Below are 132,027 nucleotides of genomic sequence, written 5' to 3'. Positions count from 1 at the left end.
GGTCTTAGTACAAAAATGGACTTTATACAAAATGGACATTTGGGGAACCTCTGAACACAAAGCCTTTAATAAGATTGTTGAACTAGGAGAACACTATAACGTGTCTTCTGGAAATGTCCTATGAAACTTAACAGGGATGAAATAAGCTCAGTGAAATTACTCTAAAAGTCTATCAAGTTTAAGAAATTATATCTTTTCTATAGCTATTTGAACCATCTATGGAGCTCTGCAGCAGGGATAAAATTCTCTATTACATTCTATAGGATGGTGCCAAACCTATGGAAAACTTACCATTTTGTATTAAATTTGATAGGACAGTTCCATAAAAGTATCTGTACAGTGCATAATGGGCAAAAGTCACTGCTTCCTTCCTTCTTGGACCCCAATAGGGTTAAATGTGATCCTCAGAGTCCAAAGTCTATCCACTTCTGTATTCGTCAAGAGCTGTCCACTTATTTTTCAGTTGTTGGTTTAAGTGGGACCTGGGTAATTTGCACTGAGGGAGCTGTATTGACAATGAGACTTTTTGCAATTAAGCAAGTGAACAAGCAAAACAAAAGCAGTGAGGATAATGCATCCCCAAATGTGCTTTGATTCACTTTGATAATTTTAAGAGATAGTATGATGGTATGTTTTCTGTAGGTATATTTTAAAACAGTAATGAAGTCTTAGTGATATAAGACTTTACTGTGGCACTGTCTTTGCTGTTGCAATGCTGCTGAAAAATGGGCAGACTGCTACTTGTGTGTGCAAATCATGTGCAGTATGGATTGAGACTATGCTGTATTTATAGTTAGTCCTGTTTTTTTATTAGATTTGTTTTATCCATAGATCTAAGTTTAACAGTTATCACCCTTATTGCCTATATGTTACACCTATTTGTTAATCAGAAGGCAGTTTCAAACTTGATAAAAATTGAATTTGTGAACAAGGTTGCCTCAGTTAAAGTGATATGTCTGCATTCTCCATTCTGTTACTTTAGCCTATAATCACTAGATGGCAGCAACAAAATAAGTCAACCATTAATAACCATGCCATGGAATTGAACTACTACAAGTTTCTCGCTTTCCACCTAGAATTAATTTCTGCTAGCAAAATCTGATGATTATAGCTATCATTCTCCGCTCACCCCACTAAAAAAAAAAAAAAAAAAAAAATGCCCAAAGCAATCATGATTGCCACCAGTCCTGTAGCAACCTGTGATTTCCCTCCCCCCAACCCTCAAATTCAGTTTCTCATCAATTCCCATGCCCCTGCTACATTAGGCAGCAAAATCTGACTGGCATAAACACAAGAGGTTCTAGGCCTCACACCTTTTAAAATGTTCTTCCTTTGCCACTGTAGCAAAATATGACACCGAGAACTTCACAGGACAGCTTGTCCCTCGTTTGGATGTAGGAATCCTTTAGTCTTGATTAGCCAGTCTGGCTTGTTTGTTTTGGTTAAATTGAGATCACTGGCCTTGTCAGTTCTTTGATTACTTTAACTGTATGCTCCCAGCCATCTGGTAGTTTTGACACTTCAGTAGACATACACACACTGCAGCAAGCATGCTAAGGTGCCATAAGATTTTTCCATATCATAAAAGTTTGTCTTCAAACACCACTAGATCAGGGAGCAATGGAGTTGGTATGTCCACATACATTTATCTTCCCCATGTCTGAAAAGCACTGTACAGAACATCCTACATTGCCATCCTGACGTTTATCATATTAACATAACCTTAGCTTTTTTAAAAGGAGAAAGAACTTACAGTACATGAAGTATAATTACCCTTTTAATGGGAAATCCTTTCAGTATTCCACAGTATGTTTTTAACCCCACCATCAGCTCCACCTAAAGATTGCTTAAAGCCATTTTTCCTTCACCCACTGCAGCTGAGCCAAGGGCCGCTTAGATACACCACACTACTTGAATATAACCTCTAACCCAATATCTTACATTGATAAACATCTCTAACAAACTAAAGAAGCATCTGGGTATCTGAGTTTTTGTTCTGTCTCACCTAAGAGTCTAAACTCTAAGAGTGGCTCTGGTGTATCTGAGTAGGTGAAAATGTTACTCTTCCGAGGTCAGTGGCTAAGTGCAAAATGGCTGGCATGTTTAGAGTGACAGAACCATGTGTCTCTTTACATTTTTATTATTGCTTTTCCAATATTTTCTCCTTTCAGAATTCCTAAGAAAGTTGGTGCCGGTTTTTCTAAACCCTTTAATTATAATGGGTCACCAGTGCTGATATTGCCTTGGGTAAACAAAACCAAATTCATCATATTTTACACACCTATTTTCCATAAGTCTGGATAGATCCTGTGTATAGGCTCTTTCAAGGCTGTAATGTCATTTTGGGTTTTTTTGTAATTATACAGCTCCAAGGATCTAAAACTACTTTGCAGAGATTAGTTAAGCTTCATAGCATCCCTCTGTTGTAGGTATTATTTTATACCACTTGTACCAATGCATAAATTCAGGTACAGAGATTAGAATGATTGACCCATGTTCACAAAACATGCCAATAGCAGAGATTAAAATAGAACTCAAAACTCCTGACTTCTAGCCCCCTTCCCTATCCACGAGACTTCTTCCCCTTGAATTCTCTGTATACATGTAATTAAAAAAATCATAAAATAAGCTAGCAAAAACCAAAACAAGCTCTCACCATTTTTACTATGTTCATGTCTGCTGAAAGAATGAATTGTTGAGGAAGAAAGTAATATAGTCATGAGACTCAAAACCCAGAAGTGCTGGTGGGGCCAGATTGTGCAGAACCCCATACGGTCAGTCAACTCATGTTTTGAGTGTGCCAGATGTACAGGATTGGAGTCTTCACAAGTACAAGCAAAGCTCTCCTTGACCAAGGTCCAGAGTAGGGAGTTTGACAGATCCCCTCTGCAGATACAGTGACCTTTAGCAAGTCACTGAACACTTCTGTGCCTCAGTTTCCCATCTGTAAAGTGCAATAACATCATCCACTTTTCTAAAGCACTCCACGTGGGTTATTTTGGGTGTCAAAGTGGAGTAGGGCCCCAGAGCGGACAACCTGAAGATTTTGGCTTGTACAGAATATTAAGATGTGCATTTTAGGATGATCAGAGGCACCGCTTCTCTGGTATCCACACTGGCTATCTATTAGTGTGCAGGTGGCATTTAATGCGCATCGACCTATAAAACCACAAGTGGCTTAGGACCTTCCTGTTTGAGGGGCCACCTGTGTCCCGGGCCACACTTCCACAGTTGCAATCAGTACAGGCACTTGAACTGGATTTAAAATAGAGGGGGTCTATCAGCAGAGCATTGTCTATAAGGGGCCTTTTGCTTTGGAACCTACTCCACACTTACATCATAAATAAGCCCAGGTCTGTTGTCTGAGGGCACATGAAGCAGGGTGTGGTACTTGTGACGTGTCATTCCATATTCTTCATGAAATATGCTTATGATATGAATGTGACATAACTGAGGTATACTTTACGCAAGATGGCTCATGTGAGGTATCATTGGAAAGGTTATGATTTACTGAATGTGATTATCCAACGTGTATGCCTGTATCATTTCTGTATCTGAAGTTAGGAATATTGACTATGTATCTGTATTTCAACTATGCTACTTTGGGTGATGTCCACGGCTAACACTTTAGGCACAACAGTGGAAAAGCCAGACAGGGATAATGGCCAGTCAGCGAGGACAATGAACTGTGAAAAGCTTGGCCTTCCTGTGGACGCTCCATACTGCCACTGACTCATGGATGCTGACAAAGGATTCCTGCTTTATGTAAATCCTATTTAAGGGTGGGGAGGAAGGCAAACAGGACTCCTCCTCTCCATGGCCTGTCTGTCCAAGAAGAAAGATTACAAAAGGGAAGGCAAGAGGGGAGTCCAGACTGAGACGGGGGTCCAGTCTGATAAGGAATATAACTGGAACTCTGAACCACAGAAACTTTGCAAACTGCCTGCAACAATATCTAGGGCAAGGATCAGTTCGCCGTTCCAGACCAATGGGGGCTGTGGGAAGCGGCGGCCAGCACGTCCTTCAGCCCATGCCACTTCCCGCACCCCCCCCTGGCCTGGAACGGCGAACCATGGCCAGGGGGAGCTGCAATCGGCTGAACCTGTGGACGCTGCAGGTAAACTAACTGACCCGTCCCGCCAGCGGATTTCCCTGATTTCGAAAGGTTGCTGATCCCTGATCTAAGGGGAGAAATACTATTTGTAACCAATTTCTTTGGCAAAACTAGCTTAGTTTGCCAGTTTGATTTCATTTGCTTAGTAATCTGCTATGTTCTGTTTCTTACCCCTTTTACCACTTAAAATCTACTTTTTATAGTTAATAAAATTTGGTTTATTATTAAACCCAGTTTCTGTAATTTCTAACTGGTCGGGGGGGAGTGTGCACACCTCTCTCCACATTAAAGGGGCGAATTTCATAATATACCTTTGGGTCTGTACTCCAAGGGAGGTGGACATCTGAGTGCTGGAGCAAGTCCCTTAAGCTGAGTCTTCCCAGAGCTGATCTGCAGCTAGGTGTGGCCCTGCCTGTGTGTATTAGAGGAAGTTTTAACAGCCTGGCTCAGCAAGACAGGTTAAAGGGGGCCTATGCTGGCAGAACAGGTAGACTCTGTGGTATCTCAGCACATCAGGTGGCTTCCCAAAGCGTCTTACCCATCACAGTCCACTCCTTCCTTTTAATCCCACATGAACCAGCTTACACTGCACTGTCTGTGTATCCACTGTGCCATTTATTGGAGTTCCCTCCACAGTCCTGTGTAACAGTACTATTTACAATACCCGCCGTGCAGTCAGCCCTCTCCTCAGGACCTGAACCTCAGCTAGCCATGTTCCCCTCCCTTTGGCACTTCCTTTCTGTGCCTCTTTATTGGTCTTGAGTTGATGGGCTAATTAGCTCATGCAGCTACCGGTCTGTTTAGATACTTACCTTTAGATTATCCCAGTCAGCTTTCTCGGGGAAACTAATGGGTGTCAGAGTGCAGGCTCACCTGTTAACTCCCTGCACTCTATCGCAGCATAGAATCACAGGACTGGAAAGGACCTCCAGAGGTCATCTAGTCCAGTCCCCTGCACTGAAGGCAAGACTAAGTATTATCTAGAGTAGACCATCCTGGACAGCGTTCATCTAACCTGCTCTTAAAAATCTCCAATGATGGAGATTCCACAACCTCCCTGGGCAATTTATTCCAGTGCTTAACCACCCTGACAGTTTGGAAGTTTTTCCTAATGTCCAACCTAAACCTCCCTTGCTGCAGTTTAAGCCCATTGCTTCTTGTCCTATCTGCAGAGATTAAGGAGAACATTTTTTCTCCCTCTTCCTTGTAACAGTGTTTTATGTAGTTAAAAACTGTTATGTCCCCTCTCAGTCTTCTCTTCTCCAGACTAAACAAACTCAATTTTTCCAGTCTTTCCTCACAGGTTATGGTTTTCAGACCTTTAATTTTGTTGCTCTTCTCTGGACTTCCTCCAATTTGTCCACATCCTTACAAGAGGCATCTATTTACGGGTGCCTTTAAAGATGGAAGCACTTGATAAGGCTGATGTTTGCAGGAGTGGGGAGTTTTGTTGGCTGAATTTTCTCATTATGGTGTTGGCTGCTGGTTTTATTTTGATTGATTACATTTGTAATTTGTGGCAAAGATGCCCAAAGCAAAGGATAAGGGCCTTGCCTCTAGACATTAGTAGAAATTTAAGAAATAAAAAGTGTGGGCCAGATTCTTGTAATGGACCAATTTACACTGGCTGAGGAGATTCTGGCCATGTCTAAGGAGAATCTGGCGCATGCTCTCTCTGAATATTATATATACAAATCAGTGCTTTTTATTACTGTATCACTGTTAATAGCTCATGCGAAAGAAACTAACATGTACCAAACTTTGACAAGTGGTTCTTGTTACAATAGGAAATGTACCTTTTTGGATCCCAACTCAACTTTTCATGAGCTTTGAGGTAACAGCATGTCACTTAGCAGCATGCTGCACTGCTGCTCTGATATCTTTCTTGTCAGATCAGAGGCAGAGTACAGCAAGCCCCAGTCCAAAGAAGTGACTCAGTGCTCTTTGGGGAAGCTCTGATCATCTCAGTGACAGATTTATTTTAAAAGTCTCTGCATGTAGTCAAGTGCAGGGCCACTTCCAGGGGCTTGTTCAACTTTCTCTCCAGAGGATTGTTTAATAGGCATGGTGCTGAGTTCTAAAGATTCAGTACCCCTTGAAAAATCTTCCACTGCACAAATATGCATCTCTGTATTTTGCATGCTAGGTCGTTTTAGCTCTAAACCACATGACTAGGGCAACCCAAACTTTAGATCTTTGTACTGGTGGGTATTTTTATTTTTATTTCTTAGATGGGGAAATCTGAAGCACAGAGAAATTCAGTGAGTTACCCAGATTTGCCAAGTATATGACAGGCCCAGGACTTGTTTTCAAGTCTCCTGACTCACAGTTCTGTTCTTGAATCACCAGACTAGACCTTGCTGCCTTCCAACAGAAGGAAGGACTAGGAAATGTGGAATCAGCAATTGGTTTTGAACCTCTTTTAAAATAAAGGATTAGGAGAGATTGCTAGGAATGGGAAGTTTCCCAGATAGTCTTCAGAAGTGCAGCTTAGAAGAGCTAAAAGCATATGGCCAGCCCATTGGCCTAGCTGTGGCCTCTGTGTTGCACCAGTGATGTAAAGAGGCCATAAAGCCGGGTTAAATGGCCCACAGGAAGAAGTCTCCAGCCTGGGAGAATCCTCAGGTATTTTGGAGCTGATCCTCCTCTCTGCCCTTCAGCACAGGGGGCGTGGCTTGAGTGCTGCTGTACCCCAGTGATCCCTAGCTGCCGGAACAATCCTCTTCTTGGTAGCTGACAACTCGATGCTGTAAGGGACTCTGGGTTTCATTACTAGGATGTGACAGCATGTGTCACAATACTGCAGCCCCCCTTGCAAGTCACACACACACAGCTACTGTGACTAGTATGCTTGTCACTCCTCTTCTACTCACTTTTTAGCAGGCTGACCCTTTGGTCAGGAAGCCCTTAGAAGGAGCGTGCAACATGAATCCACATATTTGTCCTGTGTCTCATTTACGCTAGGGCTCCTTTTGCCATTCTGGCAGTGTAAAGGGGCTTTTAGATGGACGAGAACTATGTTTGTGCTCTCTTTAGGTCCCCTTTAAACTAACAGAATGGTATAGTGTGGCCTTAGTATAAATGAGAATCAGGTTCACTGACCCTAACCCTAACCCACCCCCAGCCAGCTGAAACCATGAAATTTAAGATTTTTAAAATCCTATGACCATGACATTTACCAAAATGGACCAGGAATTTGGTAGGGCGCTATTTATCATTGATCGAGAAGTTTTCATAGGATTACACAGTAACTGCCCTACTCAGTCATGTCAAAGGGATTGCTTTGTGATTACAGATAAAAGGATACTAAATTGCCGCAGAAAGATTTTTTTCATTGTATTTGCTATGCTAAGAATAAATGCTGTCATTTCAAACTTTGGGCAAGTCCCTGCAGAGATAGTACATGTCAAGAATTCTTCAAAGTGCATTAGTAAATGGGGATAGCCATTCTGCAGAATTAGTGCTGATATTGGTTAATACTGTCACTAAAAATTCCAACTCTTTCTCTCTTATTGTCACTAGTGATTAAACAAATATAAGCATATAAATACCTTTATGAGGGACTGTATATTTTATGTGGTGATGGTTCCACCTGCAGCAACCCTCCCAAATCTCTTCATTTGACAGATAAGACTTGAAAACTCACCCACCTAAAAAAAGTCAGAGCTAAAACATTATCTTTATACAGCACAGGTTCATAGCAATGCTTTATTCTGCACACGCACATTTGCATTGACCTGGCTTCCACTGAACCCAGTCCTTCTCTATATCATATATCGACAGAAACCAAGGATCTCCAGAAAAGATAGGGCATGAAATTTTCTGACTAGAATTTTTAAAAGGCCAGCTATTGGTCGCAACATAGGAAAGTTTAATTAGAAATTGGAATTAGTTACAAAAAGATGAAATGCCAAGCTCTTACAATCTGGATGCCTCAAATTAATCTCTTTAATCCACATATTGAGGTACCTGAGCAAGTCACCCGATTTTCAAAAGTGATGAGTGTCCAGCAGTTCCCACTGACAAACATATCATTGACTATGATTAATCATGTAGGGTCCTGATTTTAGGCACCCCACCCATTACGGAAAAATTGGGCAGAGATTTTATTCTGAAGCAAGATCAACCATTATGAAATGTATTTAACCCACTATGCCTTGGAGAATGGTCTTAGCAAAGAGCTAATGCAACACTGTAGTTGAGACTTCACTAAGCATGCGGAAAAGACAGCAAATTCCAAGTAATAGTTTCAATAGCAACCTCAGCATCAACCCCTCCAGCCCCTCTATACAAGTGTAGCGTTGTGTTTCTGTATACTATTCCCTTTAACATCTCAGGGACATGAAACCTGAAACCAGAGCATGAGCTGTATATTCAACCTCAGACTGACCTCCCTGCAGCCTCAGGGATGGGGTGACTCATCCGGTCAGAAGGCAGGCCAGGTTGCTTCCAGCTCCTCACTCTCCCTGGGTTTTCCACACTAGCAAAAATGCAATAGTTTTCATCTCCCTCATCCTAGGAGCTTGTCCGAACACGCTGTTGAAGGGTTGCACCGAATCAATACCTCCCATCTCCTCCTTGGTGGCCCTCCATTCCTAGCCACGCCAAGGGACTTTGTGGGTTGTATTGGCTGCTATAGGCCCCATTCAAATGGAGTGGGGATTGTGGCCACTTTACCCCATCGGAACTTCTCTGCTCCCAGTGGACTATTTCTTTGGCCCTCTACCGAGGTCTCTGTCTGCAGAAGTTTGAAGGCCCAGCAGTGAATTTGTCCCCCAGTACTTGAGGGATGTGTCTGCCGTTGCTGTGGGAAATACAGTTATGAGACTCTTGGGGCATGCGAAATCTCAGCCACAACTGACATTGCTAACGCAAGATTTAAGTTCAATTCATGAAGCCAGGCTGAGAAATAATTTTAAAATGTGGTACTGTCCTGCAGAGAAAAGGACATTAGAGGTGGACAGATACTAGTCGATGAATAATTTCAACAAATATTTTGGTCCAGTATTCAACCAAATCTGAATTGAAGGTAAAAGCAAAATTAACAAAGACAATTGAGTTAATGCTAGTGACAGAAAAGTGCCCTTGTGACGGGGCACACCTCCTTTCCCGCTGACAGCGAGCACCCCTGCACTCAGGCCGTGCCAGTTACCTGTGTCTGCAGTGCATGTTCTGCCTGGAGGAGGGGAGCTTAAAAAGTTGAAGCTGGCCACAGAGCAAGGAAGAAAAGTTGGCCCAAGAAGAGAGGCTGCTAGCGACTGTGACAAAGCCCAGTATCCAGAGGAACCTAGCCCAAGGCAGTGACTAGCCTTTCCTTCCCTCCTCTCCTCCCCTCCACCTTCTTGGTTTTCAGCAGACAGACATTGTAGCCCTGAGAGGAGGCTCCGGATATCTGCTCTCCGGTGCCCAGTGCCAAGGACAGGAGATAATTAGACTCAGAAAGGACTCCAGGAGTGAGCTTAACTACTGAGCTTGCTCAGGAGTGGGTGTTCTGAAGGGACACAGACGGCAGCCAAGCGCAGGCGGAGAGCTGGCCGACTACAACCCTCCATAATTCAACACAGCAACAAGGGCTAACTTTTTTGAAGTCTTTAATAAAGTGTCCCAGAACTGATCAAGTCAGCATGACTCAGAAAGATGCATTTTGGAATCTCTTTGATAAACCAGGAAGGGCCAGCACATTTCACACAGGAGAAAACTATTTTGTAAAAGTTTACTTGAAAGTTTTTGCTGTACTGAATGCCCCATGCAGTCTGGCATACATTTCTATGAGCAGGCTTAACTCCAGACATGTCTCCATTTCATCTCTCTGCAATCTCCTGCCAGATGTCCTGCTGTAATTTAACCTTAATGTGACCCAAACTGAACTTATGTTCCTTCCCTTGCCCTGTCTTTCACTTTCTGTAACTGATCTCAGCACCACCATCCTGCTGGTCGCTCAGGCCCATAACCTGCAGGATCTCTTTTCCCTTGCCCAATGCATCCAGGCATAGTACAGTTCCTGTTTCGTCCCCCTCCAGGGCATTTCCTAAATTCAATCTTGCTGTTCTATCCACAACATTAATACTCTAGTTCAGGGCCTCACCTTCTCCCATCTGACTAATGAACCCTTCTTTTCTCTGGCCTTTATCACTCCCCTCTAGGCTACTCCAAACATGGCGGCTAGCATCGTCTTTCTTTGGGTCTTGCTCTGACCACACTCCCCTCTTTGAATCCCTCCACTGTCTCTTATCTTCAGCTTGACTCACTGAAGCTTCCCCGACCTCTTCAAGGCCCTCTACACCTCTGCCCTTCCTCCCTTATCCACATGTTTTCCCTTATTGCCTGTTTCCTCTGCTCCTTCAACAGTCCATCCATTTGTTATGTTCTCCCAGAGCCACCTCTGTCCTTCCTTCCATAGTGCCCATGAATTACACAGTGCCTCTGAATTACTACACTAGACCACGACCCCCTCCTTCACATCCTCATGCTCTACCTCTGCTGTGACACCTACAAGAAATCATCCAGCTCATGTCGGGTTGGTACTAGATCAGCCGGGGATAGCCAATTAAAAAATCCCCAATCCCCAAGACAAAACATCAGAGACCACAAGTTATGCAATAGCTATTTATATAGCTGTGTGATCTTATTTTCAGTTCTCTTCTCCTGCCTCCCTCCCGCCCTGCCCTCTGTCATTGAGACTTATTGCAACTTGGCTCAGATTAGACTAACTTCTTCAGAGCAGAGACTGTCTCTTGCTTTGTGAGCGTGCTAGGTTCTGTACAATGGGGCCTGGTGCTGACTGGGGCCTTTAGGTGCTGCCATAATACAAAGAATCAATAGTTAATATAATTTTCATTATAATTTGGCAGTTTGGCTTTGTCAAAGCCTTTAACTTATGAGACTGTAGGATCCTTGGAAGAAACACCAAGGAAGGCCTCCCCCGATGGCTATGACTGATACTTTGATAATGCCAATTTGAACTGGTGGTTGCATGTGCCCATTTATAGGTACTAGAACCAGTCGGTTTTAGGTAAGCAACCTTTTCATCTCAGCCAGTGCAGCAACCACTTTGCAGCCCTGCCACAGAGCCATAGTTAAGGGTAGGATTTTCAAAACCTCTTAAGGGGGCTAGGAGCACAAATAGGTTCACAAAAAATATACAGGGGTAGGTCGTATCTTTAGGCACAGCCCTATAGAAGGGGAAGGGTTGCCAACTTTCTAACTGCAGAAAACTGAACACCCTTGCCCTATCCCGGCCTGGCCCCTTCTCTGACACCCCGCCCCCCCACTCACTCCAGCCCCACTACCTCCGTCACTCACTCTCCCCTACCCTCACTCACTTTCACTGGGCTAGGGCAGGGGGTTGGAGTGCAGATAAGGTGACCAGATATCCTGATTTTATAGGGACAGTCCCAATATTTGGGGCTTTGTCGTATACAGGTGCCTATTACCCCCCACCCGCGTCCCGATTTTTCACACTTGCTGTCTGGTCACACTAAGTGCAGGAGGCCATGAGGGCTGCAGCTGGGGGTGCGGGTTCTGAGGTGGGGCCAGAAATGAAGGGTTCAGGGTACGGAAGGGGGCTCAGGGCTGAGGTAGGGGGTTGGGATGCAGGAGGGGGGTTGGGGTATGGGCTCTAGCTGGGCGGCATTTACCTCAGGTGGCTCCCAGTTGGCAGCACAGTGGGGCTAAGGCAGGCTCCCTGCCTGCCCTGGCTCCGCACAGCTCCTGGAAGCAGCTGGCATGTCCGGCCCCAAGGCAGAGGTGTGGCCAGGCAGCTCTGCATACCCTCTGCAGCTCCCATTAGCCACGGTTCCCAGCCAGTGGGAGCTGAGGAGACAGCACTGGGGGAAGGGGCAGCACGCGGAGCTTCCCTGATCGCCCTGAGCTTAGGGGCCACAGGGACATGCCAGCCACTTCTGGGAGCTATGCAGAGCCAGGGCAGGCAGGGAGCCTGCCGTAGCCCCGCTACACTGCCAACTGGACTTTTAACAGCCTAGTCAGCAGTGCTGACCAAAGCTCCCAAGGTCTCTCTTCGACCGGGTGTTCCGGTGGAAAACAGAATGCCTGGCAAACCTAAGAAGGGGTGGTGAATAGCTGCACCACACTTACAAGAGACCCTTAGGGTCACACTTCCCCCTCCATCTCCTCCCTTGCTCCAGGGTTGTGTCAGACAGTAATTTTCCACAGCCCCTTTTACAGGGGATGGATCAGCATTCACGTTGCAATTCCCATCAGTATCCGGCCTGGGCCGGGCAAGCTAATGATCCAACCAGTGGACCAAATTTGGTGATGACTCCTGGTCATGTGCCACCTGAGGCACATTGCGCATTCGCTAAGACGATGCCCCTTACCAAGCAGCAAAGAGCATACTCTGGCTTGTGCCTTAGAGGGTACAGAATCAAGGCTTAGCTCACCCTGCCCCTCTCCAAATCTTTCCTGTCCACCCTACCAGCATGCAGAGGACAGCTATTTAGAACCTGCTCTTCCTCATCGCACCTGTAATCGTAATGCAGGGAAGCTACACATGGGAATGGGACTGGAGTCTTACTTCCTCTTTACAGGCATATTAGAGCTAGTCAAAGTGTACCCCCTAGACACATCAACCACCCACACCCCAGACCAAGCTCCAGTCCTGGGATCTGTGCTCTATGCATAATTTAGTTGCAAATATGGTATCAACATGACATGGTGCTGATGGTCACAGTCACCAGGGTATGATGGGGGGGTGCTTAACTCACCGCTAGGATGGCGCCTCCTGCTGTCCATTCTGCAGATTAGCTTCTTGAGATGAATGTCCCTTCCCATAGTTGCACGCCATCTCTCTCCTTCTCTCTCTCTCTCTGGGTCTGCAGCCCTCCTCTTGCTCCACAAGCTGCTGTAGACTGAGAAGGGGGCTAACTAACCTGATGGGTCACAGCTAAGAGGAATCAGGTGGCTAAGCAATCCCATGGCGCAGTGAGGGAGCTCAGCTGGGGAGGAATGAACTGGGCTGGATGTATAAAGACAGAAAATTGGAAGCAGAGTGGGGGGCTGGGAAAGTCTACAGTCACTGCATGAGAGGCGTGTTTGGAGGTTCCAGAGACAGGTAGTCTATCGTTACTCCCTTGGAGGAGTGAGCTGGGAGGCAGGGTGAGGGGAGTGCCAGAAGGTAAGGAAAGGGCTCAGGGAAAGGAGTAAGGTCTAGAAGGAAACAGACCTTGGCAGCGGACTAGAGGGTGCCTGAGCCAGAACCTGGAGTACAGGATGGACCTTGTTCCCCTGCTAGCCACTGAGGATGTGGTACCATGGGCAGCGAGAGAGAAGACTCCTTAAGACTGAGAAAGTGAACTGCAGTTTAGCCACTGGCAGTGGAGTGCTGGTGTACTGATAGGAAAGGGTGCAGTTACTTGTGTGTCTAAAGTGTCCTTGCCCTCATCTTTACTAGTGAATAGAAGCGGTGTGGTGTGAGTATCATGGCACTGCTGATGGAAGAGATAGAAATCACTGCCCATAGAGATGGAAATGGCCTGTTAGGTAAAGTAGTCCATCTCTCTGCCAGGACAGGATTACTCCCTGGAATGTTTTTTAATAAGTACTGCAGTAAAGCCATGGGGTCTCCATCGGGACTGCAGTCCCAGTGTGTTAGCACTGCAAACGCATAGCTAGAAGAGGGGGGAGATCTTAAAGGCACAAATGGGAGTTAGGTGACTGACCCTCATTGTCAATAGATTCCCATTTGTGCCTTTGAAAGCCTCCCCCAACATCCCCATCTCAAAGAGTTTACAGTCTGAACAGGTCAGTGACTTAAAAAGGACTTTTAGGAACAGTTAGCAGTTTGAAAGTGTAAACAAAATTCAAATGAATAAACAACGTTTAACTTTTTGGACACATAATGTATAAGTGATATTTGGTAAAAGGAGGTGTGACAGGGCATGACTCACCGGCATGGCGCCTCCTGCTGGTCATCTAGGGAATCAGCTCTTTCAGCACAGAGCACCCTCTGCAGGCCAGTGTCTCGCCCACCCCTGGCCTCCGTGTCCCACCTACACCCTGGTGCCCGCCCTACATCTGGGTTCTGCCCCCCAGAAACAACCCACAATCAGGGTCTCCCCACCCAGGGGAACCCCCAACCCTCTATCCCCACCTTACCTCTGTGGCTACTGCCAGTAACCATCTGGCCCCCACTCCCTGGGGCAGACTGCAGTCTATAAACCACTCATCATCAGCAAGGGGGGTTGGACCAGATGCCTATCTCTGGGCTGCACCAGTACCTTTTGTGGGCCCTTAACTCAGCCTGGGGTTTTGCTAGGCTGGAGCTCCCTCTGCCCTTCCCCAGCACTGCTCCACCCTAGGTACCCTCCTGAGCTTCCCCAGCAGCCTAGTCCTTCCCTCTCTAGAGCCAGAGAGAGACTGTGTCCTTCTGGCCCACCGCCCTCTTCTAAGGGTCAGCTGGGCTCTGATTGCACTGGCTACAGTTGTGGCTGCTTTCCCAATTAGCCCAGCTTTCCTCGCTGCAGCTGTCTCCGGGGCTTCTTTATCCCCTTCCTGCAGGAGCGGGGTGACCACCCCATTACAGGAGGAAAGAAACAGCTCAAGTAAGGCTCACCACTGACAAAGCATATCCTCAAAGGAGAGCATTAATGTTGACATTGGGCTCAATAATCACTGAAGAGAGAAAGACATCACAGGGCAGTGGAAAGAGTGGACAGTACCATTGTGATCTGATGGAAAATAAAAATCCCCTCTTAAGAGTTGAGTTATCAAATCACAACCTCCTACTGACAGGGGTAAGAGCCTGATCCAGTGCTCATTGAAATCACTGGGAATCCTTCCACTGATTTCAGCAGAATTTGAATCAGCCCCTAAATGCAAGTGGAACCCCTTCAGTGTAGGCTGTACCTTACCATCTCTAGCCCAATCTTAATCATCCACACCAAGTATTAGCAGTCCGCCTCTGAGCCATTGCTTCTGCCATCAAAGTTATTGTCCAGCTAATAGAGCGTGTGGTCTCCTCTGGAGTGCTAGATCTGATAGGAAAAGAAATTGTAGACAAACAAATGGCATTTGACAGAAGGCAAATGTGCCTGCCATAGGAATGAACGTAGCATACTCAAGGAAGCTTTGAGTCTTGGTTTTCAGTGAAATGCCAGATGCAGCTTTCTCAGAGAAGTCCAGTGCTACTTTGGGTCACTAGAAAACCCATTCAGTGTCTGAAGCCAGAATGAGGCATACAGTATACAGAGGGGAAAAGACACATTAGGGCAAAGTATGGATTTAAATGGATACATCGAACCAAATTCATCCCTGAGGTAATGCCACTGAAGTGAAGGGAGTTACATCAGGGATGAATTTGGCCAATCGGAGCTAACTAGCTTAATCCACCGAGACATGGAATTATCCCTCATTCCACATCTGGCACCTACAGCGAGATCTGCCAAAGTAGATTTCCCTAAAAGCAAGGGCAGCATGCCAGCTAAGTTACATTGTTCCTGTGCACTGCAGACAACTGCAGAACATCCTGCTTATATGAGTAGATTGTCAGGATCGGAAGAATTTAGCCTCCAGTAATGTTTGTCTTACTTCCCTCCTTCATCTTTGGTGGCACTACTTCCTTCAGCTCAAGGTCACTCATTCTAGGGAAGCCCTCCGAGTGCTTCTTCAGTATCCAAGACTGGGTTCATACCATTCTGCCTCACCTGCAGAGGAAAAGAATGCAATCAGCTGCTGTGACCTGAGTGGCTGGACAGTACTTTAACAGCGACATCAGCAGAGCGCACCTTTCTTTATACAACACTCTTAATCGAAAGGGGAAATCATTCCACAACCGTAAGAGTTACAGAGAAGAGCATTTGTGCTAAAGCACTAGCTAAGGTGGAGAGGTTGGGGGCATAGGGGAAATGGTATGACCAGAGTGAGCAGTCCCCAGGCAGCGTAATGACCTGTAGAAAGCTTTCATGGGCCAAAGTTATTTAAATCAGCTCTGATGCTGTTCTAAATTAACCCAGTGGCTGACCTAAGGACCGGGGAGCTGGAAAGGTGGTAGAAAGCTACCTCTGCCCATGCCTCACTGTTCAAGCTGCTCCAGCACCCTGAAGATGGAGCTGTTTGTATCAGGTTAAGAGTTCGTAGGCATTCACAACAGTGCAATAGTGCTAGGACAATATAAAAGAGTTACAGAAGTAAATTGTCTCTGCAGTGTAAGCAGGGAGGCATGCCATGCTGAATTTCTCTCTCCCCACACCTTTAGAAAAGGCACAATATATTGAATGCAAAACCTCTTTGGGGGGCTGTGTTCATTGTGAGACATTAAGCACCCTAAAGTTAAGGGGCCTGATTCTCTTTTCAGTTATACTGGTGTAAATCAGGAGTAATTCCACTGATGTCATTCAAGTATAAAATGAGGGTGTCAGAGAAGCGTATTGCCTGATTCTGCTCTCACTTTGGTGTAATTTCACTGGCTGCAATGATGTTACTCCCCATCCTCCCCCCCTCGATTCCAAATCAGGCCCATGGTATGCATTTAACAGCAAAAATTACTTACTACATTGTAGCAAGCAGTAAAGAGCAGTGGTATCTAAATTTCCATGTATAAAACCCTCTTATTACAGGTTCATGTTATATTCCCCATATATCACATACGCCACTGGTTGGAGTAAAGTCCATGAGTCAGCATAATCTGACATACCAGACTTGGAGGATCACAACACGTTCTAAAAAAGCAACAAACCCCCAAATTAAGCCAAGGCAATGCACTAAAAAGGAGAAGCAATGACCCTTAAGACACAAAATATATAGTGCTGCTTAAATATATTCTGCAGTGTACTTTAACCATTATAACAGCATGACGCAGATTAAAGTTATGCAGATCTAAATTCCCCATTTTGCTGGGCCAAAAGTGTATCCAACACATATGCTTATACTTAAATTTCAATATATAGATCTTATAACTCATTAATCAAAGTGCTCCAAAATCCACATTAGAAAAATAAAATAATTAAAGAACCAGTGTAATCGAATTACAGAATTGTTCCAAAGGAATTGTCTGTGTAAAGTATGTCATGGACTGAACTGAGCTTTTTTAACAGTTGTCACCTAATATTTGTCTGTGAGATCTTTAGGCCATGAACGCTGGGTCAAATTCATGCATGGAATAATTTCACAGGCTTGATTTTCTCTGTGTCTGTCAAGCAATCCATGTTTGTAGCATGGTATAGGTGACTAATAATAATATTAAATACAAAAACATCCTTCTTAAAACCAGATTTAAGAAAGGATGTAAAGATAAACTTGCTTTCCATTCTGAATAAACAGGGAATACCTTTACCTGTAAAGATCTACAGTTCAGACTTACAAGCATTCAACAGGAGAGTACCATACAGGTACAGAAATGCTCCCTATATAGAACGGGGACCCACCCTGACAACAAAACTATGTAAGTAGTGGTAAGTTTCTTAAAGGAACAGCTCTTCTACTGACAGTATAATAGTTGAACCAACCAGCTGGCCTGGCCTACTAGCTAAATCCCACTAGCAGCTTCCCTTTCTTGGAAACTTTATTTTACATACCTACACGTTAACATTTCAGCGCCGGATCAAGTGGTTTGCCATCCTTCTCCTTCCCATTCCCTCTGCTGCCACATTGTATCTTGTGTTATCTGCCCATGGAAGCAGAATTAGGTCATGATCCTACAAGCTGCTTGGTGCAGAGAGGCTCTTAAGGCCCCGTAGAACCTCCTTGAAATGGATGAGGCTCTTGACAAGTGCAGAGCTCCATCCGTGCAGAGCAGCTCGCAGGTACAGAGCCTTCGTTGTCCACGCGATGAAGGGAGGGAGTTGGAACCATCTGGTGCAAATAAGTGTAGCTGCATTGACTTGAGTGGAGCTATGCCTATTTACACCAGCTGATGATCTGGACTCTTGTCTGTTCCTGATTGTAACATACCACTGGAACCTGAAGAACTATGCTGCATAAATAGCAGATAAGACGGATGTCTACACTGTTCCCAGATCTCTTTTCTCGATAATCTGTCTATTTTAGCTATTCCTCTAGCATTCATCACTGGCATATCGACAGTGGTCATTTAGATTTGCACAGCATTGTCCACTGGGAGCTCAATAGAAGATTCCGCTCTTCATCTGTCCCAGGGCCCTGGAAGCTCTACTTCTCCTTCAGTGTTCCTACGATTATAGCCAGATCTGCACCTCATATACATCGGTGTAGTTCCATTGACTTCAGAGGAGCTCTGCTGATTTACTTCAGCTGAGGATGTGGCTGATTTGTTTATTCTTTGGTTTTGTTAACACCTATTGAACTGCAATGCCTAATAGACCCTTAGGTGAAAGAATGTGTTTGTTTTTTAAGCTTCAGCAGTCCCATCCCTTCAATTACATTGTAAGTTCACAATGCACATCTCTGAGGCCACGCCAAAAGGCCTCCAGCAAAACCTGGAAAGATCAGACTGGATATGCCTGATATTTCTAAGGTAAAACACAAGCAGAAAGAAACAATGCCTTTCATCTCATTATAAAGAAACAAAAAGAGGTACACACTCAAAAGGGCCTGATTCGCCACTCACTTTCATAGATTTGAGGCCCGTGTAATTCCACTCAGTCCAATGCATTTGATGACTGTAATAAAACTGATGAAACTAATGGGAGAATGGTTTCAGAGGCCCATAATTTTAAAAAATCCTTTGCCGGTCACCTTTAAGAGAATTAACCAACAAATGCAATTGCAAAATACACTTAAATGTTCCTGAAAACTTTCGGCTTCATTCTACGTTTTCTCTCTGTTTTCTCTTCCATGGGAGTTCTGCACAAGGAGTTGCAGAATCAAGTCTTTAATGATTTGACTTGGGGTAGTCAAAGAAATCTAATGGCGTTAGATGCTCAACTCTCATTGAATTGCCAGTGCTATTTGGATACCTAATTCCCTTAGGCTCCTTTGAAAATCCCAGTCTTATGATGTGCCATTGAATCCAAGCACTATATGGACCAATCATGCAAGGTTCTGATGGTGGCCTGGGAGGTGCTGAGTGCCCTTAGCCCACAGTGAAATCGTTCTGAAGATAAGGTTTGAGAGAAATCTAGCATTGTGGCCTCACAGGGAAAGGTTATGTAATAACTAGTGGAAAACATGCAAGGCATGCAATCACTGATCTGCAATGACTATGCCCTATGCCAGATCACCCATCTCATTTGCCTACTCCAAGATCATGCAAAAGCATTTAGAGCAGGGGTTCTCAAACTTCATTGCGCTGTGACCCCCATCTGACAACAAAAATTACAACACAATCCCAGGAGAGGGGAACAAAGCCTGTGCCCACCCAAGCCCAGGCCAAAGCCGAAGCCCAAGGGCTTCAGCCCTGGGCAGAGGGCCTGTAACCTGAGCCCCAAGCAGTGGGACTCAGGCTTCAGCTTCAGCCCCAGGCCCCAGCAAATCTAACGCTAGCCCTGGCAACCCCATTAAAACAGGGTAGCGACCTAAGTTCCCTGTAAACTTAGCACCATGCAGGCATCCCCCTTCCGCCACCTAGCCCGGCCCCCAACCTGCTGCTTGAGGGGTGCCCCTCCCCCAGCCACAACTCAGTCAGCCTGCGGCCCTGACTTGCCACAGCCAGGATGGCACGGCCCGGGCCAGCCCCAGGCGCAGCTGGGGCAACGCAGCGCTGCCCGACTCTGGAGTGGCCTGGAACGAGCTGTGGCCAGGGTGGCACAGCCCAGCCCAGACCTGGGCACAGCCAGAGTGGCCTGGGCGGCCCTCTCCTGGCCCGGACCTGCTGAGGGCTGGGGGTGTGGCACCTATCCTGCAGCTCCAGTCCCAGAGCTCCCGCAGCGGGAAGAGGCACCTCTCACCCCCAGCCCAGGTGCTGCTGCAGGAAGAGAGAGCTGGGGGAGTCCTCTCTCCCTGTCATAGCCCCAGAGCTCCCTCCTGTACCCCAAAGCCCTCATCCCCAGCCCCACCCCAGAGCCTGCACCCCCAGATGGAGCCCTCACCCCCTGCACTCAACCCTCTGCCCCAGCCCTGAGCCCTTCATCCCTGGCCCCACCCCAGAGCTCACACCCCCAGCCGGAGCCTTCACACCCTGCACCCCAGCCCTGAGCCCCCTCCCACACTCCAAACCCCTCGGCCTCACCCCACCACGTGAATTTTGTTATATGCACCAATATGAAGGTGATGTGTCACACCTCACCTCAATATTGGTGCACATAACAAAATTCATTCCGCACACGGGTGGGAAAAATTAGAGGGAACACTGGTCGCGACCCACTTTGGGGTTCCAATCCACGGTTTAAGAACTACTGATTTAGAGTGTGTGGCTGCTGCTACACATGAGTACGTTTGGTGGATGGTTGAGTTAGAGATTCTGAAACAAGACGACAATGAAAGGCTCAGGAGAGTATGTTCTCGCTACGGGTTTGATTCACCACCTTTGTTTGAGGTGGGGGTAACTTCATTGCCATTTGTGGAGTTACATTGGCATAAAACTGGGGTAATGCAGTAGTGAATCAGGCCCTATGTTTTTAGATCCATGATTCAAAGATGCTACGAGTCTTTATTTTGCCAAAGGTAAAGTCACTCCAGTGAGATTCTCATTGACAATATCTTAGGTCAGTCCTGAAATCCTTACTCAGTTTTACTCAGTCCCCTCTCAGGCAATACTCTGACCTTACTGAGCCCCCTTAGGGCAACAGCTGAGGACTCCCCTTGCATAGAGGAATCCAGAACTAATGGAACGGGCATAAGGGGAGCACAGGAGGTGAGGCTGGAGCCTGAAGTGCTGCAGCCAGCCTGGCCTGTTAACAGATGTTATCCTCTGATGCAAGATAGAGCAGACCCTCCGGACCTTTCACTAGTGTGATCTCACCCCTCCCTCTTTTCACCATTTCCCTTTGATCTCTCATCTGCTGTCCCCATTAAAAAAAATTAAATAACATAGTTAGAATTATTCAGTGACCAGGCAACTTGCACATCTTACCAAGATAACCATGTAACACTGTCCTCCCATTTCCTTACTCTCTGACCTATTATCTGCCATTTCCTGTCCATTTTTAGGTGATATGGTCTTCGGGATAAGGATTGTGCCTTTTATTTGCTCTGTGAAGTGCCTAACACTTTGGGGCATCAGACAAATTATTATAATAATAATAATAATATTAAAGATGAGCCAAAACCAAAACCTTGATCTGAACCCCAGATCTGGGTTCCAGGTCGAAGTAAGGAGTTCATCTCCAGACTGGGTCAAATCTAAACACCCTCACCGTTGGGAATGTTCACAGTCACATCCAAATTTCAAACCCCTGAATTGTAGAGTTTGGAAGTAGGATTTTGTTTTTTTCCATTAAAGAGGCATGAATTTGGGATTTAACTCCGAGGATTTGGTTCAGACCCTTCTCTAGTTTGGAAACTTTATTCTTCTCATCCATGTATGACCCTCAATGTTCATCTTTTTCTGCCTTCACATCCTTCTCAAACCCAAGTCATAACAAGATTTGAAGGCAGCAGACCCTCCAGCAGAAATTGCCAAATCTGCTGAGACCCGTGTGATGGATTTTAGACCAGGCTAAAGACCATTTAAAAGAGTGCAGGGATTTGAAGATGAAGGTTGGATATTTCTTATCTGAACTTTGTAGGAATGGGAGAACTCCTTTTCCTAAAGTTAAACCCATAAATAGGTTTATTTAAACTAACACCTTGAACCCAAACACCAGCCAACCTTCGGGAATGTTTGGATCAAGATCTGAAATTTATAGTTATAGCATCTAGAAGTATCTCTTCCAAGCCATTTGTGATTTTTTTGACCTTTTCCCCACTAAACACACCGTGATAAATGGAAGAGATGGGGGTAGCTCCATTTTATGGACACCCAGCCAGCCAATTAGCTACAAAATCCCTCTTAGTAGCTGTTCTCTACTTGCTTTAACTGTAAAGTGTTAAAAAGTCTCCCTACAATGCATAGGTAAAAGGAAGGGAGAGGGCACCAGTCCAAAAGAGCCAATGGAAAGGCTAGAACTTTTTAATATTGAAACAAGACTCCCCTTTTGTCTGTCTCTGTTGTTGTTCTCGGGGAGAGGCAGACAGAGCTGCAACTATGCTGTAAGAAGCTTTGGGCCAGGTATGAAAAATCATCTGAATCATACCTAGAAACTACTCATTTGAAACCCCCAGATACATAAGTAGATCAGGAAATGTCTAGGAAGACGCGATTAGGTTTATTTCTTTTTATTTCCTTATGGTTTGTGGATTCCTCTGCACTAACCCCAGATGCTTTTGTTTTGCTTGTAACCTTTAAACTGGACCTCAATAAACTTATTCTTGATGATTAATCCTTGTGAGTGTTTTTTTTTTAAATCTAGCAAATACCTAAATTTCCAGATATATTTTCTTTCTTTTTGGTTTTAATAAAATTTACCTTTTTTAAGAACAAGATTGGGTTTTTGTGTCCTAAGAGGTTTGTGCACATGTTGTTTAATTAGCTGGTGGCAATGGCTGATTTCCTTTGTTTTTGTTTCTCAGCTCTTACCCGGAGGAGAATCGGTCTTGACACACATATGTGATTTTCCTACAATTTACCAAAACAAATTCTCTGCCTTTGTTATGAGATACTGGTTAGATGTACTTCACATATAGACTCTGCGAATGGATTGGGATTTCCAGAGCCCAGTGTGAACCTTGTGTTCATGTTTAATCATTTAGGTACTTATTGCTAGTACAAAAAGACACAGAAGGAATGTTAATTGTTTAACATCAAGTCTTGTCAGAGATGTGGGTTCCAATTTTTAATTCAAATGATTGTTGATTTTTCTGCTGGGAATTTTTCATATGCTATACAATTCCAGAAACAGCCTGCTGAGTCAATGATTAGCTGTTACACATTTGAGCCTAGATGCTGCTCTTAAATCAGGGATTTGGATAAGCAGGTGGATTTAAAATCAACACTGGATTATTACTAGAATGTACCACAGCCACTGAGGATTTTCAAAAGCCTCACTCTGCTCTCTTTGAAGTCAACGGTAAAGCGCTCATTGGCCTCAATGGGAGCCGAAAGACCTCAGCAGCTCATCAGCAGCAGCTCAGTACAGGGCCCCTCATTGAGTATTCACCCACTTTTCTGCCTCAGTCTTTGCAGCACCAACACCATGGTGCAGACACATCTTAAACCAGATTAGTAAGAACACGGCCCTTTTCTCCTTTTCATGACACCCCATGCCTTCTGCCACACTGCCACCCCGATCATGAGCAGTCTTACTATCAATTAGCTTCCCATGGAGCCTGGGTGTTAGGCTGTCAGTATTCTCAGTCAGATTAGTTTAACGGTTACCAGAACTCCAACTATCAACATGTAAAGATCTCCAAAATGACAAAAATCACAGCTATTTCCTGTTAAACCATGAAAATCCTGGAATCTATTCCTTCCATGCCAGAGATTAATCTGGTAATCCCTACACAGGCAGAGAATTTCAGTGTGTGTTCCCTACAGAAGAAGTTTCTTCCTAAGGACATTCCTTCTTCCTACTCAGCATCTCACACTATAAATTAATATTCAGGGTTTGGTGTGGTTTTTTTCTAATTTTTTTTAGTGAGTTAAATGCTGTGTCAAAGGAATGGTTAGACCATCCTGGAGACTAAAGTCCTCTGCTGTAGTATCAGGACCAACTTCCACACAATGCCTCACTAATATGAGAAACCAGCTGGAACAGTGAGAAAGTAGTTCAGTATCCTTGGCAAATTCAGTGCCTGGCTAAGACTGCCTACAAGGATGCCAGAGAGTACCAGCTGTGGTCACAGTTTTGTGATGTAGGTGAGGGAATAGATTTAGGCCACATATTTATTTTATGTTGTGACCCGAATCCCAGGGAAGCCAGGTGAGGTCACTCAATTAGGGTGAACTGTAAAGAATGGGGCAGACAATCCCCAAAGCTGGTGGATATTCCAGTACTTAGATTTACCAAGCCAGCACAAAACAGCTTCTTTATTACCTCACTGGTTACTCAGAAGTCAACAACATAGTTCCCTTAAAGTAACCCAGCCTCAGGCCTCCACCCAGATACCTAAGTCAGGTATGATGAAGATTACTGAACGTCTTATTCATCATATAAAAAAGTTCTACCAATCCCAAAGGATCAGACACATTACCCCCCAGGTTACTAAATATTCCAGATATTACCCAGATAGACACTTACCGCTGATTCTTATTAGCTAACCTAAAATTTATTTAAAAAGAAAAGAGAGAGTATGGTTAAAAGATCAATATACACACAGACGTGAGTTCAATTCTTGAGGTTCAGATTCATAGCAGAGATGGTGAGCTTTTTAGCTGCAAAGAGTTCTATTAGAATTTAGTCCATAGGTTATAGTCCAATGTCCAATATCATTTCAGGGCATTCCAGTTTAGGACTGGGATCTCAGGCCTTATGGTTTAAGCTTCCTGTGTATGAAGCCTCAAGTAGATCTGAGATGACAGGATCAGGACCCAAGGATCTTCTATACAATTTCAGGCCTTCTTTGAGCGGCCCGCGTCCCTCAGCTTACAATGGGCAATCAGGATGACTTTAAAGTAGGTCCATCACTGGTAATTAGCTACACCAATTAACATGAGGCAACTGCCTGTTTTTCCACCATTCGCAGATGATTGGCTATATCTTTCAAAGAGAGATGAATACAGCGATGTCCTGTGTTTACAGTTCATTTAAATGCTAGGATGTTCTTTCGATCTCTGAATTAACAGAATACAGCACAGACAGGGACTTTTGATTACATTGTTGACCACTACCCATATATATGTAAATACACAAAACCACAAACATTATCTCCTTACATGTCTTAAGGGTTGAATTTGAGTCATTCATCCTGCAAGACGCTAACTGTTTCTGGTCATGTGTCACATATGTACATGAGCAAAGAACAGTTAGACTGAAATATCCTCCCGCCACCAGCACCTAGGACTGAATTTGGTCTACCAAACTGGAGGTGAAGAGGAAGAATAGTCTTGTGGTTAAGACACCTGAGTGGGTTTTGGAAGATCAAGGCTCTGTTTGTGGCTCTGCCACAGACACCCTGTAGGATCTTATTCTCCTACCCTTAAGTTTGTCTTGTGTATTTAGACTGCAAGCTTTTCAAGGCTGGGACTGTCTCTTACCATGTGTTGTACAGTGCCTGGCACAACAGGGCACAAATCTGTTAGGACTAGCTCTGCCACTGGATTTATGGGTGACCTTGGGCAAGTTGTTTCACCTCCCCGTGTCTCAGTTCTCCATCTGTAAAATGAGGATAATGATACTTACCTTCTTTGTGAAGCACTTTGAGATCAATGGACAAAAAAAAAATGCTGGATCAGAGCTAGATATTATTATTGTTATTGTTGTTGTTAATTGTTGGTGCAGCATACCAATGCAGGTCCAAGTCTGAATTGTTCTGAAGTCTATAACTACACATTATATTTATGTATATGATATCCTGGGTGCCAGTACTGCATATTTACCTTCCTTGCTTTGTTTTGCTTAGTTCAGGTTTCCCACAATCTTGAATTTCCTTAATTATCTCTTCACAAGCCCTTATTTTGAGCTGTCATGTTGGCTTACTGCCTGTCAGCTTTATTCCTTTGTGTAAAACATGTACTATTTGCAAGCTTGATTAAGTGCTCAGTTCCTTCTGCTACAGTTGAGTTAAACTGTCATCAAACATTCATCAGCTAAAACCAAGATTTCAGATCTCTTGGAACAACTGGGAGCGTTTGTGGGTTTGTTTTTATTTCTCATTCTAAAGGTATGGTTGCTTCTTTCCTTTGAGCTTCCCCAGGGCAATCGCCTTCCCCCCATATACACACATTTGAGAGAGAGAAATAAATAAGCTGCAAGTTTAAGTGTTCAAAGCCCAAATCCACACAAGCACCTAGGCGTTGCAGATTTAGGACGGAGTATCGCAATGCCTAACCTTTAGGCACACAGCCAAATCCACAAAGCCTGAGTTAGGTGCCCAGGCTCCCTATACAATGCATGGAGAGAGATAAGGGCCAGAGAATGGGATCCACTGAAGCCACATGCTGGGACAGGAGCTGTCTAAGCCTAGCCAAAAACAGAGGTTGTTGAGAAGGGTGTTTCCTAGACCTTGCCCCTCTCAGGGCAGGTCTACACTACAGCCGGGATCGACACTCTGAGATCGATCCACCGGCGGTCGATTTAGCAAGTCTAGTGAAGAATGGACAGCAGATCGCTCTCCAGTCGACCCCTGTACTCTACCCCCAACGAGAAGAGTAAGGTAAGTCGATGGGAGAGTTTCTCCAGTCAACCCACCGCTGTGTAGACCCTGCGGTAACTCGACCTAAGGTACGTCAACTCCAGCTACGTTATTCATGTAGCTGGAGTTGCGTAGTATAGGTTGACTTACCGCGGTAGCGTAGGCGTAGCCTCAGGGAGTTAGGCACCTGAGTCAAGGCAGGAGGGAAGCACCTATCTCTGGTTGGGATCCACAGCTGGGAATGCTCTCCTGGAGTCGGGCTCCTTCTTGCATGAACGGTGGCAGCTCACGCCTAACTCTGCACAAAATAAATAAGAGGATGTGGGGGAGAGGTAGTGACACATGCCTCCTTCTCCCTTATAACTTTCGCCTAGTGGTTAGGTCACTCACCAATGATGTGGGAAACCCCAGTTCATTTCCGTCCTCTACCTAAAGAGAAGGGATTTCAGCATGGGTTTTCCACCTCTCAGGTGAGTGCCCGAACCACTCTGCTCTGGGGTAGTCTGATATAGGCCTCTTGCAATCTCATGTGTTAAAGCTGTTCCACTGTCTAAAATACTGAAATAATATGGGGTGGGGCAGAGAGAGTGAATATGTTTTTGTAGTCCCGTGGTTAGGGCACTCACCTGAGCGGTGAAAAACCCATGTTCAGATTCCTTCTCCCCATAAGGAAGAGGGAGGAATTGTCAGGGTTTCCCATGTTCACGGTGAGTGTGCTAATTGTCGGGCTAGAGGTTATAAGGGACTGCTGCTGCTGCTTTGTGTGGAGTTCGGCATGTTTTGAGAACGCCGGCCAGTCAGGCCCCGCAGGTGAGATAGATGGGGTAGTGCGTTCCTCACACCAGGGGAAGATGGGCACTGGGGCTTCGGACTGAGATAGATGCCTTGACTGACGTGTTGTGTGCATGCCCAGCAATGGAAATACAGACATGGAGGGGACCTTTATGGCAAAATTTAGGTGCCTCCAGAGTTACATGGCAACTGAACAGGTGTTTTGATGATCTCAGTGGCACCTACATTTTGGACTTAAAAGTGGGGATTAAAGTCCTCTTGTGGATCTGGGCCCAACAGTGCTTTAATGCGGTTTATGAGCATGGCTGCTATCCCGCAGTGCGCTTGGTGCCTAATCCTGTGAGCTGCTCAGCACCTCCTGCAGGCTGAGGTGAGAGAGCCTGGCTAGGAGGCAGCCTGCGCTCAGCTGCTGGGGGGAGGGAGTGGGGCTCCAGCTCGCTTGGCCCCTGTCCCTGCAACAGGACCCGGATCGGGGGTGACCCGCTGCCACCTCAGTTGCCAGGGATAGGAGTGAGCGAGCCAGAGTCCCCTCTCCCCCTGCCCAGCATGTTTCTGGCTCGCTCGGCCCCTGTCCCTGGCAGCTGGGGTGGCAGCAGGCTGCCCCCTGCCCAGGCCCTGCTGTGGGGACAGGAGCCGAGTGAGCTGGAGTCCCCTTTCTCCACAGCTGAGCCCAGGCAGGGAGTGGGCCACCACTGCCTCCCAGCCAGGCTGTCTCAGGCAGATGTGGCTCCGTCCTGCTCCCCGCCCGGCTGCCAGGGAGAGCAGCCAATTTAGCCAAAGATGGGGGGTGGGGGAAGTGCAGGGATAGAAGGTAGAGCCAATCTGGGGGGGAGAGCACTTGAGTCCCCCAATGTCCCTCCCCCAGGAGCAAGACCTCATTTATCCATTTAATATGTAATTTACCCCAATCTATTAAGTCTTAAAAAAATGTATCTGCCAAGAAACAAGTAAGAAATCTAATCACATTTGTGGCTCTAGCTGTCACTATTTTTTGTGTTTCAACAGCATCTAGAGGTCCAGCCAAGAATACCATTCTGCCAGGCATTGCCCATAGTGAGAGAAGGTCCTTGACCTGAGCAATCTGCAGGCTAGATCGACAGGACAGATAAAGGATGGGAGGGGAAACAGAGGCACAGAGAGCTGGATTGACTTGCACAAGCTCAGTGGCTGAGCCAGGAATAGTGTCCCAGGGTACAAATTTCAAAAATACTTAAGGGATTTGGGATCCTAAATCCCAATCTCCAAAGGGACTTAGGCACCTAGGACCCTAAGTCCCATTGACTTCCAATTAGACAGGCTCCTAAATCTGGAAAATGGACTGTATGTTCCTAAATCACTTAAGTGACTAAAATGTTACCTTTGGTCTCCAGCCCTCTGCACTGGACCACACTGTCTCTCTCCAATGGGTGCTGTGCAACCCCTAAACACAGCCTTCCTGAATCCACACAGTCCAGCTGATGCATGGCGCTTATCACTTGCCTGCAGCTGAAGTTCTAATCATTCCATTTGCCTGGCATTTGAAGCAGCAGGAAGCTCTAATCTATACCCAAGTCAAACTGTACTTTTCTGTATGCTGTTGTTCTGGTCTAAAGCCACTAGGCGGGAGTAATTACCCTCTCTTTTACATGTGACTGCAACATTGCAAGCTGCAGACTAAATGTTGATACCTGTAGAATTACAAATATTCCAAAATTTGAATGTACCAGTATAGCATGTCTTATTTCAACTGAATCCTCTAAGATAAATCTTCTAAGGAAGCACAATGTGTGTGTTAAAATACATCACAAACTTCCTTCAGCAATGTTGATAACCCTTTTTATTGTTTTTTTGCAAACATTTGTATGCATGTTGCTTTGTTCACAAGAATATTCTGAGTCTCATGAATACTGATGTGAATGTGTCCACACAAGGATTTACAAGGACTTACTCAGACATCAGCCTTGAAATCTCTTTAATTACCTTCTGTTTGATTCGAAAAGTTAGCCATCCAATTAGGAAACCGAAGCAGTGCCATGTGACCTAAGTGACCAGCTGCATTCCACAAATAATGAATAGTTAATACCCAAAGACACAGCAAGCAGTTTGCAAACAACCCATAGACATAAATATGTCAACATAGAGGTCAGCTAGTGTGAATCAGTGTAATTCCATTGAAGTCACTCTAAGTATCTTTTACCATTGAATCATTCAAAGGCCCTTTAACGGGACCAAGCTGAATGACTACATTTAGGATGACCACATAGCAAGTGTGAAAAATCGGGACAGAGGGTGGGGGGTAATAGGAGCCTATATAAGAAAAAGCCCCAAATATCGGGACTGTCCCTGTAAAATTGGGACATCTGGTCACCTTAACTGCATTACAGTATAGTAGTGACCGGTGTCACTAAATGAAGTCAACGGTTCTCTGCTGATTCACACCAGCAGAGGAGCTGGCTCTGCTAATGATAATCAAACAGCTTTGAGTCAAACAATTTGAACAAGTTAACAAAAATCAGTCTCTTTACAGATAATTTACAACCAGAATAAGGAGCAAAACACATTGGATAAACAATCCTACTGTGTACACGTCTCTCTGTTTTTTTAAAAAGATAAATAGAATGATGTGTGAAGTATGTTGTTGAGATTTCTCTCAAGGCCCTTTTTTCTTTTCACCATCAAGTATGGATTTGAATTCTGAGATTGCTCGCAAAAATTTTCTTTTAAGAATTTCCAAACCTTAGATGACCAGATTTCATTCTGAGCTATTGGGCTTGCAAACAGAATTTAAAGTGAAACACAGAGTGAAACTGAGTACAGCAGAAGTGAGCTTTAATACAGCCTTCGGCCTACCAAACCAATAGACAGCAATACTGCATGCGCAGAGGCAGTGTGTTCGCAATCCAACACAAGTTATCGTGCTGAATGCAGGGGTAACCGGGTGGAACTCTATGGCCGGGGTTATACAGGAGGTGAGAGTAGATCAGAATGCTCCCTTCTGTGCTTAGAATCTATGAATCCATTTTACCCCACACCCAGCCTGCATTCTTCTGCAACTCTCTTAGCAGCCCTTCGGGGAAATTTCCCAACAGGGAACAAGAGAAGACCTGAGGGTCAGGAGCCACATGGGCGAGGGGCTAAAGTCTTCACACTCCTGTTCCTTCCCGGCGCTGTTCCCTTCCCGCAGCGCCTGGGCATTTGGAGGGGAGCGGCTCTGTGGCTGAGATGACAATCTGGTGCCTCCTCACAGGTGCTTTGCTTGGGATAGTGGGGAGATTCCCACTGCACAAAGGGAAGGGGAAAGGAAGGCGGACAAATAACTGCAGCAGCTAGAGCTGTGATCAACCCTGGCTGGCTGGCAACCTGTGGGGAGGGAAGAACCCAGCTGAGCTGCAGCAGCAGCAGCCCTGAAGCTAACTGGGCTTGATGCCTATTTGGGACCATGGGAGCTGCCAAAACACCTGCCCCTGGGCTCCGAAGCCTCCTCAGTTTACTGGTAGGTAAACTGCATAGATCCTGCTCCTATATGGTGCGTAGTCAAGAAATTAATGATATTGTATTGCAGTGGTTGCTATTACTACTTCTGAATTACGGATTGTTCCTAATATATTCTATTTCACTAATATAGATAGGAACAATTGGTTCTACTCTCCTCCACTCGTATTCAGAAGACAAATGGCAGAATCTATTGGAAGAAAATATTCTATTCTGCTAATATATAGGAAACTAATTAGGAGAATATGTTGCATTCTATTCCACTAAATGTATGGAACAATCATTAGAGAACACATTAGAAGACTATATTGTATTCTATTTACTGTTTTACTAATATGCAGAATATAATAGAATACATAAGAAGAATATATCATATTGTATTTTATTCTATTCTTCCAATATATAGAATAGCAGAATACATTAGAAGAACATGTCCTATCATATTCTTTTACTAATACCTAGAAAAAAGCGGACTATTCTATTCTTGTTTACAAAGTATAATATATCTTATAATATATCCTGCTGTTTTTCTGCTATATACTGTGTGTCCCATCAGTTGTGATTAATATATTCTACTTTTATTAATAGAACATAGTATGCATTAATAAAATACTATTAAGAAAAAAGAAATTCTTTAAAAAAAAATCAGTATAACTTTTACATGTTATAAAACATGTTTATATTTATTTTATTAAGGCTATTTTATATAAAAATGATTTAAAATTAAAAAGAAAAGGAAGAGAAGATTTGGCTGGAGAGTGACATTTAAAAAGCATACAAGCTGAGTTCTGTTTAAACCCAGAGCACAACTGGATTAGCTGAGTTTCTCTTATTGTTTTAGAAATAATTTCTGGGGGGTCATGTGGGCGTATAATGAACCCGTAATCTAGTTTCTGAGCATTTAGGTTATTCCTGGCTATGATCTTTGGTCCAGAAAGTTGGAGAGACTTTCTATTTTAAGAGACCAGACTTTGTAGACAAAAATTCCTCTGTTTTACAGGATTATTGGTATGTTTTTTTCCATGGCAGGTGATATTAGTGGAGGGGTGGCACGACCTGGATAACAGCGACTATGATTGCTGGCCCCTGGAAAAACCGGATGAGTATAACATGCTTGACTGTGGAGGTGAGTGGGTTCCACAGTTGCTCTGGGAAGATCATCTCTGCCTGCTAAGGAAATGGATGAGAATGTGAAAATTTAAGTAATGAGAATAATTCCTAATACATCTCAGGTCTCAATCCTAGTGGAAAATATTTCAGTCAGCAGCAACATCTCTTTCCAGATGAATTAAGTCAAGGAAAGTGGCCAGCACGCATGTACTTCAGAATAAATATTTGTCTGAAGCTCATCTGTTCCAAAGGGAACATAATTAGGATGATTAAAAAAGAATGAAATCCTTGTCTTCAAGCAAGGAATTTTGTTTGACATTAGAAAAAAAATAAACAAACAGCCTAAACAAAACAAACAATCAGCCCTGCATTGCAGCCGGATTGTATTTAATACTTGCTTCAATTTTACCATGCCTGTTTCAGATTGGATGGGATTTATTTAAACACTAAGTCAAAAAGTGGAGCCTCTCCATATGTATTTTCATGCTTTGATTCCATCCCCCCCCCCCACGTCTATTCAATAGACACAAATAATGAATCTTAGATCTTTATACACCTATAAATAATACTTCGAAAGATGAGTTTCTAGTGCAAAAGAATCAGAAATGTAAAGGCTACTTGTTTGATATCTGAAACTCAAAGTGTTTTTTTAAAGCATTTAGGAGTAATCAGAAATAAGAATTGAAATGATGAATGCAAATAAGCAGTTATATAAATGCTGGAAAAGGTTAGGATGAAATGCAACAACTTCTGATGTACTGCTGCAAAGAGAAATAACAGGACCCAGTACTACAAGCTATAAACTGTTAAAACTTCCATTGAAGTCTGGGTACAGACTGAAGGCTCAGGCTCAGAATGTAACATAATAATGTTAACATTGCCTCAAAGTTCAGATCAAATGGTGAAGTTCAAAGAGTATTGACTATAAACTGGATGTTCTCTACCCCGGTGTATTTCACATCTCTGTTATCCACAATTTCTTTGGTGTGCATATGTATCTCCTAGTGAATAGACTTAAATAAAGGGATTTGCTGCTGTTGTGAATCCTTTTCAAGGAAATAAAGCCTTTTGCTCTAAGAAATTTATTTTGACCTCTCACCTAGCTGCCATGAAATACTCTCAACCTAAACAATTATTTTACCTTTTAATGATTTGTTATGATTGTTCCTCTAATGCTGTTGACCCAAAAGGATTGTTTCTTTTATAATTAACCCTTTTATATCTGAAAAGGGAATTATGTGCAGAAACAAATCGTTTAGATCACCACGCGGTATCCAAATGAAGAATATTCTGATAAAGGAAAACTCCAGTGTAATAGAAGAGAAGTTCTAATTACATCTAATTATAAGGAAAAGGAAATCACTACTGAATAGTAACACTTACTCACATGAGTAGTCGTGTTTAAGAAGACTACTTGCTTAAGTAAGGACTACTCATGTGATTAAGGGTTTTCAGGAATTGGCTCTGTGTGTACTGATTCCTATACTTTGTTCAGTGATATACCCTCTGAGAAAGGAGGACTGTATTTATGGCTTGACATAACCAAGAGATTAATAAGACTGGGACTTTCCAGCTTGGAAAAGAGACTAAGGGGAGATATAATAGAGGTCTGTAAAATCATGACTGGTGTGGAGAAAGTAAATAAGGAAGTGTTATTTACTCCTTCTCATAACACAAGAACTAGGGGTCACCAAATGAAATTAATAGGCAGCAGATTTAAAACAAACAAAAGGAAGTATTTCTTCACACAACACGCAGTCAACCTGTGGAACTCATTGTCAGAGGATGTTGTGAAGGCCAAGACTATAACAGGGTTCAAAAAAGAACTAGACAAGTTCATGGAGGGTAGGTCCATCAATGGGTATTAGCCAGGATGGGCAGGGATGGTGTCCCTAGTCTCTGTTTGCCAGAAGCTGGGAATGGGCAACAGGGGATATGCATCTGGCATTGGCCACTGTCGGAAGACAGAATACTGGGCTAGATGGACCTTTGGTCTGACTCAGTATGGCCGTTCTTATGTTCTTAACTGTTACTAGCAGGAAAACAGTGTAAATCAGGAATAACTGCACTGCAGTCAGCTGCGTTACACTGGAGTGAAATTGATACAAGTCAGAAGAGGATCAGGCCCACCTGAGCAAAGTGAGTAGGGTTTGGTCCTAAATTTCCAAGTGCTCTGATTAGTTAGCTTGCACATTGTAGGGATCTTTTTAAAAAAAAAAAACATTCTTCTCCAATAGGTGTTATTTTGGAACTACCGGTACACTATACATGGGGAAATCCTTTGGCCAGCAGTAATGACCGGAAGAATATTTGTGAAAACATTTACATTTCAATTGGATTTCTACTCCGGAACAATCTGTCCAGTTGCATGTAGCTGTTGTAGGTTAAACCAAACATGTTGACCCATAACTGTGTGTTATTTCTAGGTCTTGAGATGGCCTGGGTCCAGAGACCTCCAGAGAAGGCTGTGAGTGGGGAATTCTTCAATGTAACTTATGCAGTCTTTGCTTCAGATCACTTTTACCACTATGCTGTGCAAAACGGAATCCTCTCTTACAGGTACCACCTCCTGGTGCAGGTTTGTGTGTAGACAAGGTGTCAATGGATTAAGCTCCTGGGAATGGGTAGGCCACTGGTGTACTGAGCCCACTGCCGATCATGTTGACCAATATTGTCTCATTGTTTACTTGTACTCCCCCTTTGTGTTCTCTGTGTCCATCTGCTGTTTCTTGTCTTGTATTTATATTGCAAGTTCTCTGGAGCAGGGACGACCTTTTTGTTTTGTGTTTGTACAGTGCCTAGCACAATGGGGCCTTGGTCCATGACTGGGGCTTAAACATGCTATGGTACTACAAATAATAATTTGTATTAATAATAATAATCACTGCTGCTGAATAGTTGGGTGGTGCACAGGCTATTATATTTGTTATTCATCTCTCCCATCCTCAACCCAGACTGCTTGTTTCATCCCACTGTTACGTCTTACCTTTTACATTCTGAGATCACTGGGGCATGGATATGTTTGTTCAGTGTCTAGCACACTGAGACCCAACTTGGTTGTGGCCTATAGGTCTCAATATGAATAATAATACCAATAATAATTGTTAATGCACAACACACACATTAACTACAGTATGGACCCAGGCCTGTGCCTGTTGAAGTCAATGACAAATTTCCGATTGACTTCAATGGGGCCAGAATTTTCCTAATGTATCTAGATCAACACACTTACAGAAACTTCTACAAATGTAACTTTGTATAATAAGGCAAAATCGAGAGATTAACATGATGCTGTTGTAATGACAAGTATAAAAGCTAAGCAGCTTGTGACATTGGATCACTGAGATGCATATTTAGGCCCCAGTCATGTACTGTGATCCATGCAGAGCAATGCAGGATTGGGGCCTTAACCTCATTTCACCATTTTCTATGTTGTTTTTAGGTATTTGATGGGTTAAAAAAGATGGTAAATGCAAAAATTCAGATTACACAGAAAATGTTCCCGTGCCCTCCTACGTGTTCATTTTTACAAGATCCAATTTGTGAGAGTAGTTCTTCAGAGAGAATATTTTTTACATGTTCTTTAATATTTAAAGCTTATATTCAAGATTGTTAGGTGGGGAGGAATTTTGACAGTATAGGCGGCTTTAATCACGAAGTTGTATTTCGTTCATGTGGGTACTGAGGGCTTTTGCATAAACTTTAGTAATGATCTGTAATAGTAATGGTAAAACTTTTCTTACATTTTCCCCAAAATATTCATAGCTATAATGTCATAGCAGTAAATTATAGCATTGTGATGACATGGCCATAAAATAAACTTTCTTCAATAGCTGGAAATAGGATTATTGCTACAGTCTTTCCAATGGGACTTGTGCTCCTATTTCATTTAGAAACGCTTGAAAATCTCACTCTGAATGCATTAATAATACACACAGGTATCAAACACTCAAAGACAGGACCCTTAGGCACCAGTTCCACAAGACGCCTCTTTTTAAATAGGGCAGTAGTCCGATTAGCATCAATGGGATGCTGCCTTGCTTAAAATACCTGATCCCAAGGCCACTGGAGTCAACAGGAGTCATTCTATAGAATTCCCAGGGCTTTGGATTGGGCCCAAAATGAGACAAGTGCTTAAGCGCTTCGCTGAATGGAGATCTTAGAGTTTAGGGGTAAAATGTTAAAAAATGCGCAAGGGCCAGATTTTCAAAAGTATTTAGGTGCCTGAAAACACAGATAGGTGGCTAGTGGGATTTTCAAAAGTGCCTAAGCAGGTCAGGCGCCTAACTCCAGGTTAGGAGCTAGGGGAAGTCAATGTGAGTTAGGTGCTTCAGCACTTTTATGAATCCTACTAGCCACCTAACTGCATCTTTAGGTGCCTAAACCCCTTTGTAAATCTGCCCTTAAGACACTCTTGAAAAATTTACCCTAGGTGAACCTTAACTCTGTCTCTTTAAAATGTATTCTCCTTTTATAACACTACTAATTATTTGTCATTTAATACAATTTGCAATAGGATAAAAACTGTTTTTTTTAAATAGAGCTTTGAATCCAGTAACAGTACACAATATAAAGTCTTTAGATTTTAAGTCTCAGTCATATCTACAAAGTAAGCCACACTTGAAAACAATCAGTTATGTTGTTTTGAAGTAAGAATGTTTACAATGGAATGCCCTGAAGTTCAGAGAGACAATCACTCATTTGAGATGGTGCAGAGACTATAAGTAAGATGGACATCCTCAGAAGTGGCATTAGGATCTGAGCCAGGGTTGTGCGGCCAAGATACCCCATCTGGTGGTGTTGTCAGGGTGGAGGGCCAGGTTGAGGTGTTGGCAACTGCTGGAGGATTAACAGCTGCCAGACCTTTTCTGGACCAGACGATGGCCCAGTTGATAGCAGAGATCCATCGCTGTGGGGTTATTTCCACACACAGCAAAACAATATAAAGAAATAGCAATGTGTCTCCTGCTGTGTATATCTGTGCAGTGTAAAGAACAGGACTTCATTACATGCCCGTTAAAAATTTTTAGGAATGAGAAATGAATATAAAATTATCTTTGTATTTTAAAAAAATGGTTAGCAATGCTGCAGCAGCCAAGAAGTTCTGTGAAGAACAAGAGTGCCCTTCCAACTGGAAAGATGCAAATGGAGAGAACTGCTGTGTCCATCATGCTAACATCCACTCCTGCCCTTTGGCCTTCATGGTTAGTACAATTGGTGTGTCTGTTCTGCATGCTAGATGAGACACTTTAATAGCCAGGGTCAAAATAATGAAAAATGGGGGCCTAAAATTAGGCCCCTAAGTCCATATTAGGGCCTGATCCAAAGTTCATTAAAGCCAACAGAAGGATTCCCATTGATTTCAGCAGGCTTTGGAGCAGGCTGCTAGAGACCAAACGAAGAGCCTGATTTCCAGAAGTTCTGAACATCCAGCTGTTTCCATTAAAATCAATGGGAGTTGCTCAGTGACTTGCAGAGTTGGGCCGTATATGAACTGGTTTTATCATATTTGATCAAGGTAGAAAAGAATTCAAAGGCCAGACAATAAGCTCCTGATGGCTGACTTTGCACTGGAAGCAGAATCCATCCATTTCTTCTGGACTCTGTTAGAGTACTTGTACTCAAACATACTGGGTGAAATCCTAGCTCACGGAAGTCAAGGAGGGTGTTTGTGCTAAATTGCAGAGGGGGACAGTCTGTTCCTCTTCACTTTGTGTACTTAACATATTTAAAATGGTGGCACCGGAATGACGCGTTAGGACAGTTTAGTCTGTTTGTATTTACGGAGGGCCAGATAGTACCCATAGGACCTGAAAGGACAGGAAGTTCTACAAGATTCCACTCATGACATTTTTAATGTATTCTTTCAGCAGGAGAGAAGGCTTCACAGGGGAAAGCACATGTCTAGCCCATAAATCACGTTCATCTCACCCAGCTGCATCAAGGCCCCTGTGTCTCCACAGCAGCTGCGGCCCTGCTCCTTGCCAGCACAGCTCCACTGGAGCCACTCTGTTAGGGGTTCCCCGGCTGACCTCAGAACTTCCCCTTGAAGGAAGGGGGCTACAGAAATATCATCCAGCCTGTGGCTGTATAATCTTTTGGCTGGAATCTCCACTGGCACGGCACAGCACAATATGCATCCTGCCAGCATGCCCAGTCCTCCCTCAGTCTGCCCACTGGCTGCCACGTCCCTCAGTATCGCTCCTGTGTCCACACACCACCCTCTGTGGGAAGAGAGAGGGTATGCTGTTGTGGAGGTGTTCTACCCCCAGATCCTTGTGGGGAGGGTGAGATCTGTGAGTGATTCTAGCGCAAAGGCACCACCCCGCCTCTCGCTTTTAAAGTTGGAAATATTTTTGAGCTTTCCTGCTTAGACAAGGCAAGCCTCTATAAAATAGCCCCCATAGAGCAAAATTGCTGCAGGAAAGTGGGCTCGTGCTACTGAATGGATAGTTACAAATAAAGCTCTTTCCATTAAGCAGGAGCTTTCAATATGGTGTCATCTTTTCAGGTCGGTTTTACCTCAGCTAGCATGAGCAATCCATTTCTTTTTTGTGTACTGTATTTTAAAGTGCATGAATAGAAATGTGTGAATACATATCTGAAATTTAGCAATCAGGATTATGCCATTTAAAAACCCATGATCCTCAGACAGCCATTATAATTCTCAGTGCTGCAGCTGCTGGGGAATTAAAGTCTATTCAATCTTAATGAGAAATGCTCTGGAAATAGGAACTTTCATGAAAGAAACACCATACCCCATAGTTGTCAAAAGCAGAGCTGCAGTGAATCTACCTTGTAGAGAATAAAAAATTGTGGATGAAATTCTACTTTTAGTTACAGTGAAATAAATACAGAATAACTCCATTAACTTCAATAGAGTTACTCCAGATTTAGGTGCCTAAATGAGATGAGTACAGAATATGGCTCATGGACTTTAAGTGAGTGAGAGTTTTGTGGAATTTTAAACCGGACTATCAGTCCAGGTGCTCCCTTCTATTTGTTTGTGTTTTATTTTAGCACACAATAGTGTCATTTATGATTGAGCATTGTCATAATGAATAATACGTTGCTAGTTATTGGAATAAAGCACAAGGCCCCCAAAGAGTACTAAATTTAAGAGTATTAAGGCCTGGAATTTTCCTTGTTTTATTATCTATTGAAATAACTGCTCTGTTTGGTAAAGGGGAAAGGTGGAATATGTGGTCCGTGGATTCCGGATGATGGCCAGATATTTACTCACACCTTATCTACAGCTGGCAAAATGAGTCAGGCAAACTGGACTGCCAAGGTATAGTACATTTATGGCATACTATGCTCTAGACCTTTTTACTAGCAGGCCAGATCCTGTGGTCCTTATATAGGAAATCCACCCACTTATTTCATTCAGCATTATGTGCATATAAAGGCTGCAGGATAAAGGCCTGATACTGCGAGGTGCTGAGTGCTTTCAGCGCCCAACTGATGTTACTGGGAACTGAGTGCACCTAGCATCTTGTTTCCAGAGGACTGGATTGTACTTCGGCTTGTCTCACTTCACTCACTTCATGACAGCTCCGTGAGGGTTGCCAACATGTATCAAAAACATTTATGGAAATAGCTGAGGCTATCTGCCCCCCAAAAGCCTTGGAAGAACATAGACTTTGCCTCTCCCAGAGGCTGACCTATTCAACAGAATTGTATGTGCTGCAGTAGGGTTGGGTGGAGTTACAGATTCCCTCATAGAGAGACAGAGGTCTTGAGCGGCCATTTAGCATCCATTCTGGTAACAATATCTCATGAGGTTTGGAGACAATTGATCATGTTACCACATGGGCTGACGGGAAGATTAAAAGACCTCTATTGCCTGCGAATAGGAAGAAGGTGAAATAATAAATCTAGGGGAAAAGAGATTAGATTATTGGTATTGAAAAAAGTCCAATGTATGAAATTTAAAGCAATGGCTGTTTGTTTGGCAGGTAGTTTTGGTTCATGTGGGTGTGACCTCTCTCATCGCACACATCAGGGTTGGGAAAATGCAAGTTGCTCTGGAAGCCAAAACCACTGTGCTCCCTGCAGTAGGTATGGTATGAAATAAAGACTTCTCGTATGTTAAACAGGAATTACAGAGCCCTTCCAATTGTATTGATAGTCTAGAAAAAGCACTCATAGCCCCTTTACAAGTGAATATATCCCATCAAATGTTTCTACAATTCTTTTTCAAACCATTTGAATCTCTAAAGTTTCTCCAGCTTCTCGTTGCCTGTGTAGGAAATGAGAACTGTAAAAGGCTGCACTTGGTCAAACAGCTGAAATCAAATGCCAGAACCAGCAGCTTCAGGCACTACAAGGCTTATTGGGGTGTCATAGGGATGCAAAACTGTTCTAACACATGGTTTCTTTCTAGTATATGGACATTCATCATCAGACATGAAGCAGGCTAGCCCGAGGCATGACAGCTAACTTGCAAACACAAGTGATCCTTGAGCCTGGTGCTACTGTTCATATAAACCTCAAAAACACTGCCCAATGTAGTACTCTTGTGTTCATTTTAATATCATTGTTAGGCATTCAGAGACCTCTGTGATGGGCATGGTACTGGAATGCAGATTACAATGGAATAGAACTGAAGCAGGCAGAATTATTACCAATTTTTTTCCAAAACATTTTGGTAGTTAGGAGATCTGTGCTTTCGCTCATCTCAGTGGCACTAAGTCTTCTCTTGCTTGAGAATCTGAGGCCTGGTCTACACTGTGGGGGGGATCGATCTAAGATATGCAACTTCAGCTACGAGAATAGCGTAGCTGAAGTCGACGTATCTTAGATTGACTTACAATCACTTACTTTGCGTCCACTCTAGACGCGATAAATCGATCCCCAATAGATCGATCACTACCCACTCACTACCCGATCTGGCGGGTAGTGTAGATGTGGCTGAGGTACAGCATTCTAGTAGTGAAGATCCGTGAGTGAAATACAGACCCCATTGGAATTAATGGAAGTTTTGCCATTGACTTTCACTCTAAAGTATCTAAAGAAATTCCCACTGGGATTATGTTTTAGTAAATGAAATGAGAAAATGGTGATTTTTTTAATGAAGTTACCATTTGCCATTGGCCTTATTGCCTACAAAACAAAACAGACAGCTACTACCTATCTTTCATCTCTTTGAACATCTCATCTGTAAAAATCATGTCTTTCAGGGATACTTTTCAACTTTGTGATCATTTGCTGATGTTTGGCTTCTCAAACAGAGACACTTCCATATAGATTACATTACATCTGACATCGGTTCTAATTTTCATGAGCATTTGTTTGAAACACCTCCTAGCATGGGTTGGTTTGTTCATTTTGCCTGAAGTTATTCACACTAGTGAATGCCAGTCCTGCTGATTGAAAGGAAAGGGGGAAAAGATGGCTTTCTGTTCTCCTGACCCCTAGGTCTCCCAAGGGTTAGGCTGAGTATACAGAGTAAGGGACAGTCCCTGTCTTCAAGAACATACAGTCTAAACAGGCAAGACAGGCAACGAGAAATAAACAGACAAAAGGTAACAACCAAGCAACCCATCTGCAACAACATGGCAAAAGCACTGATGTCCACGGTTAGTCTAAGGTCAGTGTATTTTTTGGGTCCCTAGATTACATTTAAAATCTACATCTTTCAACTGCAGCACAAAGATCCTAGAATTCCTCAAAACCTGTTCTTTCAGATATTTTGTGGCCTCTCATGGGGATCCCCAGCTCAGGAGCCATATGTATTTGTTACTGAATTGAGCCCTAAGAGTGGATAGAGCTATTTTCAAGTATTTTGCTCTCTACATCCCTTTTTGCCCAGTCTGCGGAGATGGTGTTTGTGAAGATGGTGAAGGCTGTTCCACATGTCCAGCTGACTGTGGGGAATGCCCATTGACAGCTGATGCGAGGATAGCAATTGCCTTACCAATATGTTTAGTCTGTGCTGGCTTCATTCTGACAATAGTGGTAAGTGTCAAATGAAATCTCCTTTCTCTTCTTTTATTTCCATCATGGTTTCTCCATTATTTTATTGTTTACAACACAGCTTTTTACAAGCATAAGAATAGGTTCTCTGCTAGACACAGAATCCCCTGGGTAGATCCAAGGGGGAAGAAGAGAAATGGGAGGAAAACTTGCATCTTGATTCTGGGGCCCATTCTACACCAGTCCTGGTATAGTTTAGAGCAGGCCCACATTGTTGGAGAATGGCTCATAAGGGGCTGACAGCTAGGAGCACCCCTTCTCTGTAATGATCCTGGCATGCCTGACTGTGCATCCTAACACCAGCTGGTGCCTCTCCTCAACTTAGGAGATCCAGTCAGTTTCCAACCCTGGCGTTTTGTTTAGTAGTAGTTAATTATTATAACAGACTCACTGGGGGAATACAGAAAGGAGTGTGTGTGTGTGTGTGTGTGTATAGAAGGATAGATCAAAATAAGGAAAATGCTTTGTGATCCTTTGGGATGAAAAGTGCTGGATAAAGAAAAGAGGATGTATTATTTTTACTTACTCTTTTACTATATTTTTGCAGAATAGGCCCTTCTATTGTTTGCATTCATATAGATTCCTCTGTATCTGAGGGTACATAAATTAATTTCTGAACATTATGGAAAGCTGTTCCCAGGGAAATATTTTCAGGTGTATAGTCATGGTATTGATTGTGTACATTATGAATAACTTGCTTGGTTTTAACCCATAAGAGCATTGGCTCTTTGTTATGGCAAGGATCACTTCTCTCCTCATGTCACACTGCTGTGGTTGAGATATCTGGAGCGCTCAATCTAACCCCTCCTGGTTAATTGCAAGGGAATGAAGACAGAATGCTCTTGCTCAGGGGAAGAAGGATGATCTTATGGTTAAGGCACTGGGTTGGGATTCAGTTCCTCCTATCATACACTTCCAATGCGAACTTGGGCAAGTCACAGTCTCTGTGTGCCTCAGTTCCCTACTTGTAAAATAGGGATAATAGGTACCTATTTCATAGAGCTCTTGTGAGAATAAATCTAAAGTCACAGCCCTGGGAGACACTTAGATACTACCATGCTGAAGGCCATATAATTAGATAAAACTGTGGAATTAGCTTCCTGCTTCAGATTGCCACAGCCCAGATCTGTTACCTTTCCAGTTACAATGCAAGACCTCTTTGTTCTTGCCAGCTTTTTCTAGGGGCAAGAGAGAAATTGCTGGGAAGAGCATTGAGAGACTCTGGATGAGAACTGGAGAGTTGTGACTACTTTTCTGAAGGGCATTTTCATGGAAGGAAATTGTTGTTCCATGTAAATGTGTCCAGAGTCTCTGGTGGGCACTGGAATATTTTACTTTCTAAGATAAAACACCCCAATGTAATGAATTAATTAAATAATAGAAAAGTATCAGTTACACAGCTGTTAAGCCTCTTTACATGTTTCAGTACCAAATGTATTAACATAAAGTAGTCTTGATCCTGCATGCCTTCCTTGGACAAAACTCTTATCACCGTGAGAGGGTCGGTATGTGGAGTACAGCATTGGACCCTTGAACTATTGCAACTAGATGAGCATCTTGAGGTTTCCTAAGCCCATTACAGTGGGCCAGTTCTCCTGGTGGTGCAAATAGGCATTGCTCAGGTCCACCAGAAGGATCTGACCCCATATGTTGATTCAATGTTGGTTTGTTACTCAAACATTTTTATTGAGGATCTTCCAACATAATACACATCAGGCAACTTCACCTTCCATTTCCCACTTCTTTGCAAGACAGGCTGGAGTTCAATCAAGCTCCTACAACCAGATTTCCATAGATAACTTTAAAGTCATCATCCCAGTTGGGGAAACAGCTAGCCCCCTTCTCACTTATGCTGTGAGTCTCCAGAATAAACCGAATTTACCTATTGTCTCAGATATTCTTTGTTTTGCAGGGATTATGTTGTTTTTCCTCTTATGATGGAGTGCATGCTAAGTAGCATCAACCTAGCTTCTGCAGGTAGATGCTACTTAGCATTCTCTGCTGCTTGTTGCTTAGTCCATGTATAAACTTGTTTTTACAAACAGAGCTAGAAAGGTCACTTGTATCCAGTTTTCAGCATACAGCAAGATCATAATGCTCCAATGATCCTCTCTCTCACATGGTCTGATCCAGCCCCATTAAAGTCAATGAAAGGATCCCATTTAATTCAGTGGGTATTGAATCAGTCCTATCATCTTTGTTTGATTATGGTCCTTGCACATGAAAATACATCTCCTTTTCCTGAAAGCGTAGGCCGACTGAAATCAGTGGAAAGACTCCCATTGATTTTCTGGGCTTGGAATCAGGCCCAGAGCTCTCCCAAAATTCTGCCACCACTTCCCAAGATGTCACAAGAACTCTTGTGTTAATTGGGTTTTTGTTACTTGTCATCCATCCAATGCGTGCTGTTGAAGGTAATATTAGACGAATGGCAAAACGCTGACCATCTAATATTTGTGTTTAAATTGTCTTGTTATTTTATCATAGCTAACCTGCAACTCTGATCTACAGACAAGCATGTGCTTGTATAAAATGGGTTTATTGTACTTGACAGCTTTTTGGTACATCAGTTATTAGACATACATCTTATTTATAAAATAGTGACAGTGTCCCATCTAATGGTATGCAAGATACAGTACTTTGTGTAATAATGTACCATCTAATTTGCTGTTCTGGGCCTTGATGTTGATTGTCACATACTGTATGACCAGTAACTGCTGCTTATCTGGGGGGGGGGGGGGGGGGGGGGGGGGGGGAGGGGAGGGAAGGGAGGGGAGAATGACATTTGTTTACACATTGGATGTTTCCAAGATGTGAAGTGACGTTCACCACATCTCTGGGTAAGAGCTGGGTTCTAAGTGCAGTGCACAAAAATGCAAACATGGACTGAAACTATCAGACTGTCTACTACAAAAATGTCATGTTCTTTAGTCTTCAGAATTACTGATGTTTGTAGTTTGGTGTTCAATCCAGATCCGTTACTTCTGAGTCAGTCAGTAAGACGTTGAGAGAGGATGGAGGCTAAAATGGTGATTCTTGTTCAGACACCTGTAGATTTTCTATTTGAAAATATCCATACAACTAATCATTTATTGGCTACCCTCATCCCTAGTGCAACTCCACTGAAGCCAATAGAGTTGCCCCAGGAATGAATTTGGCCTGTTATGCTTTCTGCAGTGGTTTCAATACCAGAAGCAAAAGATGTTTTGGGATGAAAGCTGGATTATAGACTTCTCCCGCATCAAACAAGGTTAGTAAATGCTGTAATTTTGATGCTCTTATCCTGTTGTGTAAATGAAGCACACGTGGAAATATATCCATATTTCCTAAGGGTCTGACCTGAAGGAGGAGGATCTGTCTTTGATAGGTGCCTGTCACCACAGCATCTGTGAGCTGATCACTGGAGTTTTCCTTTAAGGGTGTTATTTTAACTTGAACCCTTTGGCTTTGGCTACACTCGAGAGCTTACAGGGGTGCAGCTGCACTGACTCTTACAGCGCTTCTAGTGTAGCGGCTCTACACGGACAGGAGACAGAGCTCTCCTGCCGACACAGCGCTGGCCACACTGGTGCTTAGTTCGGTGTAATGTATGTCACGCGGGGGTGGGAGGGTGGCTTATTCACCCCCCGAATGACAAATTATACCAACATAAGGAGTCGTGTAGACATAGCATAAAGGTCAGGGTTCCCCCCCCCCACACACACACACGGTTTGGGGGCTTTTTTCCTGTAATTTATGGTGATTTACAAATACAAGACAAACGAATGGATCAAAACTACATATTTCCAGATGGGATTTATGTGAAAATGGGCACAACAGATGGTGGTGGTGGCCCAAGTTGCTTTTTGATCTAGCATGCTCTTTTTAAGTGACTTCAATGGAGCTACGTTGGCTTTGCACAGATGTAACCGAGAGCTTAATTTGTCCCATTGTGTGTTATCCGTAGCTGAAGTAATTCATCATGACTTGAATTTTCTTCAATTTATCTAATGTGCAAAACTGTAATTATATTTGTTTTCCACTTGGACATTTTAACATCGGAGCATTCCTGTACAGTTTATCATACAGTATGTACATTTGCTGTATTTACCATGTCATTTATTGCTGTCATATTCTAGAGAAATATATGGGCCAGATCATTGGCTGGTATAGATTAATGTAGCTTCACTGAAGTCATTGGAAAGACATTGATTTACACTAGCTGAGGATCTGCCTTTATAATTGTAGTTCTGCCTCCACAAGGTATTGCTGAAAAGGTCCCATCTGCTTTAAATATATAATATCGTGTTCAGTACAAGTAAATGGGATAAGACTTTACTGCATTAATTTAGTACAGATACTTGGAGCTCTGTGTTCATTTCTAAGTAGTGTAATGAGATACCTTCATGGTCTTAAGGAACAGATATCAGGTTAATAAGGAGTCTAATTTACTAACAGCAGCCAAGATAGCAGGGGGTGGGGGGAGAGACACAAAATAAAATTTATTGAGACAGACAGTAAGTGTTCAGAGAACTAATATTTTAAAATGAGTATAGTAAAACAGCATGTCAATGAAATTCACAACTGGTACTAAATTGGGAGGAGTTATGAACTCCACAGAAGGCAGAGAAACAATGCAAAGGGACAGAGTGATTAGAAGCATGGGCAGAAAACAACAAAATTAGAATCAGCCTGGAAGAATGCAGAAATGGAACACAGGTATTCAGTGGGAGAAAGAAACCTGGAGGGAAATCAAGCTGAAAGAGACCTAGAGCTAATAATGGATAGCCGATTAAAGTGAGATGGCCTGAGTTTGCAATGGGATATAGCAACAAAATGCCAGTGCAGTTCTGAGTTGATATGTCCCCGTTCCATGGCATTATGCCTCTGCATAAAAGTGTCTCTCTCTCTAGCTCTGAGGTGACCTCAGCTGGGTTACTGAGTTCATTTCTGTGTAACCCTTGACCAGAAAGATTAGCACTAGACAGAGTTCAGAGAAGAGAAACAAAAGCAACTAGGTGGCAGGATAGACTGACTTTTTTTTGGAAATATTTGAAGCATTCGAGATATATCGAGAGAAGGGCAGAATGACGTCTAAGTGAGGCCATATGTCTAACAGACAGACTTGGAGTGTAAACATCACGGCAAGAAGGCTGTTACAGTAACAGAATGAAATCAAGGAAGGGAATATTTAGGTTGAATACCAGAAAAAACTTTGTGACAGATCTATCAGGCAGTGGAATAATCACCCATTGCACGGGCACATTTAAAATGAAACTTGACAGAATGCTAGTAAAGACACGCTAGAGAACATTCCTGCATTGGCATGCAAATTAACTGGAAACCTAACAGGTCTCTTCCATTTCTAGATTCAGGTATTGTAGGGCAGAATTCATATCTACTTATAATCCCTCTCTCTAACTATCTCTACAGCTCTCATCAAACATGGGATCCAATCTGTGCACATTTTTCCATGAGTCAGTCTAATCTGCCCCCCATGTAGTTTTGTTGCTTTGAGCTGGACAAAAAGGTATCACCTTCCTCGCCCCCCTCCCCCCAAAAAGAGACATGAAAAATGTTGATATTCTAGATTTCTCAACCAACTGGATTGTTGCTTTACTTTGAATTCCCTTTAATGTCAGAATCACTTCCCACAATAATAAATTTAAATTCTTCAAAGAGTCCTAAATAGATTTGTAACATCATAGGTTTGGGAGTTTTTTGTACTGTCTCTTCCCTTATTGGCTTTGTCCCTTGCATAAAATGACACTCACTGTTTGAAATTGTTCCACTGAGGGCTGACAGTTTGCCTTTGCCTTCAAAACTGACTTCAGCTACTGATGTTAGTGGGAGAGACCACTGGCTATGGCTGTCAGGCACAGTCAGGAGGTTCCATTTTAACAGCTGAATCCTAAAGTAAAGCATCCCTACTGCAAGCATAAATGAGCCTGCGCTCTGGTGCCATGGGCCACAGAGCTTCCTATGTTTATATGAAGCAGGAGTCTTCTACATGTGCACCTGCCTATAATGTGCATCTCAATGGCTTTTTTATTAGATCGCTTGCTACGGACTGCGATGGGCAGCATCATTAGCGTGGCCCGTGCACCCAGCGACTCCAATGCCAGCTGCATCACTGCCCTGAGTTCTTGCACAGCAGCTGTCAACTCGTCCAGGAAACAGCACTTCACCCAGACAGGGATATAGTAGGCTTATCTATCAGTCAGTTTTTGTGTTATGTTGTGTATTGTAGTTTCTCCCTGTTGCACGGGTGTCTTTCAGTTCTTGCTGTATTATCACCTAGAAATAATGTGAGGGCTAGTTTTCCTCTGCTTGGGCCAGGGCCAGGAATGCTAGGGGACTAACTTGGCCTTCCTAGCACACACAGGCTGAAAGATATTCTCAGATGTTTTCTATTTTTGGATGCCCCTTTTCCTTCTCCTGCCGAGATTTCAATGCTCATGGGACTGAGCTGCAAACTTGGCTCTGCTTCTGAACATCCACAGCATTCAAGCTTATTTGGAGCTAGGGTTTTGAATCAGGCCCATCTCTAATATTAATGTAAAATACAAATGAGCTCTTTGGCACAGAAAATTATGTACTGTACAACAGCCCATTATAATCTATGCCCTTAAACCAGCTCACAAGACTAGGAATGGCTCATTTCCTCTCTAGATCACGGTTTGGAATACACCCCTAGCTGGTAGTGACTTGCCTGTACACATAGACAGTACATGTATCCATGGCTCCTAACAGATTGATGGACACTTCAACCCCCTCCACAAAGTCCCCTCATGTCCCAGGAAAGTTGCTGCCATCTCCCCTTTGTCCAGCAGAGCTTCTCTTTCTTCTTTTGTTCTCTCTCCTTATTTCCTTTTACTTTCCTTCTTGTTTTTTGCTCCTCCTACTAAGCTGGGTCATCCCCTTTCCACAATGGCTCCCCTTCCCCTGTACTCTCACTCACTGGAAGGTTGTGCTCTGGCCGGAGGCAAGAATCCACCGATGGCTTTGTGCGGCTACACTGTTATGCTTATACAACTTAGCTGAGTGCCACATGGAAGCACAGAGGAGACCTTGAACTGGCAGGCTGTTGCCTTAAAACTGCAGCCCTGTACACATGAGCTACTCCCCAGCTGACTGCATTCAAAGTTGTTCCAGGTGGAGGGAGGGAAAAGGAGGGATCCAAGGAATCACCTGCTACTTTGTTCTGCCCTTTTATTGGGGGTTTGCAGCTTTCTCTGCCCCCACTGGTTCTTTCCCCTGCCCACACCACTCATCTACTCCATACTAGTCTGGTGCTCCCCTGCAGAAAACAGAAGACTTCACTTCTTTGATTGGGGAACATCCTAATACACACAGAGATAAATTGACCTGAGCTGCACAATTTGTAGTGATCTTTGTGGGGATGCAGGGAATGAAAACCCAGTTCCAGGATTTTGTCAATCTGGATGGGAACCTGGGTCTGAATTTCATGATTCAGACCCAGGTTCCCATCCAGATTTTGACAAAATCCACATCTGTGCACCTTTCCCAGAGAGCCAAAGCTCCTATATAGAGAATACTGCATACTCACCATGTGGGATTCCAGCACTTAGAAAAGTCTTTGTCTTGTTGCAGTGATGGTAGAACAGTCGCCATCAAGAAAATAAGGAAGACGACATTCACCTTGTCCAAGTCCATACGCAAGGAAGTAAAGCAAGTCAGGTAAACAACGAAAGCTGCACATTGGGTGCCATTCCACATTTACACCAGTGTAATGGAGATCTAAACCTGCCCCATCGTTACTTGTTTTCATGTTTCTCTCCCAAACAGTGTCGAAAACATTTCTTTGAACCTGTCTGAACATGTTTCTATGCATATTTAGTTTTTCCTCTCAACCCAGTGGCAAAAGCCCTAAACTTTCCAGTTTCAAAAGGTGTAGAGGGAAGACTTAGAAAGGATGTGATTCCTGTTCATTTTCACAGAGAACTCGATCATCCCAACCTCTGCAAATTCATCGGAGGTTGTACAGAGATGCCAAATGTTGTCATTGTGACAGAATACTGTCCGAAAGGTAGCCTGAGTGATGTGCTGCTCAATGAAGACATTCCTCTCAACTGGGGCTTCAGGTAAAAAAAAACAAAACAAAAAACACAGACCTGTGAAATAAGATACACGTAGCATCACCAGGTGACACTATCTACAATTAACATCCCTCTTCAAACAAAGTCATTGGTAGACGCAACAGTGCTGTGATGTATACCAGAGGATACCATGCTTCTGAGACGCAAGGAGAAAGAGAGAGACCCATTGGTTAAGAGGATCCAAGTTTCTGATCTGTCCTGTCCCCTGGACATCCTGACACCCCTGAATTTAGCACTCCCCATGTAACACCCAAACCTTTTCATCCCATCTCTAGTATGCCACAACACCATTTTAAACCTTGGCTCCTCTACAGCTGCCTTCCCGCCCCCCCCCCCACAGTGGCCATCTGTACTTAGTACACTTTGATGTTCTGGTTTAAGATGAGTAAAAGAGCAGCACGGCCACATTCATGGTAGGCCAACCATGAAAAGATTAGTACAACTAAAAGTCCATCATTAGCGTTACCCATAAAAACAGATGTACACAAAACTGGCTCAGGATTTCAAAGGAACTCCCATATGAACTACTTCATCATGTATAATTGCAAATTGTCCCTTATCCCGTCTCTCTCTGCCTTACGTTTGCCTTGCTTCTAGGCAACAACAAAGAAAAAAAATGGTCCAAGTCGACACGCCACACAAACTAAGAAAGTTGAGTACTTTGCTCATCTCGTAAATATCTGCACACACGGCTCAATCCTGCAAGCCATTGAGAACTCCCACAAGATGCTGTGCATTCCTACAAGGGGCCCAGGACCCTCCACTCCCATTCAACTGCATGGGAACTGAGGGCATTCAGCAACTCACGGGAGTCCTCAGCACTTTGCAGGATTGAGTCCCTGGGGACTGATTCAAAGGCCATTTAAGTCAGTGGGAGTCTTTCCACTGATTTCAATAGTCTTTGGATGAATCCCTTCCTGAGTGTCTGGTTCAGTGGAATACTAACCTCTCCATAATGATTGTGTGCCTTTCAGGTTTTCCTTTGCTGGAGACATTGCCCATGGAATGGCTTATCTTCACCAGCATAAAATCTATCATGGATACTTAAAGTCTAATAACTGTGTGATAGACGACCGCTGGGTCTGTAAAATTTCAGGTAATGAAGAGAGATGGAAATCTGAAACATGGCCAACTACTAATGCAAGTTGATTTCACAGCCTTCACTGCTCCAGCAGGACTGTGAGCCAACGTTTTCAGGTGGAAATGCTAACTGCAGCAGCCTTCATTAAAAGGAAACTATGCCAGAGCAAACATCCCATTGCATGTTAAATTGTAGGATAGACAGGATAATGTGTTACTTTTTACCAATTATATGACACAAATGATGGCGTCAATCAGACCTAGCAGTATCCATGTCATTATCTATGAATTCTTTGCCTGATGCCATTCTTTGACATAAGTCAAATCCTCCTTTCAGACAATAAACACAGTGCCCTTTCACAGCTAGGTGAAAAGATGGGCTTCCAGTCTAAAGAATGGGATCCTTGGAGTGTCCCAATTAGAGACTGGTCTGAACCAAAACCCCAAACCTGAACCCCTGCCTCCACACACCAAATTTCAGTGCTGTCTGGATCTTGGAAATAGAAGTCAGAATTTTTATCATGCTGTTCTCTGAACACAGCTCAGCACCTGGACACTGGGTCAGATCCGGGAGTCCAGACGAGCTTCATACAAAGCAGGTTGGAAGGGGGGTACAAAGCTGGTGGAAACTTCCCCTTTACACTCCCACAATATTGTGGCCTCTGTGTGTAGGTCCAGGCCCCAGTGTAAATTGAAGGAGCCTGAGAGCTGCTCTGATTTACCCTGGCATCTGTGTACTCCAAGACACTGAAACCACAGCTGGAGATCATCACAGCTGAGAGGTGTCCCAACCACACCCCCTTTTCTTTGGGCACACCCCTACACTAGCAGCAGGGAGGTGCAGAAAAGCAGCAAGTATGCTGGCTCTGTCTTGCACTGCAATGAGCCTACTGTGGCTGGATACGCTGGGCCAGAACCACCACCACAGGGGTACCAAGAAGCAGTCATATTTCACCAGACACTCTCCCCCAATATTCAAGCTACCATTCCAGTATACACAACTATATTTGGGTACAAATCAGAGCAACATAGTGCTATTTTTTAAACCAAGTCTCATCTCCCCATACAGAGCAAACGCCTTTAAACCATTAATATTGATACTTAATAATGGAAGAGTTTCAGGAGTGAACATAACCCTTACTGAGTACCTGTTTCCTTCTTTCTTCCATCAAGACTATGGATTACAGTCCTACCGAAAAGAGGATTCTTGTGAGGGTGCTAGCACATATCAGCAGCGTTTGATGCAGATCTACTTGGCTCCTGAGGCCCATTCATTGTCAGACTATGTCCCCACTTCCATGGCAGATGTGTACAGGTGACGATAAACTTCCTGTCTCTTTCTCTCTGTGATCAAATAGTCTTTCATACTAGTTTAGCTAAATTCCAAAGCTATACCAGGGTGAATTTGGTGGATTGTGATTAAAAATTTATTCTTATTTAGAGACTAATTTAGATGCCAGGATCTACCCTTCCAAGATTGGGAGCCAAAATCTCAGCTCGGTAATGCTGGTGTAAATCCAGAGTAACTCCATTTGTTTTTATGGAGCTATTCTGGATTTGAATCCAGGTAAATGGATATAAAAAACTAGCCCTGGGTCTATGGTGTTTTTTTTTTTTAAATCACTTCCTCCCTTGTGTTTTCCCTGTTGAAAAAAAACTACTACTTAGCTAATGGCAATATTCTAAGACTTAAAAGGGAGCAGTTTTCCAATGGGTCAGCAAACCTCATCCATAGTATATTTCCATATGCAATGAGAACAGAGTGGTTTTGCTGAATACACTGGATGGCTATATTTTATATGGAGAGAAAAAACAGCTACTTCGAGGAAAAGAATGCTCTTGAGTAAACTCTGTGCCTTTCTTTCTGAGAGAACCCAGAGGGCAATACTTCGCAATCGCTCATCTGCCCAGAGGATGCTATCATGCCAGGTTCTAGTCTACCCCTCCTCCTATTCAAGGACGTACAGGGGTTTACTAGGAGGGTTGCAAGGAGAAGAATGGTTCTGTGGTTCAGGCACTGGATTAGGAATCTGGAAACCTAGGTTTACTCCCTTGTTCTATCACAGAATTCCTGTGTAGCCTTGGGCAAGTCATTTATTCCCTCTGTATCCCATGAGTAAATGACAGTACTATTTAGTCTTTTTGGACTGTGAGAGCTCTGTGGCAGAGATGGTCTCTTACCTAGTCTTTGTACAGTGCTTAGCACAATGGGGCCCTGATCTTGGTTGGGCCTTCTAGGGGCTACTGGAATAATAAATAATTAGGGGTAGTGAAGGAATAAAGGCTGTGGTGTGCAGAGGTCTGCTTTTGTATTTCCATCTCTTCTGACCCAGCCAGAGCATTTGAGCAACAAGGAATTTTTAAGAGACAAAACAGCCAAATGCACTCCCTCAGTGGAAGAAAGCTATCCACAATACTGCACGATTAAAAATCTTTATAGTGCGATTAATCGCACTATTAAATAGAATACCGTGAAAATGTTTATATTTTCTACATTTTCAAATATATTGATTTCAATTACAATGCTGAAGTGTACAGTGCTCACTTTATATTTATTTTTGATTACAAGTATTTGCACTGTAAAACTCCCCAAAATAGTATTTTTTCAATTCACCTCATACAAGTACTGTAGTGCAATCCCTTTATCATGAAAATACAATTTACAAATGTAGATTTGTTTCATAACTGCATTCAAAAACAAAGTCAAATTTTAGAGCCTACAAGTCCACTCAGTCCTACTTCTTGTTCAGCCAATCGCTCAGACAAACAAATTTGTTTACATTTGCAGGAGATAATGCTGCCTGCTTCTTATTTACAATGTCACCTGAAAGTGAGAACAGGTGTTCACATGGCACTGTTGTAGCCGGCGTCACAAGATATTTATGTGCCAGATGTACTAAAGATTCATATGTCCATTCATGCTTCAACCACCATTCTAGGGGACATGCTTCCATGCTGATAATGATCCAAAGCAGTGCAGACTGACACGTGTTCATTATCTGAGTCAGATGCCACCAACAGAAGGTTGATTTTCTTCTTTGGTGGTTCGACTTCTGTAGTTTCCACATCAGAATGTTGCTCTTTTAAGACATCTGAAAGCATGCTCCACACCTCGTCCCTCTCAGATTTTGGAAGGCACTTCAGATTCTTAAACCTTGGGTCGAGCGCTGCAGTTATCTTTAGAAATCTCACTCTTTGCATTTTGTGAAAGCTGCAGTGAAAGTGTTCTTAAAATGAACAACATGTGCTGGGTTCCCATCTGAGTCTGCTATAACACGAAATACATGGCAGAATGCGGGTGAAACAGAGCAGGGGACATACAATTCTGCCCCAAGGAGTTCAGTCACAAATTTAATTAACACATTTTTTTAACAAGCGTCATCCGCATGGAAGCATGTCCTCTGAAATGGTGGCTGAAGCATGAAGGGGCATACAAATGTTTAGCATATCTGCATGTAAATACCTTGCAATACCTTCTGATGGCTGTTTGGGGACATTTTTATGAATTCATTGTTAACGGCGACAGGGTTGTGCTACTCACCACTGGATGACGCTGCCTCTTGGCGATTAGTTCGGTCAGGCCAACACCCCTTCCAGCACTTACACCCAGTCAGTTTCTCCTATGCAGCCCCTCTCTCACTACAGGAACAATAGCATCCTTTTTGTGACTCAGCCCTCCAGCCAGGTCACTATTGTGGTTTCCCATTCCGGGGGGCTGTATGTGTGTGTGGGGGGCATGCATTAAGGTGCTTGCTCCCCAGACCAGTCCTCTGCTTCACTGCTGCACAATGCCACTCCCACAGCAGCGAGCAGGAGAACCTGGGCCCACCCTCTACTCCAGGTTCCAACTCAGACACCCTCTGCACAGCAGCCAAGGTCTGTTCCCTTGCTGCCTTTCCCTGAGCCAATCCCACACCTGCTAGGGGTTTGCTAGGGCCTTCCCCACTCTTTGAGATTTGCCAGTCTCTTCACTCCCTCCTCCCAGCGAGTAATTGTAGGCAACTTGTCTCTGAAGCCCCCAACCATTTCTCCCAGGGAGTAACTATAGACTTCACCCTCCTGTCTCCTCTACTCTCAATTTCCTGTCTTTTGTAGAAGCCCCACCTGCCCTCACAGGTGAGCGTCTCTCTAATTAGCTGCCTCCAACTCAAGATCCCCTGTTTGCAGCCTAATTAGCTGATTGGGTCCACCTGGCCTAACTTATCTTTTGCAGGGCCAGTGTAGGGAAGCACGCTAACATCAAATGATTTCAATAAATCCTTCCCCCTGTTATCACTAAACACCCACCAAAAAGGAAATATTCTGCAGAGAAGTTCGTTAGTTTATGTCTTGGATTCATGTGTATTACTGTCTTCTGCAGAATCATACATGTATTATGCTGAGACCTGCCAGGACGCTGCTAATGACCATTAGCCATTTCAAGCCAGATTTTTAACTTCAGTGGGAGTTAGGTGCTTTTGAAAATCCCACTAGCTGCCTCTCTGCATTTTTAGGTGCCTAAATACCTTTACAAATCTGGCCCAAAATGGCTTGCCTGTCTAAAGATTGAACCCAGCTATGCTGTTCTATTTCTGTGCTAGGCCTGACTACAGAGTGATTGAGTGCTTGAGCGCCAGCGCTCCTTGAGTTATGGTGCTCCACGCAAGCAGCTGTTTCGCAGCAGTGTCTCATGCCTTTTGTTTCGTCACTGCCTCCCATCCAAAAAGCATCACGTTTCCCAGTAATGCTGACTTAGGTTGATATGCTTTCAGCTTGCAGCGGGCAAAGTGCACAGGTTTAGGCTACGTAGCTGTAAATTTGTGACTGAGCTTGCCTCTTGGAGCCACATCTTGCCAAGACCTTTCCTTAAAACAGAGTGCCAGGGGGTACATTGTTCATGCCTTCGGCAGCTGAACACTGCAGTGAACTTAAAAGGTTACTGAGATCCCTGTTATAGCTCAACCTGCCAACCCGAAGTGCCTGCAAAGTCTGTCTGTGCTACAGGGCAGACAACCCTTCCTTGGCAAATACATGGCAACCGGTGAAATCAGATAGAGGCACGTAGCACCAGAGTTCCCAAGCAATCCAGCAGGAGAGTTCCTCCAAACGAGATGGCACCTGTAGTAGTGCGAGCGCTGTCCATCTAGCCCGGGTTCACTAGTGCTGTAATAGACCTGGTGTTTGGCACTATGAGAAGGTGCTTAGCCACCCCAGCATGTGACCGTGTGTATTGCCAATCTTGCAGTCCTTAGGCATCCAAAAGATCCATTGATTTTCCTGAGAATGTGTCCCAAATAAGGATGGATTAGTGACTGGGGGGAAAAAAAGAAGAAAAAGAAAAAAAAAGCAGGGAGTGAGGGAGAAGATGTGCAAAAATGTCATCCTGTTCTTCAAAAGGCTCTGTTTGCAATATATTCACTCCAATTATTTGTCTGTAATATTGCAGTTATTCCATCATTTTATTAGAGATCGCAACAAGAAGTGACCCTGTGCAGGTAAGAGTTGAAGAGCTATTTGTGAAGTTCCTCATAATTTTGATTCTGCTGCCATTGAAGTTATTCTCAGAACTCCAGTTGACTTCAGTGGGAGCCGGATTGGGCTCACAGTACTCTGTTCACAACAGTATATATTCCCATCATGGATCAAAATCTTCAGTGGTTACTCAGGGCTGGATCTTTATTTTGATTACATTGGTTTAAATCCAGTTCCAGTGGAGCCACGCTACCAGTGTAAGATTCCTCCTGGCCCCACCAACCCGTGGGATCCCCAAGAGAAATGCAGTGGAAAAGATAATACAGCTTCTGTTCTATTCTTTTTTTCTGGGTACGCTCTGTGGGGCTGGAGTGGGGATGAGGTATGTCACTCCCAGACTTACCATTGTCTTGCCCACCCCGCCTGTGGCCTGCTCAGTTTCCAGTCCTCCCACAATACAGCCCCAGACCCACAAAGCACCTTGATAGGATCCAAAGCTGGGGGGACAGTGCTGGGGTAGCTGTTGAGCCTCCATCTGTGGGGAAGGTGTTGTCTGTACATGGATTCAGGGTAAATGATCTATGCCAAACTGTTCGCATAAATGATGGGGAGAGATAGCTCAGTGGTTTGAGCATTGGCCTGCTAAACCTAGGGTTGTGAGTTCAATCCTTGAAGGGGTCAGTTAGGGATCTGGGGGAAATGGGGGAGGGGGAATTGGGATGACTAGTTGGGGGTGGGGGTGGGCCCTGCTTTGAGCAGGGGGTTGGACTAGATGACCTCCTGAGGTCTATGATTCTATGTGCATCAAAATCAACATAAGGTGACCTGAAAAAAACCCCTGTAACAACTCTGGCTCCATAAAACAATTTGGTTTAAAAATAACTCTAGTGACCTGCACTTATGATTATGGTTCTTCCCCTGTTAACTGTTCATGCCAGTGGCCGAATGTGGTCCTTCAGCTTCACAGGGGGCTCTTGCTGTGTCTGATGTTTTCAATAATTTCAAGAGCTGCTCCCCTTCTATATAGGCTGAGCTCAGATCTTGTCAGCTGAGTGAGAGTTTGGAGACAGCTGTCTGTGGCACAGTGAGATATGTAGGCCTCTTCTGTACTCAGACATAAAAGCCCTAATCTGGAACATTTCCAATGGAGAGATAAAAGGAAGGCGTCTGTACAGGAAGTGATAGGCAAGAATATGTCCCAAACATGACAATAGGGGTGTATTTTCAACATGGTGGATGAGAAAACTACCAGCTATTCTCTCTTTCCTTGATTGGTGTATTCAGTGCTTTACATCGTTATTATGGATTTCTTTTCACTGCTGTCCCCATTCCTGTTCTCCCAACATTGTTTTCTCAAGGATAATTCTCATTCAGCGGAATATTCATCGTGCCTGCCTCTGACAGAATTAATTTCAGGAAAGTCTGAGAATTCCTGCCCATGCCCTACAGACTATGTGGAGGTAAATAAGGTTATATAGTCTCTCACACAAAAATCTTCATTGAGGTGAACTTCAGATTGCAGGCACATGACAGTGGTTTCAGTGCAATATTCCTTTGAGGAATGTAAACATTATTTTTAACTTAGAAACCCAGGAAATGCAGAGTTAAGAGTGTACTTTTTAAGCATGGCACCATAAAATGCTCTTTAGCTTTAATAGCCACTACAGGTATGTCTACACTTGCAATGCTATCGTGGCACAGCTGCAGTACTTCGGTGTACACACTCACGCCCGTAACGGGAGGAGTTTTCCCATCACTGTAGTTAATCCATCTCCCCAATAGGTGGTAGCTAGCTCGATGGAATAATTCTTTCATCGACCTAGCACTGTCTACACCAGAGGTTAGGTCGGCATAGTTACATCTCTCAAAGGTGTGTATTTTTCACACCCTTGAGAAATGTAGCTATGCTGATGTAAGCTTTCAGTGTGACCAGCCCTATGAAGGAGCCATTATTCTGCCAAATGGAAAATTTCAGTTTGCCCCCCAAAAGTTTCAGGGCAGTAATGTTTCGATATTCAGTCACTGGAATTGTATGGCTTTTAATTTTGTTATCAAGTGTCAAGTCCATCTACATATTTAATATCAGTGAAGCTTTATTGTTAGCATTTGAAAGTCAGTTAGTAAATTATAGTATGTGTCTGGCACAATGTCTGTTTTTTAAATGAGATTAAAGGTCTGAGTCTCGTTGACACTAAGTGCTGGTCTGCACGCACAATTGCGCCGGTTTACTAAAAAGTGTGTCTTTAAACCAATTTAGTTAAACTGGTTCAAGTTTTTGTGCAGGCACTCTTAGTTCACTTTAAGAGTGTCATAGCTTAGCTTCCCAACTTAAATAAAACCAAGCTACCCTTAAACGGAAATAAGATTGTCTACACTGAGTTTTACATTGATTTAACAAAATCAGTTTTCAAACCGAGTTAAGTTAAACCAGTACAATTTCTGTGAATAGATAAGCCCTAAAGCCAATTTCCACCACTCCGGCAGCGTAAAGTGGCCTAGTGTAAATAAGAATTGGGCCCAAAGTTTCAAAAGTATTTGACAGAGGAAACCAAGCATCGCTTTTGAACATTCCAGTGTTTCTCCCAGTAGCACATTCATTTACTAATGCTATTGAATTACATGGGCCAGATTATCAGTCAGTGTAAATCAGTGTAGCTCCAGAGACTTCAACGTAGCTATGTCATTTTACGCCAGTTGATGATCTGGCCCCAAGTTCACAAATGGTCCAAGATATAGCACTCGAAGGAAAACCTATCTGTACCTTGAACTATTAAGGGCCATTTGCTTTCTTTCTCCCTTTCCCTGTTTCAGCTAATCAGGAGGTGCAGGAAAACCAACCCAACCCAAAGGCCTACATTTGAGCAAGTCAAGAAGTTATTGTACAAGATGAATCCAAACAAAGTTAGTCCAGTCGACATGATGATGACTCTGGTAAGCTTAATAGATTCTTAATCAAACCAGAAAACAACCCAGGCAGGACTTAACATACCCACCTGCTGCTAGCTCTCCCTTCTAATCACTTGGAATGGTCTTGTCCTTTGATGTCATGCCCATTGTTTGCCAAGACGAATAACAAACACTCATTGACCTTTAGTAGAATTAGCCAGACTCCTTGTTGTTTTTGTGGAAGCTACAGTTAACTTTGAGTCCCAGGTTCCAATCTAGCCCCTTTCCTTCAGTTCAGTTCTCAATTTTGTTTAGGGCTGAATTAAAAAAAATAATGTGATAACAATTGTTTCTTAAAAATGCAGGTGGTGTAAATCCTGTCCTCCCTCCTCGGGTGCATGGCTTCCCAGGTGCAGCTGCCGTTGAAGCCGAGTTTACTATATATCAAGAGCACAGCTCTCCAGAGGCATCTTGAATGCTATTGTGCAAGGCTTTGGTGGTGGGAATGGGGCTTGTGGTTCCATCATCTATTGCTACTCAGAGTAGGGGTGCACAAGCCACAGCATGGCCTAATGCAGCTCTGTGATCTGTTGGTGGAGGCTTGAGACTTGGATCCTTATGTGGTCCCTGCAGAGGGTCTCAATGCACATCTCCACAACTGGTACTGTGCACTGATATCCAGGACTTGGCTCCCAATGATTATGTAGAATTCGAAAGCAATGGGGCAAATTCTGCCTTCAGAAGCATGAGATCTTACTGATTTCCTGTGGGAGCCATGAATGTACCTAAGGACAGAATTTGGTCTAGAAAAAAATAATCTAGACCAACTTTTGACCTGTGCCCATCTAAATGTTACCAAACCAGAACCAGCAAAATGCTGAACTCCCTGCTGTTTATAAACATGAACACCTTAGTGAATGGATTATATTATGGAATCTGTTTGTCTTGCTTAGATGGAGAAATACAGCAAACACCTGGAAGTAGTAGTTGCAGAACGAACCCAGGACTTAATGCATGAAAAGCAGAAGACTGATCGTTTATTATATAGTAAGTCAATCATATTACAGAAAATATAGGATATTCTGAGCAGTAGTAATTGAAATTTAGCTTTCCTAGTGGCAAGCAATGGAAGAAACTACCTTTTTATAGGTCATCCTTTAATATAGTTCCTCCATGCAAGATTCAATAGATATTTCTCATTTCTTCATAGTTCCCCCCCACAGAAAATAAATACTTTTACATTGACTAGTTAATATTCCAGCTTCCTCAACGTTCTGAGACCCTCTTCTGTTGCTGAGAATGTCATCTTGTGCAGTTCTAGGCATGCTGAAGGATCCTGGGGAGCTCACAGAGGAGTTGGGTTCTTTTGTAGATTGTGCACTATAGAATTCCACAAGAGGATGGGAATGAGAGGAAAGACAGAGACAACAAGGGAGAGAAATCAGGAAGGAGAGAAAGGGAAAAGGAGAGAGAAATGAAGGAGAGCGAAAAGACCAGAGATGAAACACAGAAGGAGAGGGGACAGAAGGCAGGAAAGAAAAGACAGAGGAAAACAAAAGAGAGGTAAAGACAGACAGAATCAGAGATGGGCCTGGTTACATCTAGACTTCCCCTGACTTTGGAATGTTTAGCTCCCAAGCTTTCTTCTAGCCCTGTATCGATCCATGGGCCAGCTACACTAGGATTCAGATAGGATGTGTGATTCCAATTTAAGCCTATCTCTAATAGTAACACTAGTTGTAATAATAATTAGAATTCATAACAAGCAGCACATATGGGCAAGTTCTGACATCAGTTACACTGGTGTCAAACTGCTATAACTTCATTGATTTCCACACAGTTACTCTGGATTTACCAGGCTGTAAGTGAGGGCGGATTTTATCCCTACGTTTTTTCCAATGTCAAAGCATTTTACATTCATAAACATTTCTTTTGCTTTCTATATCTGAGTGGGGAAAAATCAGATTAAGCTAATTTTATCCTTTTCATGCATTTCTCACCCTACAATAATAAGTCAACTACAATAATAGTTGACAATCTCGCTTTGTGCTCTAAAATAGGTATGTTACCCAAGCAAGTAGCAGATGATCTGAGGCAAGGAAAACCTTCACAAGCCCAAAGTTACGTAATTGCCACCATCTTTTTCAGGTAAGTGGGAATGGGTGGATTTAGGACTATAACTTACCTGCACAAAACAATTGTGGTCAAGTCACTTTTAGAGAGGAGGCAAATAATGTCCATGAAACACAAACATTAAACTTTTTATTTGAGTGAGACCATAATGGAGGTTTGCGAATTTCCACCCGTGGAAAGGAGTGCTGTTAAAATGCAGTGGATGAAACCTTTGTTCCAGGCACATAATTTCTGTCAAAGCTGTGATCACTGGCGGAAAAATGGCAAAATTTTCCTCAGGGCAAATTTGTGAATTTCTATGAAAGGTCACAAAATTGCCCTTTTTTATGTTAAAATGAATGAAGTGGAAAGTGAGACTATCACATGGCTGGAAGTCTAACACTCGGTAATACATCACCTCTAGCAGTTAAAAGAAATATTTAGTGCCCAAGTAAAGACATCAGGATTGGTCCCTAAGGTGGAAAAACAATACATACATCAAACATGTTTTTACAGACTTTATTTGGCTTTCGCCATTGAACAGCATGGTAAAAGGTACAGCGGTGAGTCGCTGTCCAACAATTTAAAGAGCCAGCTGCTCAATCCATGACAGAGGTAGGATATTACATCCACTTTTTCTTGTGTGCATAGTCTAAAACCAAGGACCTTTTATCCACAAAGTCTGGTTGTAGATGAAAAATTGTCTGCTCCGTTGGAAAGTGAAGCTGACTTAGTTTTATCCGGTCTTTGGTACTGAAGGGATCTCTTCTCAGCCTAAGCAAATGTTTTAAAGAGGAAGATCCCCAGCCAGAAAGAGAGACTTCAAAACAAACTGAAAAAACAAATTCAGGGATGGGTTGTGGTTGTGGTGGGGTCAGTACCTCCAGCTGAGAAAATAGTACTGCATGGGAAGATGTGCCATTGTGTTCATGTTTAACCAGAACACCTGACTGGATGGTGTTTAGCCAAACACCTGACTGGACAGTGTTTGTTCTCTTGTTGTGCCTTACCAGTGACATTGTTGGCTTCACTCAGCTATCCAGCACCAGCACACCTTACCAAGTGGTGGACTTCTTAAACAAACTCTACACTACCTTTGATGAAATCATAGACAACCATGATGTCTACAAGGTGGAAACGATAGGAGATGCCTGTAAGTTCCCTGTGCTGTGGGCAAGTGGGGATTTCATAAGAGGCTTAGGAGAAGAAGGGCTCAAAGCATAAGAATAACCAGTCCAGGGGATCTGAATAGCTCATTACCGCATTAAGGACCAGAATAATTACATTCTGAGAGGGGAGAGTCCTAACACTGCCCTAATGAAGACGGTTCATTTCCCCCCCTACATGTTCATAGTATTCCATTAAACTCAATGGAAGGAGAGAAGTGGGTGGAGATGAACAAATCCTTCTGTGTTTGATTTCTGTGTCCTGCAGGGTCCAGTCTTAGATGTTGGCAACAGACCAATCATGGCTGGTTCACTTGATGGCTTGCACTTTACAGAAATGTGTGACTCTCAAATGAACCAATGCCAGCAACCCATCCCATCCCCATACCTTCTGCCCAAGACTCCCTCTCCTAAATGTTATCATTGCTGTCTTCTCAAGCAGGGAGTGGTAGCCTTATCCTCCTTCCGACTCTGTATGGGGCTGGAGGCTCTCTCTCTCTGGGTTCTTTCCCCCATTTTGTAGGTTTGCAAGGGGTGGCCGCCACTAAAACTACTCTTGCACCAAATCCTCCAGGATTTTGGGGGCAATGGATTCTGAACCCTTCAATGTTAATGGCAGCGGCTGTTGCACACATTAGGGATCCCAAGCATCTTAGCTATCATTTGGTTTCTAGAGTACTCAAATGGATTCCCTAGCCAGAGAGCTAGTCTTTAGACTATCTCTGCCCTTGCTGCTCAGTGTAGGAGCCAGTTTCAGAAGGAATGGGGGAAGACTCCTGAGGGATTTGTGGTTCCTTGCCATTTCCTGGTGACACCCACCTTAAGCTAGAAGAGCTGATACCCTTCATGAGGCCCTGTGCCCCTTCTCCAGAGTCCTTGAATGTGGGGAAGGGTAAGAGGGAAGTGCAAAGTTTTGCACAGCTCCAGAAATTAACCACTCAAAATATTGTACTGTGTTTCCTGTCCTGGATTTGTTTCTGGAGGTCTTTGCGCTAAACTCAGAACTAGCCCAGTGTGTGAAAGGGAAATAGCATTTTTTAGCGAAGTAGCTAAAAGCTAGAAGCATCCTTCTAGCAAATGCCTGCTTAAAATGACTCATGTTGAAGGCTGATGAGGCTGTATTTTTGTTTTGAGACATGGTAGTGTCGGGGGTACCCAAAGAGAATGGTATTCGTCATGCTAGTGAAATAGCAAGTATGGCTCTAGACCTGGTGGCCGTGTGCAAGACATTTAGGATTCCGCACAAACCCAACACCCAGCTAAAGATACGAGCAGGAATCCACTCAGGTATGTGGGTAGGCTGCCATCTGGCAAATGTTTGTAATAGCATCTTGTCTATGTAAAGAGTGAGCTGAATTTTCAGCCATGGGCTGAGCATCCCATTTAACGTTCATAGCCCCAGGCAGCTGCAGTATCACTTTATCCTTAGAATCCAAGATCCTGTGACAAGGCAGTTACTGCTGAGTGGCAACTGCTGAGTTTTAAAGGGCCCTCACCATCCCTCTGACATGGATGCTTTTGCAAAGAGTGCCCCACCAGCCAGACTGGGTGGAGCAGATCCACACTTGTGCCGCACAGAAGGAGAGAGAAAGCTGATGCTAATACAGGCTGGGGATGGTAATTCTGTTGCCATTGCTAGTCCCAGTTAGTTGTTCGTGATCCCAAAAGAGCATTTTCTCACATCCTTGACTCAGCCCCCACACTTACGCTTGCTCTGCTCCCTGATCTGGGTCACCATCTGATTTTCCCACTCATCTGCATGCCTGGTTGGCAATACGGAGTCTGGATTAGACCAGCACACATGTTGTGATGCTCAGCACTGTGGCATGGGGCCCCAACAAGACCATTAGCCCTTGTTATCTCAACAGCAGAGCAAACTCTTCTCATTTTAAAGCAGAATGGGCTGACATCACAGACCCAAAGCTAAGATTCAATGGAGATACCTAGGAATAGAAAGCTCCTCGGCTATTGTCAGCAATATATGAGCTTGGTTCCTGCTCTTGCTTTTCCAGCTGCTTAGTGTGTGCAGGGCCAGCCTAAAGTATTTTTTGTGGGGCCTAGTGTGAACAGCTCCTGTGGAGACCCTGTCATGGGTCCACTTACCACAGTGGCACCTCCTCACAGGGACTAGCTCCGCCAGCCAGTATGCCCTCTCCTTATGGTGTCTCTCCCGTCGTTGTCTCAGCTTGCAGATCCCCCTCAAGCCAAGTACCGCAGAGTCCTCTTCATGACTCGGCTCTCTGGCCACGTCACCGTCCATGTTTCCCCTCTCCGGGCGGAAGTATCTCTGTCAGTATTCCAGCCACTTCCTCAGTGGCGAGTGGTGGGGACTCAGGCCCACCCACTACTCCGGGTCCCAACCCAGGGACCCTGTCAATGGCAACCACATGCTGCGTCTCCTCAACTCCCCTTATGACTGTTATGCTTTCCTGGGCCTCTTCCCCTGGCCTCCAGCACCTGCTCTGCCCTCAGGGCCTTCAGGCACTGCTCCATCCAGGTACTAGCACTCCTTCCTCTAACTAGGAACACAATCTTCCCTCCTTGAGCTCCAGATAGTTACGCGCCCTGCTCTGCTCCCTGGCCCTTCTTATATAGGCCTGCTGGGCCTGGATTGGCTGCTCCTCACAGCCTCCCTCCTATTGGCCACTTCCTCACGCAGCCTCCCTCGGCCTCTTTTAACACCTTACGTGCCAGTGTAGGGCAGACACTCCATCAAAGACCCATCTAGCTCTCTGCTCACCTATGACTAGGCCCTCCTCCCCACACCGTTCTGTGTACCCATAGCAACTCCTGCCTGCCTGTGATCCCTCCATCCCAGCCCTCCCCTGCTTATGAGGCTCTTGGGCTTCTGGTGACTCACCTACATGGACCTGGAAGTCAGTAGTGGAGCTGAAGCACAACTTGTCAAATGCAGGGGACGGTTAGGACAGTATCGGCATTTATACCTTGTCATGGTGCAATGCAACCAGACTGGACCACAAATTGGGAACTGGGGACACTGGACCAGAGCTGTGTGTGGTGCTGAGCCCTGTGCAACCACGGAGATTACATAAGTCTAAGGTTCATTCTGCGTGTGAGTTAAAAACATCTCCCAGAATAGTTGGCTTTCTTTTCTTCAACAGGGCCAGTCGTAGCTGGAGTCGTTGGAACCAAAATGCCCCGGTACTGCTTGTTTGGAGACACTGTCAACACAGCTTCCAGGATGGAGTCCACCAGTGAGGGTAAAGAACAGCCAAATGCTGGGGCAATGCTTAGCACATTTTAATGAGTTGTGGAGGGCTGAGTTCTGAGTCCAACCCTGGCTTAAGTGGGTGCAACTGCCAACCTCAGGAGGCTTTTGACTTGAGGGCTCAATTGTGCAGCCAAGATCCACACACAGAGGGGAATGTACATGCATGGCTTTCCCCTCTTGTGAAAAAGGGGGCTCCACTGCCTTGTGACAACCTCCCCTCTTCCTCCAGGCCCAAGAGAGGGGTCTCCAAGGGTCCAGAGTTCCTTGTAGGAGATGGGGCAGGCTGCAATCAGGCCCCGGAGAGGCACAGGATTAGCAGGGAATGTTCATTGTTCCTCCTTCCCTGCACTCAGCGGAGCTATAGAAGAACTATAATATGTTCCATGGCCCACCCTCCTCACTGTAACTTCTCTTTAAATGGGGAGTCTAGGAGACTGCTAGTGACTGCAGAAAGTTTGACAGCCTGGCTCCATTGGAGCTGCACCCCCAGTCAGTGGAGGTGGGGGCAGTGTGTTGCATGGGGAAGCAAACCCTATCGTCCAGCAGAATGATTAAGGAGAAATCTTCATGAGAAAATCTTCGGGAAGAGTTCTTCTTCAGCTCCTCCCAGGGACTGACGGGGTCCCGAGTTTGATTAGCAAGTTTTATCTTTAGCCGAGCTGATAATTAAAAGCTCAGGATCTGAAATCTGATTTGATCTGAGCTCCAGGGGACAGAAAAAGCTGAATGAGCCAAAACTGGGCTTTTTTTTTTAGACATATATTTGTTCCTCTAATCCATAAGAGAAAGAAGGTTACATAGTTTGTTGGATGGGGCTACACTGCTTTTCAAATGTATTAAAACAGGGCAATTTTTCAATATGTTTTAAAGGGCTGTTCCGCTCTGAAAAGTGACTCTGAAAATTGTCATGATGGGGTTTAATATGTCCATTGTGCCTTACTGATTCCATATCAAATTTGACCAATTTTCAAATTGAAAGTGTATTTCCTCCCCCATCCTAACTGCTGGCATTGCAAACTCAACTCGTGGGTCTGAGAGTCAAGCTGGGTTCTTTCCTTCTCACTCATCATCACTAGTATGAAGACTCTGCAGAACAAATTATGCCCTCAGTGACATCTGTTCACCCCCATCGTCCTCAACTCATGCTCTCAGTTATGTGTGCAACCTCATTAGCCTTCTGTCAACCTCCCAGTCTGCTCCCTTCCTCTTCTCCCTTTGCACTCTCCTGAAGTGAACTCATTTGATACCATAGCCTCAGCTAACACTTTTATGCTGATGATTCCCAAATCTTTTCCTCCATCCCTCACATTTCATTTTCTCTTCAGTCATCTATCTCTGCCTATCTCTCACCTCTCCTTCTGGATGTCTTATCAGCACTTCTAACACAGTGTGCTATGAAAAAGCTTATCTTATAACCTTAATTCTCTCCTCTTTCCATGCTTCTTTTGAAATATTCATCTGAGGATTTCAAATAGCTTTACATACTGTAGGTTACTAGCCCAGAGGACCTCACAGTGATAGGTTAAAAGTATTAACTTCAGTGAAATCCAGAGTTTCCATCCTGTGTAGACATAACATTTGTTTCTGTCCCAAATCAGGATGAAATGTCAAAATATCAAAACTTTTTGTGGGACAAATAGTTCAGAAAATTTTTCATCTGGAAATTGTGGAAACATTTTATTTCAGCATTTTTCAATCTAAATTAAATGTTCTGAGATTTCTGAATCAAAATGCTGTGGAAAATGTTGATGTTAAGGAAACTGCTTTTTCTATCAAAAAATCATTCAGTGGAAAAATCCCCCCCAGCTCACGAATCATCCCCATTTTTACAAATAGGTAAATTAAGTGTCTTGTCCCACAGAGAATTAGTAGCAGAAATGGGAATAGAACCCATGAGTCCTGGCTCCCAGTCTCCTGCAATGGATGAGACAATAAGCATTTTGCATGAGTATAAATCCTTCCTTGATTAAAGAAAAGATCATGTTGCCAGAATAATTCAGTAGAAGTATTTATACAGTTACAGGAAATGGCACCTTCCCTCTCTCTTTATTTATTTATAGGCTTGGAGGCAGTGGGTGGGTGGAAATTTCTCTTAGCTTTAGTCTTTGTTCAAAAGAGAGTACACGGAGAAGGCAGTGGCTGTTCAGTGGCCACTGGCTAAAACTCCATATGGATTTCTTCCATGTGAGATGAAAGGGTCAGTTGTCAAGCAACTCCAGCCAGGCAGCTATAAAGAGCCGAAAAATAATATCGGATACAGGATGTGATGTGAAGTGTTTGTTGACAGTCACGTATGTGTCCTGAGATGGCTTACAAAGAGACCAAGGACCTTTTGGTTCATCTGTGAGCATTTAAAATAACATGGTAGTGACAGCCAAGAAATGAAATGAGGTAGGTGTCAATTCAATAATAATGACGCAGCCTGGGGGGCAGATGGAAGTTTAGTCGCTATTCATTGTTGGCTATGTCTTCAGTGGATAAATGGTTACAATAATATGGCAATTTCTCCCCCATCCAGCTCTTAAAATACAATGCAGTTCAAATACATACCAGCTGTTGGAGCATATTGGAGAGTACATATTAGTGTGTCGTGGGAATTTGCAAGTCAAGGTAAATAGGCAGCATTTGTGCTCAGCTTTTCAGAGGGGGAAAGTGTGAACTGTCTTCCTGAACGCCGTTGTTTTAACCCTTCATACCCTCCTCTCTCAGAGAAGGGCTTTACTGAGTCTGAGCGGTGCCTCCAGCTGAAGGGGCCTGGATGGAGTTCCATGGGAGGATCACTTGGAAGAGTTTGCTCAAGGGTGACATAAGCTGCTCCCAGGCCCAGCCAACTCCGGGAGCGAGGGCCCAAACGTGGGATCGACACTCAGATTCACGGCTTGGCAAGCCACCCTGCTTGACTGCTTAAAATCAAACACGAGACTTTAAAATAGCGATAAACAATAAATGAACACAGACTTTGTGTTTGGAATCTGTCAATCCTAATGGCCCATATTTTGGGAAGTAATTTCATTCTCGGTGGGATTTTTTCTTTGTGGTGAAAATGGACCTTGAATAATCACAACATTTGGGAGGAATCTGAAGCCAGACCTCACACTGAATGTTGCAGGCAACGTCTCTCGCTCTGTAAGGGGCTGATAGAAAACTTGGCCCTGGACTTTGAAGGGTGTGAAATCTAGAACCCATTTTTTCATTTTGGGTCCCTATCTGTCTGGCTCATTGTCCTGCCATGTGAAGCATGCAGGTCAATGCCGAAGCGTCACACAGTTTTGCTTTGCGAAAACAATTCATTTCCATGGCCACTCTCTGAAACAGGCGCATGCCTATCTACACCACATGTACAATTGAATCCGGGGACCCAGTTACCACACAATTTCCCACTGACCCAATGACAACACAATTACAGTTTGTACTGTGGGTAGGACCTCACTATGTTGTAACCATGTCTCACAACCAGACTAAAGCTCTGGCCTGACCTTAGGACTTTAGCTTAGGCTTTGACCTCAGTAATGGAATATGGTAAAAACACAATTAGATCCAATCCACACTACAGATTGTTGTTGTCTTGTTAGTGGGTCAGAAGAAAAAATTGTGATAATGGCATCGCCTGATTCATTTGTATTTGTATTTGTAGTGTTGACAGACCCATAATTAAAATTAGTGAAACTTTATCAGAGATCAAGTGTTTTTTCCATCATTAATAGACGCAGTAGGAGTGGCTAGAGCACTTGCCTGGGACTCAGGGGATCTGAGTTCTATTTCTAGCTCTGCCATAGGCCTGCTGGGGGATCTTGGCAAGTCATTTTGTCTCTCCATGCCTCAGTTTCCCTTTCTGTAGAATGAGGTAATGATACTGACCTCTTTTATAAAGCATGTTGAGATCTACTAATGAAAAGCACTATATAAGAGCAAGGTGGTATTATTATTACATCTTGACTTATTTTCCTCCTTAGGGGAAAGGAGACATGGTAACATACTGGCTAGAAGGAAAGCAGAATACTGCCATCCAGAAGAGAGCGCCCATCACTACCACAGCCTCTCAAGACCCTGATGGAACTACTTTTAGTTTGATTCCAGGAGTCTTGCCCAATGATCATCTCTCAAGCCCAGCTTAAAGGGCATGGGTAGATGTTTCGTTGTTCCAGTTTCTCCTTGTTTTCAGTCTTTTAGATCTACCTGGCAAACTTCTCATGTGATCCAGAAGGGCCTGAGATCTTTGAAAGCTTCCATTGCCATGCCACGCCTAGAGGCAAAGCAAGAAATAGATGCTGCTCCCCCACAGCTTATCTGGATGCATGGACAGTCATTAATCATAGCTCTCTCCCTTAGTCTGACGGGAACAAAAATAAAAAAGTAAAACAAATCACTGGCGACGACAAATGTGTGGATACCCAAGGAATTAAATGGATTCTTCTGTGTCACCAGCTATCCAGAGACCGGGATCAGACCTTTACAGCTGTCGCTTAGGTTTTGGGGGGGTAAGCCCTGCAAACAGCCCCCATTATCAGACTTGGCACAAGCAGCAGGCTGGAGATGTCAGCATATTAACTCCTCTCATGGTGAGAAGGAGAAAGGGGAGGCCGTGCTATTTAGTGCCAGGGTGGTGATAAGCCTCATGGGATTAATTTGTTTAACATTTTGAAAGGAGGGATTGAAATGTGGACTTTGCTAGAACCGAAGGCCAGGTAGAGTAGGAGGGAACAATCTGGCCTAGTGGATAAAGCATTGGACTAAAAGAACTCAGGGGGTCTGGCTTCTTGTCATTAGCCATTGGAGTGACTTTGGGTGAGTCAGTTCACCTGTCTGTGCCTCGGTTTCCCCATCTGTAAAGCATGAATGATACTAACCTCCTTTGTAAAGTGCTTTGGGATCTAGGGATGAAAAGAGCTGGGGATTATTGAATAGGAAAAAGACTGTTTAAACAGTTCATGTCTTAGGCTGCTGTAGGAGCTCTCTGGAATGCTGGTCTGACACGCTTGGGTCAAAATCCACACCCCGAGCGACATAGTTATACCGATCTAACCCCTGGTGTAGACAGTGCTGTGTTGACAGGAGAGTTTCTCCCGTTGACATAGCTACCACCTCTCTAAGCCAATGGGAGAAGCTTTCCCATTGTCATAGGTCGTGTCTTCACTAAGCGCTACCACGGCACAGCTGCGTTGCTGCCACGCTGTAAGTGTAGAGAAGCCCGAAGAGGAAACTCTATAAATCTCCATGTTTGCTGGTGGCGATGGGTTTATGTGAGTGGCTTCTCACTCAAGCTCCGTCAGAGGTTATTTTCTCTGAATGCAAAGTACGCCGTACCCTGTGTGCTGTATGCTGTTTGGGACGCTGCAGTTTTTCTTTTTTCCAGGTGGCAGATTTATTTAAAATGGCAGCAGATTTTGTCTCGGTCAGGGCTATTAGACCTTAGAAAAGTTTCACCGGTGTAACTAAATTTATTCCAAATCAGTCTAGATACACCAGTGCAAAACCCTACAGAAAGTGGACTTAAACCAGTGTACATCCATTTAGATTAACTGGGTAATTTACTGGCTCATGCCCCCATGTAATGAGCATATTTTTATATTAAATATGTACTGTGTGATCACTGAGATTAAAGTTAAAAGGTATTGCTGATACTGAAATCCCTTATTTAATTGGAAAGCACATGCAATAGGAATAGCAACTGGCTTTACTGGATGAGATTACAATATACAGTCTGACTAAATTCCTTTTTTTAAAGTCTATTTTTCCATTTATCTAAACTTTAAATGTTAAATTTGCATATGTTCCAAATGTTATAATATAACCACCAATAAACTCAAACTCCAAGTCAACCACAGCACTGTAACATCCTTTAGCACATTGAGTTCCTCTGCTGGTCAGCCAAACCCACAGTGATCATAGAATTATAGAATATCAGGGCTGGAAGGGACCTCAGGAGGTCATCTAGTCCAACCCCCTGCTCAAAGCAGGACCGATCCCCAATTAAATCATCCCAGCCAGGGCTTTGTCAAGCCTGACCTTAAAAACTTCTAAGGAAGGAGATTCCACCACCTCCCTAGGTAATCCATTCCAGTGTTTCACCACACTCCTAGTGAAAATGTTTTTCCTAATATCCAACCTAAACCTCCCCCACTGCAACTTGAGACCATTACTCCTCGTTCTGTCATCTGCTACCACTGAGAACAGTCTAGATCCATCCTCTTTGGAACCCCCTTTCAGGTAGTTGAAAGCAGCTATCAAATCCCCCCTCATTCTTCTTCTCCGTATACTGAATATAAAAAAAGAGGCGCTAACAGCCATACCAAATTGAATACCATGTATGTTCCTGAAACACTTTTATCTACATCTTTGCATCACGCATTATATATCTGGCATTACACTGTCACTGAATTAACAATCATTTTTCAAACATGTTAAAAATTGGTTTTAGAAATGACAGAAAGGGACAGATCACAGGCCTTTTAGGAAATGTGAATTTGTTATCATTCACTCTATCTATTGCATAGTCATTTGTAGAAAAGTTGCAATTGTTGCTCATCTATGTTATGCTAATGTAGACTGCTAGGATTAAAGGACATTATAATGAACATTTTCTGAGTCCAGGTTATTCTAAATATAAATCAGTGGTATGAGCATTTTAGTTTTGTAAAATGTTTGTGTGACAGTGCTTAGGAAAATTCTTGAACTGACAGCCGTGGCTATTGAGGGCATATCTTTGAGTTTGGTCCAAAGCCTAATGAAGTTAATGGAAAGAGTCCTGGTGACTTCAGAGGGCTTTGGATTGGGCTGTTTACTTGCAGAAGAAGAAGATCATGGACAACACCACTGTAAGCATCCCTCTGTTGCTTTGTCAATGGCTCTCACCCCTATCTTGGATGGACCATCTCTGCAGTGATAGTTTTCCATAGCTCGTTGAATGTCTGGTGAGACGTCTAGAAAGGCTTTGATTAGTATCAATTGTGCTGATGGCATCTTGATTAGTAAAAAGAAAAGGAGTACTTGTGGCACCTTAGAGACTAACCAATTTATTTGAGCATAAACTTTCGTGAGCTACAGCTAAAGCTTATGCTCAAATAAATTGGTTAGTCTCTAAGGTGCCACAAGTACTCCTTTTCTTTTTGCGAATACAGACTAACACGGCTGCTACTCTGAAACCTATCTCGATTAGTGTCATTTATGCAAATGGGTCTGGTGAAGTGGGTATTTGTCTATTGTGAAATGAATGTACAGAACTATGCGAAATACAAGTTGCAGCGTTCTCAGATGATTTGGCAGGTACACGGGGTTTACAGACATACCTTGATAACAATGTTTAATGGATTTGGCCAAAACTGCATTGCCACCTAGCTCCCCTCACCGCCCTCAAAAGATCTGTTTTATTATCATGACTGACAGGTCTCAAATGCACATTCACAGAGTTCATGGAAACAACCACGCTCCAACCCTTCCCCCGGTAGCCTGCTAACAATGACTTATCTGGGACCCATGAAGCCTCACCCAGTGTAAGGCTCTGCTCCTGAGGCCCAATTGGTGGAGTCCCAGAGCAGTTGACTGGCTCTGCTTAAACCAGCAGCAGGAACAGGCAGCTGTCTGAACAAGTGGGCTCGCCTCACCCCACACTTCCTGGTCTTGCTGCTCGATTTCCTGGCATCCAGACCCAGCTTGACTTGTGGTTCCTGACCTCCAGTTTGTCACCTGCCTCTGACCCCGTGATATCCTGAGCTGTCCTGTCTCTGGTTCCCAACTTGTGGTTCTGATCTCCAGTTTGTCTCTTGCTTTTGATCTTCCGAGCTCCTGACTCTTGACTCCTGTCTCATGAATGCGGACTCTGCCTCCAACTACTAGGCCTGGCTGCTCATGACCCTATTGTGACATTCAATGTTATATGAGACCACATTTTTATTGGAAGTTACATAGGACCCAGTCCTGCAGGGTGCTGAGCAACTAATGGAGCTGCTGAGCACTCAAGCCAATTAAAAATGAATTAGGCAGCAGCATGATGCCTTGTGGGATCTATCCTGCTTTGGGATGATCTGATTGAAAATGTTACATTCAGCATTTTACAAAATTGCGGAAAATCATACTATAAACTCATAGGGCCCCGATCCTGCAAACACGTAAAAACTTGGGTAGATTCATGCACACATGAAGTAGTTCTAGTTAGGATTGGTTGTAACAATGGAAATTTTCCACACACAAAAAATTTAAACAAAAAGAAAAGTTTTTGTATTTCTTAAAAAGTCACTTTTTCATTGCAAACCACACAAACCAAGCTCTATTTCCATTGAGTTAAATGGGGCTGAACACATGAGTAAAGTTACTGCAAGAAAAACTCAGGGTAATTCAATTCCAGCTTTCACCAAAGAGATAACATCTCCTGTGCAAGATGATTCACACCACCAGATAATATAGCCATAGGGGACTTGATCCAGCTCCCACTCAACTCAATGGCTAATGTCCCACGGGCTGTAGTAACGCAGGTAGGGCTGATGAGAGGGGGACAAAGGGAGGACAATTGTACCAGGCCCCAAGCTCAGGGAGGCCCTCTAAACACCTGTAACTGAGGTGAAATGAGAGGGGTGGGGCCCTAGTGAATGTCATGTACCAGGGCCCCAAATTTCTCTCCAAGGCCCTGGGACCAGTGTGACCAATCAGAACTCAAATTACCAAGCGATCACCAGGATATGAGACTCCGTAAAGCTCTGAAGAGCTAAGCGCTCTCCTATGACACAGATCTGTGACCAATCAGCTGGTGCAGAAGTTTTTGTGTAGAAAGGGGACACAATAGATGTTACACTTATGTAGATTGGTGATATTTTCCTCCTCTTTTTTAAAATATCTATTCCGTCTTTAAATTTGAAAGTCGTAGTGGATAGTGAGCATTTCCAGTGGTAGGGCCTGATCCTGAGAGGGGTGGAGTACCCCCTGCAAGGTGCTAAGCACCCTCCACACTCTCTCCCAAGTGGGAGGTGAAGGTGCTCCATTGTTACTGGGGGCTGTCAGCCCTTCACAGGATTGGGCCCTCAGTGTTTGCAGTCATAGGAAAACAGCATATGTGGACAACAAGAATACCACTCTGTTTTTATGAAGTGTTGATATTCTGGTTACTATTTATTACAATTTCATCTCAATACAGGCTATGTACAGGTAATGATGCACACAGGCATCGGAAATCAATAGGATGATACAAAGCTGAAAAAGAATTACAAAATTATGTAATATTTAACTAAACTGTCTGACTGCCGAAGAGTGGATGGAACAATCAAACTATAAAATAATCACCAATATTGTAACTTTATTGGTAAGTCAATTTTCCAGGTTTAGAAGTTCCCAGAGTTTATTCAGTCAAACCTAACACTGGGAAAACTTTCTTTTTTTCTTGAAACGGAGCACCTAGCTTCCACTGAAGACTTGGTAGCAACTACCTAACATTTAAGGTTGTGTTTATATTTTCTAGAGGTACTATGAAATCAAAGATTAGCTCCTGGGATATGTAGGTAGACCTAGCCTAGAGCGCCTCCCCAGCAGATCGGCAGCTCTCAAACTAAGGAGGCTGAAGCAGCTGCTCAGGAGGAAGGGACCCAATGTCAAGAGCCTTCCAACCATTCTGGGAAACTTTACAGAGCCAGACTGAACCTGATTATGCAGTACAAGTCCGATCCTGCTCTCAAACTATTCCATGGTAATACTCCCATTGGCTTCAATCATGCAGGACGGACCCCCATTTCTGTGTGGATAGCTCCTGAGACAGGAGTCAGTGGGCTTTCCCTACATGGACAGCCAGAAGGTCAGACCTGAGGTGCTATGCAGATCACTCACTCGCTCCCTCCCCAGTAACTTCCTGGTCAATATCAGTCCTTGCCTCAGAACCTTTTCTCAGCATGCCTTTCGGGGGGCAGGGCATCCTTTACATCTGGCAGAGCTAAGGACCGGCAGCCCTACATTGGTTGTTTTGTAAATAGCTGCTTCCTTCCTTCCAGCTATCCCAGTACGCTTGCCTCCTATGTTTTCCCTTTCTTCTCCCTGAGCAACTGGCCCGAACTGACACCCCTGGCATGAGCTTTGATCCCTAGGTTTAAAACAAATAATCAAATGCACTTTTTCTCCTCGGAGTTATAAATCAATTCAAAACAGCTGTGTGAGTTTGGTTGGTTTGAAAGCCCTGAGCAGCAAAATGCTTTGTAAAGCCACAAGGCTCTAGAAGAAGGAATATCAGTGCAGGCTGTTCCATAAGTGTATCAAGGGGTTGGGTTTTTTTTTACAGATTACGTTCTGACACTGAATTAAAGCATAGGATGCCATTTGCTTGTATTTATGAGTTCTGAAAAACAAAATGTCTTCACCCCTGAATTTTAAAAAGAATTTGGTTTCTTGTGTGTTTTTGCATTGGGTGTTTCATGATGCACCAGTTGTTGGCTTAGAGACTGATCCTAGAGGTGCTGAGCACCCCCAGTTTCAGTTTACTTAAATGGGAGTAAGGAAGAGGCACACTTTCTGCGGATCAGATGCATATTTTACATTCAATCTTTGGTGGATTAACCCTTCTTGTCACCCTGGGAATAGATGAAAAATGGGGCCTGCCCCAGCCAATTCTACCTAAGGGCAAAAAGAAAGGCCTTGCCCCGGCCCAGAAAGGCATACGGATGCTGCTGAATCTGGCAAAGAGATAGAAAGTATACACAAAAATACACTGACTGGAGTGGAACACAATGAAACCGACACAATGAAAATAGAAAAAATGATGAAGCCATGTATCCCTTTCTTTCACTTATTGGACGGATGTTGCCCCTATTTATGCTTGCTCCAGGTTTTGGCCCACCTGGACAGTACATTAAAGGCCAGATTTTCAAAGAGCTCAGTTCCCATTCAGGCCCCTAAATCAAGTGGCCAGGTTTTCCAAAACCTTCAGCAGCTCCCAGTGTTCTCAATGGGGCAGTGTGGGGATTGGTTTTCAGAGGAATTGCTGGGCGCTAAGCCCTTTAGAAAATCTTGAGTGAAATCTTGGCCCTATTGAAGAAAACAGGAGTCTTGCCATTGGCTTCAGTGAGGCCAGTATTTCACCGCTGGTTATAATAGTACAGTCCTGCAGCCTTTAAATTCCACATGTCTTGCAGGAGATATTCTGCCTAACAAGGCATATGCTGTTGAATAACATTTGAATTCCTACAAGGAGATTCTCCTTTCCTAAATGACAGGTGGGGTTTTAAAGCACCAGGAGTGTTGCGATGAATTCTGGATGTGTATTTAAACTTCCCCAAATCTTGGGGGAGTTCAGATCTAAGGGTGGGGTAGTGTTATCTGAGCCCATCTCTAATGAATGTCACTGTGTTGCACCATATGACCCTGCTCTTACAAACAGATGCATCAGTGTAGACCCTTACACTTGTATGGAACATCCCTGAAGTCAATGGGACTCTATGCAAGCATAAAGGTCTGTGAGTGCATCTGACAGCAGAATCAGGCCAATACCCATAACCTTCAGAGCTTGCTCCTCAGTGTGTTACCTTCTGTGCTTTTAAAACCAAAGGGAGCTAGAATCCACTTGGCTGGCAAAGGAAATGTAGTTCTGTCTCCTCTGCATTCTACCGGGCTCACAGACTCAGGGTAACCTCAGGCATCACTGTAGAAAAAACATCGCCTCTGAATATCATAAATAAATCCTGGACTGGATTTTTGCACCCGTTGAAAATGGATGCAGAATGCAAGAGCATCCTGGTGTCATAATCCCATGGGAAAGACGAGTAACAAACATCAACACAACATATATCTGTCCCCATGGGAACTCCATGTACAGTGTCTGCAGATTAGAATCAGATTAGAAATATGAGGCATGTGGCAAAAACCCCACGCAGGGAGTTGAGACAATACTTTCTAAAAAAAAGTCCTATTACATTTGATAGAAAACCCTTCTTTTAAAGCACTGATATTAGCAACTTGAAAACCCTTTTACAGCTGGGAGGACAAAGCTGGATCATTTCAGACCAATGGTTTCTATCAACACGATGTGGCTCAAGCTTAGTAACACGGCGTGGAGGCGACTTCAATGATTACTGAAGGTGCTCAACCCTAACAGATGGTGCTCAGTACCTCATAAAATCCAGCCCCTAATGAGGCATGTTTATGACCATTTTGAAAACGAGACCTAAAGTGACTTAATTACTGATCATAATTTATCTATTTATTTTGATTGTTAGTTATTATTAGTGACTAAAATGTCCATAGGAGCATTGCTGTGAATGATGACAGAACAAGGAGTAATGGTCTCAAATTGCAGTGGGGAGGTTTAGGTTGGATATTAGGAAAAGCTGTTTCACTAGGAGGGTGGTGAAGCACTGGAATGGGTTACCTAGGGAGGTAGTGGAATCTCCTTCCTTAGAGGTTTTTAAGGTCAGGCTTGATAAAGCCCTGGCTGGGATAATTTAGTTGGGGATTGGTCCTGCTTTGAGCAGGGGGTTGGACTAGATGATCTCCTGAGGTCTCTTCCATCCCTAATCTTCTATGATTCTGTGATGCTTCACACACATGGAAAATACAAAGCCCACGCTCCAAGGAGTGACCATCTCAACCAGAGTGATGATTTATATCACCGTCTCAATTAGGTTGATGATGTAGGGACAGATTCTGCCACCCCGACATTGAGTAGTCCCTTATTCTATGAGTAGTCAGCTAGAAATCACTGGGGCTGTTCACAAACTAAGGTGTCACTCAACATGAGTAAGTGTCACAAACTGGTCCTTAATGTAATAAGCCAAATTAGACTGCTCAAAACAAAGGCGTGGGATGAAGGAAGGAGAAGAAATTACATTAACAAACAAAAACAAAAATCACCAGGGGAAAGGGAAAAGTGCCATTGGGACGACATCATATTTCTATAAAACTCAGATCAGTTGTATGGATCCAGTCCTGAGCAGGACTCAGCACTGTCTCCACTGAAGTCAACTAGGAGCGGAGGGCGCTCAGCACTTGCTAGGATCAGGCCACACATTGTGTTTTTGTTTCCTTTGTTTGCTTTCTAGACAATGATGAGGTGAAAATGCAATTACACTTGAGCAGAGACTAGAAAATTAATAGAGGATTATGGCTGCTGAAAAGGTTTCCTGGTTTTCTGTTAAAGAAACTGCATGGTTTTTTTTGTAATGTAATCTGTGTGAATAAAAATGCCACAGACAAACAAAATAAAATAAAATAAAGCAACACTTCAGACTACATAATGAACACAGTTGATTTGTGCATCACTTTTACATTACTTCAGAAAAAAATAATACCCATCAGTGCAGATGTTACAATAAATGCTACAATAAAAATTATATTTCATAAATCTTAGAAATCTGTCTTGAGTGCTTTATCACCTGATCTCTACAAAGACAATTTGCCTATGCTCTGCTTGTCTTGGGTGTAAACAGAGGGCTTTAATCTCCAGGATTATCAGTTTGGCACTTTTCATGGACACTAAGGGCTTGAACAAAACTCACCAAAGTCAGTGGAAAGGGTCACAGTCAATCCAATGGGTTTTGGATCAGACCCTAGAGACACTTTTTTTTTAAATGGCCAAATTCATCCCTGATTTCACTCTATTCCATTAATTAAAAGTAATACTGAACATGGGAAAAGGAAAGATTCTCAACTAGAGAGATTTCAGAGAAGGTTTGTCCATATTCCTCTGGTTTCAAATTCCTATTTGTGCTTATGTTAAATGACCTATAAATACTCTTTAAACTTAACATGTAAAATCCTGGACCCATTGACTTCAATGGAGCCAGGATTCCACCCATAATCTTCACTATTTTTAACATTCAATTTTTTAAAATTGTGAGTAACTTTCACTGCCATAAAAATCTGCTTTCATTAATGAAAAAGCAAAACCCTGAGGTCTAACAGTACGAATGGAATATAGTCCATGACTCAGAGTTGCTTGATTGCATATTATATCTTTGTCATGCCATTTGCCATTAGAATTTATTGCCTAGCCTTATTAGAGACCTTTCTAATACGTTTCAAATGTGTGGTTTGGCAGACAGCATTTAAACCTAAGCAAAAAAAAACATTCAACCTCTTCTTCATACATATTTGCAGAACTGTCCTAATCGGTGTTCTGCATGGGCTACTTATTTGCTACCAAACACAATGCAAGGGGTTGTTTACATTGTAGTCTCTACAATTCAGGACTCAGTTATCTGAGAGGTTGCCTTTCTGCTGATGGGCCTGATCTCAAGTGGTGCTAAGCACCTCTTGCACTATATTGAACATCCTCAACTACCACTGATGGGGCCTGAAGGCACTCAGAATGCCATATTCTGCACCATGGGAGTCAGTTGGATTTTAGCTATTGACTTTAATGGGAGCAGGATCTGGCTTTCAGCACCATCCAGGAGATGCTCAGCACCTTGCAAGATCAGGCCCTATATTCTGTTATGGTGATTAAGATCTCTTGAGCTATTCTTGGAGACAATCCCTGGAGTGTCTTTGTCCAGGGCTGGAAGTTGAACATATTCAGTTGAGGGTCTCTCTCTGTGGGACTCATTTACTCTGACAAAAGCTCGAGTTTTGCAAATACGAGTCCCTGAACTACACAACACAGCAGCAAGACCTATGGTGTATTAATATTAACTGGCTGTACCTGACTGAGACTAACCTGTATTTGTTTTATTTGTTTGAATAGCACCCAGATGCCACAGCAATGGCAATCTGTGAAAAATCAGTACATAAATGTGTAAATAAAATAAACAATGTTACGTTTAGTGCACCAGAGAGAAGCAGAGAATGCCCATGCTGGGAAATCTTCCCAAACCTCCCTTTGGCAATCTCCTTTGAGCTGGTTGTCTGTAACAATTTGAGAGCAGTTTCCAAATGGATGGACCCTCAGGATGCCTGAGGTTTCCTTTCATTTTCCAAATAATTGCACAGACATAATGAGGAGTTGTTCAGCTTTCAATCTCTCAGTGGAAAATTCCAGAGCAGTTTCTGCAGAATATTCGCAGGGTCCTGTTAGCCAGGGGTGGCTTCTCTTTACACTGGTAGTTCAATAAGTCTGTCTGGTGCAAATTATGGTTTATTAAAAAAAACTAAAGCAAGAACTGTTATTAAGACTTCCAACAGGGCAAGACTTTTTACAGCGGTTGTTGAGCATTTTGTTATGGAAATCAAGGCTTTGTCTGTGAAATGCTAACAAATTATTTTATGCTTCAGCAAACATTTTTTTCTAAAAGTTTAACCCTTAGATTGGCTGTATAGATTACATGTATATATATATTATATTGTATCTATACTATCTCATATGGTAATATACACGTTAGAGTATGTGTAATCTGTAGTACGTTTATGTAATTTGTATTATATATGTGTGTGCAGTCTGCAGGTTCTGAAGGGTTAACCACTATGCTTTCGCATCAGTCAGGTCATGGTTCCAGTATTATGAATCTGTGATCAGTGAACTAGTTAACAAAACGTACCGCATGGTTGTGGAAAAATCATGCCAACCATATTTCTCTAGTCTCCCCCACCTTAAAAAATGGCTTTCATAATATTGAATAAAATATCATTATTCAAGATCCATAGATAAACATCTGGAGTTTTTGAAAAGGTATGTGAAGATGACACTTCATAGAATATCAGGGTTGGAAGGGACCTCAGGTGGTCATCTAGTCCAACCCCCTGCTCAAAGCAGGACCAATCCCCAATTTTTGCCCCAGATCCCAAATGGCCCCCTCAAAGACTGAACTCACAACCTGGGTTTAGCAGGCCAATGCTCAAACCACTGAGCTATCCCTCCCCCAGCAAAGAGCCTGATCCAGCTTCCGTTACAGCCAATAGGAGTCTGTTGACTTCAGTGGGAGTTGGATCAGGCCCTAAATCTCCAAGTGATTATATGTATATATATATAATCTCCCAAATCCAATGACCCCTGCTGCTAAGTCTCTGCAATGATTTTATCAATACCTTGTTATAAAGTACAGCTGTAAGTGCCACACATATTAGAAAGACTTTGGTGGATTCATTAACAAATAAGAATGAAGCAAAATAGCCGAACACTTGTACCTTTGATATGACTGCTGGTAGATTTGCCTTCAAAAATTCTCTCTATCCTAGTCCCCTTCCTCGACTCAGGAGGCTTGCAGGGTAATAGCCTACAATGTTGCTCTTTGATTTCCTAAAACAAGGTCATGTAAAATCTAATAAGAGCGGAAAACTGAAGTCAGTTTTTGCCTGCCTGAAGACTGATTGAACTGAAAAGCTTTTCTAACAGCTTAACATCAGACAGCCAACTAATTCAACTGCATGTTGGCTTCTATCAGTTCCTTCAGAAATAAAGGAAGTGACACTATTCCTAAGATCCACTCATCCATATTGCATGTTATTTTACACAGGGAGCTCCAGACTTTTGATTCTTGCCTTGATTTTAGCTGACAGTCAATGCCTTCATCTTGCCAACTTGTCGAGGAGTTGGGGTCTCGGGAGAGAGGGTGTCTGGACAAAATATTCAGCACTGACATTTTTTTAAAAAATCAATATTGATTTTCACAAAGAAGAAGGAGTTCTTAGCCTTAAACATGCTTATTTACTTACAGAAAGTATTTCAGGCACAAAAGGTTTGAGCATCAGTCACATACCAGGTTACATTTGTAATAGTATGAGGAGTGTTCCATGCAGTGCAATCAGCTACTTTTCCCTATTAAGAGCTGAAAGATGTAGAGTCTGTAAAAATACATAGAGATATATAAAATGGGCATCATTCAAACTATAGTCTCATGGTCCGAGCTGACTCTAGTAGGGTTTATATAACAACAATATCTGTCGTAAGGGCTATTCTCGTTGTAGGAACAGACAATTATACTGTCTTTTGGAGCCACAAAAATGTTGTCCTCTGTGTCAGGGCAGGCAACACTGTCCCAGGGAGGAGAACTCTTCTTTTCCAAGGCACTGTAAGTGGGACCCTCTCCCACTAGCACGTTCCCTGGCATCTCCGGGTAGCAGGTCTCCAGGTATCTCAGCATCTCCTCCTGGTCCACCCTTTTGATCAGGCTCTTGCATTCTCCCGCGGTGGTGGTGGTTGTGGTGGTGGTGCAGATGGACACAGAGTCCTCTCCCTTCGGCACTTTCCTGTCCTTCAGGTATGCCTTCTTGGCTAGCTCATCGCAGCTGCTTTTGCCCGATTCCAGATCCGAGGGCGTTCTCAGCAGCTCCACCACTTCCTTGTCTTTCGCCTTTTTGCTGCAGGGTCGCTTGTTGTCAGGCCATTTGGTGCAGCCATCTGTTTTCCTCGTTAGTGCAATGGCAGCGATGCCCGGCAAGCAAATAGCAGGTCCTATTGCCAGGAGGGGGATGTCTCCCAGGGTCTCCCCTTTCATCCCAGAAACGGTAAACATGAAGCCAAAAACAAGGAAGACGCTGACCAAAGCCACCACTAGTCCCGTCCTAGGGTTAATGTCGTCTGGTCTCATGGCTCCTCACACCATGCAGATCATCCGACCGCTCTCCTTCAAAGGCAGTGCAAAGCTGATGAGGCTTATGAGCCTGCCTTTGAGAGCTTTCCTCTGGAGGGATTTGCTGCAATAAACACACAATTAAAAAGTTTCCATAAAAAACCAAAAGCAGATCCTGTTTCTCTCGCCACCGTCTTCCCGGGAGAAATGGGTCAATGGGGAAATCCCATGCCGTCCCCCTAAAAATATCCCAGCGCTTCTGCCAGGCAGGGTTGGCTGGCTTCCCCCGAGTGAGGATGCTGCACCAGGCTAAAAGGGCTCGTTGTAATCTTACCCGGACAGTCCCGTGGGCCTCTGAGGCTCTTTTTTGGATCCTAGGCCAGATCAACCAAGAGGAGATGCATTAAGAGCAATTGTAGTGCATAAAAAACCGAAGCAGTGAGTTATAGGGCATATGTGCGTGCATGCCAGAGACAGAGGGGGATGGACTTAGATCCTGGAAAGAGACAGAGACTTCAGGCTTCTAGTGTTACAGCCGATGAAAGAAAAGCCCAGGAACGGGCTAAGGACTGGGAGAAATGGGTCAGGAAATAGAAAGTCTCCCAGGAGCTTCCATCACATGGGTATGGGAGGGTGCTTACTAGCCCCTCAGGGGAGTTCATAAATCAGCGGAGTTGTACCGCAATGAGCAGGTGCTCATCGGCAAGGAAAACACTGCGAATTCCTCCCAAAGCTTTGCTTTTCCAAAGGGGGGAGCAGGGGTGTCCGCGGGTGCCACGATCCCGTTGCGAGAGAGAGTGATCGCTGCCCTTTCCGAGCCAACGCACCCACAATGGGGCAGCGGATGGGCATGTGACCTTTGCAGCCTGCTAGCCGCGCGGCGCCCTGGGCACCCTGAGCTCGCGCTCCTGTGTCCCTGCAAGTTCCCACCGGGAGGGTGTTCCTGCAAATTCCCACTGTGTGTGTGTGTGTCCCTGCAAATTCCCACTTGTGGGGGGGGGGTGTCCCTGCAAATGCCCACTGGGTTGTGTGTGTGTGTGTGTGTCCCTGCAAATTCCCACTAGAGGGAGGTATCCCTGCAAATTCCCACGGGGTTGTGTGTGTGTGTGTGTGTGTGTGTGTCCCTGCAAATTCCCACTAGAAGGGGGTATCCCTGCAAATTCCCACTGGGTTGTGTGTTTGTGTGTCTCTGCAAATTCCCACTGGGGGGGGGGGGGGTTCCTGCAAGTTCCCACGAGAGGGGTGTGTGTGTGGGTGAGACCCGGCAAATTCCCCTTAGAGTCTGGGAGCTTTGCTTGAGTAGGATTCCCCCCTCCCCCAGCCTGTTTCATTAAGTGCAGCTCAAGATCCGAGATTCCCCCCCAAGCTGGTTAGTTTTCAAACCAATGAGCAGCGAGCGACGGCAGGAGCCAAGAGGTCGCTCAGCTGCACTCCACGTGTCCCCCTCGCCCCCACCCAGAGGTTAGGTGCTGCCCGCCCGCGGGCTCAGGGGGGTGGCAAACGCGCCGGAGGGAGGGAGCGGGAGGCGCAGGAGAGCCCGCCCCGCACGCCTCGCTCCCCGGGAAGCGCTGCCTCGTGGCACTGCTGGGGTGGGAGCCCGAGCTCAGCGACCCGAAATGCAGCCGGGGAATCCCGCCTGCCCAGCCAGCGGGGCGGCCCGGGGCGCTGCCCGGCCCCCGCCGCCGCCAGACCAGCTCAGCGGCAGGGCAGCGGCGCGGGGCGCAGCCCCGGAGCCCCAGAGCAGGTGTGTCAGTGACAAGGCGCGTGCCTGCCCCCCCCCCCCCCCGGGCCCCGCGCGCCTTGCGCGTGCAGGGCTCACCTCCGCCAGGTGCCCCGGGCCATGGCAGAGACTGAGGTCTGGTGCAGCCCTCGGCGCAGGCTGCCTGCGGGGGGGATGGGACGAAGGTATGCGCTGAGGGGGGAGTTGGGGCTGTACCCCCCACCACCCTCCGAATTCCATCCTCAGTCTCCTCTGTAGCATGAACCCCCCCCACAAAGAAAATGGGGGAGGGGCATTTGCTCCCCTCTGTAGCATGAACCCCCACAAAGAAAATGGGGGAGGGGCATTTGCTTCAGCCCTGTGCCAAGGGGTATGAGAGAGGCAAGGGGAATGCGCTGGTATCTTCCCTTGGACCAATTTGATGGAGAGAGAGAGAGAGAGAAGCTTTCCAGCCCCACAGAGCTCTTCAGCTCTGCCCCCTCTTCCCTCCAGCACAGACAATGGAGGCTCTAGTCCCAGAGGCACCCTTAGTTGCTTTCCCTGGGTGCGTCCCGCCTGCCTGTGGGGGGCTGGCTCCTGCCTGCTTTGGTGGGTGACTCAGAACTCTGCAAAAAACAGCCAAGTGGGGCCAGGGGAGCTACCAGTACAATAGGCAGTGATCCCAATGAGCTCCTGATACAGCCTGGCAGTGGGATCCCCCCTCCCTCCGTGCTGACCCACTTCTGTCAAGGGAGGCCCCTGAGGAATTCATGGGGCTGGGGGTTCCAACTGGGCAGTCTTTACTTGGGTACAATGGCCCGGGACCTCCGTGGCCTTTAACGCACTGGCTTTGGCAACAGTTGTGCCTTCTTATGCTGCTAGAACTAGATTGGCATTAATATTGTTCGATCATGCTGTGAGGCCAGCCTGACTTTGCTGCATAGATGCACCATCTCAGCTTCCAGGCTGGTGCCACAATGGCTGGGCATACCTCCCTCCCACCACCCCCATGGCTGGGCAAACCTCCTTCCCTGAAAACGCCTGGTGTGATTTTGCAAAAGCACACAGCACTGACTGAACGCTGATCCCATGACAGTCAGTGGGAGTCTTGCCGTGGACTTCAATGGGAGCAGATACTGGGTCAAGGCTGAAGGCTTTTGAAAAGCCCACCCAGCGGTATGATTATTTGTCGCTCGCTCTCCCCCACCCTCACTTGCTCATTTTCACCAGGCTGGGGAGAGTCCCTTTTCAACTGGGTGTTCCAGTTGAAAACCAGACACCTGGCAACTCTAGGTGGATGAGACAAACAAGAAGGTGGGGGTGGGGAGGACAGGACAAGATAAAACAAGATAAAAGGCTGTTTTGGCCCACACAAGCTTATGGCTGCTGTGCTTAGCCAGGCTGTAGTAGGAACCGCAACTCACCACCTGCCCAGCCATTATCAGATGGCAGTCTTCTCTATGTACTGTGACATAGGGCCATAAAGAAAGTAGTACTTGGTAAGAAATGACTCGGAGTTTGTCTGGCGTGTAAAGGGCAGCATGGGAGAAAGCATGAAAGTGCTTGTAAGAAATGTGGACAAATGCGGGATTGGGCTAGTATCACTGGCAGAGCAAAGGTTGGCAGTGCTAAGTTAATAGGATAGATAGCTCAGGCCTAAACTGTGGCTGTCTTTGAAGGCTAGGACGAGAAGGTTATGTGTGATGCATTAGAAGAGGGGGACTCAGTGGAAAGATTTGAAGAGGGGTTAACATAGCAAGGGTGGAAGATGATAGTGGCAGCAGCATTTTGAATTGAATTGACAGGGGCAGATTTTCAGGTATCGAGGTCAGGCAGGAAGATATCAATGTATTCAAAGCGTAAGATGATTAGGACTTACACAGTGTGGGTAGAGCTGAAAGAAAGGCTCTTGGAGATGTGTATGAAGAAACAAAATTTAGACACTACCTGGATATGAGTCAACAGTGTGCCCTTGTTGCCAAGAAGGCTAACGGCATATTGGGCTGCATTAGTAGGAGCATTGCCTGCAGATAGAGGAGAATAATCACTTCCCTCAATTTGACACTGGTGAGGCCACATCTGGATAGTGAGTCCAGTTTTGGGCCCCCCACTACAGAAAGGCTGTAGACAAATTGGAGAAAGTCCAGCGGAGGGCAACAAAAATGGTTAGGGGACTGGGGCACATGACTTACGAGGAGAGGCTGAAGGAACTGGGCTTATTTAGTCTGCAGAAGAGAAGAGTGAAGGGGGATTTGATAGCAGCCTTCCACTACCTGAAGGGGGGTTTCAAAGAGGATGGAGCTCGGCTGTTCTCAGTGGTGGCAGCTAACAGAACAAGGAGCAATGGTCTCAAGTTGCAGTGTGGGAGGTCTTAGGTTGGATATCAGGAAACACTATTTCACTAGGAGGGTGGTGAAGAACTGGAATGGGTTACCTAGGGAGGTGGTGGAATCTCCATCCTCAGAGGTTTTTAAGGCCTGGCTTGATAAAGCCCTGGCTGGGATGATTTAGTTTGTGTTGGTCCTGCTTTGAGCAGGGGGCTGGACTAGATGACCTCCTAAGGTCTCTTCCAACCCTAATCTTCTATGATTCTGTGATATAGTGTAGACAAAACTGAGATTATAGGCTTGTGTGAAACATACATTAATTACAAAATTCTTCCACCTGGTTTGCACCCATCAAAATAGGTCATTATTATACCTGACTTGATCATGTGAATATCTTCTGTATAAGGTTGATGAAGCAGAAGAATTTCACATGACATGGGAAGAACTTTTCTCTTATCTAAAGGAAGCATGGATGTACAAGTGAGAGGTTCATGAGATCTCTACAGAGGAAACTCATGCAGTGATCCAGAACTTTGTTTTTCATAGATTGTAAGTCCAGAATGGACCATTCTGAACATCTAGTCTGACCTGCATAACACAGGCCATGGAATCTCACTCAGTAGTTCTTAGAGCTAGCTGGTGACTTCTGGCTGAGCTAGAGCATATCTTTTAGGAAGACATCAGTGTTCATTCAGAGACTTCGAATGATGGAGAATCTACCATGTACCAAGGTAAGTTAATTTTCACTTCTGCTACCAGGAGTTTCACGGGATTTGAACCTCTGGCACTGTAAACAAGAACCCAATCCCTTTGCTCACATTTTTGCAAAGCACGTATTTGTTACTTGTTTGTATCCTATAGTATTCTTACACAGAACTTTTACTTCATCGTTAAAACCAATAGAGACACATAAAAAACAAGCACATAGTTACCTTTTAGCATGCAAGCAGTCCCATTGACTTGAAGCCAATACATTATGCATGGAGCTGTACCCATATACAGTTGTTGGGAATGTGGCCCAGTATTATATACAATATATATATTGAATGGCTGTTAAGATTTCACGGTTATTAGTCGCCAGAGCTGAAAGCACCTAATGTAGAAAATACTAACACAAAGCAAAACAAAACTCTCTGTGAATGACAACTTGGCCATGATCCTATCCTATCTAACCACTTGGCTGGGATTCTTAAAAAGGGAAAACTGAAAAACTGCATCAAAGGAGCAGAAGACTTGCAGAAATCTAGACACTATTAGTGATCTCAGCAAAAAAAAATGTTATCAGAATACTGCAAGAACTGCAGAGGATGTCAGAAGATGAAACAAACAAAATTGACCCTTCAAATTTAAGGGACAGGGTTACTGAGATGGAAAGAGAATAGCCACTTTAGAGGACAAGGATCCTTTTAGCAGAAAAACCCTTATAGAAAGTGTCAGAACAAAGATGGAACTAAGCAGGACAAATTTAATTCAGAAAACAGTTCAAAGAAGGGACAACAGCATAAAGATCATAGCTTTCCCAGATGGGGTAGAGAGGGAGACCCAAAAGACTGTTCAGAAACCACCCCTGATCAAATTGCTAAATTTATCCAAGAATTTTTAACCTAGAAATTGGGGGGAGGGCTCATTGATCTCTCACACAAGTGATCGTAACTGAGATTGTTTATTAAATTACTCTTGGGGTTACACCTAAGAAGAAAAGTAAGCTCTTTGGGGTAGGGACTGTCTTTTTGTTCATTTTTTGTGCAAATCTTAGCACCTTCGGGTCCCATGGCATTACAGGGGCTTGTCATCCTGCAATACAAGTAATTGATTGTTGCTTATTATTAGAGGGAGCCACAGGGAAAAAATGAAATGGGACATTACAGAAATAAAAGTTCATACTTCAGACTGTGATCTTGCCAGCTCTTCCAGACTAAGTAGGGTTGGACTGGGTCTCTGCTTGGAAGACAGATGTCCAAAGAAAACCCAGAGTTCTGCAGGAAGTGGTATTGGTGGTTCAGTGCAGCAATGTCCCAGTATGCCATTTGAAGAAAATTGCTTTTGGAGAAGTAAAACTAAGGTCTTGATGCTTGTGGTCCTTAAAGACCCCATAGATGTTTTGCTCTGGTAGAGATATTAGCTCTTGTGTTCTGAGTAAATTCCATCTTGGGATACTGCTTTTGGTCTACCAAAGTTGACCCACCTAAAATAAAAGCTTTTGGACACCTATCTGAGGATGACAAGGACCTTACAATCGTCTGAGGAGTCAGTCCTGCAAGGTACTGAGAGCCTGGACCAGAGTAATTTGTGTTTGATTTGCCTCTTTTTTTTTTTTTTTTTTACCTAGATTATAAGATTCTTGAGGCAGGGACCACATACTCTTATATAATATACAGTGCACTGTTGTCAGTTCCCAGATGAATAAACATACACATTTTATCAAAAGTACATTTTCTGGTCAACTATAACCTTACTGAAAAGGAGTACTTGTGGCACCTTAGAGACTAACCAATTTATTTGAGCATGAGCTTTCGTGAGCTACAGCTCACTTCATCGGATGCATACTGTGGAAACTGCAGAAGACATTATATACACAGAGACCATGAAACAATACCTCCTCCCACCCCACTCTCCTGCTGGTAATAGCTTATCTAAAGTGATCATCAAGTTGGGCCATTTCCAGCACAAATCCAGGTTTTCTCACCCTCCGCCCCCCCCCACACAAACTCACTCTCCTGCTGGTAATAGCCCATCCAAAGTGACCACTCTCTTTACAATGTGTATGATAATCAAGGTGGGCCATTTCCAGCACAAATCCAGGTGGAATGTGGGGGGGCGGAGGGTGAGAAAACCTGGATTTGTGCTGGAAATGGCCCAACTTGATGATCACTTTAGATAAGCTATTACCAGCAGGAGAGTGGGGTGGGAGGAGGTATTGTTTCATGGTCTCTGTGTATATAATGTCTTCTGCAGTTTCCACAGTATGCATCCGATGAAGTGAGCTGTAGCTCACGAAAGCTCATGCTCAAATAAATTGGTTAGTCTCTAAGGTGCCACAAGTACTCCTTTTCTTTTTGCGAATACAGACTAACACGGCTGTTACTCTGAAACCTGTAACCTTACTGAAACACCGAAGAACTGAACAGAGTAATCAGCTCCAAATCTTTATTGTTTCAATTTTAACTTGTGCACTGGACCAAATGGCAAACTGCTTCTTAATTATTTGATTCAAGCTGTCTACAGGAAACACCAATATTCTCTTTATAAATGTTGCACTGCTCATATTTTTGACTGCACTAGTATGCTGGGTTTATGGTACATGGGGAAAAAGAAGTAGATGTAATGAAAAGGGATATTGGTTGAGTGAAGGATTTGTTTACCTTTTCCTATCTCCTCCTGCATGCTTTTTCCTCATCTTAACCTTTGTTTCACAGTTCTGATTTCAATTTTAGCTACTACTGAATCTCATTAGGATATTATGAAAATGGAATTAATAACCCCCATATACCGCTGACTTGGCAAAACCATGTAAACCAACTGTACTCAGCTTAATGTGTTTCCACAAGTCCCTGATGAGAAGCAGTTATAATAGATGAAGTTTTAAGCTATGCTGTTGCAATTGGCAGTGGGCCCAGACACAGCATCTCACATCGCCCCCACAAGTATCAAGACTCCATAAGCCAAATTCACAGTACTTATCAAAGTTAGCATGGGTGACACTGAATATGCTTTTCCAACTTCTAAAGGTACCCAGCTGAGGTCAGCAAAATCAATACAATTTGACACGTCTTGTCACTCCGTTTGGTCTGAGTGAAATCTATCCTAGCAAACACACATTTCTGCCCTCAAGATGGGACTTAAGTGGTGCATAGGCCTTGTGCTGGTGAAATTCCATTTCTTTGTCCAATTAGGAGGTTTAGCATGTTGGCTGATCTTGCGGCACTCTCTATGTGTTGGGAAGTCTAGATTGCAAGCTATTCCTAGATTTGGTATGTGGGTTGATGATTTTGTCAAACACAGATCAACGCAGCTGAAGTCAGCGGAACTATGCCAGTTTACACCAGCTGAAGATTTGTCTCAGAAAGTTTTTCTTCGTAGCCTTCATCTCATCCCTGGAGGCGAATGCAGACCGCAGCATCCATCTTCCAATTCACTCTTCTTTCATGGTTTCTCAGCCATGACTAAAAACGAAAGTGCTCACTGGTGTCCCTTGATGTATTGCAAGGATACAGGTTCCATCCTTATGTTCTTCAGTCTATCAGGCTCTTCCTCCATTTGAAAAAGCAGTGACCCATTCAGCTGATGTTCCAGGTCATAGAAATGCCCATACCTGCATTGTTTATGACTTCTAGCCTAACTCTGTGGCTCTGCAATTCTTTTAAGAGACCTGGGCTTGCCTCTGAAGACTTCATCTGATTCTGATGCTTCTTGAGTTCAACCTGGGGAGAAATGTTCAGGGCTTTACAGTTTAATAGCTCCCTTCAGTCTGAATCTTCACCACAAATCAACTGAGCTTGACTGCTGTTTGCTGGCACAGTGGCCTTGAGGCAGGACATGATGAAGTGTTGTTGATTAAAGTAATTTTCTGATGAAAATCCTTGCAACAAACCAATGACAAAATGTACACAACTGTATCCTGCTTAGCTTACAGGTTCTGCAGAACAAGTTTAAGAATAGGTTATCCACTCCAGGAACCAGATTCTGATACCCTGATACTGAGTGATACTTTACTCTTCAAGTGACCTCACTGATTTCAGTAGAGCTACTTTTGGAGAAGATATTACCCAAATGAGTTGTGTCAGAATCTGCCCTTAAACTTGCACTCGAGCCTCAATCCTGGCTGCATTGAACTCAATAGGAGAGTTTGTCATTGACTTCAATAAGAGCAGGATTTCTCCCCAGGAGTCTGCCATGCTGCACCTGGCCCTTCATACACTGCATGTAACAGAAAAAGCCAATTTTTTGTTCAACATTATTCATGCAAAAATGTAGCAATTATATGGAAATAACATGCAAGGTCTATGATAGAATAGTAATGAATTGTTAAGCAGTATCTGACATTAACACAGTACATTTCAACCCAAAGAGTTTTACAAACTTAGGGTCAAACTTTCTAAAATGGTCACTAATTTTAGTGTTTGGGAGCCCAGCTCAAGATGCCTTGGTCTAAGTTTTCAGAAAGGGCTAGTGACTTTGGAGACCCAAGTTTGAGACACCTTTAAAGGGACCTGATTTTAAGAGTGGGCAGGGGGGTGTCCTCAAATATGGAGGCATCCAAAATCACTAATCATTTCTGAGCCTGGTGACTCTGGGATCACTGTTGTTTGTTCTCTTCATGTCTGATGGGGAAAATTAGCAATAACATGAATGATTATGATTTAAAGAGTCTAAATAACTCATTTTACGTAGACGCTTTGGAAGATCAGAGCTTCCAAAACCAATTAAGCATAAAGCAAATGAAGATGCTGGTAAGAATTATTGAGTGTAACCAATACAGCACACTGAACACAGAAAATAAAAAGCAGTGACTCTCAATTAATCTTCTGGATTAATGTAAACACTCAAGAATTCTGTTCATTTAACACTGTAAAGATGTCTTCTTTCTGATGCCATTCATATTCATCAGATTTTTTTTAACAATGATATCACTACTTGCATTGATCTGAAGGCAGACCCTCAAGGTCTGAAGAGCTGCAGGCCTGGTTTCTGTACTTCTGATGAGTTTGCAACAGTTAACAGTAAAATGCCTACCTTCATTCCTCCATTAGCAGCTGTCAGTGAGAGAATTGTGTAGTGGGAGTTGGACAGGGCCACCCCCAGGGCTTCTCTGTTCTTTCTCTCTGTGCGGGAAGGGCACAGGAAGAGTATTTGTCCATATGAGTGCAGGGCTCCACTGGTATGAGTGGAGGGGGAAGGTAGCCTCATAATATGTGTAGTACTGGAGGGACGAGCAACAGCAGTGCATGAGTGTATGTCTGTCTGGGAGAGAGCAGGCAAACACAGAACGTATTGAAAAGAGAAGAGTGCTCACTTTGTTCTGGATGATAATTTGAAGCAATTGAGGCATAATCGTGACTAACTTTGCAGTTGTATTCCTAATTAATTTGGAAGTTGTTTTCAAAGAGATACCTTGTCTGACTGTATCTGACAAATCTTCCCATCTATCACTGTTCCAGTGAGTCTGGTTTGTGTTAGCTGTGTCTGTCATCAGGTCTGCTGTTGTCTGCTCTTCCAATGCATCTCTCACAGCTCTTCTAGCTATGGCTCCCATAGCTTCCAGCCACATCTCTTACAGCTCCTCTGGCTTTCTGTGTACCACTTCCTCTTCATCTCTGGATGTATCTGCCATTTCATCTGCCTGCATCTCTCTGCTCCTCCAATCACAGATAAAAATGGATCTTGCCTGATTTCCCCAGCTCCTCCAGAAAGCCTCTGTTTCCTTAATCCTCTGACATGTGCATCTCTCTGCTTCACTGGCTTTCTCTCGGAGCATCATCTTTTCTTCTGACCCTCTTTCCTTCCCTTCTTCATTTCAGCACTCATTGGGTCTCATTCCCTCTTTGCTTATCTTGCACATTATTTCGTCACCTTCCTGGCAACCTACCTCCCTTGCCACCCATCCCACATTGAATAGGGTGCCTGTATCCACAGTGTGCCATATGTAGGGCCCTACCAATTCACAGCCAAGAGAAAACATGTCACGGACTGTGAAATCTGGTCTCCCCCCATGAAAGCTGGTCTTTTGTGTGATTTTACCCTATATTATACAGATTTCATGGGGGAGACCAGCATTTCTCAAATTGGGGGTCCTGATCCAAAAGGAAGTTGCAGGGGGGTTGCAAGGTTATTTTAGGGGGCTTGCGGTATTGCCACTCTTACTTCTGCGCTGCCTTCAGAGCTGGGTGGCTGGAGAGTGGCAGCTGTTGGCCGGGCGCCCAGCTCTGAAGGCAGCGTCCCACCAGCAGCAGCGCAGAAATAAGGACTGCAATACCATATTATGCCACCCTTACTTTTGTGCTGCGGCCTTCAGAGCTGGGCGGCCAGAGAGTGGCAGCTGCTGACTGAGGGCCCAGCTCTGCAGGCCACAGCGCAGAAGTAAGGGTGGCAAATACCATACCATGTCATCCTTACTTCTGTGCTGCTGCTGACGGCGGCTCGGCCTTCAGAGATGGGCTCCCGGCCAGCAGCTGCCACCCTCTGGCTGCCCAGCTCTGAAGCAGCAGTGTAGAAGTAAGGGTGGCAATATTGCAACCCCCCTTACAATAACCTTGTGACCCACAACTCCTTTTTGGGTCAGAACCCCTACAATTACAACACCATGACATTTCAGATTTAAATAGCTGAAATCATGACATTTATTATTTTTAAAATCCTGTGACCAAGAAATTGACCAAAATGGAGTGTGAATTTGGTAAGGTGCTAGCCATAGGGAGAGTATACCTGCTCATAGATTAAATCACCACATATTTGCAGGGATCATCATATTGGGACAGATTCTGGCACCCTTACTCATGCTGTGTAATACCTTGCTCTGAAACAGGCCCTGCATGACAGCTTCAAATCAGACTTGTTAGCTGGACATTGCTCTTCAGTCATGGTGGCCATTCATTGTCCCCAACTGATTGATTGCCAAGGACGAAGCCCCACAAGTCCTGTGGGATCCTCAGATGTGTGGGCAGCCAGTGGGGTTAGATAGATGCTGTGCAGATGCACTCTGTGACTCGGGCTGACCAGGTGCCAGCTCATGTCAAAGCCCCTAGGCCTCAATGAACACTGACAAATGCACAGCTGTAAATAAGCCTGGTTCATCTGTGGGTTAGTATTGGTAAAATAGGTATTAGATTTATAAAATGTATTTAGACTCTGCAATGTTTGTAAATTGCTGCATTGCATTAATCTCATTTATAATATCTCTATCACATGTTGTAAGATAATATTTAAGTATTTGCTCTATAACTACAAGTGTTTGCTCTGAAACTGTAAATCCCCACAATCAGGAGAGACACGTTAACAAGTGTGAAATTGTTAAGTCCAAAGCAGACTGTGAAGAATTATAAAGGGATCTCACAAAACAGGGTGACTGGGCGACAAAATGGCAGATGAAATTCAATGTTGATAAATGCAAAGTAATGCACATTGGAAAACATAAGCCCAACTATACATACAAAATGATGGGGTCTAAATTAGCTGTTACCACTCAAGAAAGAGATCTTGGAGTCATTGTGGATAGTTCTCTGAACACATCCACTCAATGTGCAGCAGCAGTCAAAAAAGCTAATAGAACATTAGGAACCATTAGGAAAGGGATAGGTAACAAGGCAGAAAATATCATAATGTCTCTCTATAAATTTATGGTCTGCCTATATCTTGAATACTGTATGCAGATCTGGTCATCCCATCTCAAAACGATATATTGGAATTGGAAAAGGTACAGAGAAGGGCAACAAAATGATTAGGGGTGTGGAACAACTTCCATATGAGGAGAGATTAAAAAGACTGGGACTTTTAAGCTTGGAAAAGAGACGACTAAGGGAGGATATGATTGATAGATAGATAGATAGATAGATAGATGGTCTATAAAATCGTGACTAGTGTGGAGAAAGTGAATAAGGAAATGTTATTTAATCCTTTACATAGAACAAGAATTAGGAGTCACCCAATGAAATGAATAGGCAGCAGGTTTAAAACAAATAAAAGGAAATACTTCGTCATACAATGTACAGTCAACCTGTGGAACGCTTTGCCAGAGGATGTTGTGAAGGCCAAGACTATAGCAGGATTCAAAAAAGAACTAGATAAGCTCATGGAGGACAGGTCCATCAATGGAACTTAGCCAGGATGGGCCGGGATGCATCACCATGCTCTGAGGGTCCCTAGCCTCTGTTTGCCAGAAGCTGGGAGTGGATGACAGGGGATGAGTGACTTGACTATTGCCTGTTCTGTTCGAAATTATCTCTATGCTGCTTGAATGCTGAGGAACGAAGTTTTCTAAGCATAAGCAAGAGTTCCCCAGTGATTGGCCAGGGTTAACTCTAAAAGACATATAGAGCTTGCTTATTATAGAAGCTTCTATTACCTTTTTGAACTTTAGGGCTCTCCCGGCAACCACAGCGGCGAAAGGAGCAGAATGTGCAGCTCCTCTGGCGTGGTTGTACCTCCCCCAGTCCCGCCCCCAGCCCTGTCCTCCGGTGGGGCTGCTGTGCAGACCCCAGGCACAACTCAGGAGACGCAGCTGCGTGGAAGGGCTGGGGGCGGTACAGCCATGCCAGAGGAGCTGCTGGTGTGGGGCTGCCCCGCGGCCCCATGTTCTGCTCCTTTCACCGCTGCAGTTCGGGAGAGCCCTGCGGTTCAGAAGTCTCTGGCACAGCAGGAGGAGGGCAGAGCCCCTCTCTCCCCCCCCGGTAACATGGGATGGATCATGGGGAGGGGATGAGGAGAGTGAAGGGGCAGGGAGGAGTCATGTGGGGAGGTCATGTGTCCCCCCTTCATGTCCCTCCCATGATTGCAATGTACCGGTAAGAAATGAATTCTACTTGCACCACTACCTATGGCATGCAGTTCATTACCCTGTAAACTCTGGATTCGTCCCTCCAATGGGCCAGATCCTCAGCTGGTGTAAATTGGTGCAACTCCATTGGAATAAATGAGCTACACTGACATCATCTGAGGGACCTGGCCCAGCTGAGATTTAATAGTGTGTTTTCTATTCTAGCTTTAAATGTCTCAAGCATTCGGTCTTTCAGCCCTTGCCTTGGGAGGCTGTTCTTGGTAAGATATAAGGATGTTTGTCCTTTCTTTACTTTTCTTTTCTTCCCCGGTATGGATAATATATATATGGAACATGGGGGTAGGGCATGGTTGTTTGGAGAACTGCACAGAAACAAGCCTGGGAATAACAAGGAGAGGATCAGATACGCAAGGGGAAAATCAGTCTCTCAGAAGCTTCCCACACTGTGGCTGATGTACACTCTAGCTTTTCACAGCAAATATATAAAATCTTATCCCGTGCAAACGTATCCTTGCTCTCACTTTAGAGGAGCTAAAATATGCTTCTGAGATCATCTAACTAGTCTACAATGGACTAAGATTTAAGAGTATGTCCTCTTTGAATGTAATGTTTCCTCATTAGGAAATTAACATGATTTTCTTAAATCCTTATCTACAGGTCTGTTAAAAAGCCAAATAATGGAAGAGCATTTCATTAAACAATATCCATAAGGACTCTGAAAAATCAGTCATGCTGTATTATGTTATACATGTCTCTGTATACAGGTCCAAATAGGAAAGGATTACTTGTGTTTATTACTGGAAGTGCAAGTATCGCTATTGAATTTAGAAAGGAAAGCTGGTTGCACTGTAATAATTACTAGTAAAAGAATAATTTATTGGAAATGAAAAACAAATGGGCTGTTAGATGGCCTCCATTTAAGTAGACTTTATGCAGAGAGATGTATCAAAAGTATTCTGTACTAAAAGTATGCTGTAAAGTTTATGTTGCTGCATGTTCAGGATGACTGCATTACTCACAACTGGCAAAAGCTTAGGTATCCATCACAAGACACACTGTCATTCCTGAGTGTGTGTGTGTGTGCTGTTCAGACACTGAAGAAAGGGGAGAGGCTATCTTATATAAGAAATGCAGAAGGATTTTATATTAGCTTCTAAAAAGAAAAGGAGTACTTGTGGCACCTTAGAGACTAACCAATTTATTTGAGCATAAGCTTTCGTGAGCTACAGCTCACTTCATTGTATGTTGCATCCGATGAAGTGAGCTGTAGCTCATGAAAGCTTATGCTCAAATAAATTGGTTAGTCTCTAAGGTGCCACAAGTACTCCTTTTCTTTTTGCGAATACAGACTAACATGGCTGTTACTCTGAAACCTGTCATATTAGCTTCTAGTTATGTTAAAATGTAAAAAGTGGGGGAAATGGTTGAAATACAAAAATGAACAACTGCAGTCAGCTCGAAGGAGTTTAAATTACAGCATAATCAAGCATTCTTACTCTTGGCCTAGATCTCACAGCTAAAGCGAGTCTTCTGGGTATCTTTATATCACCTTTAGCACTGCATGAACTCTGCTAGAAGATGCAGCCTCTGGTTGTTCAAATCAGACCTCTATATCAGGAGATTCCCTATAATCCCCTAACCAGAAGATTTTAAATCTTCTACTCCATTAAAAAGGAAAAACTATTTAATTCACATGCATTCCAAAAAGACCACATAGCTGCTCCTCAGCAGCCTTCACTACACACTTTCCCTTAGTGAAATAAAAAACTGGCTCCGAAATTAATAGATTAGATTCCCCAAAAGGCTATAGGCCTAAATCAAAGTTTGCACTGCCATCCAGGTATAAGAAACCCCATCTTGTAGTTACACCTGAGATCTAAGGTTGTTCAGGCTGTAGGGAAGGTTGTTGGTATATGTAGCATTTTCCATGTTGCTATACAGAGATCAGTCAGTTATAAAATTTGAGAATTTTAGCCAAAAAACTGCATGAATATACTAAAGTACCTTCATCAAAATATAATTCATTACCGTATACGCCAACCCTCTCTGGGTTACACAATGATGTATAACAGTTGATTTTATCATCAATCTTTTCTTTTTCCTCAGAAGAAAAACCCTAAACAAACCTTTTAAACACTCCTTTTACTCAATGTACTATCCATGTACTGTTCTACACATCAGATTGAGAAGTTTTTATTATAGCAGGGCAGCTGTCATCTTCATGACTGTCCTTACAATTTGTGGGACTGCAAGCAGCTGGGGGAGAAATTATTAGCTGCCTCCTCTCTTCCTAATGCCAGATGTAGATAGGCATAGCTCATGTGTTGCTAAGCTTGCAGAATGGAGGAATGAATCTTGAAAAGCAGTGACACTAAAAAAGATCTAGAGGTATATAATAGGGCAAATCACTATCCGTGTGCCAGTGGCTGGTAGGGGAACCTGGGCCTGCCCTCTTCTCCGGGGTCCAGCCCAGAGACCCTCAACTCAGCAGTCTGATCTGTCTCTCTCTGGCATCACTGCTCTATCCCTGGGCTGCTTCCTACTATTGGTTCCCCTTTCCTTCCTGAGACTACCAGTTCCCAAAGCCTCCTCTCTTTTCTCCTTTCTTTTTTTTTTTCTGCTGTGGGGGGTGGTGTTTTGGGTGTGGTTTGTGTTTCCCAGATTAACAGGATTTAGGTGGGAAGGCGATGACAGATACAGAGGCAGCAGTGGGAGTGACCCATGTAGTGGAAGACACAATGAAGATGACTGGTTGTGGAAGCTGTGGTATGTACATGATCCTGGAGGGGGCACCTGGTAAGAGTTTTGTCTGTATGAAATGCCGTCTGATAGAGCTGATGGAGGAAAAGATCCGAGGTTTGGAGATGCAGGTGGAAAGTCTGGTTGAGTTTAGGAAGGGGTTTGAGCAGATTATGGAGCAAAGACATGAGGTATCTGAAGGGAAAAGCTCAGACTTGCAGATGGAAGCAGGACTGGGGAATTCTGAGGGGAGACTGGGTGAGGAAAGTGGTCAGTGGAAGCATGTGACTAAAAGAACCAGGCAGAGGAAAAGACGGGCTAATGAAGGAAAAACAGAGCTCAAGAATAGGTTTGCAGAGTTGGAAAATGAAGAAGGGGCTCAGCAGGTAGTCACTGAAGGTGGAAGGGCAAGGAGGAAGAGAAGAGCAGCTAGTCCTATAGGAAAAGGGAAAGAGTTAATGGAGATTACACCAAATATGATCCCCAGGAGGATACAGGATGGGTTAAAGAGGATTACAAGGGAGAATAGGAATGGAAAGAACTTGCAGCCAGAGGGAACAGGGGATAGACTGGAGAATAGCACCGTCACCAGGAAAAGGCAGGTGTATGTGATTGAGGACTCTTTACTGAGAAGAATAGATAGGCCTGTAACCAGAGCTGATCCAGAGAATAGAAGGGTGTGCTGCCTTCCAGGTGCTAAGATACGGGATGTAGATCTGAGGTTGAAAAGGATTCTAAAGGGAGCAGGAAAGAATCCCCTAATTATCCTTCATGTGGGAACAAATGATACGGCTAGATTCTCGCTGGAAAGTATTAAGGGAGAGTATGCTAGGCTGGGGAAGACACTTAAGGAAATTGAGGCTCAGGTGATCTTTAGTGGGATTCTGCCTGTTCCTAGAGAAGGGCAACAAAGGTGTGACAAGATTATGACTATCAACAGATGGCTTAGGCAGTGGTGCTATAAGGAGGGCTTTGGGATGTATGGCCACTGGGAGGCATTCATGGATAGAGGACAGTTCTCTCGGGATGGACTTCATCTGAGTAGGGAAGGAAATAGACTTCTAGGATGGAGGCTGGCACAACTGATTAAGAGAGCTTTAAACTAGGAATTTGGGGGAGATGGTTGGGAGATGTCCAGGTAATCTCCACGCCTGAATTTAGCATTGAGAGGAAAGAAAATGAAGTAAGAGGGGATACAGCCGTGGGTAGGAGGAAGGGCAGTGTAGATACAAGTCTAATAGGTTATACTGGCTGTAGAATGACCGTGCCTAATAGGGTACAGAATGTGAGCGAGGCCAAAGAGCAAAAATTAAGATGTTTGTACACTAATGCGAGGAGCCTAGGCAACAAAATGGAGGAACTAGAGCTACTGGTGCAGGAAGTGAAACCAGATATTATAGGGATAACAGAAACATGGTGGAATAGTAGTCATGACTGGACTACAGGTATTGAAGGGTATGTGCTGTTTATGAAAGACCGAAATAAAGGTAAAGGTGGTGGAGTAGCATTGTATATCAATGATGAGATAGAATGTAAAGAAATAAGAAGCGATGAAATGGATATGACTGGTCCATCTGGGCAAAAATTAAATTGGGGAAAAAAACTATTAGAGCCTCCCCTGGGATAGTGCTTGGGGTGTGCTTTAGACCGCCGGGATCTAATTTGGGTATGGATAGAGCCCTTTTTAATGTTTTTAATAAAGTAAATACTAATGGAAACTGTGTGATCATGGGAGACTTTAACTTCCCAGATATAGACTGGAGGACGAGTGCTAGTAATAATAATAGGGCTCAGATTTTCCTAGATGCGGTAGCTGATGGATTCCTTCATCAAGTAGTTGCTGAACCAACTAGAGGGGATGCCATTTTAGATTTGGTTTTGGTGAGTAGTGAGGACCTCATAGAAGAAATGGTTGTAGGGGATAATCTTGGTTCAAGTGATCATGAGCTAATTCTGTTCAAACTGAACAGAAGGATTAACAAAGATAAATCTGCAACTAGGGTTTTTGATTTCAAAAGGGCTGACTTTCAAAAATTAAGGAAATTCGTTAGGGAAGTGGATTGGACTGAAGAATTTATGGATCTAAAGGTAGAGGAGGCCTGGGATTATTTTAAATCAAAGCTGCAGAAGCTATCGGAAGCCTGCATCCCAAGAAAGGGGAAAAAATTCATAGGCAGGAGTTGTAGACCAAGCTGGATGAGCAAGCATCTCAGAGAGGTGATTAAGAAAAAGCAGAAAGCATACAGGGAGTAGAAGAAGGGAGGGATCAGCAAGGAAAGTTACCTTATTGAGGTCAGAACATGTAGGGATAAAGTGAGACAGGCTAAAAGTCAAGTAGAGTTGGACCTTGCAAAGGGAATTAAAACCAATAGTAAAAGGTTCTATAGTTATATAAATAAGAAGAAAACAAAGAAAGAAGAAGTGGGACCGCTAAACACTGAGGATGGAGTGGAGGTCAAGGATAATCTAGGCATGGCGCAATATCTAAACAAATACTTTGCTTCAGTCTTTAATAAGGCTAAAGAGGATCTTAGGGATAATGGTAGCATGACAAATGGGAATGAGGATATGGAGGTAGACATTACCATATTTGAGGTAGAAGCGAAACTCAAACAGCTTAATGGGACTAAATCGGGGGGCCCAGATAATCTTCATCCAAGAATATTAAAGGAATTGGCACATGAAATTGCAAGCCCATTAGCAAGAATTTTTAATGAATCTGTAAACTCAGGGGTTGTACCGTATGATTGGAGAATTGCTAACATAGTTCCTATTTTTAAGAAAGGGAAAAAAAATGATCCGGTTAATTATAGGCCTGTTAGTTTGACATCTGTAGTATGCAAGGTCTTGGAAAAAATTTTGAAGCAGAAGGTAGTTAAGGACATTGAAGTCAATGGTAAATGGGACAAAATACAACATGGTTTTACAAAAGGCAGATCGTGCCAAACCAACCTGATCTCCTTCTTTGAGAAAGTAACAGATTTTTTAGACAAAGGAAACGCAGTGGGTCTAATTTACCTAGATTTTAGTAAGGCATATGATACCGTGCCACATGGGGAATTATTAGTTAAATTGGATAAGATGGGGATCAATAGGAAAATTGAAAGGTGGATAAGGAATTGGTTAAAGGGGAGACTACAACGGGTCCTAGTGAAAGGTGAACTGTCGGGCTGGAGGGAGGTTACCAGTGGAGTTCCTCAAGGATCGGTTTTGGGACCAATCTTATTTAATCTTTTTATTACTGACCTTGGCACAAAAAGTGGGAGCGTGCTAATAAAGTTTGCGGATGATACAAAGCTGGGAGGTATTGCCAATTTAGAGAAGGACAGGTATACCCTACAGGAGGATCTGGATGACCTTGTAAACTGGAGTAATAGTAATAGGATGAAATTTAATAGTGAGAAGTGTAAGGTCATGCATTTAGGGATTAATAACAAGAATTTAAGTTATAAGCTAGGGACGCATCAATTAGAAGTAACAGAGGAGGAAAAGGACCTTGGAGTATTGGTTGATCATAGGATGACTATGAGCCGCCAATGTGATATGGCCGTGAAAAAAGCTAATGAGGTCTTGGGATGCATTAGGAGAGGTATTTCCAGTAGGGATAAGGAGGTTTTAGTACCGTTATACAAGGCACTGGTGAGACCTCACCTGGAATACTGTGTGCAGTTCTGGTCTCCCATGTTTAAGAAGGATGAATTCAAACTGGAACAGGTACAGAGAAGGGCTACTAGGATGATCCGAGGAATGGAAAACTTGTCTTATGAAAGAAGACTCAAGGAGCTTGGCTTGTTTAGCCTAACTAAAAGGAGGTTGAGGGGAGATATGATCGCTCTCTATAAATATATCAGAGGGATAAATACCGGAGAGGGAGAGGAATTATTTAAGCTCAGTACCAATGTGGACACAAGAACAAATGGATATAAACTGGCCACCAGGAAATTTAGACTAGAAATTAGACGAAGGTTTCTAACCATCAGAGGAGTGAAGTTTTGGAATAGCCTTCCAAGGGAAGCAGTGGGGGCAAAAGATCTATCTGGCTTTAAGATTAAACTCGATAAGTTTATGGAGGAGATGGTATGATGGGATAACATGGTTTTGGTAATTAAATATTCATGGTAAATAGGCCCAATGGCCTGTGATGGGCTATTAGATGGGGTGGGATCTGAATTACCCAGGAAAGAATTTTCTGTAGTATCTGGCTGATGAATCTTGCCCATATGCTCAGGGTTTAGCTGATCGCCATATTTGGGGTCGGGAAGGAATTTTCCTCCAGGGCAGATTGGAAGAGGCCGTGGAGGTTTTTCGCCTTCCTCTGTAGCATGGGGCACGGGTCACTTGCTGGAGGATTCTCTGCTCCTTGAAGTCTTTAAACTACGATTTGAGGACTTCAATAGCACAGATATAGGTGTGAGGTTTTTTGCAGGAGTGGTGGGTGAAATTCTGTGGCCTGCGTTGTGCAGGAGGTCAGACTAGATGATCATAATGGTCCCTTCTGACCTAAATATCTATGAATCTATGACTGCAGCCTGCAGTCTCTACTCACGCCTCCCTTTCTCCTGGGAGTGCCTGCCTTTTCCCAGCAAGCCCTTCTGCTGTCAGCTCCTGGGTTTTATAGGCCCTGCCTATTCCTGTCCAGCTGAGCCTCCTTAATTAGCATCCTAATTGGTTAATTGGTCCATCTGGCCTGCATTAAATCCTGTAGGGTGAGGGTGGGGTAGACACCCCATCACAGGGTCACAGTGACGAGCAACTGAACATGAGCTTTCAGTATCACACTGGCTAAGAGGGACTAATATGAGCCTTGGATGTGTAAACTGGGGTGTAGTGAGTAGAATTAGGGAGGTGATTTAACTTGTGTACATGGCATTAGTGAGAGGGATACTGGAATATTGAGTACAGCTCTGGTGTCAATGTTTTTAAAAGGATGTTGAAAAATTGGAGAGGGTCCCTAAAAGAACCATAAAAATTATTCAAGGGCCTAGACAATGCCTTATAGGGAGACCATTAATGCGCTCAATCTGTTTAGTTTGTCAGAATAAAGATTGAGAGATTATCTGTAGGGCCCTACCAAATTCACAGCCATGAAAAACGCGTCACGGACCATGAAAACTGGTCTCTCCCCAAGAAATCTGGTCTTTTGTGTGCTTTTACCTTATACGTTAGAGATTTCGTGGGGGGAGACCAGCATTTCTCAAATTGGGTGCCCTGACCCAAAAGGGAGTTGTGGGGGGGTCGCAAGGTTATTTTAGGGGGGTCGCAGTATTGCCACCCTATTTCTGTGATGCCTTCAGAGCTGGGTGGCCAGAGTGGCTGTTGGCCAGGCGCCCAGCTCTGAAGGCAGAGCCCCGCCAGCAGCAGTGCAGAAGTAAGGGTGGCAAAACCATGCCATACCTCCCTTACTTCTGCGCTACTGGCTTCACAGCTGGGGAGCCGGAGAGTGCTGGCTGCTCACTGAGGGCCCAGTCCTGAAGGCAGCAGCGCAGAAGTCAGGGCGGCGGTATCATACCAGGCCATCCTCACTTCTGCGCTGCTGCTGGTGGCGGCTCTGCCTTCAGAGATGGGCTCCAAGCCAGCAGCTGCTGCTCTCTGGCCACCCAGCTATGAAAGCCATGCTGCCATCAGGCGTGGCACAGAAGTAAGGGTAGCAGTACCGCAACCCTCCTACAATAACCTTGCAACCCCCCCGAACACCTTTTTGGTCAGGACCACTACAATTACAACACCGTGAATTTCAGATTTAAATATCTGAAATAATGAAATTTGATTTTTAAAATCCTATGAAATTGACCAGAATGGACCGTGGATTTGGTAGGGACCTAATTATTTGATTATGTGTAGGAGTACCTTCACAGGGAAAGAACACTGAGTACTAAAGGGTTCTTTAATCTAGAGGAGAAATGCATAACAAGAACCAATGGCTGGAAGCTGAAGCCAGATAATTCAAATTGGAAATAAGGCACCATTTTTAACAGTGAGGGTGATTAACCATTGGGCAAAACTACCTAGGGGAGTGGTGGATTCTCCATCTCTTGATGTCTTTAGATCAAGACTGGCTTCCTTTCCATGCTTTGGTTGGACACTAGTTATTGGACTAATTACAAGGGTAACTGGCTGAAATTTAAGGGCCTGTGGTATACAGGTCAGACTAGATGATCTAATGGTACCTTCAAGACTTAAACTCTATGAATTCTGCATGAGGTGTGGAGCTTTAGGCAGATGCTGGCTTGTGCTTAAAGCTGACCTTGAGTACCCACTTCCCAGGCCTCCTTATTTTCCATCCAGCTCAGTGAACAGTTGTCAAATGCCAAGTTCCAGCACAGCAGCACAAAGGGTTGCCTTCCACAGGCACAATCAGGGCATCTTGTCCTGCGGGAGCTAAATTCATCCTTGCTGTGAGCCCGGTAACCTGGAAGGGATCTCATTCCAGGCATGCGTAGCAATGATGAGGCAACCCTGCTGAGTGCAGGATCAGGAAAACCTATTGTGTGCTATTCTCAAGGCTGTTCCATAGAGAACTACAGACTGTCTGTGCGGACTGAAGAGCATCTATGGCGAGACAAAAAGCTGCAATGTGGCGATATGAGTAATTAATTAGGCTCTCGCTGCCATGGGCACTTACTGTCCCAGCTGATGACAGGCTAATTAAGAACCTCTACTGTGTATATTTCAGATAATCATTTACTTTGGAACAAATTAACAATGGCTTTTTAAGTAGTTTGTTTCACCGGGGACTAATTACAGTAATTTGTGGGAGAAATCACAGGAGCTTGAACAGACATTTCAAATTTTCAGCTACTTAGTGCCAAAACGATATTGCTTTAGAGTGCTAGAATTGTATCAGGGGAAAACACTCGTTTCCATCTAAGCCTGGTGCCATGGTATTGACTCACATAGTCGTTTAGTCCAGTTCCAGGGACTTTGAAAACTGATGAAGGTGACAATGAAAAACATGATTTTTAGCAAAGGATTACAGGGCCAGATTCTGATACCTTTATTCACCTTGAGTAATACCTTACAGCTTGAAGAGTATCATTCAAATCAGTGGAGCTATTTGCAGGGTAAGGTGCTCCTCAATTTGAGTAAGGGTGGCATAATCTGGCCTACAAATTGTCCTTCTATAGTATCTGCCAATCGGGGCTCTCAAAGCACTTTTACAAACATTTAAGAATGAAGTCTCACGCCAACCCCATGCAGGTGTGAAGTATTATCATTGTTGTTTTGCAGATTGAGGGAACTGACTGGCAGCATGGTTAAGTGATTTGCCCAAGGTTATACATGACGTCTGTAATAAAACCAGGAGAGGATCCCAGATCTCTTTGATCTGAGTCCAGTGTTCTCACCATTAGACCCTGCTTCCCCCACAAGTTAACTTTGAAATGTCAAGTATGAAGCTGGGGAAATACTGTGGGTGTGTGACATTTCCCTTTAGGATTATGTGATAATAGTCACAGGAGTCCTAGATTGAGACTTAGCCATGGTAAAGTGTGATATGCACACGCAGGGAGTTTAGTCACTGGATGTGGGATTCCACTCATTGATTGAGTCAGCTCGAGTATCTGGCACTAGTGGGCAAACACAAGTTAGGAAATACCTTGGGGCAAATTCTGCCCTCCTTCATGAAAACCCTTGCATTAAGTTGGTTGCACAGTGCGGAGCTAATAAATATTTGAATATTACAGGTAAAATAAGAGCTGGAAATATAATGGGAGAGCACTATAGCTGAGAGAGGTTTGAAATAATAGAACAGAGAGCAGAGAGAGAAATTTAGTGTCTGAAGAAGTGAGAGGGAGAATAACCAACAGCATTAATTGGAAGGTCTGTAGTTGAAACTGATCCATCCATAGCAGTAGTAAAAAAACAGCTATATAGTTTTCAGCTAGCTGCTAAGCACCATTTAACTGAAAATATATTGGAGTTAAGGCTGCCCCACTGAGAATCCTCAAAGGTCACTGTCCAGCTAGTTTATATTTGTTGTGAAAGAGGAACATGTCCACACTTTCCTTCTTGAAACGTTGCCTATGAGCTAGGATGCAAAATCTGCTGGTCTAAACTCACTTTCTAGAGCTGCAAAAGCCACAGTGGAATTACTGTGTCTACCCTTCTCCGGCCTTTGCTTTTCTAGCAGTCGCCCTTCACTGGCAGCTGAAATAGTTTCCTTGTTCCATGGTAACAGTGCTGTGTTGTGGAGGCTCCTCGGAGTAGGATACATTGTGATCTTTGCCACCTACTGTATATTGGCAAAGTAGGTGCTTTTACTTAACAATTCTGCCTGTCTTATTTCAGATGGCAGCAGCCTCCATGGACATCAAATGCTGCTTTTGTCTGTGGACACAGCTGTCTTTTCTCTTTTTTGTTTCTTAAAGCTACTTATGACTTTCTTTATGGCTGGACTTTGGGACACTGGTGACTCACTTCCTCAAGCTAAAGGCATCATGGAGCATAGGATAGCTGCACAGACAAGTATTCTTTTTTAAGTAGAGTGCTAGTAGCCAGAAGGCAGCAAAGGTTTAAAGCAATTGTGCCGCAATGCATACCGTGCACTTCTGAGCAGATGCTTCAATAATAGCTTGTGAAACAAAATGTGCTTTCAAAACCAGAGCTGTTACAGCTCCACTGACCTCAATGGAGAGACTCTGATTTACACCACCTGAGGATCTGTCCCTGTGTTGTGCCCTGAAGCCTCCCAGGCTCCTAATAAATCAAGGCCTTCCTCTCAATGACATTTTCTATGAGCAATCCTTAAATAACTAATCTGTGGCACAGCAATGTGGCTCACCTTGTAATCTTTGCCTAGTCAGTCCTGGCTTCCTTCAGCTCCACCCTATTGACCTCACACTGCTTAGCTAAATTGACAAGCTGATTGCATCCCGCAGGTGAGCTCAAGGCACATTTCTTCAGCCCGGACTTTGCATGTGGCCAGTACAGCAGTACTCCTCTCTGCTATGAAAAGAATCAGCTGTCTTATTGCCACATGAAAGAGATGCTTTCCGGAATGCTGAATAGCTTCCAGTGTTTGCTTAAATCCAGAAATGTAAATTGTCTCCTCCTTTGTGCTAAGAGATGTTGATGGATTTGATACCTGAGTACAGGGTATGCTTGCACTCTAGGATATCTATCACCCTTCCCTAGGAAGCCCCTGAGCCACCAAAGCACAGTGGGTGCCTCAGGGTTTTTCAAGGCCTCTAACAGGCATATGTTTGTAGAAGACTCTTTAAAAAACAACAATAATGTACTCTTCATAATTATGCAGCGTTGTCCTCTCTCTGAGCATCTCTTAGGGATAAGTCACAGATAATTGGGATGTTCTATATCATAGCTCCTGGCACTTGTGTTCAGTTTATTAAGCACTTTGTGGCTACCTCTAATGAAATGAGGTAATGAAATGCCATCACCTTGAGAGCAGAGCAGACTGTGGCCAAAAGAGAAAGTGAATTGCTCTCAGAGATGTGCACAGAGCATGGGGCTTGGGCTTGGCCTGAGACATTCTGGGACAGGGCCCCCATAACTGTTATTCTCCAAAAAGGTTGTTGGTTCCTGCTTCCTTTCTCTTCCACCCCAAGGGATGCCGCAAGAGGGATTGTGCTGGTGAATGCAAAATTCCTGCCTCCTCCTCCTCCTCTTTGGTGCATGGAAGAGCACTTGCTGCCTGCTTCCCGGCAATGGCCAGTTCTGTGAGCCAGGGTGAAGTGTGGGCCAGGATCGTGCTATGGCCCTGCCTCTACCTCACCCCGACAAATAACATAATATGATCCCCAGGATAACAACAGAGTGAACTTGCTACATTTATCCATGGATCACTTCTTGTAGTATTTACTCACCTCTCCATACTAGAAACTAAGAACAAAATGCACACTGATTGGACAATGAAGGTTGTGGTAATAAAGGGGGCAGAGTTAAGGTTGTTTGGGTGATCTTAATTGAGCATTTCCATATCTTGTAATGTTTGGGTTTTATTTTTTAAGTGGAACCTTAAGTTGAATTTTCTACATTCTATTTTTTCCATTTTATTTCTATAGGACTTTCTGTTTGTCTGTATGATGGATTTTTTTTTTGGTCTTTACTTCAGGCTAGCAAAAGGAATATGTCACAAGACTGCTGTGTTCTTGAAAAAAATGCCAGTAATGCCATTTCTTGAGACAGTGGGCCAAATTTATCCTTTGGCTAAGCAGGTGCAATCATTGTGTCAATGGAAATTGTCGCTTCGCTACATTATGCCAGAACAGAATTTTGCCCAATATTTCAAACATACCACAGATAAATCGCATAATTTTCTGTGTGGCGTGAACCATGGGAAATGTAAATTGCCTATCAGAGGTTTGCTTTGGGGAGAAAATGCCTAGTCATTCATGAAAGCAAGGCTTTTGCATAGAGAAGAGCTATCTCTGTGTTTATATTCATTCCATCATCCTCTATAAAACCTAAAAGGATCTGTATCTCCATGCCAATTACCTTCTCATTTCCTTTGGCTGCAATCCAAAGTCCTCTTCACTGGAATGTTCTGGGGTCAGGCAAGTCCCCGGCTGGCGGCAGAGGAAACAAGATCGGCTTTCTGTGCTGTGTTGTGTAACAGCTGCCCCCCACTGCCACTGAGACAATTTAGGACAGTGTCCTCAGCTTTGTTAACACATACATCCCAGGGAAACGTTTCCTGGATCATGCATATTTAAAAGCTTTGATCCAGTTAAATGTGCATTTGAGATTTGAAATAATGAATGGGACATCCATTTGTGTTAAAAACAAAATGTGGCAGAAGTCATTAACATAAGCCTAAAATTCCTATTAATTTCAAGCATTCAACAGATAGCAGCCCTCTAATGAGGGATCATTTCATAGCCCTGCTAGAATCCACGTCGTGTGACCGACCAACATTATTCCTCAGTAGCAGTGGCAATTTGTGCATATAGTTTTATACCAACGTATTGTTGTCAGGTTCTGCTCCTGTGCTCAGAAAAATGAAGGACTAGCTATGGTGAAGGAAATGCCAGCATGCTTAATGACAGAAATTGGCTTGTGCAGAAGGAGCACGTTTAAGTACAGGAATAAGTTGCCCTAGGGAGGCTTAAAGCTAAAACTATAAGCATCTGATATATCCCAGCCCAAAAGTTCCCTGCGCAGGATTAAGGCTCTGTCTTGCTGCTAAATACCGATCTCCAATAGGGGCGGACCCCCAACTCCACCCTCACCCCCTTTCACACACACACAGACACACACTCTGATCTGCACACTTCTGAACTCTAGAAAAGTGAACCTGTGTGGTTTTGGTTTGTCTCTAGTCTCAAACAATCAAGTTACTTGCTAGCATGTGAATGGAGTCTGGTGGAAAGCAGGTTAGAAATTCTCACAGATATATCTCTTTCTTTGAACGTACATAGAGAAAAGTCCAGACCGTGATGACACGGAGTTCAGGTATGAAGAGGCAGCCTTCATTGCTGAAGAGGAACAAGATGGTAGAAAGACATAGGATGAAGGCTACACCAGAGGCAGCTCACAAGGACAGTAGAACACCGTTTGTTTGTCCTAGTGCTGAGCTTGAGCAAATCTCTCTCTCTTCTGGGAACAAGATTTTAGTTTCGCCTGGAATGCTAACTAGTTTTAGCTTATTTTAGATTTTAGCCACTCACCTTAGGTTCTTGCAAAGTCAGACCAAGGACCATCTTATACCTGGCTGCTCCAGATCTTGCCATACTCTGCTGGGCTTTCTATTATTGACCTTTCTGGTGTTCAAAACTATTTTTTAAAAATCTTCAAGTGCATTTAGAGCCAAATCTGAAGCTACTGAACTGCCATGCTCCCAAAGAAATGTTGATAAGAATAGGCACAGCATGAACAAGCACCACATGCTTCCCAACAGTGTCTCACTAACATTCCTTGACCTGGAAGGTCTAGGGTGGAATTGGTACTTTAACCTTTGTGCCAAGTCAGCAGGTCTTGTCTACACATAAGTTGTACTGGTGTAACTTGTATCAGTTTTTAAACTGATTTAGTTGAACTTGTGTAAGTTTGCATGTAGACATTCTTCCTTTGGTTTAAGAATGGCTTATTTCATTTACGTTTTAATCAGATTAAGTTCAATCAAAATAAACCACTCTTAAACTCTAATAAGAGAGTCTAAGCACAAAGTGGCACTAGTTTAATTAAACCCTCCTTAATTTAAACTGGTTCAAGTTTGTGTGTAAACTAGTTTTCAGTCCCAGGTCCTTCTAATAAGATTGTCACAAAGGTGCCAAATAGCGCCACACGTGGGGATGGTATTTAAGAGGATCTGTGCTCATTAGCTACTGGATTGAGATCTCAAGACTCATAGGCCACCAAGTAATCATCAGATGATAATTACCCAAATACTCTTAGGTTACTCCAAACCTCTAAGGGACTAGTACTCAATCGTTTGAAAGAACACTAAGAAGTTATAAGCAAATTGTAAACATACATAGGCCAGATCCTCAGCTGGTTGAATTCACCCAGTGAAGTCAATGGAGCTATACTGATTTGCACCATCCACAGATCCAGCTCATTAGTGTGAAATATGCAGCATCATGGTTTCAATGAAACAGAAAAGTGAGTTCCTGGCCATTTATTCATGTTGATGTATAATAACCATACAAAAAGCACCAACCCAACACTTGAGGTGCTTTTGTCACTGATTAAAATTTTCATAATCAATCATTCATGGTGATGAAAGATGTCATTGTACTTTCTGCAAGAATAGGGTTATTGCTTAGTCCGCTGGACAAATTTGAACTCAGGTAATTACTTTCTGCCTTCCTAAATTCCCCCAAAGATTGAATTAATTAAGGTGTTCTTCAGTTCTTAAACTAAATTTGTTCTGCAGTGCACTATTAAACAGCTGCTCCATTCCCCCAAAGGTGAGTACATTTCAGTGGTGCATGAAGTGATCCTTATATATTCCTCGTCTAACTCAGAGGATTGTTGTGCGGCTTAACAAATTAATATTTGTAATCCTCAAATGACCAACGCTATGGAAGGGCAAAGTATTGTCATTATCTTACTATTACTATTGGCCCCATCAGTCATCACTTGCCAGCCTGATCATTCTCAAGTGAAAATGAGAAAGATAATAGGCTCTGCTAATCAAATTAATTTCTTGGTCTCAATTCACAATAGGGCTAAAATTGGCAAAGCGAGGGCAGGGCTGGCATCAAGAGCAGAAGTGGCTTATTGCCAAAATGGGGATGCCAGGGGATGTTGCTCACATGGTACACAGTGTTCTGGATACCTTACAAGGCAACAGCAACTGAAATAATCAGTTACATCAGATCTGCTTAATAACAGATCACTTCCCTGGGAGGCTGGAGTGTTATCTGAGGGCCACTTAAAACAAAACTTCTATTTTCCCTCTTCCCACCGCCCCCTAGGGATAAGAAACAAAATGTATGGTGTTGGTGGGGACTTAAAAAGTACTGAGCATGAAACGGGTTTTTCTCTTCTGAAAGTCATTTTACTTCAAGACGGAGATCTTGCTGTAAAGTAGGGGCAATGCTCCAGCAGTATCTTGCCGCTTTGATCTTAGACTTTCCAGATACTTGCATTATAAAGCAGCCATATTGTAGATGCGACTAAAAGATATCCCATGGACTGAATAGTAGGTTATATTGCACATACTTGAGTCTCTCAGCTGGCTTGACTGGTCTGCAAATATTAGTGTGTGCTTTTCCACTGCAATTGACCCTAAGGGGATGAAGATACTGAATAGAGAGGCTTACTAACGCATTGTCTCGTCTGGGGATTTCCCTGACTGTAGGCATTGTGATAGTTATGCTGGTGCAATCCCTAGTGTAGGCAGGCAAAGCTGCTATTTGCAGTGGCACAGCTATTACTATACCAATTGCTGTAATTGGGGCAAATCCCTGATCTAGACAAGGCCTCGGTGATTCTGGACATAGCTGGAGTAGTGGTTCACATTAGCTGGGCTGCACTGAAATGGAGTTCCAAGGAAATGATGTTGGCACAACTGAGGACATGGGGTGGGGATAGTGTTTTACTTTCTGGTAAGGTGTTTGCCTGCACTTTGCCCTAGAGAGTTGCTATTTGGGGCACTCTAGGATTTCCCATCTGCTCCATGTTTCCTGGTGGATTTGTTGACCCAAAGCATCTTTACTCATCTACATCTGGTAAAATAGTTGTGACCATTTTCCTTGGATCTGAATCATGCCACACTTACCCATGCTTTTGTGACTTTTACATTCGTAGGTTTTAAGGCCAGAAGGAGCCATTTTGATCATCTAGTCCAGAGGTAGTCAATAGGTAGATCGCAGGCCAAGTCCAGACCACCAGATACTTTGAACGGACTGCAAAATCTTTTTATTTACATATTGTTATTGTGGTGTGAAAAATGTTTCTCTGGACTCTGGACCTTGACTATACCTTGACCAAGAAATTTTGACCTTGACAAAAAATAATTGACTACCCCTGGACTAGTCTGACCTCCTAAATAACACGGGCATTAGGGTTTGTGATTTCTGCATCAGGCCCCATAACTTCTGGTTGTGCTCGAGCAGATCTTCAAGAAATTGTTTTAGAAAGCATCACTGCAAGGTTCTCTTCATCAGTCTGCCTGTAGACCCTTTGCAAGCTTTACTTGGGCCAGATTGCAGTTCCCTGCCTGTTCCCTTGGCGCATTAGCTGCTGGGAATGTATTAGACCAGTCCTCTGTCGATGGCATCAACTGCCTCTTCTCTAGCAGAGCCAATTCAAAGCAGTTAACTCGGGCAACATAAGTGGCTCATGCCTGGCTGTCTGAGAGGTTGCCTTTCTCCACATTCACCACCATCACAGATGAACTCAAGTGTTTCAATTCAGCTCAGTCTTGAGAGTGCAGGTCTGAAATTCACTTTCCCCAAGTCTGTTGATTGTTGGCACATGATGGGTGGAAGGTTAGGCCTATAGGTTAAGGTGCTATCTTGGCCCTCTGGGGAGACCCAGATTCAATTCTCTGCTCTGCTACAGACTTTCTTTGTGACCCTAGGCAAATCACTTAGGCCCAGGTACTTAAATGGGAATTAAGTGACTAAATTCCTTTGTGGATCTGGGCCTTACTCTCTCTGTGCCCCACTTCCCCATCTGTAAAATGAAGATAATGGAATTTCTTAGCACCTAAGAAACAGGTGAGTTGTGAGGATAAATATGCTGCAGATTGAGGCACTTGGACACCACAGTGATGGGGGGTAATATAAGTACTGTGGATAGGCAAACAAACAGACGTAAGGCCCATTCCTTCTCTCAGGATTTTGCCTGATAGAGAGGATGGGTCTGTGTGAGACTGGTATTTGTTTTACTCAGGGAAGAGGGCGGTTGTTTGTTTGTTCATTTAGTGCCATAGGATTTATGCTGTGCTTTTTAAAAACTTGTACAAGTTCCCAGAGGTCCTTATATTGGATGCAATTTGTAGTTGTTGTTTTTTAAAAGATCAGAGAGTTTAACACTTCCCCACCCCCAAAGTTGTGATAGAATGGGGATAGGCTCCTCTTCATGTATACAGATGAATTTAATTGGCACTTCAAGAGAAGAAAAGATATTGCCCCTAAAAGGAAATGAGAGTTTGAAAAGCATGAATGCGGTGGAGGTGGGAAAGAGATTAAGGCAAACACTCCAGGCCATGGTAAAATGAGAAGCCCTGAAAAGTTCTCCAAATTCCATTTATCAGGCTTACTGTCTGTTGATGAAGGAAAATCATACACTCTTCCATGAGAGTATGAGGCCAGAAAAGACCTTCTGAACTGTGCCGCCCCTAATTCCTTTAAAGCTCTGGAAATGTCAGTGAATATTTTATAGTGAAGGAACTTCCTTTTTGAAGTCTAGCTGTGATTTATTGAGTGTCAATAAGAACAGTGTTTAAAGCTTTGAAAACAAAACTAGTCTGGGGTTGGATGATGAGTCTGACTTCCTGTCTGTGTTGTGGATCTATCTGATGTCTCAGTTCTAGTGTTTTGTACAATGATAATAATACTACACATAGTGCTTTTCATCAGTAGATCTCAAAGTGCTTTACAAAGGGAGGTCAGGGTCATTATACCTATTTTACAGATGGGAACACTGAGGCACAGAGAAGTGAAATGACTTGCCCAATGTCACCCTGTAGGCCAGTGGCAAGGCTGTGAATAAAACCCATGTCTCCTGAATCCCAGTTGAGTGCTCCGTCTGTAAGGCCACACTAGTTAGTAAGAGGGTGCATTTTTCCTCCATGCAAGATGGACCAGATGCTATCTTGACGTCCCTTCCAGCCCTACATTTCTATGATTCTGTAGTATGGGACCTTCCTCATCAAAGCCAAGGACGCAGAGTGTAAAGGATGGGATAACGGAGTAGTTTAGTGTTTCTCAAATATGGGTGCAGAGGGCTGTCCATGTAGGGCCTGTTTTCTAGCAGGACCGAAGGAGGTGTAATAGTGATTCATGTGAACTACAGCAATTTGCAGGTCCTGTGAAACTCACACCCTGTAACTGGCTGGCGTCCCACGGAATCTGTCCAATACTTTGGCCAATCCACATGTGACCCAAAGCAAATATTAATTGCATTTCACATAGTGTCAGATAGGGAATCCCTCTGAATGAACTTGGGAACCTATCTTCTTCCTGGAAAAAAATCACCCTCTCTGAGACAGGCAACCACCTAGTCCTGGGAAATACTGCAAGATATTTTCGTGCCATAAAGGCCTCTTTATAATTCCATTTTATTGTAGCTCCTCATCGCTCAGATAAAATTGACCCTTCCTTGGTGGCTCATCACCCTCCCACTCTGCTTCTTTCTCCTCTCTCACTCTCTTTCCTTTCTGAATCTCAGTGTCATCTTATCTTTCCTCCTCTGCATTTTTGTCAGATAGACCCATAAGGTGTTAACTGAATATCATTAACCTGTGTCACTCCAGTACAATGATACTGTGACAGGTTGGGTCACAGAAACCCCCTTTAGACTGTCACCTGATGTGCTGAGACTACCTCTGAGCCCATTTTCTCTGCTGGTTTGGGCCTCCCGAACCCTGTCTTGTCAAGCCAGACATAGTCTGAACCATGTGTCCCAAAGCTGCAGACTTAACTGAAAACACCTTAAGAAGTGCTCCTGTCTCTAGCACCCAGACACTCAGCTTCCAATGGGATCCAAACCCCAAATATATCTGTTTTACTCTTTATAAAGCTTATACAGGGTAAACTCATAAATTTTCCGCCCTCTATAACACTGATAGAGAGGTATGCACAGCTGTTTGCTCCCCCGGGTATTAATTAATTACTCACTCAGGGTTAATTAATAAGCAAAAGTGATTTTATTAAGCATAAAAAGTAGGATTTAAGTGGTTCCAAGTAATAACAGACAGAACAAAGTAAGTTACCAAGCAAAATAAAACAAAACACGCAAGTCTAAGCCTAATACATTAAGAAACTGATTATAGATGAAATCTCACCCCAGAGATGTTCCAATAAGCTTCTTTCACAGACAGGACTCCTTCCTAGTCTGGGTCCAGCAATCACTCATACCCCCGTAGTTACTGTCCTTTGTTCCAGTTTCTTTCCAGCATCTATTTGGGGTGGAGAGGCCATCTCTTGAGCCAGTTGAAGACAAAATGGAGAGGCTTCCAGGGCCTTTTATATTCTCTCTCTTGTGGGCGGAAACCCCTTTGTTCTTCTGTGCAAAGTCACAGCAACAAGATGGAGTTTGGAGCCACCTGGGCAAGTCACATGTCCATGAATGATTCAGCTTTTATAGACCGACGCCATTGTTTACATGTTAGTTTGAACATTCCCAGGAAAGCTCAGATGTGGATTGGAGTCGCCCAAAGTCCATTGTCAATTAAGTGTTTCTTGATTGCGCACTTACTGAGAATAGTCCTTTCTAAAGAAGCTGACCAAATGCTTCACTGAGGCTATTTAGTATCAAACACATTGAGATACAAGTGCATAGCCAATATTCATAACTTCAAATACAAAAATGATACACACATAAAGACAGCATAATCATAAACAGCAAACTACAACCTTTCCACAGACACCCCACTTGACCTCCTCTGTACAAGACCTGGTGCAACCATAGGACCCTGGTTGCAACAATGATCTGTACGGTCACAGTTCATGTCAGTAACGTCACAGATACTTTACCTGTTTTTATTCTGTCACTTTCAATTTTTATCTCCCTAAACAATAAAAACCACCTGGGACCAAATTGAAACATGAAACATTTCCCTTTTAAACTGTCCCACCCTTTCCTTTTTGCTCACACAGACTGACATATCTTTGTAGAGATGTACATTGTAAGTTCTTTGGGACAGAGGATCATTTTTTGTGTGTGTTTTTACAGCACCTAGCACAATGGTCAACAACTGGGGCTCTGAAGTGCTACTACAATACAAATAAATAATGATAGACTTGGCCCAATCTGCACTTCTGTAAATTTGTATCTGTGTTATATGCCAATGGAAATACAAATGTTCAAAAATCTTGAAATTAAAATACATCAGTACTACTAAAATTAAGTTTTATAATAATTTTTACACATAAAATAACCCCTACCCACCCACCCAAAAGTGCTTTAAAGAATGTGCCAAGAGCTGAGAAGTGAGTGAGATCATTCACCATCATGACACCAGGAGTTTGTCTTAAAGGGACAGGGATCTACCTGCTTTATCCAGCTCACTCCCTTCTGGTTATGTTACTTTAAAAATGAAGGGAAAACACCCCTCTCTATGCTTTTTAAAGCTAAAGTCAGGTGATTCTTTCCAGAATTAAAATAACCATGATGAAAATGGGCACTATTTCACACTGAAATGTTTCTTTTGGTTGCTGAGAAAATAATTCCTATTAAATTATGTATTCAAATTTAGCCCCCTTTCCTGCTCATGAATATTGCTGAAGAGATCAGTATTTCCTCCTAAGTACCCACAATTAATAATGTCTCACAGTTTTGTTGATTATTTATTTTTACTTTGTAGACTGTGGAACTTTTCTCTGAGTATTTACTATGGCTGTGAGTGATCTAAAGTCCTTGGATGGCAATGAGAATGTTTCCATTGTTTTCAGTGGGCTTTGGATCAAGCCCCATGTGAGCTGTGGCAGTTCATTGGACTTGGATGAATAAGTCACATGTTATTGATTCTGTTTCCTGATTGGATAAAAATACCAACACTGCTGTTGCAAATATAAAATCTGAAGAGCTGTCCAGAAACTGGCATTCCCATTCAGAGCAGAATTCTCAAATTTCCAACAAAAATTGTTATGAAATGGAACAAATCATAGAATCATAAGACTGGAAGGGACCTCAAGAGATTATCTAGTCCAGTCCCCTGTACTCCTGGCAGGACTAGGTATTATCTGGATCATTCCTAACAGGTGTTTGTGTAACCTGCTCTTAAAAATCTCCAGTGATGGAGATTCCACAACCTCCCTAGGCAATTTATTCCAGTGCTTAACCACCCTGACAGTTAGGAAGTTTTTCCTTATGTCCAACCTAAACTTCCCTTGCTGCAATTTAAGCCCATTGCTTCTTGTCCTATTCTCAGAGGCTAAGAAGAACAATTTTTCTCCCTCCTCCTTGTAACAACCTTTTATGTACTTGAAAACTGTTATCTTGTCCCCTCAGTCTTCTCTTTTCCAGACTAAACAAACCCAGTTTTTTCAATCTTCCCTCATAGGTCATGTTTTCTAGACCTTTAATCATTTTTTGTTGCTCTTCTCTGGACTTTCTCCAATTTGTTCACATCTTATCTGAAATGTGGCATCCAGAAATCGACACAATATTCCAGTTGAGGCCTAATCAGCACGGAGTAGAGCGGAAGAATTACTTCTCATGTCTTACTTACAACACTCCTGCTAATACATCCCAAAATGATGTTCGCTTGTTTTCCAACAGTGTTACACTGTTGACTCATATTTAGCTTATGGTCCACTATGGCCCTCAGATCCCTTTCTGCAGTACTCCTTCCTAGGCAGTCATTTCCCATTTTGTATGTGTGCAACTGATTGTTCCTTCCTAAATGGAGTACTTTGCATTTGTTCTTATTGAATGTCATCCTATTTACTTCAGACCATTTCTCCAGTTTGTCCAGATCATTTTGAATTTTAATCTTATCCCCCAAAGCATTTGCAGCCTCTCCCAGCTTGGTGTCATCCACAAACTTTATAAGTGTACTCTCTATACTATTATCTAAATCATTGATGAAGATATTGAACAGAGCTGGACCCAGAACTGATCCCTGTGGGACACCACTTGTTATGCCCTCCCAGCTTATGGTCCACTCTGACCCCCAGATCAATTCTTATTCAATCTTATAACAATCCTACAATTCTGTATCACCAAATAGTGTTGCCAAACTTTATAGACAAACAATTAAACTCAAGCAGCCCAACCCCCCAAATTCTGATTTTTAGTTAAAGGAAATGAGCACTAGTGTCATGTCTGGAGGACAATTACATAGCCACAATCTGGTTTTGGTATATGATATTTTTTTACAGCGATAGGTAAATCTTGGAGCCGGGAGAATACTGCAATAATGTTCCACTATTTGGTCAAGTGTGTTTCTGTGTTTCTGTCCCTTGTATTCCCTTTGCTTCAAAAATTCAAGATGCACTCGCTTGAATGGTCAAGTTCAAAGTTGCTCATGAGAGCAATTACAGAAACCAAATTTTTAGAGCTGGTCAGAAATTTTTGGACGGAATATTTTTCCGTCAGAAAATGTTCATCTGTGAAAATCAAATATTCTGTGGTAAAGTGTCAATTGTGATGAAATTTCAGTGAAAACCAAGCTGGTTTCAAAACCTGACCAGCAGGCAGGGTTCTGTTGAAAATGAAATAAGTTAGATGTCTTCAAATCACCAGGACCTGATTAAATGCATCCTAGAATACTCAAAGGGCTGACTCAGGAGATATCTGAGCCATTAACGATTATCTTTGAAAAGTCATGGAAGACGGGAGAGATTCCAGAAGACTGAAAAAGGGCAAATATAGTGCAAATCTATAAAAAGGGAAATAAGGACAACGTGGGGAATTACAGACCTGGCAGCTTAATTTCTGTACCTGGAAAGAAAATGAAGCAAATAATTAAGCAATCAATTTGCAAACATTTAGAAGATGATAAGGTGATAAGTAACAGTCAGCATGGATTTGTCAAGAACAAATCGTGCCATACCAACCTGATAGCTTTCTTTGACAGGGTAACAAGCCTTGTGGATGGGGGGAAGCAGTAGACGAGGTATATCTTGACTATAGTAAAGCTTTTTACTGTCTCACATGACCTCATGAAGAAACTAGGGAAATGCAACCTAGATGGAGCTACTATAAGGTGGGTGCACAATTAGTTAGAAAACTGTTCCAGAGAGTAGTTATCAGTCATGCAGCTGGGGCCAGGGGCCATGGCCGGGCTGGGAGATGGGAGCTGTGGTTGGGGGTGGGACTGCAGCTGGGTCTGGGAACTTGGGGCCAAGGCTAGGAGTGAAGCCATGGTTGGGGCCAGGAGCTGGGGCAGGGCTGGAGTGGAGTTGGGTGGCGCTCCCTCTCTGCCCTGCGTGGGGGCTGGCCCGGGCCCTGCCAGGCCCTCCTAACTGTTCCTCCACACCCCCTACAGGGGTGCACCCCACAGTTTGGGGACCACTGTCTTAGAGATTTCCTAGGAAACCCACTTAATTTTAAAAGTTCACCTTGTTTCAAAAAGTCCTTTATAGATCTTATCATTTACCAAGGTTTACATTAGCCATGTATCCTAGAGAAGTTACATACAGTAACACATAAACAATTACATCTTTAATACAATGGACACCACGGGTATTAAACTTAATTCAGTAAGGTTTATCCAGGAGATTGCCGTATTTGTCACAGAGATAACATATCAGGGGGGATGGGAAGGATGAAAAAAATCTATAGTTGACTGGTTGAAAACCTTTTGGAAACTCAGTGCATAGGGTTCAATTCAAGGCAACCAAATCATTGCTTTGAGTTGGAGGGTGCAGTCCCATGCTGCAGAATCCAGATCCAGATTACCAACCACCCACAAAGTTCAGAGGTGTTCAGACCAAGGGCTCTGACTTGGCTGGGTATGGAAGTAGGAGATAGCTGTGAAATCATCCTCATTCAGATTCCAAACACCCCTGAAGTGTGGACGCACTGAACCCACACACCGATAGTATTAACCAAACTATTAGGAAGCCAGCTGTCATGCCTGCTTGCTAACTGTCAGTGCATGCTGCCAAAATATTTAGACTTCTGCACATTCTGAATCGCCTCTGTGTCTCTCTCCATATCTCACTGTCAGCTTTGACTGCAGTCATCCTCTCCAGCTCGCACCATCCTCCTCTTTTTACGATCTTCTTTTAGGCATAGATTGACAGACTAGGAGGTTGCATTCCTTCATTTATCTACAGAACATGGATACCGTCAGCAGCACTGCAAGCCCCATTATGCTGTCTTGTTCATGAGCCTCCACTTTGATCTGGAGGGACAACTTATAGATCTTGAAAGACAGTTAGGTTTCCAGGTGCATTCAGGACCCAATTTCAGCATTTAGTCACTGGCCTGAATATAAGGGTAGCTGTACTGCCCCCTGGGGAACAGAGGGGGGAATTGTAACCAGAGCCTAATTTGTAATGAAAGATGTGCCAGGGGTTAAAGCAATTAGGTGCTGGGGCTCAAGCAATTTTTTTACTTTCATATCTGATGTGGTAAGCCCAGAGGTGCCAGAGCTTTTGGCGCGTATACCTATAAGTTTTTATCCATTCTAAAATGCGGTCTTTCTGCAAGTCCATGAAATAACATGCTGTACTGTAAATTAAATACACCTAATTCAGTCAGCAATTTACACTTGGAAAGTTAAATTTTCAGCCTCTTCTGGGCAGGTACCTTGTCTTTGCATTTGTCTGTAAAGGGCATGGTACACACTTAGGGCTACATAATAATAATTAATAGTAATAAAGGCTAAAGTCACTTCCCCTCTTTCACATAAAATGTTGTTCGCCCATCCCCAGAAAACACCTATGTGACCCTGAGATTCAAACCACTGATGTAAACAAATGTAATGGTGTAGGAAAGGCCTAGGTATGTATATTTTTTGTGAAGTTCCATCTGTGGGTTAATGAAGCAAATTCAAGTAAGGGCTAATCCAAAGCCCACTAAAATCAGTGGAAAGACTCCCATAGTTTTTGATGGTCTTTGGATGAGGCCCTAACTACTTTGTGGTTTGTTTTCATGGGAACTATATTTAATATCCTGTGCCTTCTGATAATGGCCTTTGCCTCCCTCCCAAGAGGTTTCATAAAGGCCTGTATCTCCATAAAGTGTGAAAGTAAAACTCTTCTGCAGAATATACTGGGGAGGAAATAGATATTTGGGAGTCAAAATATGACAGTGGGCTAGAGAGATCGGGATAGGAGTTAATCTGCTCACAGGCCCAGTTAGAAACAAGGAGTCTGTGATTCACATTAGCTACTGTTCAGATTGTCACTGGGACAGGTTCTGTGCAGTTCTGTTGCAGCTGCTCATGAAATCAAATAATAACCAAGTCCCTCTGCTAGCTCACTACCTAGACCTGCCAGTGGCCAAAATCTCAGTCCCTGAAAACTTCGTGAGTAAACAAGCTAATCAGAGGAGAGTGCTGCAGGGCCAGCGATAGAAAGTATTCTTTCATCCCTTCATCTTTGTATGAAAAGGTGTCAGTGATGCGGCCCTCGGGCCAATGTACTAGTCCTCATGTGGCCCTTGTGGTGATTTGAGTTTGAGATCCCTGCTCTTGAGGACACCAACAGCCTACAAAAGGTGGAGTGGTCCTCTTCTTGGGATTGCTCCCATTTCTCTAAAACCCGTGCCACCCTATTCTCTATGGAGCTTAGCTGATCTAAGGATACCTTCAGAGGAGCTGCTAAATCCTTTAGGTGTTGACCCATTACGTTCAGTTTATTTGCAACCACCTCCTCATTTATGCTATTAATAACTCCTACCCAGATACCAATTGTTCCCAAAATATCTCTTTTCTTTCAGTCCTTGCGGGATGTGGGAATATCATGAAGATTCATCTAGTTCCTCCAGCCCTTATATAATGGTTGGACAGACTTTCCACAATGGGGTTCTATTACCAAAATGTTTGCTAAGGTGAGGTTCACAATAACCTGTTTCAGGGTATGGGTTGGATTAATCACCAACTGCTTCTTTACTTTGGTTTGAACCACATATTCTCCAATCAAATTAATTACAGGTGGTTCCAGAATCCACACCTCTATGCCTTTTACTCCATGCGGTCCCTGAAGGAGCCATTTCCCTGTCTTATTGATTTGCATGTTAATAACTATTTTACCAAGGCATCATTTAACTACCCTATTATCCAAACATCCTTTGTCCCTATTGTAAATTTCCTGAGAACCCGGGGCCTCCCAAGTGCAAGGCAAAAGAATTTCCCATTCCTCTCCTAGTGTCACTGTCTATAATTTTGCCTCCCCCAAATCTTCTCATCCAGTAGGAGTGTTTCAGCCTAAAAAGAATTGTCTTTTTTCTCTTTGGAGCTGTCCGCTTAGAGATGTCATTCCACAAGTGAACACACTTGGGCTTACTACAATTAAATAACAATCTGTCAGTTCCCACCCAGTGACAACCATACCCACCCGGGTAGCTTCCAATTCCTCCCACTAACAAATCTGCTCCTCCACCAAACCCCTGTGATGTTGCCACCAAAGTGGTAGGGATTCTGGTAGTTGCCAATGTAGATCCTTTGCAATCCAAACCATGATACATTGCCAGTACTCGCTCATTCCCACACTAATTTTTACTTTGTCCAAGTCTTTCAGTTTTACTGAAGTGGGATCATATCAGTCCAAGGGGCCTAAAAGAGTGATTCATTCTCCGAGGACATTGGGATCAGTAGTAATGTCGAGGGTGTTGTTAACTTTATATTCCACTGCCATCCACAGAAAGGCTCCCCACACCTTGAATACAACAGGTTCTGGATTCACACCATCAAAGGACCAGATCTGCAATCCAAACACCAGCAGAAACAGCACACAGGACTGCATCGTCTCCAAAATCTTCCAGCATCCACGTGATTAGTAATCTGAAACACAAACCAAAACAAAAAATGTCCCCTCCTTATACAGCAGGAGTTGTACATGAACATTTAAAACTAAACTTATAACTTGTACTCAGACCCAGCCGGGCCTGAATCCCCTGTGTCCCCTCCCCTCCTACCTCCTTTCCCCCCCGCCCCACTTCTCAGGATTGGGCTCTTGAAATTTTCACTGTGCTCCAAGCACTCTCTTGGGGTACAGTATGTGCAATTATCTTAATTTGTTTGGAGTTGGTCAGGGCTATTCCCTTTCCAGCATTTCAGCTGTGAGGAGTGAAACCATTTTAATGTGGTTTTCTTCCCCAAACGGATTTGATAATCAGTGGGACTTGCTTTATTGCAAATTCTCACAGGTCCTACCTAGAGTGGACTTAGAGCATGGGATCTCTCTTTAACCAGTCGGGACATAACCATATTCCCTATCTGCCACTCCTGGGGATTCAAGATTGGACTCATTCTTTGATCCATTTTTTAAACATTGGCTCCTAGGGCCATAGTAACTTGCCTACGAGTACTAGCAACAGCTTTTAACAGCTGTTGCATCCACTGGTGTATAAGGACATGGAGTTGCAGGTTATCAGGCACTGTCCCATCTACCCACCATTGTTCTGGAAGGTACATGTCTCTTCCAGTTATTGCCTTGAATGAAGTAACTCCATGGGAGGCCACAGAGACCCTTATGACCATAAGAATGAACAGCAGTCTCTGGTCCCAATGCTTACCCTGCTAGTTCACTACTTTTTTCAAAGAGAAAGAGTGCAGTTAGACCATTCTATCTGGCCTGAACTTTGAGAGTGTCTTGCTATATACAATCTCTGCTTAATCCCAAATGCTTGACAAATCCCCAATATCCCCTAACACTCTTAATTCTCTTAAGACATCAATTCCCAAAATCCCTTCTCTCAGATCCATTAAGTCAAATTTCTCCTCTTCCCTTCCTGATAAAAAACATTCCACAGAAAGGAACAATACTCTCTGCCTCATTGAACCCCTGTAATGTCTTAACTCCAGACGGAGGGCCAAACAGGATCTTATTCTGGGTAATAATCAGGGAATAAGTGGCAACAAATTTTGTCCAAATGCCCCTCCTTCAAACTCCACATAAACAATGAACCTCCCCCACCCATCGGTGTCTAAATGTGCCATTATTGGGGGAGCTGAGGGCCCCCAGCCTCCCTATAAGGAGGCAACTGGTGGCAGTGGTAGTGGCATACTCAGGGTTTTCCCTTTGTGCTCAGCCAGCTTTAACAACAATTAAGAAGTGGGCAGCCGATCTATTTTCTCTTTCGACTCATACCTTAGGAGCCGTCTCCAAATGTCCATCCACCAGGAATTAAGAGCTTTGATGCGACCCTTGAAGGGCCTGTCTCCATTCTTTTTCCCTTTTTCCTTTGTGCCCTCCTTGGGGCCAGCATCTGGGACAGTAACTGCCAAATATGGCAACAGAGAGATGATACTGAGAAACTGACTGCTGGGAAAAAGGTTTTGTCAGCACAGTTGTTAACTCAATCTATGCAGGTTAGTCAGCTGGAGTAGCAGCTTCAAGAAGTAACCACAGAGTTCAATAAAAAGCAGAAAGAGTCTATTGTGTTAACTAAGAGATTAGAAAAAAGAAAAGGAGTACTAGTGGCACCTTAGAGACTAACCAATTTATTTAAGCATAAGCTTCCGTGAGCTACAGCTCACTTCATCGGATGCATACCGATGAAGTGAGCTGTAGCTCACGAAAGCTTATGCTCAAATAAATTGGTTAGTCTCTAAGGTGCCACTAGTACTCCTTTTCTTTTTGCGAACACAGACTAACACGGCTGCTACTCTGAAATAAGAGATTAGAGGAGTTTCAGGCTTAGAGAGCTGCTTAAGGAAGCTAGGAAAAATAATAAGTCTGGTTTAAGCCATGCAAAATGTAATAGTAAAATCCACCCGGCAATTCTCCATATGTTGGCTCTATTCCATTGGCACCCAACAGCCATGAGGAGAGCCAGGAGGGGAGGCCGTACCCCCCATTTGCACCAATAACCACCACTATAGTCCAGTACGGTCCAGATAGGCCGCCAGAGACTAAATATGAATTTAAGACTCTGTTTCCCGAGCAGATAAGGGCAATGGGTAAGCAGATGGGTCCTCTCACGAAAGAGAGTGCGCTTGACTGGCTGGCCCACCTACGTCGTACCCCTGGCCTTAATAAAGAAGATATGGTGGCAATCATGAGAGAATGTCTGTACAATGATGAATTTAACATACTACCCCATGAAATACCTATGGGTAATGTTAACCAGTTGGTGGATATATACCTGTGTGTGTAAAAATTATATTTCCTGTATGATAATCTCATGGGAAAGGTATAGTCGGAAAGGCAAAAGGACCCCGAATGCCCCAAGAGGTACCTCGCCAGGAAGTGACTCCTATACTGGCTCACTGGACTTGCTCCCATTGGAAATGGTATAGTAAGTTATGACACACCAGAGTTTCGGGACATTTATATGAAGGGTTTACTACTGGCTTTCAGGTTATCCATGGGACCGGTAAACATCCGGGCGGTAAACCTCAAAGAGCTAGAGGCTAGAGCCCGTGAGGCATTTGAGCTAAACTGGGAAGCTCATCCAGGATATGGGACTGGTAACAAAAAGAAAGTGGCAGCTTTAAATCCTGTAACTAAACCAAATGACTTTAAAAATGGATATGCAAATAACAACAGTGGTTTTAGTTTAAATTATAAAGGGAAAAGGTTCTTCGAGAAGGGAGGGCCTACAAAGCCTGTGTATGAGGAAACAAGCAGTTTGTTTCAGGGCACTCCAGAGGAGCTCTAGTCATTTTGCAAGGTGCTCTGGAGAAAACTCTTGAATTATGAGCCAAGAGCTCAAATAGATGGGCTGCCCACTGATGAGCTCTTCCAATGGCTCTCAAGGCATGAGAAAGGTGGATAGCTACCAGGGAGTGGAGCGCAATGTAATCAAGGGTCACCATCTTCTCAACATGCGTTCTGAGGAGGCCAAGCTCCCTCCCCCCCAGGTTTTGTAGCCCCATTAGGAAACAATAAGTAGGGGAGGCCAACTACTACTATCATGTTGACAGGGAGATTTGGTAGTATACAGCAGCGAATGCTAGTAGACACTGAGACTTCCATGTTGCTTCTTTGCACCACAGTGGCACCACAAGCAGGCAAAATCCCTATTCAAGAAGTAAAAACACTAACCCAGGAACCTATCCTTGCAACAAAGTCCGATGCCAACTCTGTCCACATATTTATTCAATCATAGGACCTAATCACACCATCATAAGACCTAATCACATTAGCCACGCCATCAGGGGCTCGTTCACCTGCACATCTACCAATGTGATATATGCCATCATGTGCCAGCAATGCCCCTCTGCCATGTACATTGGCCAAACCGGACAGTCTCTACGTAAAAGAATAAATGGACACAAATCTGACATCAGGAATCATAACATTCTAAAACTGGTAGGAGAACACTTCAACCTCTCTGGCCACTCAGTGAAAGACTTAAGGGTGGCAATTTTGCAACAGAAAAGCTTCAAAAACAGACTCCAGTGAGAAACTGCTGAGCTTGAATTAATATGCAAACTAGATACCATTAACTTGGGTTTGAATAGAGACTGGGAGTGGCTGGGTCATTACACATATTGAATCTATTTCCCTAAGTTAAGTATCCTCACACCTTCTTGTCAACTGTCTAGATGGGCCATCTGGATTATCACTACAAAAGTTTTTTTCTCCTGCTGATAATAGCTCATCTTAACTAATTAGCCTCTCACAGTTTGTATGGCAACTTCCAACTATCTGTATGTATATATATATATATATATATCTTCTTTCTTTCTATATGTTCCATTCTATGCATCCGATGAAGTGGGTTGTAGCCCATGAAAACTTATGCTCTAATAAATTTGTTAGTCTCTAAGGTGCCACAAGTACTCCTGTTCTTTTTTTTGAAAGTGTATGTAACACTCCTATACGGCCCTATGTGGGTTTGTTTATTTCCTAGGTAATCTTACTAGGTAATCTGCTTTGATCTGTTTTCGATCACTTATGATCTCTTAAAATCTATTCTTTTGTAGTTAATAAACTTATTTTATGTTTTAATCTAAACCAGTGAGCTTTGACTGGAGTGCCTGGGGAAAATCTCTGCTTGGTTACCACAGATGTGCATTGTTCTCTTCACATTGAGGGAGCGGCGGACTAGGTATTAAACCCGTGTACTGTCCAGATTTGACCTGGGCAGGACGGTACTGCTCTAGGGTCCCAGGCTGGGAAGCTGGTGGTTAGAGAGCCTCCATATAGCTGCAGCTGGGAGTGTCCCTACATGTATGAATGCTGGTGAAAGTGCAGGCTGGAAGGCTTTGCAGCTTGTCACAGCAACACAGTGTGAGAGGGAGCCCAGGCTGGTGGGTTAGGGGGCTCAGTAGTACCTCAGTTCTAGGTGGCACCCCAGCGGGAACATGTCACAGTCTCCTTATGCAGTAGATGTCAGATGTTTTCTGAACGCTGCTCAGCTCTTGCCCTCTCTATCATGTGGCAGTAAGTCCCACAGGCCAGCTGGGCCTGGTGCAAAAGAGTAAAAACTTGGATCACTTTTCAATTTGCCCCCTTCCGAATTTGCTGACCCGACCCCTTGTCCCTGTGCTAGGAGAGAAGCGCCCGCCCACTCCACCCTTCTCCAGCCTCAGAAGGGTCTGGCTCCAGGGTGGGCTGAAAATACCACTCTGGGGAGAGGCAGGAAGGGGACGGTTAGATCTGGAGAGCAGTGCACTGGGCTAGGAGTCAGGAGAACTTGGGTTTGAGTCCTCAGTCTGCCAGTCACCTTGGGCAAGTCACCTTCCTGCTCTGTGCCTCAGTTTCCTCTCTCTGACCCCCCTAATATATTCAGACTGAGCCCTTTGGGGCAGGGACCACCACTGTGGGTATATGCTCGCTCTCTGCCTCTTGCTGCCTACTGAGGGGTGAAAGAGAAGGGAGCAGGTGAGATCAGTGGCTCTTCTCCTGTCTCTCCCCTCCCCTGGGCTCAAGTTCTTGCTGACTGGATTCCAGGGCACCAGAGCCCCCAGCGTGCTCAGCCTGTCCGCATTCCCAAAGCAAACACAGCGGCACCGAGAGCCCTGATTGATCCCATCTGTCTGGTGTGAAGCGGTGCAGGCAGGCGCTGGGGAATGAATCCGGATACCAGGAGTGCCACGCTAATTGGAAATATGGTGGGGAGAAATAACAGCCAGCTAGGGGGAGAGGAGGGAACACATTTCAGATACCCTTAACTCCCTCCCCTTTACAGGCATGAGCACTACTGTTGTCACCCATTCAGAAAGTGCAGGGAGGTCATTTCTCCCCCATCCCCAGTCCAGAAATAGGGACAGGATACAATGGTATGACTTCCATGGACAGAGCGGACTGTTGCTTTTATTTTGAGAGATGTGTAAATTAATCCAATCCTTTGTTGTGAAAGATGGATGGTTGGCCACTGGACTTGAACCTATACCTCCTAAATCCAGTTTGTGTCTCTGCTACAGCTACCCCGTGACCTTGAGCAAGTCATTTAAACCTGTCTGTGATTCAAGTTTCCCATCTATATTATGGGAATAGATACTCCACTAATAGTTGTGGGGTGCTCAGATACTAGGGTTTATGGGACCATAAACATACCTAGACAGACATATGTTCAGAATATCTTCTTAATCTGTGAAATTAATTGAAGTGAAAAAGAACGCCATGGAGTATGGAGGAAGCCGATAACAATGGACAGTAGGGATTCTGCAGCTTTTCTAGTTTGTGGCCCAGTGTGTTAGAGAGAGACTCCCTCTACTGCCCCTGCCAAACTCAATACCCCTACTGCACGGATTGCATTCTTGGGACCACCTGGGCACAGATTAGTTTTAAAACCACTGACTCAGAGTATTGTCCATTGCTACATCCAATGAGCTTCCATGGATTGTTGGAATCTTGTATTAGTTCACATCGTTCATTTATTTCAGTCGCCTGTACTTTCACTTTCCATTAGGTGCAATCACATAGGAGCATGTATCTGGTGCATTTGCAAGTCAACCCCCTCATTTAAATTTAGTGGATGAAGAACTATTAAGTGGTCATTATCAACTGCAGTATTCTAGTGGCAATATTGTCCCTTCACTGGGGGCTGTACTGATGGGAAATTGATGCCACTGGTGCTTTCTTGAGATTGGGTCAGGACATAAATTCTTTTGCAAATGGGAAGGGAGACTGCAATGACAGAGGTTATCACTGGATTAGAAAAACTATATTTGGAATGAAAGTGCCACATATATGCAAATATTATTACTTTTACATTCATACAGTGCCTTTGTACCTGAGGTATTTCACAAACACAGTTTATTCATACAACTTCATCACTGAAAGCAGCCATCTCTGGGACAGAGGGCAGCTACCAGACAGACATTTGCCATACAGCATGCTTCCAACAGTGTTTGGTGACTTGCAAAAAATATTGGTATCATCTCAGTTTTAGCAAGCAGAGTTCTGCACCTCAAAACTCGCCACCACACTGGGCACTAAGGGATTGTCTACACGAGGGAGCTGGGATGGGGTTAATCTGCAGCTTTTTGAGTTAATCACTTTGAAAAGGTTTATATACACAACACAATTCACTGTGGTGCACTGACTTCACATTTATCACACTCTGGCATCTTCTCTCAAAGTGATCTAACTGCTGTGAAGTGAGTTAGTCTGATCAATCATTCATGTGCACACAATGCTGCTGTGAATTATTTTGGCAGTCTTCCAGCACCTCCCCCATACGGTTTTGCAGGAGACCATTACTGACCTGTTTGCCTGTGTGCCCGCCTCGGCTCTGGGGTCAAACTGACTGGATGCTCCCTCACGCATTTATAAGCAGGCACACCGCCAAATAAGTCAAAAATTATTTTGTAAGAACTGCACAAGTTTGGGACGGTGGTTACAGGCAAAGAAGCTTGGTTAGCGTTCTGACTTTACATGGGGTAGAGAGACACTGCAGGCACGTAAAGCCACAGAGAGTACAGCACCCCTGTAAATGTCCTGTAACAGGCATTCTTGCAGATGGTAACACTGTGCTTCAGGCAATCATTGCAGACCCCTATCTGTTTTTCTCTGCACTTTCAATATGTCTGCAGGGGAGATAAAGCAAAATCTAAAGCTAAGAAATTGCTCAGTTTTTGTTTGAAGATCATTGCACTGACAAAGGACAGTGTGGCAGTTGCCAGGGAAAGCATTACCATGGCCAAAGATAGTATGGAAAAAGACAGGGAGATGCAGAGGCAACTCCTGGAGGCAATACAAAGCCAAAATGCCCTGTAGCAGCACGTTACTATTAGGGCAGCAGCCAGCCATGCTATGCAGCCCCTGGACAATACAGGGTACTGGAAACAACTCCTCCTCCTCCCTGCTGTACTCCCAGATGCCATTCCCCTCCCAGAGCCCAGCTCAGGACACTGAGAACAGTGGTACCTGGGACCACGGCTCTTTTGAGCCCTCTATTGCTCCCGGTATCTTTGACAGTTTCAGCACTAAGCGCCAGAATGCCCATGAACCAAGAGGCAGAGCAGAGCCAAGACACACCTCGCCTGACTTTAAGGCCCCCCCTGCCCCTTGCATGCTGTCCTGCACT

The 132,027-nt window shown here is 43.8% G+C and overlaps 2 protein-coding genes across 2 annotated transcripts; one reads left to right on the top strand and one right to left on the bottom strand.

Moving 5' to 3' along the window:
• Positions 1-30,524: 30,524 nt before the first annotated feature.
• Positions 30,525-71,578, top strand: LOC102937891 (atrial natriuretic peptide receptor 2). Its single transcript, XM_043546249.1, has 23 exons — positions 30,525-30,578; positions 31,607-31,703; positions 34,114-34,265; positions 35,130-35,153; positions 38,874-38,978; positions 39,646-39,748; positions 41,502-41,647; positions 44,843-44,915; positions 47,700-47,847; positions 49,259-49,345; positions 49,606-49,749; positions 50,739-50,860; positions 52,018-52,159; positions 56,270-56,318; positions 57,654-57,755; positions 59,107-59,226; positions 60,135-60,228; positions 61,242-61,329; positions 62,307-62,446; positions 63,594-63,746; positions 65,582-65,680; positions 68,210-68,301; positions 69,645-71,578. Exons 1-23 carry the CDS (start codon positions 30,525-30,527, stop codon positions 69,804-69,806), a joined length of 2,496 nt encoding a protein of 831 aa, XP_043402184.1. The 3' UTR covers positions 69,807-71,578.
• A 7,913-nt stretch (positions 71,579-79,491) lies between these two features.
• Positions 79,492-83,647, bottom strand: TMEM215 (transmembrane protein 215). The gene has a single exon (XM_043547580.1). It carries the CDS (start codon positions 83,115-83,117, stop codon positions 82,410-82,412), a length of 708 nt encoding a protein of 235 aa, XP_043403515.1. The 5' UTR covers positions 83,118-83,647; the 3' UTR covers positions 79,492-82,409.
• Positions 83,648-132,027: the final 48,380 nt, after the last annotated feature.

The sequence above is a fragment of the Chelonia mydas genome, chromosome 5 (assembly GCF_015237465.2).
Source record: "Chelonia mydas isolate rCheMyd1 chromosome 5, rCheMyd1.pri.v2, whole genome shotgun sequence".
Taxonomy (NCBI): Eukaryota; Metazoa; Chordata; order Testudines; family Cheloniidae; genus Chelonia; species Chelonia mydas.
Note: the sequence above shows the minus strand (reverse complement) of the source record. Positions and strands in the feature narration are given on the sequence as shown.

Bases quoted from the DNA above. Each gene is read 5' to 3' on its own strand.
- LOC102937891 (XM_043546249.1), top strand. From the start codon at position 30,525: ATGGGAGCTGCCAAAACACCTGCCCCTGGGCTCCGAAGCCTCCTCAGT. The intron at 61,330-62,306 runs GTAAGTGGGAAT...GTGCCTTACCAG, and splicing joins ATTGCCACCATCTTTTTCAG to TGACATTGTTGGCTTCACTC. The intron at 63,747-65,581 runs GTATGTGGGTAG...TTTCTTCAACAG, and splicing joins ACGAGCAGGAATCCACTCAG to GGCCAGTCGTAGCTGGAGTC.
- TMEM215 (XM_043547580.1), bottom strand. From the start codon at position 83,117: ATGAGACCAGACGACATTAACCCTAGGACGGGACTAGTGGTGGCTTTG.